We start from the raw sequence: 123091 nt of genomic DNA on the forward strand, positions 1-123091 counted from the left end.
TGAATTATACCCTGCACCTTTCGTTGTTGTAAAGCAATTACTCAAACCTGTGAAACCATTCTATAGAAATTTTATGAATATGTCTGATTTATAACTGGACACACAACTGCCAAGTTTCATGAATCTGACTTTATTTTTCCAAATATTTAAACTTTTGGACTTGTATGGGAACTAATCGTACCTGTAGAGCAATTCAACTAAAACTTCAGAAATATATCTGACCTATAACTGGACACACAACTGCCAAGTTTCATAAATCTGACTTTATTATTTTTACAAATATTAAGAATAAGCTTATAGATTTGTATGGGAGCTACTCGAACCTGTCAAGCAATTCCACCAAAACTTCAGAAATATATCTGACCTATAACTTGACACACAACTGCCAAGTTTCATGAATTTGACTTTATTATTTTTCCAAATATTTAAAAGTAGCATTTGGAGTTGTATGGCAAGTACTCGAACCTGTCAAGCAATTCCATCAAAACTTCAGAAATATGTCTGACCCATAATTGGACACACGACTGCCAAAGGTCATGAATCTGACTTTATTATTTTTCCAAATATTTAAAATAAGCTTTTAGACTTGTATGGGAGCTACTCGAACCTGTCAAGCAATTCCACCAAAACTTCATATTTTCCATAAAAATATATCTGGGCTATAACTCGACACATAACTGCCAAGTTTCATGAATCTGACTTTATTATTTTTCCAAATATTTAAAATAAGTTTTTGGAATTGTATGGTAAGTACCCGAACCTGTCAAGCAATTCCATCAAAACTTCAGAAATATATTTGACCTATAATTGGACACATGACTGCCAAGTTTCATGAATCTGACTTTATTATTTTTCCGAATATAAAAAATTTGCTGTTGGAGTGTATGGCAGCCACCCGAACCGGTGTAGCCATCCCACTATAATTTTTAGAGCATGTGTAGAATATAGTTGGACACATGTATACAAAAATTGTATATTTATAGCTTTATTCTCTCTCTCTGCTTCCTTTTACCCTGTTCAGGGCGTGGTGGCACTATATAGCTTTATTAGTTGTTGAGATATTTAAAATAAACTCTTTGAGTTGTATGGCAGCTACCCGAACCCGTTGTCCCAATTAGTCCAATAACAATAGGGCTCATCCTTGGCACAAAAGAAAAAACTTGTGAAAGTTTGGTGTCGATTGCATTATTCGTTTTTGAGTTATCGTGCGATCGGACGGACGGACATGTCTAAATCGACGCAGAATTTTACGCTGAGCAAGAATATATATTGTATATGTCCATACCGCAGATGATTCCTTCAAGTAGTTACAAACTCCATACCAAAGTTAATATACCCTTCACAGGGTATAAAACTGCATAGTCAACAAATTTGATCCGGCACAATTGTCCAATTTGTGAAAAATGTATATTATAATAAGCCAGTTGTAGTTAAGATATCAACCAGTAAAGTGTATTGTTACAAATAAAATTTTGTGAACTTTAAAATAATGTAAAATTTTGTAGAAATAAAAATAAGGAAAATTAATTAAAGTTAAAGAAAAAAATTTAAATTTTTTTTTTTTATTAAAAAACGAAAAACATAAGTCCCGCGCGCTTCCTAACCAACGATACCGGGCTTAAGTACCGGGAACTCGCTTTCACCACTTAGCCTTACTAAGTAAGGAGAAACCCGGAAGATAACTATGTAACTTACCTTCTGGGATGTTTACAGAGGGCATTTCTTAGCATTTATAGCTTCACATGTTAGGAAAACGTGAAACCGACTAGGGCCCATGCCAACCTTTGTCTCCCCTTTATATTTTTAGTTTATTTATGAATTTTTGTCTTTATTTTTATTATTTTTTTTATTACCTATTTTATTAATTTTTTTCCTTCTTCTCTGTCATAATAATTTTGCACTAATTTCGAATTTAATTATTAATGTAACACAAGAATCTTCTTTTCTTAAATGAAATTAAATTTATTTATTCGAACTTTATTTTTTTTTTATTTTAATTATATTGTAAGCAAATTATGTTTAATCTGAAATTTTCAAATTCATTAAATTTTTTTAAACTCTAATGAAACATACTTAAAACATTCTAAATTTGTTTTTTTTTTTCCTTTTTTTCGAAGAACCTATGTCTGCTTTTTGGGTCATCCCTTCACTAACTAACTCGTTCTATTTAAATCAATTCAACATCAACAAAAAAATTCCATAACTCATAAATACACATAAAAAAAAACACCAAAATTGCTAACGGTGGAATCGTATGATATGTAAGTAGAAATTTCGATTAAAAAAAAATCCAATACAAAAACCAACAACAATAAATCAGACAACAGAAAAAATCGCATGTGATCAGCACATAACTGACCGCAATGTAAATTGACTAGTTAAGTAAAAGTGTTACAGAAGATTATAAAAATGCCTGTTAAATATCTCTTTCCAATGTTTAGGGCATAAGTAAACTTATAGTTAACATACCTAGAAAAATGTAAATATGGCTCTTAATAGAATTTTGGCTTGTCTTACCCGGATTCACTGAAATGCTTGTCAGTTAGTTTCGGTAATAACCAGAATTCAAATATAAAATTTCAAGTAATTCCATCAATTCGTTCCGTATATATGATAAAAAATGTAAAATCGGCGCCTAGCCGAAAAAATTTATAGATTAATTGTTTTAATACGAGGAATTTAAATATTAAATTTCAATGAAATCGGTTGATCATTTCTCTTAATATACGCAAAAATGTATATTTAGCCCATAGTAAACGTCCAGTTGCTGACGCCTGTTTTGTTCCAAAAGTTAGGAGGTTTCACGGACGGACGTGCGAAGCTTATATATGGAATTTCAAGAAAATCTACTGAATATTTTCTTCATAATGATCAAAAATGTTCTAGAAAAATATTGAAGACTGGTTTTGATTTTTTTGTTGTTTAGTTAAATTGACGGTAAAGTACAAAACTTGCAAACACAGGCCGACAGGTAGACAGGTTGCTAAAAATATTTTAAAAAAAGTTCCACCAAAAAGTCGATATGCCAAACTTGTTGCCATCATATAACCTGCTTATTGTATACACAGTACGGTCGGTAAAAATTAATATGATCCGAAATTTAACTCTACCCAAGATTCCGCATAATCTTACATACAATTCATTATCTAAAACTAACATGATCATACACACATATAATTCGCATTAGAATGGTATATGGCATACAAGGGTTAGTAAAGAATGCGTATTAGAATATTTTAAACCAACAAATTAGAAATACTAAAGGAAGGAGCGTCTTGAAAAAACAATGAAGCCAATTTTTTCCTAGTAGTCTCTTTCTTTGCTCCAAGCATTGTCAAAGTCATAACAGAACCGTATTTATTTTAATTTCTTCTCTGGCGTCTACAATAAAATATGTGTAATTTGTAAGAAGGACAAGTTTTTTAAAAACATTTTTTAAAATGAAAACTATAAAATATTTCAAAATATTTTTTCATTTTAAATATCTGTAAAAGAAAAAGAAATTTAAACAAAGTTCATTATATTTTTTTTTCTTTTTCAAATAAATTTATTTTATAAATTGCAAATATTTATAAGTATTTTCATATCACAATATTTAATGACCCTAGAAAATGAACATATTTTGTTACAAAATATCTTATATCAGTTTTGTTTGATAATTTTACTGAACAACTCTATTAATAACAGTAAATATAAATACAAATTTGTAAATCTTAAAGACTATAAAACAGTATAATTTTTAAGAAATTTTAACTAATATTATGGTTATTACTCACCAAAGTAGATGGTATGTTGTCGTATTCTTCTTTATTCATTAATTAATCCTAACTTCACTAATTCATGCAACTAAATATTTTTGAATATAAATAATTCACGATAATATTTCATTTTACTTCAACGCCCGTTTTCATTTATTTTTTTGCTGACCAACTATTCACTTTATAAAGGAAAATATATCCCATTTCATAATTTCTAGGAAAACTGTAATTATACAAAAAAATCATTAAGATATTTTTTTGTATGCTATATTTGCTTTAAAAAAAAACAGTGCTGGTAAACCTATGGTATTAGAAGTAATTTTGATTTAAAATAAAACAAAAACATATGTTTTCTTTGCAAAATTAAAAACTTAATAAAATTAGAAATAACGAATTAATCAAAGCACTATTGAATTAATATCTCTTTTAATTATTGAAATAAATAATATTCACATGTAAGTGTATGGTGTAAAAAAAACTCTTTGTTTTTGCAAATGGGAATAAAAATTTAAATTAATACACTTTTTTCTTTTTCAAGAAATTTTTTACTTTTTCTCACTTGTTATAATTTTTTTTATAAGTTTTTATAAAATAATATTCTTTTTTAACATTTATTATTAAATATTTTAAGATTTTTTATTTACAAACTGCACTAACATTATAAATAAAAAAACAAAATCTTATCGCATAATTTTCCAAGAAAAAAAATAACATTTGGCATTTAATGTTAATTTCAGTTTGGCAATGCTCGGAGCAAAAAAGGAGACCTACCTGAAGTTTCGGGCTTCACTGTGTTTTTTTTTCAAGATACGATTTTTTTAGGAAGTGTAAGCGAAATAGAAACAAAGATGCTCCTTCCTTTAGTATTTCTAATTCGTGGCTTTAAACTGAATTAAAAAAAATAAGTAAAGTCGGTATAAACCAATTGAATTATACCCTGCACCTTTCATTGTGGTATAGCAATTATTCGAACCTGTGAAACCATTTTATAGAAGCTTATAAATCTGACCCATAATTGAGCACAAGTTTCATGAGTCTGACTTTATTATTTTTTGAAATATTTAAAATTAGCTTTTGAACTTATATGGCAGGCACGCGAATCCGTCAAGCAATTCAGCCAAAACTTAAAGAATATCTTCAAATTCTTTAACGTCAAAATTTTGTTTTCAGTCTGCAAACTGTCTGACGTATAAAACTTTTACGGACAGATATGTAGTAAACTTTTTACCCGTAATTGACTTTGAATTTTGATCATCCGTAAACGTCAAAACAAAAAAAAAAGTTTTTTTTAGATTTAAAATAATTTTATACTTACATATTAAAAATTAACAAAAAAAATAGTTTTTATATTATTTTTAACGTAATGATAGTCACTCAACACATCAAATTTATTTACTGAATTACTACGACAGACTGTCTGCATGTAAAAAAAAAATCTACAATTTTGACGCTTAATTGACTTTTTTTAAACGTTTAAGAATTTAAGCTTTGACTGAAAGTAAAAATGCAGTAGAGTATTCGTAAACTCAGACAACTCAGATTTTGTAAAATTTGACGTTTAAGAATTTACCATATATCTGACCTATAATTGGACACATGTTTGCCAAGTTTCATGGATCTGACTTTATTATTTATTATGCTTTTGGAGTTGTATGGCAGGTACCCGCACCGGTGCAAAATTTTCAGAACATATGTAGAATGTAATTGGATAAACGTATACAAAATTTTATATTTATACCTGTATTAGTTTTTGAAATATTTACAATAAACTCTTTGAGTTGTGTGGCAGCTACCCGAACCCGTTGTCCCAGTTAGTCCAGTTACAATAGAGTTCGTCCTTGACATATAAGTAACAACTTGTGAAAATTTGGTGTCGATTTTATTATTCGTTTTTGAGTTATCGTGAGATCGGACGGACGGACGCACATATCTAAATCAACGCAGAATTTTACGCTGATGAAGAATATATAAATATGTCCATACCGCAGGTAACTTCTTCAAGTAGTTACAAACTCCATATCAAAGTTGATACACCCTTCACGAAGTGCTGGGTATAACAAAATGCAACAACAATTCGAATTATGCGTACAAGATATTCTCTTCTTGTAATTTAGATATTTAAAATTTGAAATTAACATATCAATTTTGAATGAAAAATATTCTATGAATATTTTTTATAAATATATTATGAATACACCTTTAGTAAAAAATTAAAAGACAGTAATTTTATTAAAATCTTTATTCTTTGGTGGTTTTTTTAAAACAGACTTAAATATTATATATTGTTGTACAAGTACAATATACATATTATATTGAAAGAAATAATGCTATGTGATGAATATGGTATTCCACCGTTAGATAGTAAGAGAATTCTCATATGTATTCTTTCCATAAGTTATGTTGAGTTCTCATGATATTATACCGGGTGTATCACAATAATGTCTGCAACAAATTCAATATTTTACTTTTAATATGAAAGTGAAACCGGTGCAACAGCAAATGTGAATACCAAACTTCGCCATAACAAGAAAAGAAAACCATATATAAACAAAACTGATTCTCAAGAAACTGTCCGAGAGTACAAAAATCTAAGTTATGGGTTAGACTTATATGCAAGCAATGAGATCTTATCTAGAATAATAGAAATAAATTTTACCAGTCCCAAATCTAATAAAATATAAAATGTACATGTTAAGTTACATGATATAATTTCCACTAAAAATTTATTCATATTTTAAAGCATAAGAATCATAATTTCTGATATCTTCTTTTTCTTATTATTATCCTTCAGTCAAGTACTGAATCCTATTCTAATTTTTAATAAACAATTGAAATATTTTTTTTTTTCATCGAAGAAAGGAGGAAAGCATGAATGCTACTGACATGTCACTCCCTGGCAACCCATAGTTAGTTATGTGTTTTACCACAAAAACCTCCTCCTCATATTCTGATACTAGTCCCATTAGACCAACCATTTTATTAAAAGATATTTAGCGCTCTCCGATTTGGTGAAGCGCATTTTGCGCTAAATCAGAAGGCAAAGTCCTCTTTAGCCTTCTAGGAGAATCCCGGATAACAAGGAGCTGAGAGGCCTCTACGTTGACTTGTTGCTCCAGACGAGGTCTGTTTCTCACCGCCCTTTCTTTAATTTCGTCAATCACACATGGAATCCCTAGATCTCTGTGAAAATCTCCGTTTCGCACATACCAAGGGGCATCCACCATATTCCGCAAAACCCTACGCTGGACATGGATTTGGCACATCGCCATAACTGAATACCATACAACCAAACCGGTTTAATAATTTGGGTATAGAGCAGGATCTTATTCTGTATCGGCAATCTTGACTTGCGACCCAGGAGCCAACACATTTCTTTGCATTTTATTTCTAATTCTACCTTTTTCTTTTAAACATGTTCTTTCCATTTTAGCTTAACATCCAGTGTCATTCCTAGATATGTTGCCGCATAACATGTAGCGGGTTTACATTATGAGTTTTACTAAAACAACATCATAGTTGTGAAATTAATAAATATGTGCTTATTACACTAACTTTACAAGAACTTTATTTGTAAAATGTATGCATTAACACGTGGGAGTTTACAAGAACTTTACGAGTATTTGTAAAATTTACTTGTGCAGACTTAGTTTCATTTACTTTTATTTTCCATTTCTTGGTTCAAGCATCAAAACTATTGCTTGCCTGCTGCAACTTTCTTGTGGCGTCGTCAATATTTGATGCTACTACCATAACTGTAGTGTCGTCAGCATATTATGTAGTCACAATTATGTTTTGGAATAGTGGAATAGTCGCCCTCCTGTTTGACTCTAAATAATCGGTTGGATAAATAAAAAGAGAGAATATCTACCCTTCGTTTAAAGGTGCCTAACCACTGGTCACATACTTCTCAGTAATGGCTTCTCAAAAAATTTCGACAAAATTACTATCAGAGAAATTGGTCTATAAGACTTGGTCTCAATTAAAGGTTTACCAGGTTTTGGTACCATTATAACTTCTGCTACCTGCCAAGTATTAGGCACATATTTTAACCTTAATGCAGAATTCATTAAAAAAGTCAACATTGTTGTACCCTTTTTCGGTAATTGCTTCAATATCACTGAGGTAATTAAATCATAACCTGCGGCTTTCCTTGACTTTGAACTTTTTATTTCTTTCACTATTTCTCTTTGTGCAAATAGAGCGATAACGTTTTCTGCTCTCACATTTCCTATTGCAGTATTTACGTTTGAGTGTATGTCATTTGGCCTAAAAATTTGTTCAAGATGATCTACAAATATTTCAGCCTTATCCTTATTTTCTATTGCCCATTTGCCATCCGTTCCCCTAATAAGGGGGTCATGTAAAATTGGCCTTTTAAAATTTTTTGCAGCGATAAGGAATAATTACTTTCTTGTCCAGCTGACAAATTTTTAATGTAATTATCAAATGAATCTTCTTTGATTTTTCTTATTTTTCTTTTTAGATTCTGAGTGAGTCGATTGAGTGCGGTTTTATCTGCCGGATCTCGTGAGTTTTTCCATCTGCGTCTAGCTCTTCTCTTTTCGCTTTACGTATTCAGTATTTCCCTTGGGAACCCACGGATTTATACTCATATTGTTTTGTATTATTCCAGGCAGCGCTTTGTATGATTTTATTAAAATTCTCTACCTCAGACTCAAAATCATCTTGGGTTCGTACTTTAATTCTTAAGTTTATTTTTATTCTCTATCTCTTCTTTAAAACTAGTCCAGTCAGTGGATTTATTAATCAACATGGGCTTATTTTGTTTCTTCGAACTGTCTCAGCTAAGTTTAATATAACTGCAGAATGATCCGAATCCAAATCATAGTTATCTTATAAGCTAATGAAATTTGTCGAGATTTTCTTGACAATAAAGAAGTCCAGCAGATCTGGTATTTTATTTCTATCATTTGGCCAATATGTTGGTCTGCCAGTGGATTGGCAGTAACAACCAATTTCTTTAATAGCTTTTTTTAAGCTCTCTATCTCTTTTTGAGATCAATCTAGAACTCTAATCAATATGTTTGGCATTATAATAACCTCCCAGAATAAGCCTTTCTTTAAAGAGATTGAGCAGATCCTTGAATGAACCACTCTTTATAACACGTCCTGGAGGACAATAAAGTACACCAACATCGAAATTTTGTTTATAAGACTCTATTCGTACAGCAACAAGTTGGCTATCGTCTCTTTCTACTTTACTTATTTCATTATGTTTTATATTATTCCTTATCGCTTTATATTCCATGTAACTATTTATTTTTATATTTGTTTGCTGTTTTAAATGTGTCTCCGTTACTAAACATATATCAATATTTTGGGTCCTTAGGAATATTTCTAATATACGCTTCTTATTAAGAACGCCATTTGCGTTCCACGTCGCAATTCTTATTTTATCTTCGTTAATTAACATAGTTTTTATTCTTTTTGGTGTACATGCATAAACATTATCGTGCTTGTGTTCTAATCTTGTCAATCTCAATGAGATTTCGTTCATAGTTTTTATCATATTTTGCATCATTTGCATAATATTTATATTGCTTTCAGCAGGCCTTTGTGTAAATTTCTTTGTTCTTTGGTATGGTTATATGTTTCAACTCTCGCCACTTGGGCATATTGTATTCCCTGCACTCTTTTGCTCATTGTAGTTGTTTTAGGGGTTTTTGGAGTTTTGGGAGTATTTTTTCGTGTTATTTTTGTTTGTTTCTGTTTTGTAAGGTTATTTTTCCTTTTTTGTAATTCCTTGGCGACTATACAACCACTGTAATTCTCAGGATGTGCCTCAGAGCAATTTGCACACTTTGAAGCTTCGATTTCTGTGTGTGCCCATATGTCTAACACCTTCTGCACTGAGGAACTAAATTATTTCTCCTTAGTGATTCAATTTTAATCTTCATGTGCTGAAGTACATCAATTTTGTAAATTTTATTTATGTCCTCCGAATTTTCAAAGATTAACATGAAGAGAGGAAGTCGGAACTCAGAAGTACAGGCTTACTCAGAAGTAAGCCTGTAGCTCTACTTTAGATTCATTTATTTTTTTCGTTAATTCTCTGTAATCTTGTTCTTGATCAACATTGATTTTAAGTTGATTATTATTCATCATGTTGACCCTAAAGTTTATTTTGGCTTCTTTTAGCATCTTTTTTTATTTTTGGATATTCCTCCATATTGCTTAATATAACAGAAGGGGATTTGATCTTTCTTGTAGTGTTTGATCCCTCTTGTAGTGCATTTATCTGCACAGATTTTTCTATTTTGCTTACCTTGTCCTCAGGACTTATTTCAGGTGACATACCTGCTCTGCGCTTTTTGCTCTTTCTCTTGAGAATCCAATCGGTTTCCCGAGCCAGATCCTCCTCGTCTGTGCAGTATTCCACTTTGTTTATCGCAATTTTTTCCGTATTTATTTCTTTTATTGTATTTACATTGCTTGATTCCAATTTCAGCTTATTATTTTCCTCTTTGAGATACTGGATTTCATTTTTTAATTCTTTACAAAGCGCTTTTAGCTTACTTGTTCTTATATTTAAGTGGCTTATATTTAAGTTTTTATATTTTTATATTTAATTATTAGATCAGTTTTTTGATCTTTTATTTCATTAACTGCACCCATACTTTTATTTTTCTGTTTGCTGCCTTTGGACATATTTGCTTTACCGCATGAACCGAGATGTTCTTTTAAAAGGGTCGATAGATGTAGTTTGATGCAATAAGTGTAATGTACGTTTGATGCAATTGAAATATTATAAACAAAATTTCAACACATTTATTTTTCAAGTACATTAAAATTCAAATATATTACACTAAAACCAAACCAAAAATAAATTTATTTTCCTTCTTTAAAATTGAGAAATTAAATTGCAAAGTAACAAAATAAAAATTTCTTTACGAATTAGAATATTGCGTAAATATTCTTTTTATATTTCTTTTTAAGATTTTAAAAAAAGTAATAGGTTTAGATTAAGGTTTGGTTTCTTGAAGTGAAGATTTAATAAATAAAAAGTTAAAATATTTTTGTGTTTTTCTATTTAAAAGTACTACAGTAAGTAATGTAAAAAACTTATGCAGGGTGATACAAAAAGATATAGAACAACATAATATACCACTGATTAAAAGATCAAAAATGGGCTAAACATTTTTCCTGGACAAGGTACCAAATCTCAAGGATTTCTAAGTTACAGATATTTTAAGGAATTTTCGTGAAATTTCTACTTAACCACGTATTTTTATTTATAACTACTGTTCCGAAAAAGATAGCTGCTTCAAACGAACAGTTTCTGAAAGGTCAAGTAAAGGGCTTAAAATCAACACATTACTTGATATTATATTTTATGTGCTTTGGAATACCAAGCATTCTAAATTTAGAAAACTTCGAACTTTTTCCATTTCGTACTTTTTTAGTTTTTTTTTATCTGCACTATTTCGTGTGAAATTTTTATTTACACTAAAGCATATTCTTAAGCTTTAATCCAACTTTCTAAAAGCCAAGATTTTAAAGCCCCTAGTAAAATACAGAAACTGAAAAAAATGTCACTATTTTTTATTTATACGGATTTTGAAAAAACCTACACAGGTAGAAATTTCGCGGAAATTCGTTAAAGCCCCATTAATTCGAAAACCGTTGGAAACTAGTTCGAAACAACTATTTTACACATTTCTAATTCTCTAATCAATGGTATATGTTGTTGTATATCTTTCTGAGTCACCCTGTATATCCTATTACAACTTCGTTTTATAACCATTTGGATTTAAGGTTTGCCATCGCCAAAAATCTCGGCACATGTCTTCAATAGTTCTTGAGGCTTTCCACTTTAAGTCTGTTTCGGCGAGGCTTACTGAAATAAAAAAAATTCTATTATCTAAAGGATAAATGAGTAGTTAATGCTAATATTGTGCTTAAAATCTATATATTTCTTATAAATATATACACAAAAAATTATGACTACATGCAACACAAATTCCAAATATTATGATTGTGTATCGCTATTAGTATGTACGCATAACGAAAATGGCTAGTGGTTTGTTCAGTATGTTTTAAAATGAGGTATCAAGATTTAAAATGAGGTCAAGATTTAAAAAATTGGTTCCATGTTTTTTCTTTAAATTAATATTTTTTCTTAATTTTTGTGTATTTTCCGAATTTTATTGATCATCCTAGCAATCTAAATCAAAACTTATACACATGTGAGGTTTAGAATTTTAGATTATAAATATATTCTCAAAAGAAAAGTCAGTTCATATGACAGTACAAACTCTCATATAGAACGATAGGATCTTTTGTGGTTTCTATTCCAAAAAACATCTATCTAACACAAAGATCATACAAGTTTTGCTTTAATAAGAAGTACGGTACATTTAAAGAAATCATGAAGCCAATGCTAACAGTATTTAATATTTATTCTTCATAAATTGCGATTTTTTATTTATAATTTATAATATATTATTTGTTATTTATAATTTATTATTTATTATTCATTATCTATTATTTATGACTAATTATTTATTATTTATTATTATTTAATTATTATTTATTATTTATTTTTTATTATTTGTTATTTATTATTTATTATTTAATACTTATTATTTATTATTTATAATTTATTATTTATTATTTATTATTTATTATTTATTATTTATTATTTGTTATTTATTGTTTATTATTTATTGTTTATTATTTATTATTTATTATATATTATTTATTATTTATTATTTATTATTTATTATTTATTATTTATTATTTATCATTTATCATTTATTATTTATTGTTTATTATTTATTATTTATTATTTATTATTTATCATTTATTATTTATTGTTTATTATTTACTATTTATTAGATATTATTTATTATTCATTACTTATTATTTATTATTTATTGTTTATTATTTATTATTTAATATTTATTATTTATTATTTATTATTTATTATTTATTAATTATTATTTATTATTTATTATTTATTATTTATTATTTATTATTTATTATTTATTATTTATTATTTATTATTTATTATTTATTATTTATTATTTATTATTTTTTATTTATTATTAATTATTTATTATTTATTATTTATTATTTATTATTTATAATTTATTATTTATTATTTATTATTTATTATTTATTATTTATTATTTATTAGTTATTATTTATTATTTATTACTTATTATTTATTATTTATTATTTATTGTTTATTATTTATTATTCATTATTTGTTATTTATTATTAATTATTATTTGTCATTTATTATTTATTATTACTTATTATTTACTACTTATTGTTCATTATTTATTATTTATTATTTCTTATTTAATATTTATTATTTATTATTTATTATTTATTATTTATTATTTATTATTTATTATTTATTATTTATTATTTATTATTTATTATTTATTATTTATTATTTATTATTTATTATTTGTTATTTATTATTTATTATTTATTATTATTAATTATGTATTATTCTTTGTTTATTATTTATTATTTTTTTTTATAATTTATTATTTATTATTTATTGGTTATTACTCATTATATATTATTTATTATTAATTATTTATTATTTATTATTTATTATTTATTATTTATTATTTATTATTTATTAATTATTATTTATTATTTATTATTTATTATTTGTTGTTTATTATTTATTATTTATTATTTAGTATTTATTTATTATTTATTATTTATTATTTATTTATTATTTATTATTTAATATTTATTATTTTTTATTTGTTATTTATTATTTATTATTTATCATTTATTGTTTACTATTCATTATTTATTAGTTATTATTTATTATTTATTATTCATTATTTCTTATTTATTATTTATTATTTATTATTTATTATTCATTATTTATTATTTATTATTTATTATTTATTATTTATTATTTATTATTTATTATTTATTATTTATTATTTATTATTTATTATTTATTATTTATTATTTATTATTTATTATTTATTATTTATTATTTATTATTTATTATTTATTATTTATTATTTATTATTTATTATTTATTATTTATTATTTATTATTTATTATTTATTATTTATTATTTATTATTTATTATTTATTATTTATTACTTATTATTTACTATTTATTATTTACTTTTATTTATTAATTATTGTTTATTATTCATTATTTATTATTTATTATTTGTTATTTATTATTTATTATTTAATGTTTATTATTTATTATTTATTATTTCTTATTTATTATTTATTATTTATTATTTATTATTTGTTATTTATTATTTATCATTTATTATTTATTGTTTATTATTTACTATTTATTAGATATTATTTATTATTCATTACTTATTATTTATTATTTATTATTTATTATTTAATATTTATTATTTATTATTTATTATTTATTATTTATTATTTATTATTTATTATTTATTATTTATTATATATTATTTATTATTTATAATTTATTATTTATTATTTATTATTTATTATTTATTATTTATTATTTATTATTTATTATTTATTGTTTATTATTCATTATTCATTATTTGTTATTTATTATTTATTATTTATTATTCATTACTTATTATTTATTATTTATTGTTTATTATTTATTATTTATTATTTAATATTTATTATTTATTATTTATTATTTATTATTTATTATTTATTATTTATTATTTATTATTTATTATTTATTATTTATTATTTATTATTTATTATTTATTATTTATTATTTATTATTTATTATTTATTATTTATTATTTATTATTTATTATTTATTATTTATTGTTTATTATTCATTATTCATAATTTTTTATTTATTATTTATTATTTATTATTTATTATTTATTATTTATTATTTATTATTTATTATTTATTATTTATTATTTATTATTTATTATTTATTATTCATTATTTATTATTTATTATTTATCATTTATTATTTACTATTTATTAGATATTATTTATTATTCATTACTTATTATTTATTATTTATTGTTTATTATTTATTATTTATTATTTAATATTTATTATTTATTATTTATTATTTATTATTTATTATTTGTTATTTATTATTTATTATTTATTATTTATTATTTATTGTTTATTATTTATTATTTATTGTTTATTATTCATTATTCATTATTTGTTATTTATTATTTATTGTTTGTTATTCATTTTTCATTATTTGTTGTTTATTATTTATTATTTATTATTTATTATTCATTACTTATTATTTATTATTTATTGTTTATTATTTATTATTTATTATTTAATATTTATTATTTATTATTTATTGTTTATTATTCATTATTCATTATTTGTTATTTATTATTTATTGTTTATTATTTATTACTTATTATTTATTATTTATTATTTATTATTTATTATTTATTACTTATTATTTATTATTTATTATTTATTGTTTATTATTCATTATCATTATTTGTTATTTATTATTTACTATTTATATTTATTATTTATTATTCATTATTTATTATTTATTATTTATCATTTAATATTTATTGTTTATTATTTACTATTTATTAGATATAATTTATTATTCATTACTTATTATTTATTATTTATTGTTTATTATTTATTATTTATTATTTAATATTTATTATTTATTATTTATTAATTATTATTTATTATTTATTATTTATTATTTATTATTTATTATTTATTATTTATTACTTATTATTTATTATTTATTATTTATTATTTATTGTTTATTATTCATTATCATTATTTATTATTTATTATTTATTATTTATTATTTATTATTTATTGTTTATTATTTATTATTTATTGTTTATTATTCATTATTCATTATTTGTTATTTATTATTTATTATATATTGTTTATTATTCATTTTTCATTATTTGTTATTTATTATTTGTTATTTATTTTTTATTATTTATTATTTATTGTTTATTATTCATTATTCATTATTTGTTATTTATTATTTATTATTTATTATTTATTATTTATTATTTACTATTTATTATTTATTATTTATTATTTATTATTTATTATTTATTATTTATTATTTATTATTTATTATTTATTATTTATTATTTATTATTTATTATTTATTATTTATTATTTATTATTTATTATTTATTATTTATTATTTATTATTTATTATTTATTATTTATTATTTATTATTTATTATTTATTATTTATTATTTATTATTTATTATTTATTATTTATTATTTATTATTTATTATTTATTATTTATTATTTATTACTTATTATTTATTATTTATTATTTATTGTTTATTATACATTATTCATTATTTGTTATTTATTATTTATTATTTATTGTTTATTATTCATTATTCATTATTTGTTATTTATTATTTATTATTTATTATTTATTATTTATTATTTATTATTTATTATTTATTATATATTATTTATTATTTATTATTTATTATTTATTATTTATTATTTATTTTTTATTATTTTTATTTATTATTTATTATTTATTATTTATTATTCATTACTTATTATTTATTATTTATTATTTATTATTCAGTATTTATTATTTATTATTTATTATTTATCATTTATTATTTATTGTTTATTATTTATTATTTATTATTTATTATTTAATATTTATTATTTATTATTTATTATTTATTATTTATTATTTATTATTTATTATTTATTATTTATTATTTATTATTTATTATTTATTAGTTATTATTTATTATTTATTATTTATTATTTATTATTTATTATTTATTATTTATTATTTATTATTTATTATTTATTATTTATTATTTATTATTTATTATTTATTATTTATTGTTTATTATTCATTATTCATTATTTGTTATTTATTATTTATTATTTATTATTCATTATTTATTATTTATTATTTATTATTTATTATTTATTATTTATTATTTATTATTTATTATTTATTATTTATTATTTATTATTTATTATTTATTATTTATTATTTATTATTTATTATTTATTATTTATTATTTATTATTTATTGTTTATTATTCATTATTCATTATTTGTTATTTATTATTTATTGTTTATTATTTACTATTTATTAGATATTATTTATTATTCATTACTTATTATTTATTATTTATTGTTTATTATTTATTATTTATTATTTAATATTTATTATTTATTATTTATTATTTATTATTTATTATTTAATATTTATTATTTATTATTTATTATTTATTATTTATTATTTATTATTTATTATTTATTATTTATTATTTATTATTTATTATTTATTATTTATTATTTATTATTTATTATTTATTATTTATTATTTATTGTTTATTATTCTTTATTCATTATTTGTTATTTATTATTTATTATTTATTATTCATTATTTATTATTTATTATTTATTTATTATTTATTATTTATTATTTATTATTTCTAATTAAATATTTATTATTTATTATTTATTATTTATTATTTATTATTTATTATTTATTATTTATTATTTATTGTTTATTATTCATTATTCATTATTTGTTATTTATTATTTATTATTCATTATTTATTATTTATTATTTATTATTTATTATTTTTTATTTAATATTTATTATTTATTATTTATTATTTATTATTTATTATTTATTATTTATTATTTATTATTTATTATTTATTATTTATTATTTATTATTTATTATTTATTATTTATTATTTATTATTTATTATTTATTACTTATTATTTATTATTTATTATTTATTGTTTATTATTCATTATTCATTATTTGTTATTTATTATTTATTATTTATTATTCATTATTAATTATTTATTATTTATTATTTATTATTTATTATTTATTATTTCTAATTAAATATTTATTATTTATTATTTTTTATTTATTATTTATTATTTATTATTTATTATTTATTATTTATTATTTACTATTTATTGTTTATTATTCATTATTCATTATTTGTTATTTATTATTTATTATTTATTATTCATTATTTATTATTTATTATTTATTATTTATTATTTATTATTTATTATTTATTATTTATTACTTATTATTTATTATTTATTATTTATTATTTATTGTTTATTATTCATTATCATTATTTGTTATTTATTATTTATTATTTATATTTATTATTTATTATTCATTATTTATTATTTATTATTTATTATTTATTATTTATTATTTATCATTTAATATTTATTGTTTATTATTTACTATTTATTAGATATTATTTATTATTCATTACTTATTATTTATTATTTATTGTTTATTATTTATTATTTATTATTTAATATTTATTATTTATTATTTATTATTTATTATTTATTATTTATTATTTATTATATTTATTATTTATTATTTATTATTTATTATTTATTATTTATTGTTTATTATTTATTATTTATTGTTTATTATTCATTATTCATTATTTGTTATTTATTATTTATTATTTATTGTTTATTATTCATTTTTCATTATTTGTTATTTATTATTTATTATTTATTATTTATTATTTATTATTTATTATTTATTATTCATTACTAATTATTTATTATTTATTGTTTATTATTTATTATTTATTATTTAATATTTATTATTTATTATTTATTATTTATTATTTATTATTTATTATTTATTGTTTATTATTCATTATTCATTATTTGTTATTTATTATTTATTATTTATTATTTATTATTTATTATTTATTATTTATTATTTATTATTTATTATTTATTATTTATTATTTATTATTTATTATTTATTATTTATTATTTATTACTTATTATTTATTATTTATTATTTATTGTTTATTATACATTATTCATTATTTGTTATTTATTATTTATTATTTATTGTTTATTATTCATTATTCATTATTTGTTATTTATTATTTATTATTTATTATTTATTATTTATTATTTATTATTTATTATTTATTATTTATTATTTATTATTTATTATTTACTATTTATTATTTATTATTTATTATTTATTATTTATTATTTATTATTTATTATTTATTATTTATTATTTATTATTTATTATTTATTATTTATTTTTTATTATTTTTATTTATTATTTATTATTTATTATTTATTATTCATTACTTATTATTTATTATTTATTATTTATTATTCAGTATTTATTATTTATTATTTATTATTTATCATTTATTATTTATTGTTTATTATTTACTATTTATTAGATATTATTTATTATTCATTACTTATTATTTATTATTTATTATTTAATATTTATTATTTATTATTTATTATTTATTATTTATTATTTATTATTTATTATTTATTATTTATTATTTATTATTTATTATTTATTATTTATTATTTATTATTTATTATTTATTATTTATTATTTATTATTTATTATTTATTATTTATTATTTATTGTTTATTATTCATTATTCATTATTTGTTATTTATTATTTATTATTTATTATTCATTATTTATTATTTATTATTTATTATTTATTATTTATTATTTATTATTTATTATTTATTATTTATTATTTATTATTTATTATTTATTATTTATTATTTATTATTTATTATTTATTATTTATTATTTATTATTTATTATTTATTATTTATTGTTTATTATTCATTATTCATTATTTGTTATTTATTATTTATTATTTATTGTTTATTATTTACTATTTATTAGATATTATTTATTATTCATTACTTATTATTTATTGTTTATTATATATTATTTAATATTTATTATTTATTATTAATTATTTATTATTTATTATTTATTATTTATTATTTATTATTTATTATTTATTATTTAATATTTATTATTTATTATTTATTATTTATTATTTATTATTTATTATTTATTATTTATTATTTATTATTTATTATTTATTATTTATTATTTATTATTTATTATTTATTATTTATTATTTATTATTTATTATTTATTATTTATTATTTATTATTTATTATTTATTATTTATTATTTATTATTTATTGTTTATTATTCTTTATTCATTATTTGTTATTTATTATTTATTATTCATTATTTATTATTTATTATTTATTATTTATTATTTATTATTTATTATTTATTATTTATTATTTAATATTTATTATTTATTATTTCTAATTAAATATTTATTATTTATTATTTATTATTTATTATTTATTATTTATTGTTTATTATTCATTATTCATTATTTGTTATTTATTATTTATTATTCATTATTTATTATTTATTATTTATTATTTATTGTTTATTATTCATTATTCATTATTTGTTATTTATTATTTATTATTTATTATTTATTATTTCTAATTAAATATTTATTATTTATTATTTATTATTTATTATTTATTGTTTATTATTCATTATTCATTATTTGTTATTTATTATTTATTATTCATTATTTATTATTTATTATTTATTATTTATTATTTATTGTTTATTATTCATTATTCATTATTTGTTATTTATTATTTATTATTTGTTATTTATTATTTATTATTTATTATTTATTATTTATTATTTATTATTTATTATTTATTATTTATTATTTATTATTTATTATTTATTATTTATTACTTATTATTTATTATTTATTATTTATTATTTATTATTTATTATTTATTATTTATTATTTATTATTTATTATTTATTATTTATTATTTATTATTTATTATTTATTATTTATTATTTATTATTTATTATTTATTGTTTATTATTCATTATTCATTATTTGTTATTTATTATTTATTATTTATTATTCATTACTTATTATTTATTATTTATTATTTATTATTTATTATTTATTATTTATTATTTATTATTTATTATTTATTATTTATTATTTATTATTTACTATTTATTATTTATTATTTATTATTTATTATTTATTATTTATTATTTATTATTTATTATTTATTATTTATTATTTATTGTTTATTATTCATTATTCATTATTTGTTATTTATTATTTATTGTTTATTATTTACTATTTATTAGATATTATTTATTATTCATTACTTATTATTTATTATTTATTGTTTATTATTTATTATTTATTATTTAATATTTATTATTTATTATTTATTATTTATTATTTATTATTTATTGTTTATTATTTACTATTTATTAGATATTATTTATTATTCATTACTTATTATTTATTATTTATTATTTAATATTTATTATTTATTATTTATTATTTATTATTTATTATTTATTATTTATTATTTATTATTTATTATTTATTATTTATTATTTATTATTTATTATTTATTATTTATTATTTATTATTTATTATTTATTATTTATTATTTATTATTTATTATTTATTATTTATTATTTATTATTTATTATTTATTATTTATTATTTATTATTTATTATTTATTGTTTATTATTCATTATTCATTATTTGTTATTTATTATTTATTATTTATTATTCATTATTTATTATTTATTATTTATTATTTATTATTTATTATTTATTATTTATTATTTATTATTTATTATTTATTATTTATTATTTATTATTTATTATTTATTATTTATTATTTATTATTTATTATTTATTACTTATTATTTATTATTTATTATTTATTATTTATTATTTATTATTTATTATTTATTATTTATTATTTATTATTTATTATTTATTATTTATTATTTATTATTTATTGTTTATTATTCATTATTCATTATTTGTTATTTATTATTTATTATTTATTGTTTATTATTTACTATTTATTAGATATTATTTATTATTCATTACTTATTATTTATTATTTATTGTTTATTATTTATTATTTATTATTTAATATTTATTATTTATTATTTATTATTTATTATTTATTATTTAATATTTATTATTTATTATTTATTATTTATTATTTATTATTTATTATTTATTATTTATTATTTATTATTTATTATTTATTATTTATTATTTATTATTTATTATTTATTACTTATTATTTATTATTTATTATTTATTATTTATTATTTATTATTTATTGTTTATTATTCTTTATTCATTATTTGTTATTTATTATTTATTATTTATTATTCATTATTTATTATTTATTATTTATTATTTATTATTTAATATTTATTATTTATTATTTCTAATTAAATATTTATTATTTATTATTTATTATTTATTATTTATTATTTATTATTTATTATTTATTATTTATTGTTTATTATTCATTATTCATTATTTGTTATTTATTATTTATTATTTATTATTCATTATTAATTATTCATTATTTATTATTTATTATTTATTATTTATTATTTCTAATTAAATATTTATTATTTATTATTTTTTATTTATTATTTATTATTTATTATTTATTATTTATTATTTATTATTTTAAATTTAATATTTATTATTTATTATTTATTATTTATTATTTATTATTTATTATTTATTATTTATTATTTATTATTTATTGTTTATTATTCATTATTCATTATTTGTTATTTATTATTTATTATTTATTATTCATTATTAATTATTTATTATTTATTATTTATTATTTATTATTTATTATTTATTATTTCTAATTAAATATTTATTATTTATTATTTTTTATTTATTATTTATTATTTATTATTTATTATTTATTATTTATTATTTATTATTTATTATTTACTATTTATTGTTTATTATTCATTATTTATTATTTATTATTTATTATTTATTATTTCTAATTAAATATTTATTATTTATTATTTATTATTTATTATTTATTATTTATTATTTATTATTTATTATTTATTATTTATTATTTATTATTTATTGTTTATTATTCATTATTCATTATTTGTTATTTATTATTAATTATTTATTATTTATTATTTATTATTTATTATTTCTAATTAAATATTTATTATTTATTATTTAATATTTATTATTTATTATTTATTATTTATTATTTATTATTTATTATTTATTATTTATTATTTATTATTTATTATTTATTATTTATTATTTATTATTTATTATTTATTATTTATTATTTATTATTTATTATTTATTATTTATTATTTATTATTTATTATTTATTATTTATTATTTATTATTTATTGTTTATTATTCTTTATTCATTATTTGTTATTTATTATTTATTATTCATTATTTATTATTTATTATTTATTATTTATTATTTATTATTTATTATTTATTATTTATTATTTATTATTTAATATTTATTATTTATTATTTCTAATTAAATATTTATTATTTATTATTTATTATTTATTATTTATTATTTATTGTTTATTATTCATTATTCATTATTTGTTATTTATTATTTATTATTCATTATTTATTATTTATTATTTATTATTTATTGTTTATTATTCATTATTCATTATTTGTTATTTATTATTTATTATTTATTATTTATTATTTCTAATTAAATATTTATTATTTATTATTTATTATTTATTATTTATTGTTTATTATTCATTATTCATTATTTGTTATTTATTATTTATTATTCATTATTTATTATTTATTATTTATTATTTATTATTTATTGTTTATTATTCATTATTCATTATTTGTTATTTATTATTTATTATTTGTTATTTATTATTTATTATTTATTATTTATTATTTATTATTTATTATTTATTATTTATTATTTATTATTTATTACTTATTATTTATTATTTATTATTTATTATTTATTATTTATTATTTATTATTTATTATTTATTATTTATTATTTATTATTTATTATTTATTATTTATTATTTATTATTTATTATTTATTATTTATTATTTATTATTTATTATTTATTATTTATTGTTTATTATTCATTATTCATTATTTGTTATTTATTATTTATTATTTATTATTCATTACTTATTATTTATTATTTATTATTTATTATTTATTATTTATTATTTATTATTTATTATTTATTATTTATTATTTATTATTTACTATTTATTATTTATTATTTATTATTTATTATTTATTATTTATTATTTATTATTTATTATTTATTATTTATTATTTATTATTTATTATTTATTGTTTATTATTCATTATTCATTATTTGTTATTTATTATTTATTGTTTATTATTTACTATTTATTAGATATTATTTATTATTCATTACTTATTATTTATTATTTATTGTTTATTATTTATTATTTATTATTTAATATTTATTATTTATTATTTATTATTTATTATTTATTGTTTATTATTTACTATTTATTATTTATTATTTATTATTTATTATTTATTATTTATTACTTATTATTTATTATTTATTATTTATTATTTATTATTTATTATTTATTATTTATTATTTATTATTTATTATTTATTATTTATTATTTATTATTTACTATTTATTAGATATTATTTATTATTCATTACTTATTATTTATTATTTATTGTTTATTATTTATTATTTATTATTTAATATTTATTATTTATTATTTATTATTTATTATTTAATATTTATTATTTATTATTTATTATTTATTATTTATTATTTATTATTTATTATTTATTATTTATTATTTATTATTTATTATTTATTATTTATTATTTATTACTTATTATTTATTATTTATTATTTATTATTTATTATTTATTATTTATTGTTTATTATTCTTTATTCATTATTTGTTATTTATTATTTATTATTTATTATTCATTATTTATTATTTATTATTTATTATTTATTATTTAATATTTATTATTTATTATTTCTAATTAAATATTTATTATTTATTATTTATTATTTATTATTTATTATTTATTATTTATTATTTATTGTTTATTATTCATTATTCATTATTTGTTATTTATTATTTATTATTTATTATTCATTATTAATTATTTATTATTTATTATTTACTATTTATTATTTATTATTTCTAATTAAATATTTATTATTTATTATTTTTTATTTATTATTTATTATTTATTATTTATTATTTATTATTTATTATTTTAAATTTAATATTTATTATTTATTATTTATTATTTATTATTTATTATTTATTATTTATTATTTATTATTTATTATTTATTATTTATTATTTATTATTTATTATTTATTGTTTATTATTCATTATTCATTATTTGTTATTTATTATTTATTATTTATTATTCATTATTAATTATTTATTATTTATTATTTATTATTTATTATTTATTATTTATTATTTATTATTTCTAATTAAATATTTATTATTTATTATTTTTTATTTATTATTTATTATTTATTATTTATTATTTATTATTTATTATTTATTATTTATTATTTACTATTTATTGTTTATTATTCATTATTTATTATTTATTATTTATTATTTATTATTTCTAATTAAATATTTATTATTTATTATTTATTATTTATTATTTATTATTTATTATTTATTATTTATTATTTATTATTTATTATTTATTATTTATTATTTATTGTTTATTATTCATTATTCATTATTTGTTATTTATTATTAATTATTTATTATTTATTATTTATTATTTATTATTTCTAATTAAATATTTATTATTTATTATTTAATATTTATTATTTATTATTTATTATTTATTATTTATTATTTATTATTTATTATTTATTATTTATTATTTATTATTTATTATTTATTATTTATTATTTATTATTTATTATTTATTATTTATTATTTATTATTTATTATTTATTATTTATTATTTATTATTTATTATTTATTATTTATTGTTTATTATTCTTTATTCATTATTTGTTATTTATTATTTATTATTCATTATTTATTATTTATTATTTATTATTTATTATTTATTATTTATTATTTATTATTTATTATTTAATATTTATTATTTATTATTTCTAATTAAATATTTATTATTTATTATTTATTATTTATTATTTATTATTTATTGTTTATTATTCATTATTCATTATTTGTTATTTATTATTTATTATTCATTATTTATTATTTATTATTTATTATTTATTGTTTATTATTCATTATTCATTATTTGTTATTTATTATTTATTATTTATTATTTATTATTTCTAATTAAATATTTATTATTTATTATTTATTATTTATTATTTATTGTTTATTATTCATTATTCATTATTTGTTATTTATTATTTATTATTCATTATTTATTATTTATTATTTATTATTTATTATTTATTGTTTATTATTCATTATTCATTATTTGTTATTTATTATTTATTATTTGTTATTTATTATTTATTATTTATTATTTATTATTTATTATTTATTATTTATTATTTATTATTTATTATTTATTATTTATTATTTATTATTTATTACTTATTATTTATTATTTATTATTTATTATTTATTATTTATTATTTATTATTTATTATTTATTATTTATTATTTATTATTTATTATTTATTATTTATTATTTATTATTTATTATTTATTATTTGTTATTTATTATTTATTGTTTATTATTCATTATTCATTATTTGTTATTTATTATTTATTATTTATTATTCATTACTTATTATTTATTATTTATTATTTATTATTTATTATTTATTATTTATTATTTATTATTTATTATTTATTATTTATTATTTACTATTTATTATTTATTATTTATTATTTATTATTTATTATTTATTATTTATTATTTATTATTTATTATTTATTATTTATTGTTTATTATTCATTATTCATTATTTGTTATTTATTATTTATTGTTTATTATTTACTATTTATTAGATATTATTTATTATTCATTACTTATTATTTATTATTTATTGTTTATTATTTATTATTTATTATTTAATATTTATTATTTATTATTTATTATTTATTATTTATTGTTTATTATTTACTATTTATTAGATATTATTTATTATTCATTACTTATTATTTATTAGATTACTTATTATTTATTATTTATTATTTATTATTTATTATTTATTATTTATTATTTATTATTTATTATTTATTATTTATTATTTATTATTTACTATTTATTATTTATTATTTATTATTTATTATTTATTATTTATTATTTATTATTTATTATTTATTATTTATTATTTATTATTTATTGTTTATTATTCATTATTCATTATTTGTTATTTATTATTTATTGTTTATTATTTACTATTTATTAGATATTATTTATTATTCATTACTTATTATTTATTATTTATTGTTTATTATTTATTATTTATTATTTAATATTTATTATTTATTATTTATTATTTATTATTTATTGTTTATTATTTACTATTTATTAGATATTATTTATTATTCATTACTTATTATTTATTATTTATTATTTAATATTTATTATTTATTATTTATTATTTATTATTTATTATTTATTATTTATTATTTATTATTTATTATTTATTATTTATTATTTATTATTTATTATTTATTATTTATTATTTATTATTTATTATTTATTATTTATTATTTATTATTTATTATTTATTATTTATTATTTATTATTTATTATTTATTATTTATTATTTATTATTTATTATTTATTATTTATTGTTTATTATTCATTATTCATTATTTGTTATTTATTATTTATTATTTATTATTCATTATTTATTATTTATTATTTATTATTTATTATTTATTATTTATTATTTATTATTTATTATTTATTATTTATTATTTATTATTTATTATTTATTATTTATTATTTATTATTTATTATTTATTATTTATTATTTATTATTTATTACTTATTATTTATTATTTATTATTTATTATTTATTATTTATTATTTATTATTTATTATTTATTATTTATTATTTATTATTTATTATTTATTATTTATTATTTATTGTTTATTATTCATTATTCATTATTTGTTATTTATTATTTATTATTTATTGTTTATTATTTACTATTTATTAGATATTATTTATTATTCATTACTTATTATTTATTATTTATTGTTTATTATTTATTATTTATTATTTAATATTTATTATTTATTATTTATTATTTATTATTTAATATTTATTATTTATTATTTATTATTTATTATTTATTATTTATTATTTATTATTTATTATTTATTATTTATTATTTATTATTTATTATTTATTACTTATTATTTATTATTTATTATTTATTATTTATTATTTATTATTTATTATTTATTGTTTATTATTCTTTATTCATTATTTGTTATTTATTATTTATTATTTATTATTCATTATTTATTATTTATTATTTATTATTTATTATTTAATATTTATTATTTATTATTTCTAATTAAATATTTATTATTTATTATTTATTATTTATTATTTATTATTTATTATTTATTATTTATTATTTATTATTTATTGTTTATTATTCATTATTCATTATTTGTTATTTATTATTTATTATTTATTATTCATTATTAATTATTTATTATTTATTATTTATTATTTATTATTTATTATTTCTAATTAAATATTTATTATTTATTATTTTTTATTTATTATTTATTATTTATTATTTATTATTTATTATTTATTATTTTAAATTTAATATTTATTATTTATTATTTATTATTTATTATTTATTATTTATTATTTATTATTTATTATTTATTATTTATTATTTATTATTTATTATTTATTGTTTATTATTCATTATTCATTATTTGTTATTTATTATTTATTATTTATTATTCATTATTAATTATTTATTATTTATTATTTATTATTTATTATTTATTATTTATTATTTATTATTTCTAATTAAATATTTATTATTTATTATTTTTTATTTATTATTTATTATTTATTATTTATTATTTATTATTTATTATTTATTATTTATTATTTATTATTTACTATTTATTGTTTATTATTCATTATTTATTATTTATTATTTATTATTTATTATTTCTAATTAAATATTTATTATTTATTATTTATTATTTATTATTTATTATTTATTATTTATTATTTATTATTTATTATTTATTATTTATTATTTATTGTTTATTATTCATTATTCATTATTTGTTATTTATTATTAATTATTTATTATTTATTATTTATTATTTATTATTTCTAATTAAATATTTATTATTTATTATTTTTTATTTATTATTTATTATTTATTATTTATTATTTATTATTTATTATTTATTATTTATTATTTATTATTTATTATTTATTATTTATTATTTATTATTTATTGTTTATTATTCATTATTCATTATTTGTTATTTATTATTTATTATTCATTATTTATTATTTATTATTTATTATTTATTATTTCTAATTAAATATTTATTATTTATTATTCATTATTTATTATTTATTATTTATTGTTTATTATTTCTAATTAAATATTTATTATTTATTATTTATTATTTATTATTTATTATTTATTATTTATTATTTATTATTTATTATTTATTGTTTATTATTCATTATTCATTATTTGTTATTTATTATTTATTATTTATTATTTCTAATTAAATATTTATTATTTATTATTTATTATTTATTATTTATTATTTATTATTTATTATTTATTATTTATTATTTATTGTTTATTATTCATTATTCATTATTTGTTATTTATTATTAATTATTTATTATTTATTATTTATTATTTATTATTTCTAATTAAATATTTATTATTTATTATTTTTTATTTATTATTTATTATTTATTATTTATTATTTATTATTTATTATTTATTATTTATTATTTATTATTTATTATTTATTATTTATTATTTATTGTTTATTATTCATTATTCATTATTTGTTATTTATTATTTATTATTCATTATTTATTATTTATTATTTATTATTTATTATTTCTAATTAAATATTTATTATTTATTATTCATTATTTATTATTTATTATTTATTGTTTATTATTTCTAATTAAATATTTATTATTTATTATTTATTATTTATTATTTATTATTTATTATTCATTATTTATTATTTATTATTTATTATTTATTATTTCTAATTAAATATTTATTATTTATTATTTATTATTTATTATTTATTATTTATTATTTATTATTTATTATTTATTATTTATTGTTTATTATTCATTATTCATTATTTGTTATTTATTATTAATTATTTATTATTTATTATTTATTATTTATTATTTCTAATTAAATATTTATTATTTATTATTTATTATTTATTATTTATTATTTATTATTTATTATTTATTATTTATTATTTATTGTTTATTATTCATTATTCATTATTTGTTATTTATTATTTATTATTCATTATTTATTATTTATTATTTATTATTTATTATTTCTAATTAAATATTTATTATTTATTATTCATTATTTATTATTTATTATTTATTGTTTATTATTTCTAATTAAATATTTATTATTTATTATTTATTATTTATTATTTATTATTTATTATTTGTTATTTATTATTTATTATTCATTATTTATTATTTATTATTTATTATTTATTATTTCTAATTAAATATTTATTATTTATTATTTATTATTTATTATTTATTATTTATTATTTATTATTTATTATTTATTATTTATTATTTATTATTTATTATTTATTGTTTATTATTCATTATTCATTATTTGTTATTTATTATTAATTATTTATTATTTATTATTTATTATTTATTATTTCTAATTAAATATTTATTATTTATTATTTTTTATTTATTATTTATTATTTATTATTTATTATTTATTATTTATTATTTATTATTTATTATTTATTATTTATTATTTATTGTTTATTATTCATTATTCATTATTTGTTATTTATTATTTATTATTCATTATTTATTATTTATTATTTATTATTTATTATTTCTAATTAAATATTTATTATTTATTATTCATTATTTATTATTTATTATTTATTGTTTATTATTTCTAATTAAATATTTATTATTTATTATTTATTATTTATTATTTATTATTTATTATTTATTATTTATTGTTTATTATTCATTATTCATTATTTGTTATTTATTATTTATTATTTATTATTCATTATTAATTATTTATTATTTATTATTTATTATTTATTATTTATTATTTCTAATTAAATATTTATTATTTATTATTTTTTATTTATTATTTATTATTTATTATTTATTATTTATTATTTATTATTTATTATTTATTATTTATTATTTACTATTTATTGTTTATTATTCATTATTCATTATTTGTTATTTATTATTTATTATTCATTATTTATTATTTATTATTTATTATTTATTATTTCTAATTAAATATTTATTATTTATTATTCATTATTTATTATTTATTATTTATTGTTTATTATTTCTAATTAAATATTTATTATTTATTATTTATTATTTATTATTTATTATTTATTATTTATTATTTATTATTTATTGTTTATTATTCATTATTCATTATTTGTTATTTATTATTTATTATTCATTATTTATTATTTATTATTTATTATTTATTATTTTAAATTTAATATTTATTATTTATTATTTATTATTTATTATTTATTATTTATTATTTATTATTTATTATTTATTATTTATTGTTTATTATTTTAAATTTAATATTTATTATTTATTATTTATTATTTATTATTTATTATTTATTATTTATTATTTATTATTTATTATTTATTGTTTATTATTCATTATTCATTATTTGTTATTTATTATTTATTATTTATTATTTATTATTTTAAATTTAATATTTATTATTTATTATTTATTATTTATTATTTATTATTTATTATTTATTATTTATTATTTATTATTTATTATTTATTATTTATTGTTTATTATTCATTATTCATTATTTGTTATTTATTATTTATTATTTATTATTCATTATTAATTATTTATTATTTATTATTTATTATTTATTATTTATTATTTCTAATTAAATATTTATTATTTATTATTTTTTATTTATTATTTATTATTTATTATTTATTATTTATTATTTATTATTTATTATTTATTATTTACTATTTATTGTTTATTATTCATTATTCATTATTTGTTATTTATTATTTATTATTCATTATTTATTATTTATTATTTATTATTTATTATTTCTAATTAAATATTTATTATTTATTATTCATTATTTATTATTTATTATTTATTGTTTATTATTTCTAATTAAATATTTATTATTTATTATTTATTATTTATTATTTATTATTTATTATTTATTATTTATTATTTATTATTTATTATTTATTATTTATTATTTATTATTTATTATTTATTATTTATTGTTTATTATTCATTATTCATTATTTGTTATTTATTATTAATTATTTATTATTTATTATTTATTATTTATTATTTCTAATTAAATATTTATTATTTATTATTTTTTATTTATTATTTATTATTTATTATTTATTATTTATTATTTATTATTTATTATTTATTATTTATTATTTATTATTTACTATTTATTGTTTATTATTCATTATTCATTATTTGTTATTTATTATTTATTATTCATTATTTATTATTTATTATTTATTATTTATTATTTCTAATTAAATATTTATTATTTATTATTCATTATTTATTATTTATTATTTATTGTTTATTATTTCTAATTAAATATTTATTATTTATTATTTATTATTTATTATTTATTATTTATTGTTTATTATTCATTATTCATTATTTGTTATTTATTATTTATTATTTATTATTCATTATTAATTATTTATTATTTATTATTTATTATTTATTATTTATTATTTATTATTTATTATTTCTAATTAAATATTTATTATTTATTATTTTTTATTTATTATTTATTATTTATTATTTATTATTTATTATTTATTATTTATTATTTATTATTTATTATTTATTATTTATTATTTATTATTTATTATTTATTATTTATTATTTACTATTTATTGTTTATTATTCATTATTCATTATTTGTTATTTATTATTTATTATTCATTATTTATTATTTATTATTTATTATTTATTATTTCTAATTAAATATTTATTATTTATTATTCATTATTTATTATTTATTATTTATTGTTTATTATTTCTAATTAAATATTTATTATTTATTATTTATTATTTATTATTTATTATTTATTATTTATTATTTATTATTTATTGTTTATTATTCATTATTCATTATTTGTTATTTATTATTTATTATTCATTATTTATTATTTATTATTTATTATTTATTATTTATTATTTTAAATTTAATATTTATTATTTATTATTTATTATTTATTATTTATTATTTATTATTTATTATTTATTATTTATTGTTTATTATTTTAAATTTAATATTTATTATTTATTATTTATTATTTATTATTTATTATTTATTATTTATTATTTATTATTTATTATTTATTATTTATTATTTATTATTTATTATTTATTGTTTATTATTCATTATTCATTATTTGTTATTTATTATTTATTATTTATTATTTATTATTTTAAATTTAATATTTATTATTTATTATTTATTATTTATTATTTATTATTTATTATTTATTATTTATTATTTATTATTTATTATTTATTATTTATTGTTTATTATTCATTATTCATTATTTGTTATTTATTATTTATTATTTATTATTCATTATTAATTATTTATTATTTATTATTTATTATTTATTATTTCTAATTAAATATTTATTATTTATTATTTTTTATTTATTATTTATTATTTATTATTTATTATTTATTATTTATTATTTATTATTTACTATTTATTGTTTATTATTCATTATTCATTATTTGTTATTTATTATTTATTATTCATTATTTATTATTTATTATTTATTATTTATTATTTCTAATTAAATATTTATTATTTATTATTCATTATTTATTATTTATTATTTATTGTTTATTATTTCTAATTAAATATTTATTATTTATTATTTATTATTTATTATTTATTATTTATTATTTATTATTTATTATTTATTATTTATTGTTTATTATTCATTATTCATTATTTGTTATTTATTATTTATTATTCATTATTTATTATTTATTATTTATTATTTATTATTTATTATTTTAAATTTAATATTTATTATTTATTATTTATTATTTATTATTTATTATTTATTATTTATTATTTATTATTTATTATTTATTATTTATTATTTATTATTTATTATTTATTATTTATTGTTTATTATTTTAAATTTAATATTTATTATTTATTATTTATTATTTATTATTTATTATTTATTATTTATTATTTATTATTTATTGTTTATTATTCATTATTCATTATTTGTTATTTATTATTTATTATTTATTATTTATTATTTTAAATTTAATATTTATTATTTATTATTTATTATTTATTATTTATTATTTATTATTTATTATTTATTATTTATTATTTATTATTTATTATTTATTATTTATTATTTATTGTTTATTATTCATTATTCATTATTTGTTATTTATTATTTATTATTCATTATTAATTATTTATTATTTATTATTTATTATTTATTATTTATTATTTCTAATTAAATATTTATTATTTATTATTTTTTATTTATTATTTATTATTTATTATTTATTATTTATTATTTATTATTTATTATTTATTATTTATTATTTATTATTTATTATTTATTATTTACTATTTATTGTTTATTATTCATTATTCATTATTTGTTATTTATTATTTATTATTCATTATTTATTATTTATTATTTATTATTTATTATTTCTAATTAAATATTTATTATTTATTATTCATTATTTATTATTTATTGTTTATTATTTCTAATTAAATATTTATTATTTATTATTTATTATTTATTATTTATTATTTATTATTTATTATTTATTATTTATTGTTTATTATTCATTATTCATTATTTGTTATTTATTATTTATTATTCATTATTTATTATTTATTATTTATTATTTATTATTTATTATTTTAAATTTAATATTTATTATTTATTATTTATTATTTATTATTTATTATTTATTATTTATTATTTATTATTTATTATTTATTGTTTATTATTTTAAATTTAATATTTATTATTTATTATTTATTATTTATTATTTATTATTTATTATTTATTATTTATTATTTATTATTTATTATTTATTGTTTATTATTCATTATTCATTATTTGTTATTTATTATTTATTATTTATTATTTATTATTTTAAATTTAATATTTATTATTTATTATTTATTATTTATTATTTATTATTTATTATTTATTATTTATTATTTATTATTTACTATTTATTGTTTATTATTCATTATTCATTATTTGTTATTTATTATTTATTATTCATTATTTATTATTTATTATTTATTATTTATTATTTATTATTTCTAATTAAATATTTATTATTTATTATTCATTATTTATTATTTAATATTTATTATTTATTATTTCTAATTAAATATTTATTATTTATTATTTATTATTTATTATTTAGTATTTATTATTTATTATTTATTATTTATTATTTATTATTTATTGTTTATTATTCATTATTCATTATTTGTTATTTATTATTTATTATTCATTATTTATTATTTATTATTTATTATTTATTATTTATTATTTTAAATTTAATATTTATTATTTATTATTTATTATTTATTATTTATTATTTATTATTTATTATTTATTATTTATTATTTATTATTTATTATTTATTATTTATTGTTTATTATTCATTATTCATTATTTGTTATTTATTATTTATTATTTATTATTCATTATTAATTATTTATTATTTATTATTTATTATTTATTATTTATTATTTCTAATTAAATATTTATTATTTATTATTTTTTATTTATTATTTATTATTTATTATTTATTATTTATTATTTATTATTTATTATTTATTATTTATTATTTATTATTTACTATTTATTGTTTATTATTCATTATTCATTATTTGTTATTTATTATTTATTATTCATTATTTATTATTTATTATTTATTATTTATTATTTCTAATTAAATATTTATTATTTATTATTCATTATTTATTATTTGTTATTTATTGTTTATTATTTCTAATTAAATATTTATTATTTATTATTTATTATTTATTTTTTATTATTTTTATTTATTATTTATTATTCAGTACTTATTATTTATTATTTATTATTCATTATTTATTATTTATCATTTATTATTTATTGTTTATTATTTACTATTTATTTGATATTATTTATTATTCATTACTTATTATTTATTGTTTATTATTTATTATTTATTATTTAATATTTATTATTTATTATTTATTATTTATTATTTATTATTTATTATTTATTATTTATTATTTATTGTTTATTATTCATTGTTCATTATTTGTTTTTTATTATTTATTATTTATTATTCATTATTTATTATTTATTATTTATTATTTATTATTTATTATTTATTATTTATTATTTATTATTTATTATTTATTATTTATTTTTTATTATTTATTATTTATTATTTATTATTTATTATTCATTATTTATTATTTATTATTTATTATTTATTATTTATTATTTATTATTTATTATTTATTATTTATTATTTATAATTTATTATCTATTGTTTATTATTTACTATTTATTAGATATTATTTATTATTCATTACTTATTAATTATTATTTATTGTTTATTATTTATTATTTCTAATTAAATATTTATTATTTATTATTTATTATTTATTATTTATTATTTATTGTTTATTATTCATTATCCATTATTTGTTATTTATTATTTATTGTTTATTATTCATTATTCATTATTTGTTATTTATTATTTATTATTTATTATTTGTTATTTATTATTTATTATTTAGTATTTATTATTTATTATTTATTATTTATTATTTATTATTTATTATTTATTATTTATTATTTATTATTCATTACTTGTTATTTATTATTTATTGTTTATTATTTATTATTTAATATTTATTATTTATTATTTGTTATTTATTTTTTATTATTTATTATTTATTATTTATTATTTATTATTTATTATTTATTATTTATTATTTATTATTTATTATTTATTATTTATTATTTATTATTTATTATTTATTATTTATTATTTATTATTTATTATTTATTATTTATTATTTATTATTTATTGTTTATTATTCATTATTCATTATTTGTTATTTATTATTTATTATTTATTATTTATTATTTATTATTTATTATTTATTATTTATTATTTATTATTTATTATTCATTACTTATTATTTATTGTTTATTATTTATTATTTATTATTTAATATTTATTATTTATTATTTATTATTTATTATTTATTATTTATTATTTATTATTTATTATTTATTATTTATTATTCATTATTTATTATTTATTATTTATTATTTATTATTTATTATTTATTATTTATTATTCATTATTCATTATTTGTTATTTATTATTTATTATTTATTATTCATTATTCATTATTTGTTATTTATTATTTATTATTTAGTATTTATTATTTATTATCTATTATTTTTTATTTATTTATTATTTATTTTTTAATATTTATTATTTTTTATTTATTATATATTATTTATTATTTATTATTAATTATTTGTTATTTATTATTTATTATTATTAATTATGTATTATTCTTTGTTTATTATTTATTATTTTTTTTATAATTTATTATTAATTATTTATGTTATTATTCATTATTAATTATTTATTATTTATTATTAATTATTTATTATTTATGATTTACTAATTATTAATTATTATTTATTAGTTATTATATATTATTTATTATTTATTATTTATGATTTATTATTTATTGTTTATTATTCATAATTTATTAGATATTATTTATTATTTATTATTCATTACTTATTATTTATTATTTATTATTTATTATTCATTATTTATTATTTATTATTTATTATTTACCATTTATTATTTATTGTTTATTATTTACTATTTATTAGATATTATTTATTATTCATTACTTATTATTTATTATTTATTGTTTATTATTTATTATTTAATATTTATTATTTATTATTTATTATTTATTATTTATTATTTATTATTTATTGTTTATTATTCATTATTTATTTTTTATTATTTATTATTTTTCATTTATTATTTATTATTTATTATTTATTATTTATTATTTATTATTTATTATTTATTATTCATTACTTATTATTTATTATATTATTTATTATTTATTATTTATTATTCATTATTTATTATTTATTATTTATTATTTATTATTTATAATTTATTATCTATTATTTATTATTTACTATTTATTAGATATTATTTATTATTAATTACTTATTATTTATTATTTATTGTTTATTATTTATTATTTCTAATTAAATATTTATTATTTATTATTTATTATTTATTATTCATTATTCATTATTTGTTATTTATTATTTATTATTTATTGTTTATTATTCATTATTCATTATTTGTTATTTATTATTTATTATTTGTTATTTATTATTTATTATTTATTATTTATTATTTATTATTTATTATTTATTATTTATTATTTATTATTTATTATTTATTAATTATTATTTATTATTTATTATTTATTATTTATTATTTATTATTTATTATTTATTATTTATTATTTATTATTTATTATTTATTATTTATTATTTTTTATTTATTATTTATTATTTATTATTTATTATTCATTACTTGTTATTTATTATTTATTGTTTATTATTTATTATTTAATATTTCTTATTTATTATTTATTATTTATTATTTGTTATTTATTATTTATTATTTATTATTTATTATTTATTATTTATTATTTATTATTTATTATTTATTATTTATTATTTATTATTTATTGTTTATTATTCATTATACATTATTTGTTATTTATTATTTATTATTTATTATTTATTATTTATTATTTATTATTTATTATTTATTATTTATTATTTATTATTTATTATTTATTATTTATTATTTATTATTCATTATTTATTATTTATTATTCATTATTTATTATTTATTATTTATTATTTATTTATTTATTATTTATTATTTATTGTTTATTATTTACTATTTATTAGATATTATTTATTATTCATTACTTATTATTTATTATTTATTGTTTATTATTTATTATTTATTATTTAATATTTATTATTTATTATTTATTATTTATTATTTATTATTTATTATTTATTGTTTATTATTCATTATTCATTATTTGTTATTTATTATTTATTGTTTATTATTCATTATTCATTATTTGTTATTTATTATTTATTATTTATTATTTATTATTTATTATTTATTATTTATTATTCATTACTTATTATTTATTATTTATTGTTTATTACTTATTATTTATTATTTAATATTTATTATTTATTATTTATTATTTATTATTTATTATTTATTATTTATTATTTATTATTTATTGTTTATTATTCATTATTCATTATATGTTATTTATTATTTATTATTTATTATTTATTATTTATTATTTATTATTCATTACTTATTATTTATTATTTATTGTTTATTATTTATTATTTATTATTTAATATTTATTATTTATTATTTATTATTTATTATTTATTATTTATTATTTATTATTTATTATTTATTATTTATTATTTATTATTTATTATTTATTGTTTATTATTCATTATTCATTATTTGTTATTTATTATTTATTATTTATTATTTATTATTTATTATTCATTATTTGTTATTTATTATTTATTATTTAGTATTTATTATTTATTACTTATTATTTATTATTTATTAATTATTTATTATTTCTTATTTACTAGTTATTATTTATTATTAATTGTTTATTATTTATAATTTATTATTTATTACTTATAATTTATTATTTATTATTTATTATTTCTTATTTATCATTTATTATTTATTATTTATTATTTATTATTCATTATTTATTATTTATTATTATATAATATTTATTACTTATTACTTATTATTTATTATTTATTATTTATTATTTATTATTTACTATTTATTATTTATTATTTATTATTTACAATTTACTATTTATTATTTATTATTTATTATTTATTAATTATTATTTACTATTTATTATTTATTATTTGTTATTTACTATTTATTTTTTATTATTTATTATTTATTATTTATTATTTATTATTTATTATTTATTATTTATTACTTATTATTTATTATTTATTTTTAATTATTAATTATTGTTTATTATTCATTATTTATTATTTATTATTAATTATTTATTATTTATTGTTTACTAAATATTAATTATTATTTATTATTTAGTATTAATTATTTATTATTTATTATTTATTTATTATTTATTATTAATTATTTTTTATTTATTATTTATTATTAATTATTTATTATTTATTATTTATTATTTATTATTTATTACTTATTATTTATAATTTATTATTTATTTATTATTTATTATTTCTTATTTACTAGTTATTATATATTATTTATTATTTATCGTTTATTATTTATTGTTTGTACTCATAAATTATTAGATATTATTTGTTATTTATTACTTATTCTTCATTATTTCTTATTTATTATTTATTATTCATTATTTATTATTTGTTATTTATTATTTATTATTAATTATTTATTATTTATTATTTATTATTTATTATTTATTGTTTATTATTCATTATTCATTATTTGTTATTTATTATTTATTATTTATTATTTATTATTTATTATTTATTATTTATTATTTATTATTTATTATTTATTATTTATTATTTATTATTTATTATTTATTATTTATTATTTATTATTTATTATTTATTATTTATTATTTATTATTTATTATTTATTATTTATTATTTATTATTTATTATTTATTATTTATTATTTATTATTTATTATTTATTATTTATTATTTATTATTTATTATTTATTATTTATTATTTATTATTTATTATTTATTATTTATTTTTTATTATTCATTATTTGTTATTTATTATTTATTACTTATTATTTATTATTTATTATTTATTGTTTATTATTCATTATTCATTATTTGTTATTTATTATTTATTATTTATTATTTATTATTTATAATTTATTATTTATTATTTCTTATTTATTATTTATTATTTATTATTTATTATTTATTATTTATTATTTATTATTTATTATTTATTATTTATTATTAATTATTAATTGTTATTTATTATTTATTATTTATTATTTATTATTTATTATTTTTCATTTATTATTTATTATTTATTATTTATTATTTATTATTTATTATTTATTATTTATTATTCATTACTTATTATTTATTATATTATTTGTTATTTATTATTCATTATTTATTATTTATTATTTATTATTTATAATTTATTATCTATTGTTTATTATTTACTATTTATTAGATATTATTTATTATTAATTACTTATTATTTATTATTTATTGTTTATTATTTATTATTTCTAATTAAATATTTATTATTTATTATTTATATTTATTATTTATTATTTATTATTTATTGTTTATTATTCATTATTCATTATTTGTTATTTATTATTTATTATTTATTGTTTATTATTCATTATTCATTATTTGTTATTTATTATTTATTATTTATTATTTGTTATTTATTATTTATTATTTATTATTTATTATTTATTATTTATTATTTATTATTTATTATTTATTATTTATTATTTATTATTTATTATTTATTATATATTATTTATTATTTATTATTTATTATTTATTATTTATTATTTATTATTTATTATTTATTATTTATTATTTATTATTTATTATTTATTATTTATTATTTATTATTTATTATTTATTATTTATTATTTATTATTTATTATTTATTATTTATTATTTATTATTTATTATTTATTATTTATTATTTATTATTCATTACTTGTTATTTATTATTTATTGTTTATTATTTATTATTTAATATTTATTATTTATTATTTATTATTTATTATTTGTTATTTATTATTTATTATTTATTATTTATTATTTATTATTTATTATTTATTATTTATTATTTATTATTTATTATTTATTATTTATTATTTATTATTTATTATTTATTATTTATTATTTATTATTTATTATTTATTATTTATTATTTATTGTTTATTATTCATTATTCATTATTTGTTATTTATTATTTATTATTTATTATTTATTATTTATTATTTATTATTTATTATTTATTATTTATTATTTATTATTTATTATTTATTATTTATTATTTATTATTTATTATTTATTATTTATTATTCATTATTTATTATTTATTATTCATTATTTATTATTTATTATTTATTATTTATTTATTTATTATTTATTATTTATTGTTTATTATTTACTATTTATTAGATATTATTTATTATTCATTACTTATTATTTATTATTTATTGTTTATTATTTATTATTTAATATTTATTATTTATTATTTATTATTTATTATTTATTATTTATTATTTATTGTTTATTATTCATTATTCATTATTTGTTATTTATTATTTATTGTTTATTATTCATTATTCATTATTTGTTATTTATTATTTATTATTTATTATTTTTATTTATTATTTATTATTTATTATTTATTATTTATTATTTATTATTTATTATTTATTATTTATTATTTATTATTTATTATTTATTATTCATTATGTATTATTTATTATTCATTATTTATTATTTATTATTTATTATTTATTTATTTATTATTTATTATTTATTGTTTATTATTTACTATTTATTAGATATTATTTATTATTCATTACTTATTATTTATTATTTATTGTTTATTATTTATTATTTATTATTTAATATTTATTATTTATTATTTATTATTTATTATTTATTATTTATTATTTCTTATTTATTATTTATTATTTATTATTTATTATCTAGTATTTATTATTTATTTATTAATAATTATTTAATATTTATTATTTTTTATTTATTATTTATTATTAATTATTTGTTATTTATTATTTATTATTTATTATTATTAATTATGTATTATTCTTTGTTTATTAATTATTATTTATTTTTTTTTTATAATTTATTATTTATTATTTATTGGTTATTATTCATTATATATTATTTATTATTTATTATTAATTATTTATTATTTATTATTTACTAATTATTAATTATTATTTATTATTTATTAGTTATTATATATTATTTATTATTTATTATTTATCATTTATTATTTATTGTTTATTATTCATAATTTATTAGATATTATTTATTATTTATTATTCATTATTTCTTATTTATTATTCATTATTTATTATTTGTTATTTATTATTTATTAATTATTATTTATTATTTATTATTTATTATTTATTATTTATTATTTATTATTTATTATTTATTATTTATTATTTATTATTTATTATTTATTATTCATTATTCATTATTTGTTATTTATTATTTATTATTTATTATTTATTATTTATTATTTATTATTTATTATTTATTATTTATTATTTATTATTTATTGTTTATTATTCATTATTCATTATTTCTTATTTATTATTTATTATTTATTATTTATTATTTATTATTTATTATTTATTATTTATTATTTATTATTTATTATTTATTATTCATTACTTATTAATTATTATTTATTGTTTATTATTTATTATTTATTATTTAATATTTATTATTTATTATTTATTATTTATTATTTATTATTTATTATTTATTATTTATTATTTATTATTTATTATTTATTATTTATTATTTATTATTAATATTATTTATTATTAATAATATTTATTATTTATTATTTATTATTTATTATTTATTATTTATTATTTATTGTTTATTATTCATTATTCATTATTTGTTATTTATTATTTATTATTTATTATTTATTATTTATTATTTATTATATATTATTTATTATTTATTATTTATTATTTATTATTTATTATTCATTATTTATTATTTATTATTTATTATTTATTATTTATTATTTATTATTTATTATTTATTATTTATCATTTAATATTTATTGTTTATTATTTACTATTTATTAGATATTATTTATTATTCATTACTTATTATTTATTATTTATTGTTTATTATTTATTATTTAATATTTATTATTTATTATTTATTATTTATTATTTATTATTTATTATTTGTTATTTATTATTTATTATTTATTTTTTATTATTTATTATTTATTATTTATTATTTATTATTTATTATTTATTATTTATTATTTATTATTTATTATTTATTGTTTATTATTCATTATTCATTATTTGTTATTTATTATTTATTATTTATTGTTTATTATTCATTTTTCATTATTTGTTATTCATTATTTATTATTTATTATTTATTATTATTTTATTATTTATTATTATTTATTATTTATTATTTATTACTTATTATTTATTATTTATTATTAATTATTATTTGTTATTTATTATTTATTATTACTTATTATTTACTACTTATTGTTCATTATTTATTATTTCTTATTTATTATTTCTTATTTATTATTTATTATTTATCATTTATTATTTATTATTTATTATTTATTATTTATTATTTATTATTTATTATTTATTATTTATTATTTATTATTTATTATTCATTACTTATTACTTATTATTTATTGTTTATTATTTATTATTTAATATTTATTATTTATTATTTATTATTTATTATTTATTATTTATTATTTATTACTTATTATTTATTATTTATTATTTATTGTTTATTGTTCGTTATTCATTATTTGTTATTTATTATTTATTATTTATTGTTTATTATTCATTATTCATTATTTGTTATTTATTATTTATTATTTATTATTTATTATTTATTATTTATTATTTATTATTTATTGTTTATTATTCATTATTTGTTATTTATTGTTTATTATTTATTATTTATTATTTATTATTTATTATTTATTATTTATTATTTATTATTTATTATTTATTATTTATTATTTATTATTTAATATTTATTATTTATTATTTATTATTAATTATTACTTGTTATTTATTATTTATTATTACTTATTATTTACTACTTATTGTTCATTATTTATTATTTCCTATTTCTTATTTCTTATTTATTATTTATTATTTATTATTTATTATTTATTATTTATTATTAATTATTATTTGTTATTTATTATTTATTATTACTTATTATTTACTATTTATTGTTCATTATTTATTATTTATTATTTCTTATTTATTATTTCTTATTTATTATTTCTTTTTTATTATTTATTATTTATTATTTATTATTCATTCTTATTATTTATTATTCATTATTTATTATTTATTATTTATTATTTATTATTTATTATTTATTATTTATTATTTATTATTTATTATTTATTATTTATTATTTGTTATTTATTATTTATTATTTATTATTTATTATTTATTATTTATTATTTATTATTTATTATTTATTATTTATTATTTATTATTTATTATTTATTATTTATTACTTATTATTTATTATTCATTATTTATTGTTTATTATTCGTTATTCATTATTTGTTATTTATTATTTATTATTTATTGTTTATTATTTATTATTTATTATTTATTATTTATTATTTATTATTTATTATTTATTATTTATTATTTATTATTTATTATTTATTATTTATTATTTATTATTTATTATTTATTATTTATTATTTCTTATTTATTATTTCTTATTTATTATTTCTTTTTTATTATTTATTATTTATTATTTATTATTCATTACTTATTATTTATTATTCATTATTTATTATTTATTATTTATTATTTATTATTTATTATTTATTATTTATTATTTATTATTTATTATTTATTATTTATTATTTATTATTTATTATTTGTTATTTATTATTTATTATTTATTATTTATTATTTATTATTTATTATTTATTATTTATTATTTATTATTTGTTATTTATTATTTATTATTTATTATTTATTATTTATTATTTATTATTTATTATTTATTATTTATTATTTATTATTTATTATTTATTATTTATTATTTATTATTTATTATTTATTATTTATTATTTATTATTTATTATTTATTATTAATTATTATTTGTTATTTATTATTTATTATTTCTTATTATTTACTACTTATTGTTCATTATTTATTATTTCTGATTTATTATTTCTTATTTCTTATTTATTATTTATTATTTATTATTTATTATTTATTATTTATTATTTATTATTTATTATTTATTATTTATTATTTATTATTTATTATTTAGTATTTATTATTTATTATTTATTATTTATTATTTATTATTTATTACTTATTATTTATTATTTATTATTTATTATTTATTATTATTTTATTATTTATTATTATTTATTATTTATTATTTATTACTTATTATTTATTATTTATTATTAATTATTATTTGTTATTTATTATTTATTATTACTTATTATTTACTACTTATTGTTCATTATTTATTATTTCTTATTTATTATTTCTTATTTATTATTTATTATTTATTATTTAATATTTATTATTTATTATTTATTATTTATTATTTATTATTTATTATTTATTATTTATTATTTATTATTTATTATTTATTATTTATTATTTATTATTTATTATTTATTATTTATTATTTATTATTAATTATTATTTGTTATTTATTATTTATTATTACTTATTATTTACTACTTATTGTTCATTATTTATTATTTCTGATTTATTATTTCTTATTTCTTATTTATTATTTATTATTTATTATTTATTATTTATTATTTATTATTTATTATTTATTATTTATTATTTAGTATTTATTATTTATTATTTATTATTTATTATTTATTACTTATTATTTATTATTTATTATTTATTATTATTTTATTATTTATTATTATTTATTATTTATTATTTATTATTTATTATTTATTATTTATTACTTATTATTTATTATTTATTATTAATTATTATTTGTTATTTGTTATTTATTATTACTTATTATTTACTACTTATTGTTCATTATTTATTATTTCTTATTTATTATTTCTTATTTATCATTTATTATTTATTATTTATTATATATTATTTAATATTTATTATTTATTATTTATTATTTATTATTTATTATTTATTATTTATTATTTATTATTTATTATTTATTATTTATTATTTATTATTTGTTATTTATTATTTATTATTTATTATTTATTATTTATTACTTATTATTTATTATTTATTATTAATTATTATTTGTTATTTATTATTTATTATTACTTATTATTTACTACTTATTGTGAATTATTTATTATTTCTTATTTATTATTTATTATTTATTATTTATTATTTAATATTTATTATTTATTATTTATTATTTATTATTTATTATTTATTATTTGTTATTTATTATTTATTATTTATTATTTATTATTTATTATTTATTATTTCTTATTTATTATTTATTATTTATTATTTATTATTTATTATTTAATATTTATTATTTATTATTTATTATTTATTATTTATTATTTATTATTTAATATTTATTATTTATTATTTATTATTTATTATTTATTATTTATTATTTGTTATTTATTATTTATTATTTATTATTTGTTATTTATTATTTATTATTTATTATTTATTATTTAATATTTACTATTTATTATTTATTATTTATTATTTATTATTTCTTATTTATTATTTATTATTTATTATTTATTATTTATTATTTAATATTTATTATTTATTATTTATTATTTATTATTTATTATTTATTATTTAATATTTATTATTTATTATTTATTATTTATTATTTATTATTTATTATTTATTATTTGTTATTTATTATTTATTATTTATTATTTATTATTCATTACTAATTATTTATTATTTATTGTTTATTATTTATTATTTATTATTTAATATTTATTATTTTTTAGTTAGTATTTATTATTTATTATTTATTATTTATTATTTATTATTTATTATTTATTATTTATTACTTATTATTTATTATTTATTATTTATTATTATTTTATTATTTATTATTATTTATTATTTATTATTTATTATTTATTATTTATTATTTATTATTTATTATTTATTATTTATTATTTATTATTTGTTATTTATTATTTATTATTTATTATTTATTATTTATTATTTATTATTTATTATTTATTATTTATTATTTATTATTTATTATTTATTACTTATTATTTATTATTCATTATTTATTGTTTATTATTCGTTATTCATTATTTGTTATTTATTATTTATTATTTATTGTTTATTATTTATTATTTATTATTTATTATTTATTATTTATTATTTATTATTTATTATTTATTATTTATTATTTATTATTTATTATTTATTATTTATTATTTATTATTTATTATTTATTATTTATTATTTATTATTTATTATTCATTACTTATTATTTATTATTTATTATTTATTATTTATTATTTATTATTTATTATTTATTATTTATTACTTATTATTTATTATTCATTATTTATTGTTTATTATTCGTTATTCATAATTTGTTATTTATTATTTATTATTTATTGTTTATTATTTATTATTTATTATTTATTATTTATTATTTATTATTTATTATTTATTATTTATTATTTATTATTTATTATTTATTATTTATTATTTATTATTTATTATTTATTATTTATTATTTATTATTTATTATTTATTATTTATTATTTATTATTTATTATTTATTATTTATTATTTATTATTCATTACTTATTATTTATTATTTATTATTTATTATTTATTATTTATTATTTATTATTTATTATTTATTATTTATTATTTATTATTTATTATTTATTATTTATTATTTATTATTTATTATTTATTATTTATTATTTATTATTTATTATTTATTATTTATTATTAATTATTATTTGTTATTTATTATTTATTATTTCTTATTATTTACTACTTATTGTTCATTATTTATTATTTCTGATTTATTATTTCTTATTTCTTATTTATTATTTATTATTTATTATTTATTATTTATTATTTACTATTTATTATTTATTATTTGTTATTTATTATTTATTATTTATTATTTATTATTTATTATTTATTATTTATTATTTATTATTTATTATTTATTATTTATTATTTATTATTTATTATTTATTATTTATTATTTATTACTTATTATTTATTATTCATTATTTATTGTTTATTATTCGTTATTCATTATTTGTTATTTATTATTTATTATTTATTGTTCATTATTTATTATTTATTATTTCTTATTTATTATTTCTTATTTATTATTTCTTTTTTATTATTTATTATTTATTATTTATTATTCATTACTTATTATTTATTATTCATTATTTATTATTTATTATTTATTATTTATTATTTATTATTTATTATTTATTATTTATTATTTATTATTTATTATTTGTTATTTATTATTTATTATTTATTATTTATTATTTATTATTTATTATTTATTATTTATTATTTATTATTTATTATTTATTATTTATTATTTATTATTTATTATTTATTACTTATTATTTATTATTCATTATTTATTGTTTATTATTCGTTATTCATTATTTGTTATTTATTATTTATTATTTATTGTTTATTATTTATTATTTATTATTTATTATTTATTATTTATTATTTATTATTTATTATTTATTATTTATTATTTATTATTTATTATTTATTATTTATTATTTATTATTTATTATTTATTATTTATTATTTATTATTTATTATTCATTACTTATTATTTATTATTTATTATTTATTATTTATTATTTATTATTTATTATTTATTATTTATTATTTATTATTTATTATTTATTATTTATTATTTATTATTTATTATTTATTATTTATTATTTATTATTTATTATTAATTATTATTTGTTATTTATTATTTATTATTTCTTATTATTTACTACTTATTGTTCATTATTTATTATTTCTGATTTATTATTTCTTATTTCTTATTTATTATTTATTATTTATTATTTATTATTTATTATTTATTATTTATTATTTATTATTTATTATTTAGTATTTATTATTTATTATTATTTTATTATTTATTATTATTTATTATTTATTATTTATTATTTATTACTTATTATTTATTATTTATTATTAATTATTATTTGTTATTTATTATTTATTATTACTTATTATTTACTACTTATTGTTCATTATTTATTATTTCTTATTTATTATTTCTTATTTATTATTTATTATTTATTATTTAATATTTATTATTTATTATTTATTATTTATTATTTATTATTTATTATTTATTATTTATTATTTATTATTTATTATTTATTATTTATTATTTATTATTAATTATTATTTGTTATTTATTATTTATTATTACTTATTATTTACTACTTATTGTTCATTATTTATTATTTCTGATTTATTATTTCTTATTTCTTATTTATTATTTATTATTTATTATTTATTATTTATTATTTATTATTTATTATTTATTATTTATTATTTATTATTTATTATTTATTATTTATTATTTATTATTTATTATTTATTATTTAGTATTTATTATTTATTATTTATTATTTATTATTTATTATTTATTACTTATTATTTATTATTTATTATTTATTATTATTTTATTATTTATTATTATTTATTATTTATTATTTATTATTTATTACTTATTATTTATTATTTATTATTAATTATTATTTGTTATTTATTATTTATTATTACTTATTATTTACTACTTATTGTTCATTATTTATTATTTCTTATTTATTATTTCTTATTTATCATTTATTATTTATTATTTATTATTTATTATTTAATATTTATTATTTATTATTTATTATTTATTATTTATTATTTATTATTTATTATTTATTATTTATTATTTATTATTTAATATTTATTATTTATTATTTATTATTTATTATTTATTATTTATTATTTATTATTTATTATTTATTATTTATTATTTATTATTTATTATTTGTTATTTATTATTTATTATTACTTATTATTTACTACTTATTGTGAATTATTTATTATTTCTTATTTATTATTTCTTATTTCTTATTTATTATTTATTATTTATTATTTATTATTTATTATTTAATATTTATTATTTATTATTTATTATTTATTATTTATTATTTATTATTTGTTATTTATTATTTATTATTTATTATTTATTATTTATTATTTATTATTTATTATTTATTATTTATTATTTCTTATTTATTATTTATTATTTATTATTTATTATTTAATATTTGTTATTTATTATTTATTATTTATTATTTGTTATTTATTATTTATTATTTATTATTTATTATTTAATATTTACTATTTATTATTTATTATTTATTATTTATTATTTCTTATTTATTATTTATTATTTATTATTTATTATTTATTATTTATTATTTAATATTTATTATTTATTATTTATTATTTATTATTTATTATTTATTATTTATTATTTATTATTTATTATTTAATATTTATTATTTATTATTTATTATTTATTATTTATTATTTATTATTTGTTATTTATTATTTATTATTTATTATTTATTATTCATTACTAATTATTTATTATTTATTGTTTATTATTTATTATTTATTATTTAATATTTATTATTTATTAGTTAGTATTTATTATTTATTATTTATTATTTATTATTTATTATTTATTATTTATTATTTATTATTTATTATTTATTACTTATTATTTATTATTTATTATTTATTATTATTTTATTATTTATTACTATTTATTATTTATTATTTATTATTTATTACTTATTATTTATTATTTATTATTTATTATTATTTTATTATTTATTATTATTTATTATTTATTATTTATTACTTATTATTTATTATTTATTATTAATTATTATTTGTTATTTATTATTTATTATTACTTATTATTTACTACTTATTGTTCATTATTTATTATTTCTTATTTATTATTTCTTATTTATTATTTATTATTTATTATTTATTATTTATTATTTAATATTTATTATTTATTATTTATTATTTATTATTTATTATTTATTATTTATTATTTGTTATTTATTATTTATTATTTATTATTTATTATTTATTATTTATTATTTATTATTTATTATTTAATATTTATTATTTATTATTTATTATTTATTATTTCTTATTTATTATTTATTATTTATTATTTATTATTTATTATTTATTATTTATTATTTAATATTTATTATTTATTATTTATTATTTATTATTTATTATTTATTATTTGTTATTTATTATTTATTATTTATTATTTACTATTTATTATTTATTACTTATTATTTATTATTTATTATTAATTATTATTTGTTATTTATTATTTATTATTACTTATTATTTACTACTTATTGTTCATTATTTATTATTTCTTATTTATTATTTCTTATTTCTTATTTATTATTTATTATTTATTATTTATTATTTATTATTTATTATTTAATATTTATTATTTCTTAGTTATTATTTCTTATTTATTATTTATTATTTATTATTTATTATTTATTATTTAATATTTATTATTTATTATTTATTATTTATTATTTATTACTTATTATTTACTATTATATATTTATTATTTATTATTTTTTATTTCTTATTTATTATTTATTATTTATTAAATATTATTTACTATTTATTAATTACTATTTATTTTTATTATTTACTATTCAATATTTATTATTTATTATTTATTATTTATTATTTATTATTTATTATTTAATATTTATTATTTATTATTTATTATTTATTATTTATTATTTGTCATTTATTATTTATTATTTATCATTTTTTATTTATTATTTATTACGAGTATTTATTATTTTTTATTTATTATTTAGTATTTATTATTTATTATTTATTATTTATTATTTATTATTTATTATTTATTATTCATTATTTATTATTTATTATTTATTATTTATTATTTATTATTTATTATTTATTATTTATTATTTATTATTTATTATTTATTATTTATTATTTATTATTTATTATTTATTATTTATTATTTATTATATATTATTAGTATTAATTATTTATTATTTATTATTTAATATTTATTATTTATTATTTATTATTTATTATTTGTTATTTATTATTTATTATTTATTATTTGTTATTTATTATTTATTATTTATTATTTATTATTTATCATTTATTATTTATTATTTATTATTTATTATTTATTATTTATTATTTATTATTTATTATTTATTATTTATTATTTATTATTTATTATTTATTATTTATTATTTATTATTTATTATTTATTATTTATTATTTATTATTTATTATTTATTATTTATTATTTATTATTTATTATTTATTATTTATTATTTATTATTTATTATTTATTATTTATTATTTATTATTTATTATTTATTATTTATTATTTATTATTTATTATTTGTCATTTATTATTTATTATTTATTATTTATTACGAGTATTTATTATTTATTATTTATTATTTATTACTTATTATTTATTATTTATTATTTATTATTTCTTATTTATTATTTATTATTTATTATTTATTATTTATTATTTATTATTTATTATTTATTATTTATTATTTATTATTTATTATTTATTATTTGTCATTTATTATTTATTATTTATTATTTATTATTTATTATTTATTATTTATTATTTATTATTTATTATTTATTACGAGTATTTATTATTTATTATTTATTATTTATTACTTATTATTTATTATTTATTATTTATTATTTATTATTAATTATTTATTATTTATTATTTATTATTTATTATTTATTATTTATTATTTATTATTTATTATCTATTATTTATTATTTATTATTTATTATTTATTATTTATTATTTATTATTTATTATTTATTATTTATTATTTATTATTTATTATTTATTATTTATTATTTATTATTTATTATTTATTATTTATTATTTAATATTTATTATTTATTATTTATTATTTATTATTTATTATTTATTATTTATTATTTATTATTTATTATTTATTATTTATTATTTATTATTTATTTTTATTATTTATTATTCAATATTTATTATTTATTATTTACTATTTACTATTTATTATTTATCATTTACTATTATATATTTATTATTTATTATTTTTTATTTCTTATTTATTATTTATTATTTATTAATTATTATTTACTATTTATTAATTACTATTTATTTTTATTATTTACTATTCAATATTTATTATTTATTATTTATTATTTACTTTTATTATTTATTATTCAATATTTATTATTTATTACTTACTATTTACTATTTATTATTTATTATTTACTATTATATATTTATTATTTATTATTTTTTATTTCTTATTTATTATTTATTATTTATTAATTATTATTTACTATTTATTAATTACTATTTATTTTTATTATTTACTATTCAATATTTATTATTTATTATTTATTATTTATTATTTATTATTTATTATTTATTATTTATTATTTATTATTTAATATTTATTATTTATTATTTATTATTTATTATTTGTCATTTATTATTTATTATTTATTATTTATTATTTATTATTTATTATTTATTATTTATTATTTATTATTTATTACGAGTATTTATTATTTATTATTTATTATTTAATATTTATTATTTATTATTTATTATTTATTATTTATTATTTAATATTTATTATTTATTATTTATTATTTATTATATATTATTTATTATTTATTATTTATTATTTATTATTTATTATTTATTATTTATTATTTATTATTTATTATTTATTATTTATTATTTATTATTTATTATTTATTATTTATTATTTATTATTTGTCATTTATTATTTATTATTTATTATTTATTATTTATTATTTATTATTTATTATTTATTATTTATTATTTATTATTTATTATTTATTATTTATTATTTATTATTTATTATTTATTATTTATTATTTATTATTTATTATTTATTATTTATTATTTATTATTTATTATTTATTATTTATTATATATTATTAGTATTAATTATTAATTATTTATTATTTAATATTTATTATTTATTATTTATTATTTATTATTTATTATTTATTATTTATTATTTATTATTTATTATTTATTATTTATTATTTATTATTTATTATTTATTATTTATTATTTATTATTTATTATTTATCATTTATTATTTATTATTTATTATTTATTATTTATTATTTATTATTTATTATTTATTATTTATTATTTATTATTTATTATTTATTATTTTTTATTTATTATTTATTATTTATTATTTATTATTTATTATTTATTATTTATTATTTATCATTTATTATTTATTATTTATTATTTATTATTTATTATTTATTATTTATTATTTATTATTTATTATTTATTATTTATTATTTATTATTTATTATTTGTCATTTATTATTTGTCATTTATTATTTATTTATTATTTATTATTTATTATTTATTATTTATTACGAGTATTTATTATTTATTATTTATTATTTATTATTTATTATTTAATATTTATTATTTATTATTTATTATTTATTATTTATTATTTATTATTTATTATTTATTATTTATTATTTATTATTTATTAATTATTATTTATTATTTATTATTTAATATTTATTATTTATTATTTATTATTTATTATTTATTATTTATTATTTATTATTTATTATTTATTATTTGTTATTCATTATTTATTATTTATTATTTGTCATTTATTATTTATTATTTATTATTTATTATTTATTATTTATTATTTATTATTTATTATTTATTATTTATTATTTATTATTTATTATTTATTATTTATTATTTTTTACGAGTATTTATTATTTATTATTTATTATTTATTATTTATTATTTATTAATTATTATTTATTATTTATTATTTATTATTTATTATTTATTATTTATTATTTATTATTTATTATTTATAATTTATTATTTATTATTTATTATTTATTATTTATTATTTATTATTTATTATTTATTATTTATTATTTATTATTTATTATTTATTATTTATTATTTATTATTTATTATTTATTATTTATTATTTATTATTTATTATTTATTATTTATTATTTATTATTTATTATTTATTATTTATTATTTATTATTTATTATTTATTATTTATTATTTATTATTTATTATTTATTATTAATTATTTATTATTTATTATTTATAATTTATTATTTATTATTTATTATTTATTATTTATTATGTATTATTTATTATTTATTATTTTTTATTTATTATTTAGTAATAATAATTTATTACTTATAAAGAAAAATCACTGACAACATATATAGAAAAATAACTGAGCCATATTCTTGAAATTCAGGGAGTTAAAACAGCGAACTTGAAATTTTCTTGGGTATACCAGGGTTCGAACATTGAGTTGTGTGCTTATATTACATTTTGTATCATATCTATAGATTTATGTAATTGAATTTCTTGAAATTTAATATTTGGGCTTTGTTTGGTTCCGGAAGTATCCGATGGACTTTTCTTGGAATTCGAAAGGCTTACTGTGAATCTCTTCTAAGACCCGAAACTACATTTTTCTTAGTATGTTTACTAAGATGTTGCTAGCGCCCTCAATATTTGAAGGAACTGTTCAATAGACATTCTCTTAATGTGATGAAATATTTTTAATAAACTAAGAAATACACCTTCGGGTATGTGTTGACCACATCTGGTTTGACAAATATGAATACAGAAAAAATTTCAGATAACACTAAATATTTAAAAAAAGAACAAAGTTATTGAATAAAATATAAAACCCATCTAACTTACCATCCGCATACATTGAAGAAATGTCTCCAACACGTCTGGCTTTTATCACAAATGGAACCTTTACCTTATTCACTTTTTCAAATATACTTATAAGCTGTAAAACAGTCCATCCCTTGCCAGTGCCAAGATTATAGAATTTTATGCCAAGTCGCTCAGACATAATTTTCTTCAACGCAGCTATATGCCCTGTTGCCAAATCCATTACATGGATGTAGTCTCTTACTCCGGTTCCGTCCACAGTGTCATAATCACTGCCATATATTTCAAGAACTGGTTTTTTGCCAATTGCAACCTGACTAATATATGGCATTAAGTTCGTAAATTTTTTTGTTGGATCTTCTCCTATTTTTCCTGAAACATGAGCTCCAACTGGATTGAAATATCTAAGAGCAATGATATTCCAATTCAAATCTGCTTTTGATATATCTTTTAGCATTTCTTCAATAAAATATTTAGTTCTTCCGTATACGTTTGAAATATTTCCAGTGTGATCATATTCAGTTAAAGGCAATTTGCTTGGTTCACCATATACGGTACACGAGCTAGAAAATACTAAATTATAAACGTGATATTTTTCCATTGCTATTAAAAGGTTAATAATTCCAATCATATTATTTTTGTAATAAAGTAATGGAAGCTGCATCGATTCACCAACCGCTTTCATAGCAGCAAAATGTATAACTGCATTAATAGAATGCTTAGAAAAAATTTCGTCTATGCTATCTAGATTAAGCATATCACATTTATAAAAGATAATATTTCTCCCGGTAATTTCCTCTACCCTTTTCAGAGCAACAGGTTCACCATGTTCACCGTTAACAGAATTAGCAAAATTATCTAAAGCAACTACATTATACCCTGCTTCTGCAAGTGTTAATATACAGTGTGATCCAATATATCCTAAAAATATATCACTTATGAATTACAGGTACCTTTAAATTTTTATAATAAAATAAATTTTTAGATAAAATAAAATAGTAACACAATAAAAATTTAAACAAATTGTGAAATTTCGAGCGTGTCGTATTTTAATTTTTTTTTTATGAAAATACGAATACGGTTACGAAAATTTACGGTTATACAAAGAAATTCATTTTCACAACTAATGAAAGATAATAAAGTTGGGTCAAACCAATGGTTTGTATTGTAGCACTTTTCCCTTCAACAAGTGAAAATTCAGTCTCTGTACACCTATCAAACTATTAAAATTATTTTCATTCGTGTACAAAACTAGTTCTGGGATATTCAGGATGAACGATTTATGCAGTCTTTGAAATAAAGCAAAAATTAATATAAAGTGGGGTTAACATAATGCTCGATTTTAAGGGTTAATTGTGTGAGTTAACAAAAATAATTAAATTTTTTAATGTCAAGGAATTTACCGATAGCTTTTTGTGTTTATAGAAATTTGAAAAAGCTTGCGGTTTCGGAAATATAAGGTGTCAAAAAATCAAATATTACAAATTTCAAGAGGCGATAACTTGTGAGGGAGTGGAGATGAAAAAAAAATTTCTTTGAACGAAATGAACTATTTAATAAATCTAAAAGCTCCTAAAATTTCAAGCTTCTACAGGTTCTAATTTATTTTAGAACCTCGCTTTGAGTTATGTCACATAAAATCGTAAAATACCTTTTACAATAAGCACTTTAAGCGATAACTGACTGTATACGCATAAAATAATTCGCTACTTAAATGCATGTACGTTATTTGGAGTTTATAATACATGCGAATAAAACGCGTGACTGTAGAATGAGTTAACACCAATACTAATGTATATAGGGTAATACGTAGAGCATACGATTTCTATGAAAAAAGTCCCAGGTTCGAACCCTGAAAAATGCGATTTGCCAGATGAACTTTTTTTTTTCTAATCCCTTCAATTGTATTCAAATATATATATGTACATATGAATGTAATTTTTCAAATAAAGAAAAGGTTTAGGCAAAAACAAAATAATAATTTTATTCAAATATATGTATGTACATATGAATGTATTAAAATTTAGCATTTTACAGTTTTCCGTTTGGAACAATAAAAATAAAATTCTAACTACATACGTACATATATTCTGTATGTATATTTTTTTAAAGCTTGTTGACGAAACGTAATGTTCAAAACAATAACAAATGAAATATTAATATTCAGATGTCACAAAACATCTGATGTCTGATAAAAGCTGACATTTATTTACGTTAAGATTAATTCGATTATGCGAACCAAAAATATGTGAGATCATTATATTTTCAAATATTATTTATTTCTCGGTTTGTGTTTCTAATAATAACGTAAAACGTATCATTTATTTCTTGGTTTATGTTTATAATTATAAAAAGTATAAAAGAAAAACGAGCTTTTGTTATACAAAAATTTTTTCAGAAAATCTTAAAATCGAGCTATTTCGCGGCTAAAAAGATCCAATATCAGATTTTTCTGGCACCCTGGAGGCAAAACCCTATCTAATGCCTTTTGTCCCATGTCTCTAGCCCTTCTAGAAGTACCCGTACTTTTTGACACCTGAGAAGCAGCTACATATATATAACTAGTCGTGTGTGCTTGCAAGTATTATTCCTGTATTGCAAGCCTTGCAAGTATTATGCCTGTGGTTTTGAAATTGTGTTCCATTCTGTGGCTGAGATATTTTAAGTTTACCTTTTTTTTTAAAAAAAACAACTGTAATATGCATATAGATATGTTTTTTCCCAATATTTTATAAGATAAAACTTAAAATAAGAAAAGCTCTTAAAAATAATTACGAAAAAGTACATAATTAAACAAATAATTAGTTCCTTTGAGATCTAGTATCTTTTTAGTAATTTATTTTAGAACCTCGCTGTGAGTGATGTCGGATAAAATTGTAAAATACTTTTGACAATAAGTACCTTAAGCGATCAATTACTGTTTACGCATAAAATAATTCGCTAATAAAATCCATGCACATATGTATTTGAATTTCATAATACATGGGAATAAAACAAGAGAATGTATAATCAGTTAACACTAATACTAATACTATATAGGGTAATGCATATAGCATACGATTTCTATGTAAAAAGTCTCAGGTTCCGACCCTGTAAAATGAAATTAAAAAAGCTTGACCCTTTAGTTTAATTAATATCAGCAAGTTTCCGCCCCTAAATATTTTTCTGAAATTACCCTAAGTATTTGTAAATATTAAATGAAACAAAATTACATTTTCTCATTAATTTTATCCTAAAAATATATTTTGCAAGAAATTTAATGTACATAATTATGATAAAACAATGTAGATTGTATCATCTTCAACAATTTTCTTGAAACACAATTTATATAGAATACTTATTCTACCAAAAGTAAATAAAAATTACTCCTACAAGAAATAGTACCGTTTCGTAAAAAGCGGTGACAAAGCATTTGGAGGAGGTGAAGGCGGTAAAGGGGGATGGTGGGTGTAATTCTTACTTTTCTGAGACCCTGGAGGCAAAACATTATCTAATGCCATTTGTCCCATATCTCAAAACCTTCTAGAAGTACCCTTACTTTCTGGCACCAGAGAAGTAGCTATATGTATATAATGTAAAATCGACTTGACGATATTTTATATCGCTACGAGACTTAAAAATTGATATTTTGAAAGAGTCACGTTTGAAAGAAATTTATATGCGATTGTTGTCTATTCACGGGTTTTCACTTTTAAAAGAGTCGCCAACGCGTGTTTCTGATTTTAGCAGTACATGCGTTGATCATATTTTTTTGAGGTAACAAAGTCGTTTTAAAGGCTTTGACCTGGGGGCAGAAAATTTTAATTTAGGCATAATATCATAATATAAACTTATCATAATATGTTTTCGTTATCTTTAAAATACTTGTAATCTGTCTCCACGCAATTCTGATTCAGAAAATATTTCTCGTTAGAAAATAAACTTCTTGATGCTATCATTTCTTCGTTAACATGAGTGTTGGTATCCAGTTAAAACAGAAGCAAATCCGAGTCTTGCTTATGATAAATTCATTGAACTACTATAACAGTTATAACGATTCTGGTGGGAAATGTAGTATCTTATCCAGGTTTGATTATAATGTTTAGTTAAGTTTAAAAGGTACAACTCGTATAAAAAAAAAGAAAAATAAATAGTAGTACTAAGTAAGTAAACAAGTAAGAGAGGGGGGCTCCACCCGTACACCCGCGCAAAGCCCATGCACTAGGCCAACAGAAAAAGGCCCATCGGCAACCCCCGAAAACGCCCAACCACAAGAGACATTTATATATGTCTCTTGTGGTTGGGCGTTTATTGACATTTATATATTATAGTATTGATTGAAAATTGTTAAAAATGTAACTGTAAATTGAATAAATAAATAAAATAAAATAAAAAAAATAAAAATAACTTCTCAGGTGTCAAAAAGTACGGGTACTTCTAAAAGGGCTAGAGACATGGGACAAAAGGCATTGATAGGGTATTGCCTCTAAGGTCCCAGAAAAATGAGATATTGGAAGTTTTTAGCCCCGAAAAAATAAAGCTTGTTGAAATCAAAAACGTTCCGTTGTAACCCGCAAAATGGTAAAATTAAATAAGGAAATGTTTGATATTAAAAGCGATTGCATCTTTGATTATAAACACTTAAAATTGTAGACTAAATAAAAGTTGATACACATATTAAAATGTTTGATGTTAAACACTTGTAGTGTATAAATTAAATACAAAACAATTGTTAAACCGAAATTTGATTGTTAAAAATATAGTACATCCAATACCAAAGTGTTTATGTAATTGACACGTTATACGTACACATTTTAATTGCAAATTCAAACATTTTGGTTATTACCTATAAACGAAAATGGTCATTTAAAAACAATAATTATTATTATGGTAACTGTAAATTTTGTTTTAACAAAATATGCTTCATTTGAATTGATTTTAAAAAATTAAATTAATTTTAATTTCAAACATTTTGGTTATTAGCTATAAACGAAAATGGTCATTTAAAAACAATAATTGTTATTATGGTAACTGTAAATTTTTTTTTTACAAAATATGCTTCATTTCAATTGATTTTAAACACGTCATAATACGTCATAAACAAAAAAATAATTTAGCATAAATTTTAGTTGTTACTTTCACACGAAAAGTGTAAACTACCAACAATGATTGCAATTATGGGTACTGTAAATTTTATTTCTTAAAATATATAGTACATTCGATTTTGAATTCAAACACTTCGTGATTTTTTTTTTTTTTATTTTTTTTTCATTTATTTATTCTTTATCTCATGAGAGCCCAATCGCTCGAATAGAGTGTATAAAATTCATAGGTATATATAATATACAATAACAAAATTTGTAAATAATTAACTTAAAAATATCTAAATTATTCCAATGCAAAATAATGATTAATCTAATTTCTTAACATATTCATCCAATAAAAGAAAAGAAAAAGTAGAAAACAATATAACAAAAATGATATAAGAAAAAAAAAAAAAGCTAATTTGATTTTAATGCGAAAACAAGTATGTATTTTAAATTTGGTTTAAATAAAAGTCCCTGACTACTGCCTTAAATTTATCTAATTCATTAATTTTAAATTCATTTTCTAATTCATTATAGTTTCTATACGCTATGTTGTATATAGTATCTTGTCTATTAAAACTAATATTTGATGATAATATTCTTAAGTTTTCAGCCGTTCTTGTATTGTAGTTATGATAGTTTTTATTGACGGGTGGTGAAATACATGTATTTATGTTGTTATTTAGTATCATGTGTATTTGTGTTACCAAGTTGTATTTAATGTAAAGATGCAGAGGCAAAATTCTGTGTTCTTTGTGAATATATTTTGTAGAAGTTCTGTGTTTGTAGCCGAAAAGATTTTTGATTGCCTTATTTTGTAGTTTTTGAATTGCGTTTAAATTTTTGACAGATGTGTTTCACCATATGTGAATGGAGTAGGAAATGGTACTGTGAACATACTATAATAAAGCGATCTTTTCATTTTTACAGGAACTCTATTATTAATTAGCGAAAAAACTCCAGCTATTCTTCTGGCCTTCTTGATCTGCTTTTGTATTTGCATGTTCCACGTGAGACTGCTGTTAATTATAACGCCCAGATAATTATAAGCTTCAACCATTTCTAGATTCACATTATTGTATTTGATATTTATAGTTTGATTTGGTTTTTTTTTATTATCATATACTTCGTTTTTTTAGCGTTAACTGTAAGTTTATGTTTCTCCCCCCAGTCATTTATTATAACTAGATCTTCTTGTATCGCGTTTTCTACTTGATTTAACGATTTGTGACTGTATATAATTGCCAGGTCATCGCCATACATGAAGGGATTTCCCCTTAATTTTATATCTCCAAAACCACTCATATAGCAGGAAAACAGAGTTGGTCCTAGTGAACTACCCTGTATCACCCCATATGGTACATTATGTAGATCACTTTTAATTTTATCACACTCCGTGTATTGCTTTCTTTCACTTAAATAACTTTTGAACCAATCGAATTCCTTACCCTTGACACCACATTCATGTAACATTTTTAATAAAATACCTCTGTCTATAGAATCGAACGCTTTCTGTAGATCGAAGAATACGATCTTAACTGTTTTTTTTCATCGATTGCTAATTGTATTTCTGAAACCACGTCAAACAAAGCTCCTTGAGTACTAGAATTTTCCTTGAGATAGTGATGCATTTATTAGACATTTAATATTTTTTGAAATCTCTTCCTTGCATATTTTTATTAACTTATGTGAAATTTCATCTACGCCTACTGACCCTGAGTTCGAGATTTTAGCAATAAGTTTTTTTGTTTCATATTCATTAATGAATTTGAATTTAAATTCTTTTTCTGTTCTCAACTTCGGAAAATATATGCTGTCAAATTTTTAGGCCATTTTTTCACCTACTGTACAGTAATACGAATTGAATTTATTAATTCTACTAAATTTTTCCGTTTCACCAATGTCCAAGTTTGAGAAAAAATCATCTTTTCGCATGTTTGACGAATTTATTATTTGTTTTACAACAACTCTTTTTTGGGTCGCCTTCTGCTTGTTGAAATTTTTTACAATCATATTGTTCCCTTTTTCTTCTTTTAATAGTTGTCAATCTATTCATCCAATACTTATATTTTGATTTGAAATACTCAGAACTTCCATTCTGCATGTATTTCCCATACCAGTAATTTTTTCTTTGAATTAGTTTAGCGCACTCGTCGTTTATCCATGGTGCAGTATATTTACTACATTTTCTATTAATTTTTTTGACAACGGTAGCTCTGTTTACTATATTTTCACGCTAAATGTCAGGTCATCTACTATGTTATTAACTTCAATATCTTTGACGACATATCTACTTAACTCATTTTTGACATATTCATAATTGACTTTTTTAATCAGCTGTTCATTTTTTTCAGTATTGTTTATATTTTGTAAATTTTTAATTTCCACGATCATACCAAGATGATCAGAAATATCGTGATGAAAAAGGGAAATATGTACTCCAGCATTAGGATCATTTACCAATATATGGTATAAATTAGAAATTGGTCTAGTGATCTCTTTGTTACATAAACGGAAACCATTGGATTCTACAACAGATAAGTAACTTTGTACATTTTTATCTATTTCATTATTAATGTTAAAGTTGAAATCTCCTAAAACGATTGAATTTTGGTTTTTTAGGTGTTCCAAATGTGAGTCCAGCTTTTGAAAAAATACCTCAACACTATTTGCAGAGTTTTCAGGAGGTCTATATATAGCAGAAATGGTAAAATATCGTTTTTTCAACTTGATATTTACCCTCACAATACTGTTGTATTCATCACAAAAGATGTCTTTCCCAGAGTACCGCAGACTGTTATGGATAAATAAGCCAGCACCACCCCGACTCTCGTTTTTCTACATGATAGAACCTTATTGTAATATCCAATATTTACTAAATCTGCATCTACTTCTAGTATTCACGTTTCGGTAACAGCAATTATGTGTACAATACAATTAAGCGTATCTAATAAAAATGTTAAATCATCTAATTTGTGTTTTAAGCTTCGAGCATTTATATAAAGGACTGTTATTGACTCTTTTTCTTCTAAGATAACTTCGTTAATGTTATAATAAGTTTTGACATGGGTAAAAAAAGGCAAATCACATGAAATCTCATTCAGCATTTAAATTAGATTCGTGTAAAACCCTTATTATTTTTGATGTCGCTGACCTTCTGATAAATAATTTGCCATTTTTTACCCACACGAATTCAATTTCTTTTTTTCTTTTTAAATCTAGCTCGTTTATGTAACAGACTGAAGTATCTTGTTAATTTTTCATTAATGAAAATAGGACCGTTTATATTTGAATTTTCATCTTGAATTACATTTGCTGTAAGTTTTTTGTTTTTTATAGCTTTCATGAAGACAGCTTTAGTTTCTAAATTAGAAAATTCGACTATTATATTTTCTGGCTCACCTGACTTTTTAGACTTTTTAGAAGCTCTGAAAACATCAACGCCATCTTTTTGTTCCAAGTTTAAACCAACTTTCTGAGCAATACGTTGCACAATTAACGCAGGTTCTTTTTCCGGAATGCTAACTGTTGCGCCGCATATTTCAACTTGGTTTTGTAATTGATGTTGTTTTATCTTTTCAACTTCTATTCTGGTGTGTGTAATATTATCCTTTAGTTGTTTGTTTTCATTTCGTAGCTTAATATTTTCCTCTATCAAGCTATTTATGTAATCTTTTATCTCTCTAACTTCATCTTGTATTGATTGAATACTATTGTGTTGAGAAGTTTGGTTTTCAATTATGACTTCTAACTTCCTGTATACTGTTTTTATGTCCATTTCAGTTTCAGACGTATGCCTACTGCGCTCATTTCCAGGAGTATTCGCAAGGCCTATGTTTGCAGATTTACGTTTTTGGCGCTTGAGTTTACATTGTTGGCAAAACCAAATTTTTTCTGGATTTTGGACACACTCACGGATGACTTCAATATCCATTGCTGAACATTGGCTGCAGTACCATTTTTTGCAGTCTCCATCACATTGAATCCCATTATTCGTTCTCAGATTAATTTTTTTTTGCATTGGTTACAATTGTTATTGTTATTACTCGACATTTTGACAGTTTTTTTTGATTTTAACCAAATACCGAAATAGTTTAAGAAAAACGAAATCATTTTACATTTACTATGTTCGTTTTTAGCACTTTTCCGAAAAATTTTTGAAAAAAAGTGCTTACTAGTTTCACTCTGTCCGTCCGTCCGTCCGTCCGTCCGTCTGTCCGTGTGTCTGTTTACAAAACTTTTACACCCTTGAAGATAGTAAGCTGAAATTTTGTATGTACATAGATCTTTATTAGAAACTTATTTTCATAGAACAAAATTTTTATCTATCTCCCCCCCTGTAGAAGTTATACCCCTCCAAAACCCTTAAAATGGCCTTTTTTAACTATTTGTTGCAATGAAACCATAAGCATTTTTGAAATTTTTCAAACGCATAAATATATATATCTATATACTATAGTTAAACTTTAGAAAAACAAAATGGTAGTTCAAATTTACCGTTGTCTAAAGTCTTTTTTTTTTCCAAATTTTTGATTTCGTTTTCTTCTAGACCCCAGCCTGTAGAAGCTTGAAATTTTAGGGGCTTTTAGACATTAACAAATAGTTAATTTCGTTCGAAGAAAATTTTTTTCCATCTCCACCACCTCACAAATTATCGCCTCTTGAAATTTGTAATATTTGAATTTTTGGCACCTTATATTTCCTAAACCGCAAGCTTTTTCAAATTTCTATAAACACAAAAAGTTAACGGTAAATTTCGTGACATTAAAAAATATAATTATTTTTCTTAACTCACAAAATTAACCCTTAAAATCGAGCATTATGTTAACCCCTCTTTATAATAATTTTCGCTTTATTTAAAAGACTGCATAAATCGTTCATCCCAAATTTATGCAATCCTAGAAATAGTTAAATATGAATGAAAATAATTTTAATAGTGTGATAAGTACACTTAGACAGTATTTAAAAGCAGAATTTTCACTTGTTAAAAGGAAAAGTGCTACAATACAAACCATTGGTTTGACCCAACTTTATTTTAATATGTTTTAGTTTAAATATAATATTTAAATAGGTTAATAATACATAAACTTAAATAAATAAGGTCTTAAAGAAACTTAAATAAATAAGACCTTATAAATAATATTTTCACTACATGCTAATTTTAAAAAATAATTTTGGTTTTATAAAAAATAAAATACACCGAAAATCATTAAAAAATATTCGTAGATGCACATCGTATATCATATAAACAGAAATGTGGAAAGTTAGTTTTCTATCTTCATTCTTCTTTCGGTAAAATTTATGTTTTTAAAAATTCTTAAAATCAACAGTTCTTAAATTAAAAAAAATAATTTATAATATAAATTAGTAAAGAGTTCAAATTGTACTTTTGGCTATTTTGTTAACAAATTATTGTTAATAAAAATTACTGAAATAATTTTTTTTTAAATGTAAACATACACAGGGATAAAAATTATAGAGAATTTTTATGACTTTATTACATTATCACACTTTTTTATATATTATTAAATTAATTTTTATAAATTATTTTCTAGTGTTATTTAAATTGTTATCAAGTGTTATTTTTTGGGTTTTTAGTCTACAAAACAATTTTCGTGTATCTGTATACTTTTACCTTAATATACAATTCCTTAAAAGCTTTTTGATCACATAATGGGCATTAAAAAAATGTCGATAGCAACAGTGAAAGCAATTGTTGACAACTCAAGTACAATTTCTCCACATTTTTATGAAACTAACAGTCCAACAAGGAATATTATTTCGACATCTCTTATTCCATCTATACAAAATGAAGAAATCATAGAAGAAACAAATATCGAATTATTCAATTTATTAGCTTGCTGGGGATTTTCAAGTCTTTATAAATATTTCGAAGATCAGTGTATAGATATTGAAATACTTAAGGTTTTATTAGAAAAAGATTTGGATGAAATTTTTCGCAACCAAAAAATTGGTTCTAAAATTGCTTTTAGACAAAAGTTCTTACAATGGAGAACGGAGAACGTAAGAAAACATCAATTGAAATAGCTTTTTAAAAATGTTACACAATGTTGCCTTTTATAGGGAATAGTAAATTCAGATTCCAATATCGAAAAATTAGAAATACAAAAAATATTTCAGGAAGCTTTAGTTAGCCAAAATTTAAGACTTTGCACTGCTTCGCCTATTTCTGAAGGATCATGAAAGAAATGCGCAGATCAAGATCAGCTTCACCATGGCAAGCAGGACCTGTGTCGAAAACATTTGCAAGTAATAAATTATAACGCCAACTAAGCTTATGTTGTTGTTTTCTAATTAAATTTGTATTCAAGGATCTTGATGAAATTTTGGAATCATGTGCAACAGGACATTTCGTTTTAAATGATTTCAGTCAAAACAACGCCCTCGGAGAGACATCTAAGAATATTCTTTAGATGCTATATGCAATTGGTATCTGAAAAGAAATCAACAACTTTCTAGAAAAGATTTTTTAGCTATTTCTAAAGAGATTGAAAAACAATTCAACGATGACATGGTTTATTTAAAAAAAAATATATCTTGTTGATTATAAATAAACATAAATTTGAGATTTCAAATTTCATTCATGGACATTATTATATCCATAAAAAAAAATTGCTTAGAATTATTTCCATTATCTTGTAGAAGTTAATAGCTATTTATAATAGACATAATTTTAAAACTGAACGAAATTAAATTTAAAGGGAACTATTGTCTAGTAAACTTTAATTTTAGTAAAAAAATTCTATTTAAAAATACATTGTACGTTCTTTATATATAAATGTATATAAATGTTATTATGTTTATATATAAAGGACTTAATATATGTAATTTAATCACAAACGTTGGAAATTACTTTTCTAAATTTCTAAAATATTTACATTTTCTTTTTATTGAATTAGAATATATACTACATTAACCCTAAAAGTAAGTCAAATGAAAGTCCTAGTGGTAGACTTTACAGTCGGTATTACAATATAAAAAGACGGTTTACAAAAATTGGTTTAATACAGCAGCTTACAACTTCATCCGAAGAGGTGCCTGATGACTCAAATTTTAAAGATATTACTTCTGAAGATAAATTTTTTCTTAACGTTAAAATTACACATATTTAAGTTTTCTGTATTTATAGATCATTCGGATGACATAAAGTAACTTCAATTGTGTTGTGAACCTTGGGAGGAAGTTAAAAACAATGGCAGACCACTTTTTACGATAGAAGAAAGGATATAATAACTATAAATAAAACAGCACTTATTGTCGAAAAGTGGCCTTTATTTAAGCACCCTCTATGTTATCTTATACATTTTGACTTCGAAAAACTTTACCCTTCAAAAGAAAACCACTTCATAAATAGATGGGACACTTTCAAAGTCAAAATAAAATAAATTTTTAACAACAAAATAAAAGACGGGTCTCTCCACATTTTAAATAAATTGAATTCGACAGATAAATCAGACAGTAAGTTTGTAATAATTATAATTAAATAATAATTATGATCATATATACCAGTTGATTCCGAAATATTCATATATTAAATTGAAATTCCTCAGGGTTTGTCTATGCTTACCGAAACGCTGAGTTTTGAAGAGACAGCTTCAATAGTTTCAACTGTTGCAACACTTTATATGGTAACAACTCATCTTTTCAGCACTTCGTATCTCGGCAGATGTAAAAGAAAACTAGAAAACAGCACATATTTCACAAATTCCAAGGAATTTCTCCTTACAGTATAAAAATTACAGATTCAGCTGTTGCATAATTAAAAAATAAAATAATCAGTTTCTAATATAAAATCTTGTACAACCAATTTTAGGTTCGGTTGATCATTTAATTTTAGACCTGTTACATGCGCTATTGCCGCCATCAATTAGACATTGCTCCAGTAGCACGGAATTAGATTGAAAAAACGAAAAATTTTGAAATCAACTATAAAGGATTCACAACAGTCGCTTTTAATTAAGGTTTCCCCGCCAAACAATATCTATCCAGCAGTTGATGAGCTCTCCGCTAAATTAAGAAAACAGGGACAAACCCTTCAGCCAGCAATTATTTTTAATGTAAGTGACAACTCATATTTAGTATACTACGACGACATTAAGTACAAATTTGATCTCTTACTTCCCGCACTTGGCACTTGCTTTAAGGTTTTTTTGTTTTAAATTTAAAGTACTCTGAAGTTTTAAAAGCGGTTTGGATTTTTATTCAAAAGTTTTTTTTTGAAATTGATTCTACTGAAAGAGTTTCTCCGGATATTTTGGTTTTAATAAACGAGCTTAATAAAAAATGTCAATTTGCTATATATGTAAAACTAGTTCATTTAGTGAAGTGCAAACTCTGATTTATCACTATAAATATTTTCACAATTTACTTCCAACTGATCATTATGTTTGTCTTAATTGTAAACAAATCTACAATTTAAAAAGTTTTAAACGCCATTTTTCTCGTTCTTGCAAAAATATATAATTTTTTAGAAAAAGAAACTTCTAAACCCAATGCAACAGAAATTCCTTTCACTTTTAAAAGTTCACCAAATTCATTACAATTAGAAGATGAAAACCAAAAACAAAATATAGAACAATTTCAGTTCCGAAAAAGTGTGATCGAAAATATTGCTATCGAATTAAAATGTAAATTTTATGGAAAAAAAATCTTTCCCGAAAAATTGTCGAAGAAATTTTGAATGATTAGATAAATGAAGTAGATAAATTTTTAATCGAATGCTTAAACAAAGAAAATTATAAGAAAATTAAGGGTATAAAACCACTTTTAGAGAATCCTTTTGAAGACATCAAAACATTTCATCAATTTAAACAAATCTTAATATTGAAAGATTTGTATAAAGATCCTTTAGAGTTTAATATCAATAGTGAAATGGAAACAATTTCCGGCAGGAATCCTTCTTTTAAATCTAAGGACTCCCTAAGGAGTAATCCTTTGGGGTCACATGCAGGTCAACACGCTATTGGTGCAGTTTATCACAGCTTTCCTTGCTTGCCACAGTGGTTGTGCTCCAAATTGGAAAATATTTTTGTCGCAATGCTTCTTTATAGTAAATATAAACGTTACGATATTAATTCTATTTTTTACAAACTTGTTCATGAGATAAAATTGTTGGAAGAGGAAGGCATTACAATAAAGTTAAAGTCCGGTCGTTTACAGAAAGTTTACTTTGTGTTAGGTCTTGTATTAGGTAATAATCTTGGATTGAATACAGTTTTAGGTTTTAGCAAAGGATTTAATTCAAGGTACCCTTGTCGCATTTGTAATTTGTCAAAATCTGATATACAATCAAAAGTAAGTGATAATTCAAACTTTTATAGAACGATAAAACAATATGACTCTGCTGTGTTACTTTACCCCGAATTAAACAAACGAATATTAAAATCAGAAATAGAATCTATTTTCAACGAAATTAAAACTTTTCACGTTGTGCAAAATTGTTCAGTTGATATAATGCATGATATATTTGAAGGAGTGTGTCACTACGTTATTTGTAAAGTATTATTGCAGTTCATTATTATTGCAGTGCACCGTTGATAAATTTTTTACCGTAGATACCTTAAAAAACAGAGTCATACTTCTTAATTATGGAGATACTGAAGTAGGAAATTTGTGCTCTGTTATTAAAATTGAACATTTACATAAAAACAAAATCAACATGTCCGCGAGAGAAATGTGGACATTTATTAATTTTTTAACTTTAGTAATAGGAGACCTTATATTTGAAGGTAACCCTCACTGGAAATTAGTTATTTTATTAAACCAAATGTTAGATATTGCAACACTAAATACTTTAATTTCGTCGCATCACTCATTATATATTGAAATGTTTAATGAAACATTAAAACCTTAATTTCATTTTGTAACCCATTATCCTTTGGTGATGAAAAGAATTGGGCCTTTACATTATGTTTGGTCTTTCAGATATGAATCTAAACATAAAGTTTTGAAAAGTTATAAAAATTTCTTTAACCATCAAATCTTTTCTCATATTTTCTAGCCGGCTCACTCAAGGAGAAGGAATAACCCTGAAATATCTGATAAATCGAAATCCGCAGTTTGTTTTGAAAAATCCACATTTTATTCTGAATTATGCAACATCGTTTATTCATCGTCATTAGAAAATAGTTTTTCGTACGAATTTATAATTTATCATAAAATATGTTACAAAAAAGATCAATTATTACAAATTTCTAAAGAAAATAAAGTACAAGTATATTCCATAAAAGATCTATTTCTATATAAAGAAACTTCCCTATTGTTGTATGTAAAAAATTATTACTTGAATATTCTGCCCATTTTCAGTCATACGAAATAGTAAGTGAAGATGACCAGTTATTAGTAATCGATATCAAATTTTTCCATGGACCGCCGATTCATAGTAATTTTTCCCCTAACGGCAAATCTTATATAAAACTAAAAAAATTTTAGACGATTCGAATGTATTCGCTTAATCTGAAGTTTTTTAAAATATTTATCTTTTATGTAGGCGTAAATATGTAGAATATTATGTTAATGAATTAAAGAAATTAAGGGTATTTAGATATGAATACTTCAATATTTAAATATGAAAACTTCGTAATTGAAATTTTCTTGGAGTATTATTGTGGTTTTGGGTTTGCACTTACATAATATATTTTATTTTTGCGTTATTTGTCTAACTATGTAAATTCTAGGAAAGCCAAGTATCCCGGAGATGTAATTTAAGTTTTTGACTAAGACGTAATTTAAATTTAAGACTAGAAATGTAATTTAAGTTTTTAATAATAAACAATGTGTTAAAATAAATAATATTTTTGTTAAATTTAAGGAGAACCATTATTACTTGTTAAAATTACTAGAGTACATATTTACAATAAAAAGATAGTAAAAACTTTGATATTATATAATTATGTATTTGTTTCTAAAAATATTTGAAAATACACAGTTAAATAACATTGTATTATCTTATTCAAATAAAGAAATTAATAACATTTCAAAATTTAAAACTTTTAATTAATACCTCGAAAATGAGACACAAATTATTTAATATTTATTTACATTTAAAATTGAAAAATTAAATTATAAGCTATAATTAATAACTCAATTAATGATTTTGAATAATTTGCATATTTTTTTGAGTAACTTTATTATGCAAAAATCATTATATGTATAATTCAAAATCGTTATTTGAGTGCTGTGTAGATTGTAATTTTACAATTTTAAATGCAAGTTTATAACGAAATGTAGTAGAGCAACAACTTTAAGTGATAATTTGATCACACAACATTGTTGTTGCACAACTAAACGTTGTAAGCTAACTATTAATTAGAGTACAGTGAAAAGTTCGGATAGTTAGTGTAAAACGGTTTTTGCTGGCCGAATATTAAAAACATTACATTAACTACTTATTAAAACACAATAATGTTGCAGTAACAATGGAAATAGTAACTTTTTCTTCTCAAAAATTGACTATTATTCGTTTTCAATATTAAACACATTTCATGTTTGAAAAATCATAGACGTTTTGTGTTTGATTTCAAACATGGTTTTTTTCGGTGCGAAATATGTAAATCTATTTTAAGATTTTCTGAAAAAAATTTTTGTATGACAAAAGCAAGTTTTTCTTTTATACTTTATATAATTAGAAACACAAACAAAGAAATATCTCACATGTTTTTGGTTCGAAAAATTGAAATAATTTTAACGTAAATAAATGTCAGCTTTCATCAAAGACATCAGATGTTTTGTGGCATCTAAATATTAATGCTTCTTTTGTTATTGTTTTGAATATTATGTTTCGTCAGCAAGCTTTAAAATAAAGTTGGGTCAAACCAATGGTTTGTATTGTAGCACTTACCCCTTCAACAAGTGAAAATTCTGCTTTTAAATACAGTCTATGTATACCTATCACACTATTAAAATTATTTTCATTCATACACAAAGCTACTTCTAGGATTGCATATATTTAGGATGATGCATATAATTATGCAGTCTTTAAAATAAAGCAAAAATTAATATAAAGAAGGGTTAACATAATGCTCGATTTTAAGGGTTAATTGTGTGAGTTAAGAAAAATAATTATATTTTTTAATGTCACGGAATTTACCGCTAGCTTTTTATGTTTATAGAAATTTGAAAATGTTTGCGGTTTTGGAAATATAAGGCGCCAAAAATTCAAATTTTACAAATTTCAAGAGGCGATAACTTGAGAGGGGATGGAGATGGAAAAAAATTTTCTTGTAACGAAATGAACTATTTGTTAATGTCTATAAGCCCCTAAAATTTCAAGCTTCTACAGGCTAGGGTCTAGAAGAAAAACGAAATCAAAAATTTGGAAAAAAAAGACTTTAGATAACGGAAAATTTGAACGGCCATTTTGTTTTTCTAAAGTTTAACTATAGTATATCGCGCTGGGGGAAGCAAGCCGCTGCCTTTATGCGTTTGCAGAATTTCAAAACTGCTTATGGTTTCATTGCAACAAACAGTTAAAAATGGCCATTTTTAAGGTTTTGGGGGGGGGGGGGGGGGTATAACTTCTAGAGGGGGGGAGATAGTTAAAAATTTTGTTCTACGGAAATAAGTTTCTAGTAAAGATCTATGTACGTACAAAATTTCAGCTTTCTATCTTCAAGGGTGTAGAAGTTTTGTAAACAGACACACGTACAGACGGACGGACGGACGGACGGACGGACAGAGTGAAACTAATAAGCACTTTTTTTCAAAAATTTTTTGGAAAAGTGCTAAAAATATACATATAGAATTTATGTACGTATGTAGTTAAAACTTGAGTTTTATTGTTGCAAGAGGAAAACTGTAAAATGTTAAATACTATTACATTTTACGTCCATACATATTTTTGAATACCATTATTATTTTGTTTTTGCCTAAACTTTTTTTTATTTGAAAAAATTATTACCGACCGTATTTATGTTTTACCTATTTTTGGATTCTCTCGGTATGTCGGTCTGTCGGTCTGTGTGTGCAAGTTTTATGTTTTTCAACAACCAAAAAAAAAATATAATAATAATAAAAAATAATAACACAATAGTTTATTAAATTTGAATTTTTTTATTTGTTCCTTTAATTATACAATGCACTTCGTGAAGGGTATATTAACTTTGGTATGGAGCTTGTAACTACTTGAAGGAGTCGTCTCCGGTATGATCATATACATATATTCTTGCTCAGCGTAAAATTCTGCGTCGATTTAGACATGCCCGTCCGTCCGTTCGATCGCACGATAACTCAAAAACGAATAATGCAATCGACACCAAACTTTCACAAGTTTTTTCTTTTGTGCCAAGGACGAATCTTATTGTTATTGGACTAATTCGGACAACGGGTTCGGGTAGCTGCCATACAACTCAAAGAAATTATTATAATATTTCAAAAACTAATAAAGGTATAAATTTAAAATTTTGTATACATGTGTCCAATTATATTCTACACATGCTTTAAAAATTATAATGGGATAGCTGCCCCGGTTCGGGTGGCTGCCATACAACTCCAACAGCAAATTTTTTATATTCGGAAAAATAATAAAGTCAGATTCACGAAACTTGGCAGTCATGTGTCCAATCATAGGTCAAATATATTTCTGAAGTTTTAGAGGAATTGCCTGACAGGTTCGGGTACCTGCCATACAACTCCAGAAGCTAATTTTAAATATTTGGAAAAATAATATAGTTAGATACATGAAACTTGACAGTTGTGTGTCGAGTTATAGGTCAGATATATTTCTGAAGTTTTGGTGGAATTGCTTGACAGGTTCGAGTAGCTCCCATGCAAGTATAAAAGCTTATTTTAAATATTTGGAAAAATAATAAAGTCAGATTTATGAGCTTTGGCAGTCGTGTGTCCAATTATAGATCAGACATATTTCTGAAGTTTTGATGGAATTGCTTGACAGGTTTGGGTACTTGCAATACAACTCCAAAAGCTTATTTTAAATATTTGGAAAAATAGTAAAGTCAGATTCAGGAAACTTGGCAGTTGTGTGTCGAGTTATAGGTCAGATATATTTCTGAAGTTTTGGTTGAATTGCTCCACAGCTACGAGTAACTCCCACACAAGTCCAAAAGTTTTAATATTTGGAAAAATAAAGTCAGATTCGTGAAACTTGGCAGTTGTGTGTCCAGTTATAAATCAGACATGATTTTGTTTGGTTTTATTCTTTTTCAATCTTCTTTTTACCGACCGTATTGTGTATACAATAGGTAGGTTATGTGCTGGCAACAAATTTTGCATATCGAGTTTTCCGTGGGAACGTACTTCTCTATAGTAGGGAAGTGTAAGTAAACTATTTTTAGCAGCCTGTCGGTCTGTTGGTCTGTGTGTGCACGTGTATATCTCAAGTTCTGCTGAACCGATTTTGATAAAATTTAATATGTAAGTTTATCTCGACCATGGCACGGACTGATCAACTTTTTACTTTTCCCGAAGCCTGAATATATCAGGCTTCGGGAACTGCAATTTTTAGCGGGCCTGTTTTACATTTTTGACCATTTTGAAGAACATATTCAACCGATTTACTTGAAATTTCATATATAAGTTTTGCTCGACCGGCCGCGAAAATTCTTATATTTTGCATCAGGCATCAGAAACTGGACGTTTACTACGGGCCAAATATACATTTTTGTATATATAAAGAGAAATAATCAACCGATTTCATTGAAATTTATTATATGAATTCCTCGTATTAAAACCATAAAGATATAAATTTTTTGGAAAGATCAGGGCTCGAAAACTGATTTGCGAGTCGATTTTACGTTTTTCCCCGTTTTGAAGAAAATTTTTATGAAATTTTACATGTAAGCCTTACTCGACCGTACGTGAAAATTCTTAACTTTTGGAAGAAATCAGGCATCAGCAACTGGGCGTTTACTACGAGCCAAGTATACATTTTTGCGTATATAAAGAGAAATAATCAACCGATTTCTTTGAAATTTAATATTTAAATTCTTCGTATTGAAACAATAAACATATAAAATTTTTGGAAAGATCAGGGCTCGAAAACTGATCTGTGGGCCTATTTTACATTTTTCACCACATCTACGGAACGAATTGATGGAATTTCTTGAAATTTGATATTTGAGTTCTGGTTGTTACCGAAACTAACTGGCGATCATTTCAGGGAATTCGGGTAGCTATGTTAACTATAAGCTTACTAATGTCCTAAAAATTGGAAAGAAGTATTTAACAGACATTTTTATAATATTCTGTAACACTTTCACTTAACTAGACAATACACATTTCGGTCGGTTATGTGCTGACCATATCAGATTTTTATATATCCTTTGACTCACACGATAGATGGAAATTTCTAGTCATAACTTTAACTGGCCTCGTCAGTTTATTCTCATACGTGTGCCACTCCAGTCTAGCCCTATTTATAGCTTTTGTTAGTAATCTGTATTCCTTTTCATCTCTGCATTTATTTTTAATTGGTCATTATCGTAGTGACCCTAACGTTTATTCTTTCTTCTTTTAATATATTAACTATGTGGGAATAGTTTTTAATGTTGCTTGATATAACCTGAGGAGGCTTGTTCTTTTTTGGATCTTCAGCCTTCATTTTAGGGCTGGTTTCATTATTTGTTTTAACTGTCCTCTCTGAATTTATTTCAGGAGACTTTTCCATTTTTTGCTTTTTTACATTATTCTGTTTTAGGATCCAGTCAGTTTCTTTAGCCAGTTCTTCCTCGTCGGTTTCATATACAATAACATCGCATATTTGTTTTTCTTTTCTGTTGATGCAGATTTTATTTGATTTTTTAAATTTACATTCTCTGCCTGCAATTTGCAGATCTCGTTTTGTAGCACCTTACAAAGACTCTCTTATTCTTGAGTCTTGAGTATTCTATTTACTCCCGTATAAGATGCCTCTCCATATTACCCTCTTGGGTTTTCATTTTTTGCCTTCTGCAAACATATTAGACTTTTTCTCAGAGTTATCATCCTTAACTCTGCCATTTTTCTCTGCAATTACCAATGGGGATGATCGCATGACCCCTGATCTCCTTCTAAATGGGTTCATCAACACCGATCTACTGTGCAATAAGTGGTCTCCCCCAGAATCCATGAGATCAGCCTCCGGAGTGTAGATTTTCTAGCATTACTTCTCTACCACCTGGAATATTCAATCCTTGAGTTTTGTTCATTGCATTTGTTTGTTTTATTTCCGGGTTTTATTTATTATAAAAAATTATCAAAAATATTTAACTAAATTGGTATTCAAATTTCAATTTAAATTTCAGTATTTTGGGATAGAAATTCATTAGATATAAAAATATTTATTCATCGTAATAACTTACATTATACATATATACATACATATATGTATTTTATTTAATTTATCAAAATTCAATGTGATTCAAGTTTATACGTTTTAATTGTTACGTTTTCTTATAAAATTCGAATTTGTTCTAAAAATTTTATCATTAAATTGAACCCAATATGAACGTGGTGATTTATCTTTGCTTTTTATTGTAGCAGGTATTCATTATTATTTCTAATATATACTTCTTCCCCTTCCAAAAAATTATTTTTATATTTTACATTCTTGTCATAATACATTTTATTTCTTTTATTATTATTATCGATTGTTTTAATAACTTTATTATTTTTATTATAATAATTCTTAAAAAAAATTTGTTTACCAGGTAGCAAAGTTCTGGTTTTTCTACCCATTAAAATTTCAACTGGCGACAAACAAGAGCCCTTAATAGGTGTATTCCGATATTAGAGTAATGAAAGCCATATATCATTGTTTAATTCCTTCGTTTTTTTTAAAAGTCTTTTAGAAATACCTACCATTTTTTCAGCAAATCCATTCGATTTTGGGTACAATGGACTGTTCGTAAAAATTTTAAAATCATACTTCTTTGCAAAATCCTTAAACAAGTATGAATTGAAAGGCATATTATCTGCTATTACAATATTGGGAATACCGTGATATGAAAACACTACCTTTAATTTCTCAATAATAGTTCTAGCTGTTTTATTATACAATCGTATAATACCCAAGTATTTTGAATAGCAGTCTCCTATAACTAAAAACGACTTAGCATTTAATTCCACAATATCTTATCCTATTTTACTAAATGGCATTTCAGCTACATCATGATTGATTACAGGCTCCCTGGGTTCCGAATATTTATATTTTTCACAAATGTTGCACTTATATAATGTTAAAAAATCGGCTATAAACATATATTTGCCTGGGCAGTATCTAAAATTTAAATTGCATTTTTCTAATTTAAGTTTGAGCCTGAATTTTTTCGCCATAATTCCTAATAAGGGTTTATGGTCCGTAATGATCTCAATTTTTCTACCACAAATATAATTGTGAAACTCTTTACATGCATAAATCACCGCCAGAAATTCCTTATCGACTTGGGGATAATTAATTTCAGTTTCAGTCATGCTTCTGGATGCAAAACAAACTGGTCTTCCTTTTTATATTAGACATGCACCCAGTCCACTCCTCGATGCATCAGTCTGAATAGAAATAGGTTCAGTAAAATCAAAATGTTTCAAAGTGGTCGAATCTTTAATTAACAATTTTATTCTATTTAAACATTCAATTTCAGTTTTATCCCATCTAAATAAAACACCATCCTATTCATGTCACATGCTACCCCACATTCATTTATTTTATGGCCAAGAAAGTAAATTTCCTTTTTTCTATATTGCAACTTATCTTAAATTTAACATTAAGTCCCCTAGCTCTGTCCATTACAAATTTAACAGTTTCATCATGTTCCCTTTCATTACTTGCAGCTATACAAAGGTCATCAATATAAACGATTACATTTGGAATGTCGCCAAAATTCTGTTTATTTAATTTTGGAATGCAATTTTCAATCCAAAAGGCAGTTTAGTAAACCTATAAAGCCCAAATAGCGTACTAAAAGTACATAATGACTTAGAATATTCATTTAATTCAATTTGTTAAAAACCAAATACCGAAAATAATTTTTTATTACAAAATTTCAATTTAATATCTTCAAATGAAGGAATTTCATAATACCTTTCCTTAATATATTTATTAAAATCCTGAGGATCTAAACATAATCTAATTTTACCATTAGGTTTTTCAATTATAACAAGATTTGAAACCCAATCAGATGAAGTGTCAACCTTCTCTATCGTTTTTTTATTACATAACCGCTCTAACTCATCTTTTAAGGGTTTTCTTAACATTTGTGGTATACGTCTAGCTGGTCTAGGCACAGGTACAGCACCACTTTTTAAATCAATTGAGAAATTTTTCATAAAACATCCACTACCCTCAAAAACATCATTATATTTCGCTAGTAAATCATTTATATTTTCTAAATTTATGTGGTCAATACGCTTTATTAATTTTAATTTCGAATAAGCATTCAAACCCAAAATCGGAATACAACTATCACTATCAACAATATAAAATTTTAATATTGTGCTAATACTTTTATGTACAACATTTAAATAACTTATACCTAACGTCTCAGTATTTGAACTATTATAAGCTTTTAATTTTATATCATTTTTTTTAATTTTTATGTTTTTTAAACAATTTAAAAATGTTTTAGGAATTACATTGGTATCTGCACCAGTATCTAATTTGAATTTAAATATATTGGATTCAATTTTCACTTTTTCATACCAAGATTCATCACTATTAAAATTAATAACATTTAAAAATGCACAGTCTGAATCAGAATCATAATTATGAGCTTTTATTTGATTTACACCAGTTTTCATTGTACTTTTATTTTTGAATCTACAAACAGTGGCAAAATAATGTAGATTATTATAAATTTTACATTGCTTTCCAAAAGCTGGGCAAGCATTTCTACTTTTGATATGCAAATTTTTACAAAATCTACATTTAATTTTTCAAAAATGTGCATTTTTATTGTTTCTATAATTTTGAACATTTTTATTAAAATTCTTATGGAAATTATTTTTCTTAAACTTACGTGAATTCATATTACTATCAGACTTAGTATGTCTTGCAATTTCATCAACATTTTTTACATTACCTCGCATTTGTTTTACTGTTTACAAAATTCAATTGCCTTATCAGCGGTTAACGATTGCGTTTTCAGAAGTTCTCTTTGCAGGTCCTTATTTTCTATGCCTATTACAATGCGATCCCTCAGCATTCTGTCTTCATCTTTAAAATTGCAGCTTTTCACTAATTTCTTTATATCAACCAGAAAAGTTTCAAACGGTTCACCAAGTTTTTGATCACGCGTGTGAAATAAAAATTATTTAAAAACTTCATTCTTTTTCGAAATACAATGATTTTTAAAAGCATCTTTTACAGCTTTTAAATCTTTTTTTTCTGTCTCATTTAAATTAAATGTTTTAAATAATTCTAAAGTAGCTTTACCTGCCGTGTTTAAAAATATTGCTACTTGCACTTCAGGTGACTTTGCTTTTAACTCTGCAGCTACTTCAAAAACTTTCTTGCAGCTACTTCAAAATTTTCTATAAATGTACTCCAATTGTCAGCTACATTACCCTCTAGGTCCAGCTCATCAATTTTTTTTAAAAAATCAATTTTGTTTATAAGTTACACTTATATTATATTTTCGTTTACGTGTGACTTGATGCATGCAGGTTGACTTATTTTCAACCTTTACCATTCCCATGCACGTGGTAAAATTTTATATGCATACCATGTATAATAAACTGCTTTTGTTATACAATATTTCTTTTTTTTTTAAATTTAAAAATTCTTAATTTTCAGTCGTAATATTGTAAAGATTTTATTAATTTACAAATAACTAAACTTTAATATTGAACTTTTTTATGTAATTTAATCAATAATCGCATTGTAATACATGTGGCTCTGGTTTATTATTTCTGGTTTTAATATTTATTATAAAAATATATGCATATGTTCTACATACAGTACAATTAAAAATAAAGTACAGCAATGCTATTTAATATAAGGTGTGGTTCACACTATTAAACATTAGGGGTGTTTTACATATAATTCATTAACATAATACGCTGGTGGTAGCTGTCTTTGGCAAGCACCTACATGCCTTAAATGGGCTAATTCAAAGAGCATTAAATCTCGTATACGACTGGAATACCCAATGCGGGTTAACAATGAACCCTCAGAAACGGAACTAGTCATTTACACCAGCAAGTACCAGGTGCCGAATGTGATTTCACCAACACTTGGCTTTCCCCCGGAGGCTAAATTCCTGTATCTTATTTTGGATTCTAAGCTAAACTGGAAGTCCAACATCGCAGACAGAGTAAGGAAGGCAACCACTGTGCTTTACTAATGTAGGGTTGCCATTGGAAAGGGATAGGGTCTGCAGCCGCGCATGGTTTACTGTCTATACACTGCGGTGGTCAGGCCCGTGCTTCTGTACGAAGTTTTGATGTGGTGGCCCGCACTTATACTTCTGTCAATTTAAAAGTGATAAGCAAAGTCCAAAGAATGGCATTGATGTGCGTATGGAGAGCTTTACGCTCTACTCCCGTGGGGGGAGCTTTTAAGCTCTACTTTACACATGCTCTTCCACATTATTCCGGTGGACGTTCTGGCGAGATGGCAGGCGATAGAATCGTCCGTACGCTTGAGAGCATTGACGCTATGGTTTGATGGCAGTGGGTCACTCGACCATACTTCCGACTGGGGAATGTATAACTGGCCGGATCTCGATATCGTATAAATTAACCTGGTTTTGGTTCCGGGACACAGCGAAATCCACGGAAACTGTAGGGCAGAAAAACTCGCATTGCATGCGACAGGACAGGACTCTACCTGAAATGGAGGACCTTGAGATGCCTCTGAGTACGTACAGGCTGCTGCTACGCGGCACGGCCTCTAAAAATCTAATCAGGTCAACATATAACCACAAACTGTTTGATGAAAATTTAGCTTAAAATGATTCATATACGAAACTATTTCTAGGATTGCATATATTTTGAATAAACGATTTATGCAGTCTTTGAAAAAAAGCAAAAATTAATTTAAAGAGGACTTAACATAATGCTCAATTTTAAGAGTTAATTGCGTAAGTTAAGAAAAATAATCATATTTTTAATGCAGTGACACCAATACTAGGGTTGAGTCCTTATTAGAATTTGTAGTTAAAGAAAACCTAGAAATATTTAATGTAGGGAATGCCCCAACTTTTGAACCTAGGGTTAGAGAGGAGGTATTGGATATCACATTCGGCAGTCCGAATGTGGGGTTTCTGATACGCGACTGGAACGTATCTGAGGAGGTTTCTATGTCAGATCATAGAATCATCCGGTTTTGTCTGGGTGGGTTGATGAAGGAGAAATCTTCCTTCAGAAATCCGAGGAGGACAAACTGGGAGGGATACAGAAGGGACCTGGAGGCAAAACTGTTGGGGGTCGTGGTTAGAACTGTGGCCAGGCATCCCCTGGTGTTGGAAAGGGCTGTGGAGCAGCTCGGGGGAATTATGGTCGAGGCTTTTGAATCGAACTGCCCCATTAGTGTGCCAAGGGATTTCACAGATGCACCTTGGTGGACCCTGCGTGCACATTTCAATGGCGTGCCCACGTTTCAATGGCCATTGAAATGTGCGTGCGGTTCAGCCTGGAAATCGGGGACTAGAAATAATGATTATGTCGGATAGCCGGGCTGCGATCGGAGCGCTGAACTCGTTTTCAGTATTCTCCGCGGCAGTATGGGGATGTCTTGAGAAGCTCAATGAGTTAGGCAGATGCAATCGGTTCACACTGTATTGGGTGCCGGGAGAAGTCTTCCGGGGCTGCGGCAAACCAAGGAGCTCCTGGGAGATTATGACCAGGAGCAATTTAAGAAAATTATAGGGATGAGCAAGAACCAGGTGAGAGTCCTCACCGGCATTTCGACGGGTCACGGCAGGCTTAGGGGACATCTCAGTCGGCTGGTCCTGGAAAACGAGGATGCTTGCAGATTCTGTGGGGAGTATGGAGAGACCTCGATGCACCTCCTGGGGGAGTGTGATGCTCTTGCTCGTAGGAGGGGGGAGGTGCTGCGAGGCTTTGCTCTAGCGGTGACGGGGTTACGGTCTTCTGGCCCTCACAAGTTGCTTAAGTTCATGCCTCGCACTCAGATGGTTAAATGCCGTTATACAAATCTACAATCTACAATGTTATGGAATTTACTTTTAGCTTTTTGCGTTTATAGAAATTAAAAGGCTTGCGTTTATTTGAAAAGGCTTGCGATTTCGAAAATATAAAGCGCCAAAAATTCAAATCTTACAAAATTCAAGAGGCGATAAGTTAAGAGGGGATGGAGATGGAAAAAATTTTCTTCTAAGGAAATAAACTATTTTATCTAAAAGCTGCTAAAATTACAGCCTACTATAACCTGGGAAACGGATTTTAGATGACGGTAAATTTATTCCTTTTGTTTTTTTAAAGTTTAACTATATCCGGATACCTGGCGCCCTCTGGATTATTTAGCCTTATCTAAGTATAGCAGATCTTTGCTTAGATGGACATTCATTCTCCGCAACTCATGGGAACAGTATGGAGAAGAAAAGTTTCAAAAAACAGAATGAGTCCGGTACTCATAAAAAACCAGAAAGGAATGTGACCAAGTCAATTCCAAAAATTGCCGCTGGAAAAACGCGCAAGGCGAATTCTAACAGGAGTCAAGAAGCAAATACTGCACGTGGTACAAGCAGTGGTGCGAAACCGAAGGTGACACAAGAACAGCAACCTTGGCCAAGCCGACAGACACAAAGCTGTGACAAAGTCAGGCCAAGTTAATGCCAAGGCGAAACTAAACACATAGCCACAGTCAAATTGACTGGCCCAAGACACAAGCGCATGCCTACAGCAGCTATAACGCCCTCTCAGACGACTTATAGAAAGCGCAGATCGGCTTTTAGGAATTTGGAGAGGATCGACCGAATTCCGGAAGGTGAGAGATCGAAGCAGGAGAAGTCCACGTTCGACCTGGAAGGCGCCCTGCTGGACCTTTACCGGAGTGACGAGGAGACAGAAACTACGATTCTATAACAATAGCGGAAAGGTAAGATCTTACCAGAGAGTCAAGAGATTGGAACTCATATAAAGATAACCTCAGGGTATATAAAAAGGAGGTCAGGAATACACAATGGCTCTCTTGAAGAGAATTCTGCGGAAAAATTGAAGAGAGGGCAGCGGCCTCAAGGCTCAGGAGAATCTTGGCATGCGACTCAGTCGTGCAAAGTCACCTTCTAGCCCCTGGCAACAACTGCACAAGTTCTGTAGCGGAGTCTTTGGACCTGCTGATGGCCTCTCATTATTCCTCTTTCCATTATCTCGGAAAGAGGAATAATCTGGGCTATCCGCAACTTCAAGCCCTTCAAGTCAACTGAATTATGAAATGCTACGGAGGTTATCTTTCCCTGGTTAAAAACTATATACAAAGGATGCGTAGACCTAACCTACGTTCCAAAAATCTGGAATGTTGCTGAGGTGGTTTTTATACCTAAGGCCGGAAAAAGCTCTCACAGCTGCTCAAAGGACCTTAGACCGATCAATCTAACATCATTTCTATTAAAAACTTTTGAAAAGCTCTTAGATACATACATACGGTACAACTTGACTCGAGGTCTGTTGTCTTCGACACAACATGCGTATTGCAGGAGCATGTCGACGGAGACGGCCCTATATTCTCTTGTACGCTACATAGAGGGATCCTTGAACAACAGGGATTATACCGTGGCCGCCTTTCTGGATATCGAAGAGGTCTTCAATAACGTCACTTCGCAGCCGATCAGAGTGGCAATGACGAGCGTGTCGATTCATGGATCCCTAGCAAGCTTGATAGAACGCGTGCTGTTGTGCAGGACTATCAGGGTGCATTTTGGAGATCAGTGTATCGAACGCTCAGGGGGTCGTGCAGGGGAAATTTAAAATCGCAAGTTTCAAATTTCCCTTTTGAAGTTTAAGAAAGTCTGTAAGCTTTCAGGTTCCCTTTTTTTTGACTTTTGAAAACAACTATTTTTTCTTTGAGAAATATAAAAACGTGTTGTGTTCCATATTAGGAAAATTCAAAAAATAATTGGGGTTTCAGAAAATATATGACATCGTTCTATTTGTTGAACAAATTATCAAAAAAACTAATGTTAACCTGGAATTTAAACACAAAACAATTTTTTAAACTACCAATTTTAGATTCGCCATTACGAACTCAATTGCATGTAACGTTAAGAAAACGATATGTAGACTCAACATAGACCAATTAGAGGTCGAAACAAAAATACAACAACAATGCTGTATCCGTAGACGCAACAACTACAAACATCTCAACATAGAATCACAAAAAAAATACATTAATTTTATTAACAATATATTAATAACCCTTTCTATAAAAAAAACATGACAAACCATTTCAGCAAATATTTAAAGAAATCAATAGAAAAAAAAACTACCTAACATAACAATCTAGGTGAAAATAAAAATAATTTCCAAAATAAAATAAAGAAAGTTATATAAGAAAAAATTGAAATTTTTTTAATGTCTTTAAATACCCTTAACGACCGCGTACAAACTTTTTCATACCTAGAAAAATTTATAACACTAGGATAAGTGAAAAAACTAGAAACAAAATTTAAACTGAACCGAAACCTGAAAATTTTAAAGAACTCGAGAAAATATTCTCCCAAATCATAACTGAATCAAAACATAAAAATTATAAAGACTTCGAGCGCCAAAATCTTTGTCTGTACAAGAAACCAAAACACGATACATGGTGAATTAACAGTGAGAGCAAAACGATGCAACTTCATGAATTACGAGAAGATCACAGCAAATAAAGAAGTTTTTTCTTTAGACGCAGCACAACCAAAGACGTTCAACGAAGACATTAAAATTTAAAATAGCAACTGAAACTGATGCCAACAAATCACCAAGGAGTAAAGTCTTTATTACAGAAAAAACTTGACTCAAATATGACAACAACTTCAGAAGTTTTAGAAATAACAAAAACAATTAATATTAGATAATAATTTAATAAATAATTTTGAAAAATGCAAAATAACAAGCGTATTCATTAACGCTAATTTATACAGTAGGGACTATTTTTTTTGAAAATTAAAATATATTATTATGTAAAACTAAATTTCATGTAGTAGATCAACATTTTCCAATATCAACAAATAGTATAATAGCTTCAGATTTTAACCACAAATATATGTAGATGCATTTTACGAGATTTCGTAGATTTCGTCACATTTTTATTTTTTATAAGAACTAATGAAAATGAAACTGATGTCCGACGGTGTCATATTGAACTAAGATCTACGATAATGTATATTTATGGCAAATAGTAAAATACCTGCAAAAGTTGCAGCTCATGTAAGACTTTTAAATGCAAATAATAAAAATGGAATATTTACAAATATATTGCCAATTAAACCTCTAAAAAATTACAACATATTATTAATAATTACTTTCCAATTATAAAAGACAATTTTATAACAATTTTTATAAACAATACATCCCACTTCAAGGAAAAATCCCAGTTTATATAAAAAATTACAAATTACTCTATACACAAGTAAAAGAAATACAAACAGAAGTAGACAAATTACTTAAAAAAATCAAAGAAAACTCAAATAGCCCATACAGTTTCCCTCTGTTAACAGTACACAAAAAATCTGAAGATGACGAAATGAAATGGCTATTAATTGTAGACTATAGACAATTAAATAAAAAAAATCTGATGTGGCAGCCCACACGTCTTAAACATATTTTGCATTATCTTGGCAGAGCGAAATATTTTTCAAATCTAAGTATTTTTCAAACATGAATATTCAAATATTCAAATATAATTCAAATCTTGATCTAAATAATTTTTTCCATGAAATAGAATTGGATGACAAATCTAAACCAGCAACTGCTTTCTTAACCAATAAAAAACATTATTAGTTATTAAAAAACATTAATAAAAGATAAAATTTTGATCTACACTTTCGATAGCTCTAGCTGGATTAGACTCAGAAGCATTCATAAATGTGGATAATGTAATAATTTTGGCTGCAGTTTAAAGAATCATAATAATAATTTAATAAAAGTATTTGTAAGATTTAAAGAGTACAACCTAAAAATTAAATCTCAAAAAATGTAATTTTCTTATATAAGACACTAATTACACAGGAAGGAATAAAATCTAATCCATCAAAATATGACACCATAACCAATTAGCCTGCATTTGTGCTAATTTCGTAGGTTTTTGCAATTATTATTGAAAATTATTACAAAATTTCGCCGAAATTGCAAAATAAGACGACTTTGGTACCCTTGACTAGGAGAAGAAAGCTGAAAAGCCCGCTTACTAAATAAGTGTGCGGAGAAACAGTAAAAAGGAAAATGGAGGTGAAATACCTAAATGTGATATTTGACAGCAGGTTTCTTTTGCAAAAATACGGAGAAATGTCAAAGGCAAAGACTACATTTTTCGACCAAAAACAAAATTCTTCGATCCCATGCGGACGCATCCCAGCGTCTTTCAGGCGGAAGTGCATGCAATTGACATGTGCGTGCAGTTCAGCCTTGAAAAGAGATACCGCGGACAATAAATGATCATGCCGGACAATCCGCTGCCATAAGAGCGCTGAATTTTTTCTCAGTATTCTCTGCGAATAAGGTGGGGCCATCTACAAAGACTCGGCAAAATGGGTAAATGCTACCGAATAACATTCTTCTAGGTATTTGGACACGTAGGCCTGAACAGAAACGAAACAAATTGTCCGTGTCTTGAACGAGTCGCTGGCGAGGAAAGGAGCAAGCAAACCACTTCTTCGACCAAAGCCATTCTGTGGAATTGGACCATATACAGTTAGAGTGGAATAAAAGAAGGATATGAGGAAGCGGTGTTCGGAGCTTTGGAAATTTTACGAGGAGGACGAGGAGGCCTCAGTACACCTTCTAGGGGAAATCGGGACCACCACTCGCAGTAGAAAGGAAGTACTGGGAAACTAAGTGTTCACTCCAGCGGAGCTGCCGTCTGTCGGTTTTTCAAAGTTACTCTAATCCATCAGAATGGTGAATTCATCAGGACGAAATTGTGGGAGTGTTGTAGGGCCTTGACCGACATATAGTTGAGGTGCACAATATACTTTTAAGCTGGTCGCGGGTACCAACAATAAGTGGTAATCCATTCCGCGACTTTGGTCCGCCTTTGTAAAACTTATCATATTTACAAAAAAAAAAATATTAAAGTACTAGCCTTGTGTAATAAGGACAAAAATTTTAATGAAATTGAAATTAAGAAATTGAAAAACAATGTACAATAAAATTATTATTTTTTTTTAGTATAGGTGTTAAAAATCATCAAAAGATAAAGAAAAGCAAACCCAAATTCTTATCAAACCTATCAACTAGTAATAATGACTAATCATTAGTTTTTCTTTATAGTTTTTCTGTGTCTATATTCCGTGAAGGAAGGCACGAAAGTGCTGTCACAGTACTTTAGGCCAATTCGGGAGATTTCATTCGCCGAGGGGCCTCGACATTCATTTTAAGGGAGGTTTTTTTATAAGCCGACAATTCTCCTAATATTCAGGAGTAATTACATCAAAACCCAGGTCTTTATTCGGTTTAGACAACTTTATCGCTTGGAAAATTTCTTTTTCCTTAAATAAACCCGAAGTGCTTTGATCCATATTAAAATCTTCTACTAAACAAACACTGAAATTCAGTTCATTTGGTTGAAAAATTCCTCCTGAAAGTTTATTCAAAATCATTTTATCGTCTGAATGATGCGATGCTTTACTATTTACGTACAGCCTTTCTTTTTGGTAATATTAGGTCTGTTATATCGTTAGAATAATTACTTGATACAGGTTTGAGTTCAGAGAATCTTGTACTTTTCCAGGAGGCTTTCTGTATCAATTGCATTAGACCCTCCACTTTAGAATGTAGTTGATCCCTAGTCTGCAGTTCAGCATTAAGACTTATATTTTTAATAACATCATATCTGACAACCTCACTAAAAGACCCTTCATTCATAATTCATAAATTAAATAATTCATAAATGTTAATTTTTAAAATATCCTTAGAAAAGTAAATGTAATTAACAAAAAAATTATTTTTAATAAATAACTGTCGTGTGTGCTTGCATATCTGTAGCTTGCATATCAAGCATTATATCTGAAAATATAGAAATTGTATAATAATATAGAAAAAGTATTACATCTGTAAATATCTATAGAAAATATAGAAAGAAATATAGTAGTTTTGAGTTTGTGTTCCTAAGCTTACTTTTTCCCTTTGAAAAAACAACCGTAATATACATTAAAATATGTTTTTATCCTAATAAATAATGAGATAAATTCTTTTTTTTTTTTTTTTTTTGTTACCGGAAGGAAGGGTGAAAAATTTCGAAAGACACTGCCAGACGAAAAGCAATAGTGTGGAACTTTAATCCACTAAAAAACACCCTCCTCAAAATAAATTATAAAAACTAGTAGAAAACGACTAACCATTAATTTTGCACTAACCGTTTTGATTATTTACAAGCCCTTTATCTGGCACAATAGCGTGTTAAGTACTCATTGTTTCAGATGAAAAACTTTAAACTAACTCAAGAGGTCTCGTACGTTTAAGTCTCCTAACAAAGTTTTGATTGTCAACCAATCGAGCCGCCTCAATGTTGACATGATTGGATAAACTAATTAATAATGGATGCATTTTATGATTGGCTGCTTGCTTTTTAATTTCGTCTGTGACACTTAGGATCGTGAGATCCCTGTGTATATCGGCATTACGGACATACCAAGGGCCGTTTACAATGTCTCGTAATACTCTATTTTGAAATCTTTGTATATTTGATTATATATCAAAACTTTGTTGTATATTGTCAATTTAGAACGCCTCCCCGAAAGCCATTCAGACTTTCTGTATTCCTTCTGTATTGCGTTCAACGTCATTCCCAAATACTTCGCCTTGTTTGCGGACGGAATCAAGATGCCATGTATCCGAACCGAAAATGATTTGTCAATTTTGCTATTAGTGAAATTTACGTGTACTGATTTTACCTCGTTAAGTTTTATATTCCACTTTCTAGTCCATTTTGAGATCTCATCACTGGCCCTTTGTAATTTTTGTGTAGATTCATTTTCATTTCGTCCATAACTGCGGTATCATCAGCAAATGTAGCTGTTATCAGTCCTTCTGATTCAGGAATATCACACGTGTATAGCAAGTACAATATCGGGCCCAATATACTCCCCTGTGGTACCCCGACCTTATAACCATAAGCGAAGAGTACTCCTCTTCCTGTTTAACTCGAAATACCCTATTAGCCAGGTAACATTCGAGTAGGTCAACATACTGCTTTGGTAGTAATCGCCTAAGTTTTCTTATTAATCCACAATACCAAACCTTATCGAAAGCCTGGGCTACGTCCAAAAATACGATTGAACATATTGTTTTTCCTTTCAGTGAATTTTCTATAAGGCCAGTTATTCTATGAATCTGATCTATGGTTGAGTGGTTCCGGCGAAAACCAAATTGATGATTCGGGATTAATCTTTTACTTTCAATTATAGGCTGAAGTCTTCTCAATAAAAGTTTCTCCAGCAGTTTTGAAATTATCGGCAACAATGAGATTGGTCTATAAGAAGTCGCAGTGTCTGTAGGTTTGCCAGGTTTGTGCAGCATGATTATCTTTGCAACTTTTCAAATTTCAGGCACGTAATTAAACCTTATACACGCATTTATTAGGCGCGTAAGCATCGTTATACCCCTTTTGGGTAATTTTTTCAAAATATCGGCCGTTATTATGTCAAATCCTAGGGCCTTTTTAGGTTTAAGGGTCCTGATTTCTTCTATAACATCTCTTTCCTTGACAAAAGCAGATTCCTAATTTTCATACACGCCCTGGCTGTCATGCGGGCAGAATATATCCGCCAAATGATCCGCAAACGCATTTGCCCTGTCCTTGTCAGTTTTTGCCCACGTTCCATCTTTGTTTTTAATAGGAGCGAGATGTTTGATAGGTTGCTTCATTTTCTTTGTTGCCCTCCACAGTGAGTAATTGGTTTTCTCACACGCCGTCAAATTTTGAACATAACTGGGAACCGAATCCTCTTTGTATTTTCTAATACAGCGTCTTAGTTGCTGCGATTTACGATTATATCTATATTTATCAGTAGGATCACGCGTTTGCTGCCACCTCTTTCTCGCCCGCCTGCTTCGTCTTACTTTTGCTAGTATATATGGGTGATAGTTAATGCCTCCCCTTCTAATAGCATTAATTTTCGAACTACTCTAATCCGTATTTTGAATAATTTTAGTAAAGTTTTCGGCCACCTCATCTATGTGCTGGGTCGTTCTTATTCTTTTACTTAGATCTATTTGTCGTTCAATCTCTAAGCGAAATCTTGACCAATCGGTAGTTCCATTTGTCAGCGCAGGTTCCGCTCTTTTCAAAACTATATTTTCCATAATAACCACCGAATGATCGGAGTTAAGATCATAGTTATCATGTATCTCGATGAAATTTTTCGCAATCCGTTTTGTTATGAAGAAATCTGGACACTTATTAACATTGGTTGGCCGATACGTTGGCTTCGCGGTAGAGTGAAAAAGGCACCCTATGCAGCCTATTGCTGTCCTAAATTCTCTTCCTCTAGTTGAAGTATCCTTGAATACCAATCATGGTGTTTGGCGTTAAAGTCGCCCCCCAATATAAATCCATCGCCTAGGTGTGTCATAACGTTTTGAAACATTTCTGCCGTAATTTTATATCTGGGGTGGCAATATAATGCAGTCAAATGATGCAGCCAAATTGTTTGCATCTGGTGCATATCACAATGCACTATATTTTCTTTTATTATTTTCGCCATTGTCCTTTTTATTTGAAATACCATTGCAATAGCATTTTGCTATTTTGAAATTACCTCGTGCCATGATTTACCAGGTCTTTTGGTATTCGATTTTTTCCCTCCGTTCTCTAAAATGCTCAATCTCTGAGAGATTTTATCCATCATATCTAGCATGTTCTGCATCATATTTTGCATTTTATACAAAACACCCACGTCACCGACCCTTGCTTTATTGCTCGTGGCACCGTCATCAATTTTCGTTTTGAGAACGTCCTTGTATGTTACATTTTTTGAGACTATTCTCGAGTAAATTGTCTCAGTGGCTGGTCAATTCTTCTTCAAGTTGTTGTTGCTGTTCTTATTTCTACATTTTCGCCATTCCATAGCTACAAGGCATCCCCTATAGTTTGCGGGGTGGGCCTCCAAGCAATTGGAACACTTTGCTGCAGTACCCTTTGGCTTACTACAAGCTGATGTTAAGTGCCTGCCTGCACATTTAACACAATTCGGTTCTCTCTGGCAAAATTTTTGTGTATGCCCATACCTTTGACTCCTTTTACACTGCGGAATGGTCCTATCCTTTCGAAGTGCCTCTATCCCAACTTTCATCCTGCTTATGTGATCGATTTCATAAATTTTTCTCATCTCCTCGTCACTTGACAAAGTTAACATAAATAGCGGTAGAGACACCATAAGGTTTATTCCATTTTCTTTTATTTCCAACGTAGTTGTAATTAATTTCCAACGTAGTTGAATTACCACCTGGGGTACTAAATTCTTTTGTTTTGTCCATTGCACAAATGATTAAATTTTGCGTTTTATACCTACTGCGAGGATTCAAAAACTGTCTTCCCTCAGGGATCAGACGTAGACCAGGGAGCCGCCTATTCTAGGTCAGACGCTTGTGGATTTACCGCCCGCGAGCCTCCTAACCAACGAAACCCGAATTAAGCGCCGAGTACTCGCTTTCACCCGCTCTCGTTACCCTTACTAAGTAAGGTGCCCAGGAGACACCCGGCAGATAACTATGTCACCTACCTTCTGGGAGGTGAGAGTCGGATTTGTTGGCAGAGCTGATGTTTCCAGAGGGATTTCCTAGCATTTTCAGCTTCACATGTTAGAAAAATGAGAAACTGATTAGGACCCATGCCAACCCTTGTCCCCCAGATAAAACTTAAAAGCATAAAAGCTCTTAAAAATAATTACGAAAATGTATATAATTAAACAAGTAACTAATTTCTTTGAGATCTAATATATTTTGAGTAATTTATTTTAGAGCCTCGCTTTGACTAATGTCGTATAAAATGGTAAATTACCTTTGAAAATAAGCACTTTAAGCGATCAATTACTGTATACGCATAAAATAATTCGCTACTAAAATCCATGCACATATGATTTTTGATTAACTAACGTATAGTAACGTATATAGGGTAACATCCATAGCATACGATTTCTATGCAAAAAGTCTCAGGTTCGAACCCTGTAAAATGCGATTAGCCAAATGAACTTTTTTCATTGGTAATGTTATTTTTTTTTTGTTCTTACTTAAAATGGAATTAACAAAGCTTTACCCTTACAAATCAATATCAGCAAGTTTCTGCCTCTAAAAATTTTTTTGAAACTACCCTATTTGTAAAAGTTTAATGCAATCAAATAACATTTTCTTATTAAATTTTTCCTAAAAACATATTATCAAGAAATTTAATCTACACTTGAGGAAGTGTTCACTTCTTGTTTCTACAGGATGTAGTACCATTTTGTAAAAAGCAGTCACAAAGCTTCACGGTGGGGAGGAGGGTGAAGGGGGATGGTGAGTGGAATTAATGCTTTTTCTGGGACCCTAGAAGCAAAGCCCTATCTAATGCCTTTTGTCCCATGTCTCTACCCCTTCTAGAAGTACCCGTATTTTTGACACCTGAGAAGCAGCTATATATATATAACTAATCATGTGTGCTTGCAAGTATTATGCCTGTATTGCAAGCCTTGCAAGTATTATGCCTGGGGTTTTGAAATTGTGTTCCATTCTGTGGCTGAGATATTTTAAGTTTACTTTATTTTTGCAAAAACACACCCTTAATATACATATAGATATGTTTTTTCCTAATAAATAATAAGATAAAACATAAAATAAGAAAAGTTCTAAAAATAATTACCAAAAAATATATAATTAAAGAAATAATTAGTTCCTTTGAGATCTCATACCTTTTGAGTAATTTATTTTAGAACCTCGCTTTGAGTTATGTCACATAAAATCGTAAAATACCTTTTACAATAAGCACTTTAAGCGATAAATGACTGTATACGCATAAAATAATTCGCTACTTAAATGCATGTGGGTTATTCTACAGAAACGTGCTTATTTGATGTACCCGAATAATTTTAGTAAAAAAAATAAAAATTTTTAAATTTTTTAAACTTCCTAAATTTGCTGGCGGACTAATAGTTCGTTACCACGAAAAAAAAATTAAAATTTTTTTATTGTTTTAGTAGAAATTTTGTGAAAAGTTACGATTTTGTCATTAGCGTGGCTGTCGCCAAGCCTACTACATCAAATAAACATCTAAAAATTCGTTATTTCAAATTTGATTTTTGATTTCTAGTAATTTCTAATTAAATCAGAATTGAACAAGTTTCTCTGAGAGTATGCCGCATTCACAATGCTCTTTTTGTTTTTAGTTTAATTTTTGTTTTTCTACTTGGCGCCAAACATTTCTTAATTTCACACTCTCTTTACTTAAACTTAATTTTTCTAGACATAAAATTTTTGAACCTTTAAAAGTTAATGCATAGAGATCAGTAAGTATTTAGTACTTACGTGTGCAAAGTCAGTGCATACCTTTTTTATGGGAAAAGTAAATTTTTTTAAGATAGAATAAGAAAAAACTTAAGTGTCACAAGTGAAGTTGTCATCGTGGTAAGTAATTTTACTTTAAATTTCTTAAAAGTTTTTATTTTTTTTATTATAATTTAAATAATATTTGAAATAGTTATTGTTAAATTTTTTCGGCGTAAATATGTGCAAAACTTTTCGATTTATTTAAAAAAAACCTGTAATTCGTCATTAGAATGGCTTCATTAGTGTGGCTAATGTGTGATCACGCCAATGACATGCGGGCACGCTAATGACTTCTTTTGAAAGCTTGCTTAAAATTTCCTTACTAAAATAATTCAAAGAAATACGTAAATGCTAAATTAAATGTCAAACCAATTAAAATACTTAATGAAATAGAATTTCATATTTACTATATTATGTTTTAATATGCTATATTATGCAATGAAGAAGAAAAAACATCTACTTCATTTAAAACTAAAACGGAAATTACGAATGTGTTAAAAACTACTTCTGCAGACTTAACTCATCTTTATCTCATGATGTTTCAGCAATTTGGGTGCACGGTTAAAGGTTTTAAACATATTACAACGAACTTTCTGTAATAATACCAATACCAAGTTCTATTTTTTGACGAAGAATCTAAAAAATATTTTTTTTGGAAATTATAAATTTACACTGAACTAAACAGAGTATGGCCATGGAAGAGGAACACCGGACGGAATTGGCGGTGTTTGTAAGCGAACAGCTGACCGTTGTTGCTTCCGGGAAGGATGTGACAAACATTTTAACTCTTTTGGAATTTTTAAATTCGAACTGCAAAGCAATATGTTTTTTTATAACTAGCAAAGAAGATATTAAAAAGGTAGAAACCATACGAAAAAAAGGTGTGACTGTTGCACTATTATTTTTGATAATTTTTAATTGATATTTTTATTTCAGCAACACTTGCAGTTCGTCAGGTCGTATCTGGTGAAACATTTTCAGCGTTATATATGAGAAAATTATGAAGTTATTTCAAATACCAAAATAAATGTTCCCATTTTGACTTTGGAATTATGAAGTATGCCAATATCAATGAAGTTGAAATAGATTTAGACCCAAATAATATGCAAAGATTAAATTTTTATGATGCGTATTTTTCTTCGCAATCTTCATCGGCTTCGTCAACTTTATCACTAGCTTTGAATTACATTAAAAAAGGATATATTTGCTTCTAGAGTTTCCAGGACAAAATTAGGATACGTTAGTCAATGTTTGGAAGATCCCAAAAATGAAGGAGAACACTTCAACGTAAAAGTAATATTTTAAAAAAATGCTAATTCCCAAAACACAAGATTCAAAATAATTGAGAATGATACCTCGTACATTAAGGAAAAACAAATATTAAAAATTCTAAATAGTCCAAAAGTATATATAATGATAATGAGCAAATTTTTGAGTTTCAGGAAAAATTACCAGTGTGTGAATTGTGGATTTAGATATAAATTTTTATTACTTTTCATTTTTTCAAGTTCCTTTTATGTAAACAACGTTTTTCTTTTTGTGAATTGAATTAAAATCAAGCAAAAATTTAATAAATTGATGTGTATGTCATTTTCGTGTTATCCTTGTCATTAGCGTGTCAGCAATATTTTTAAATTTCGTTATAATTCTCTTAAAATTGAAGAAAGAAGGTGAAAAAACTTACTTTGAATCAGGATAAACACATTTTTTTTGTGCAAAATTTTATTCACTTTTGGCAAGTTTCCGTAGAATGACCCATGTACGTTATTTGGAGTTTATAATACATGCGAATAAAACGCGTGACTGTAGAATGAGTTAACACCAATACTAATGTGTATAGGGTAATGCGTATAGCATACGATTTTTATCAGATGAACTTTTTGTTATTGATAATTTTATTTTTTTTAATTAAAACTAAAAAAGCTTCACCCTTACAATTCAATACCAGCGAGTTTCCGTTCTAAATATTTTTTTGAAAATACCCTATTTGTAAAAAGTTTAATTCAATAGAATAACATTTTCTTATAAAATTTTGCCATAAAAATATATTGTCAAGAAGTTTAATGTACACTTATGTTTTGCTTACAAATACATTTTGCATGAGATCACGAAAAGAATACATAACCAAATGCGTAAATACATACTTATTACAAAACAATGTAGATTTTATTAAAACTTTACAATTTTCTTAAGAAAGTGATCACTTTTTGTTATAACTTATACTTCCACATATGGATATACAGTGGAATCCGCTTATAGTCACTACTGTTTATAGTCATAATTCGGTTACAGTCAACAATTTCCCTGTCAACATCTTTTTTATTATATTTTCATGTATTTTCATTTGTTTATAGTCACAAACGTTTATAGTCACATACGGTTATTGGATCGTATTTTTTGTGAACCATATTGCTTAATTCATATATTTGACGTCGCTTATAATCACATATTCTGAACGCCTTTTTTTCTTAAAGCGGTAAGTAGTTTTACTACGTACTTTACGGTAAATAGTTTAATTACAATATTTGTTGTCGAATTTGTAGCGGCAAATATTGTAACTTAAATATTTTTTTCTGTCACTTTTGTGTATGTACATACATAGGTACATTATTTCCACAACAAAAATTTGTCATTAATTTAATTTGTAATTCAAAAAGACGATTTTTATTTATGTACATAATTATATAAGTACTTAATTCAAAATTAAATTTAAAAAAAAATAAAGTTTTGAGTTTTATTTATAAATTTTTTTTTCTACTGACGCTTATAGACATATGATGCTTATAGTCACACATTTTTATGAAATTTTTTGTGTGACTATAAGCGGACTCCACTGTACATACAATATTTATACCTCCAAAAGTAAATAAAAATTACCACTACAGGATGTTACAAAGCATCTTGGGCGCGGTTGAAGGGGGAGGGCGGGTGGAATTCTTGCTTTTTCTGGACCCTGGAGGCAAAACCCTATCTAATGCCTTTTGTCCCATGTCTCTAGCCCTTCTAGAAGTACCTGTACTTTTTGGTACCTGAGAAGTAGCTATGTATATATAATGTAAAATATGATGGTTTCTGATGAGTTATATGAAATATGAATAAAATATAGAATTATAAAGGAAAATTCAAGGTACTGTGTAGCCTGGTGGGTAGCGTGATAGTCTCATAACCAGAAGGTTATTAGATCGATGCTTGCCTGGATATTGCCGTATTTTTTTTTTTTTTGGATTATTTTAATTTTTTTTTTTTTGTTTAAATTTTTTGTTTTATTTTTTTTAATATATAACAGATAATTTTATTATAAAGTTTAAAGAAAATTTCCAAAAAAATATTGTTATAATAGTTTGGAAAAATTCCCAAAAATTTTAAGTACATAAATATGTATGTATTTATATTTTTTTAAAGCTTCCTGAGTAATTTTTTTAATATGAATTGAATGATATTCAAAACTGTGGTTTGCTATATAGAAATAAATTTCAAACGCATAATTATTAAATCATGGGAGTAAACATACAAAAATTAATTTCTCATATCAAGAAAAGGTTTAGTCAAAAGCAAAAAAATAATTTTATTCACATATACATATGTATGGATATATGAATGTTTTAGAATTGAAGATTTTAAAATTTTTCGTTCCAACATATGAACGTATGTACATATGAATGTATTAAAATTGAAAATTTTGAAATTTTCTGTTGGAACAATTAGAAATAAAAACAAACATACATAATTATGAATCGACACCTGTTTTTTTAAAACTATGATTTTTTACTTTTTCTATGATTTATTTTTATTAATTTATTCATTTATGATATTTTTATTATAATTTTGATTTTTTAATGTTTATTTTAAAATTCAACTCAATTTTTTTTTTTATTTATTTTTTATTTTATTTATTTATTATTTAATTTCAGACAATTCATATAAAATTGTGTATAAGAAATTAAAACTAAAATTAATCTTACAAACTAATTTTTTTTTATAAAAAATCCAAATTGGTTTTTTATTTTCTAAAATTTTTTATATATCTTCTTAATTTAGTTTTGAATTCATTTACTCCTTTACAATTCTTGATATCATCCGGTAATGTATTAAATATCCTTATTGCACTGCATTTTAGGCCTTTCAACTTCATCGATGTACATGCTTTCGGTACCTTGAGATGCCTTCTCTGCCTAGTATTATAATTATGTACCGTATCTCTTGTTGGAATCAATAACGATGTTTTCATTTTTTTGTTTGTTATTTTGAAAACATATTTGCACTTCTCGAAATATATAAGCTGGTTTATATCTAATTCATTTGTTTTTATGTATAGTTCCTTAGTGGCCATTCTTGGATTCAAATTATATAATGTTTTTAAACTTCTGTTCATGACTATACCCATTTGGTTAATATGAAATTTAGTACAAATACTCCAGTTGCATATATTGTAACGAATTTTAGATAATATGTGCCCGCTGTATATTAATTTCGCTGCTTTAGCTGGAACACCACCTGCTCTTTTAATTGCCATAGTGATTGGAATAATACTTTTTTTTAACTGCTTAATATGTTTATCCCATTTTAAATATTCATCTATATAGATGCCCAGATATTTTACATGTTCCGTTCTTTGTATCACATCATTCCCGGCTTTTATAATAATTTCATGATATTTTTTTTTTGGTTTTTTAAATACCACATCGTTTTTTTAGCATTCATGCAAAGGCCATTGCCGCTGAGCCAATCCATATAGACCGTGATATCTTTATTTACTATATTTTCTAATTCACTCAAGGTTTTTGCTTTTGCTATAAGGTTTGTGTCGTCAGCATATATTGTGTACTTTGATTCCATGTTACAATTAGAAAGATTCATAACATATAATAAATACAGAAGTGGTCCCAATAGAGATCCTTGTGGTACACCCGTGTTTATACGTAATTCAGCGCTTTTCGTGTTTCTGATTCGCACACTATGCATTCTATTCGATAAGTAACTTCTGAATAAACTATTTGCTGTGCCTCTAATTCCCAAATCTTCAAGAAATTCTAGAAGTCGGCTATGATTAACCACATCAAATGCTTTACTTAAATCGATAAAAACACCCGCAACGTAATATCCTTCATCTAAAGCGTCATATACATGATCTAGTGTTACTGAAACAGCAGAGTCAGTACCACTTCCTTCTATGAAGCCATATTGATTTTTGTCAAAGCCGATTGTTGATTCAACAAAGCTACGGATTCGTTTATTAATAGCCTTTTCATATATCTTACTTATAGAATTTAGTATAGATATTGGCCTATAATTACCACAGTCCGTTTTTTTTCCACCTTTATGAATGGGTACAATTACAGCCTTTTTCAAGCATTCAGGATAAATTCCGTTAGTGAGGCATAAATTTATCATATCACATAACGGTTTTTTAATAATATGTATTAATTGCTGAATGTCGCTAACTGTTATTCCATCAGATCCTGGTGCAGCATGCCCATTCAGATTTGAAGTAATCTCAACAATTTCATATTCGGTTACCGGTACTAAAAATACAGATCTTTGATTTATTGAATTTCGAACTGTATTCGGCATATTATTAGTGCTGATATTATTTAAAATTTTTTCCCCAATTTCATTAAAATATTTATTTAATAAGTTGGCGGTTTCTGTATCTGAATTAGTTGATTCACCATTTGGTTTGAGTAAATTACAAATACTGTCGCTAATTTCATCATCATTATTTTTAATTGTATAATTTATTACGCTCCACAGTTTTCGGCTGTCATTTCCAGCTTTTTCTACACTATTGTTGATATGTTTATTCTTAGCCTCCAGAATAAGTTTACTCACTTTCTTTTTCATTTTCAGGTAATTATTCTTTTTTATTGTGTTACTAGGTTCCTTTTTATGTGCTTCATATAAGGAGCGCCTAATCTTTAATTGTTTAATAATTGTATGAGTAATCCACGTGTTACTTCTTGACCTTACAGTTTTTGTTGTTGTACAATTTTCTTTTGCCTTCTGAAGTATATGAATTAATTCATCTACTTCAGTAATATTTATCTTTGCTAGCTCATTAGTGACTATTTCACACATTTTAACATAATCTGTTCTAGTATGTGCGAGTTTGGTGTATGGTTTTATCACATGTTTTGTTAACTCAATACCAACAATAGCAGTTTTATGATCAGATATGTCGTTCTCTTCAATTTTATACGTAATTTTGTGCTCGTCATCAATATTTGATACAATATGATCAATTAATGTGCTAGTAGCCGCTGTTTGCTTTGTACTGTGCATTTTGTTTATAAAATTATACCCAGAGATGTTTATCATGTCCATGTATTTGATTACTAAGTTGTTTTTCTCCAGAAGATTTATATTTACATCCGCAAAGAAAATACATTGTGATAGGTGATCTATTTTTGTTTCCAAATGTTCAATAAATAGTGTACTATTTTCACAAGGTGCTTTGTAGAAGGTACCAATCTTAACTTTAGGCTGAGTGTTTAAGATTTCAATGACAGTAAAATTATATTTTTCATTTTTTTCAATTTCATTGAAGTTTAATTTGTTATTCACAAAAATCGCTGTACCACCACCTCTCCTTTCATTTCTGCAGTTATAAATAGCTTTAAAGTTTTGAATGTTATACGTGTCGACTTCATTTTCGAAAATCCAAACTTCCGTGAGAATAACTACATCCACATTTTCATAACTGTGTATTAACGCTTCAAGCTCCAGAATCTTATGTCTAATGCTGCATATGTTTAAGTATAGCATGTTTAAATTACCTATTTGATTTAAATTATTGTTTGTCATCATTGTGGTATACTTAACATACAATTTTGCCAATTCACTCGTACTTTCTGGAGGTATTCTCTGTATTTATTGTCGATATGGCGTCTATACATCTTAAGATCTTGTATGACTTTTTCCCTTTTTACTCCTATTGTTTCATGATATTTGAAGTATATATTACACAACTCTTGAGGATCCGTTGGTAATCCCTCTTGATCGATAAGCACTTTGATGCTTGTTTGTGTCGTGCCATCATAGCAGATATCATCTTGATCATAGAAGTACGCAAGAAAAATTCTTACATTGTTGTATATTCTATGATCTCTAAGCCGAGATAATACAAAAATTTTATCATCACTTTCAATTGCTTTTTTTGTAAGTTTTACAATTGGTGGAGCCATTGGATCTAAAAAGGAATCATCTATTTTGCTATTTTGTTTCAGCTTATCACCGTCTACTTGTGGATTTAATACTTCTCCTTTAACCCAGTTATTGTAATTGCTATTTTTCCTGTTGCCATTAACACTATCGTTATCATGATTATTATAATTGCTATTTTTCTCATTGTCATTAACACTATCATTATTATGATTGTTATGATTATTATTATTATTATTATCATTATTATTATTATTATTATTATTGTTATTATTATTATTATTATTATTATTATTATTATTATTATTATTATTATTATTATTATTATTATTATTATTATTATTATTATTATTATTATTAATGTTATTATTATTACTACCATTATTATTGTCACTAATCGTCTCAGCACTATTAGATATTTTATATGTGCTAATTTTGGTGTTCGGATTCTTTTTCAACCAAAACTTGGGAATAATCTTAAAAATTTTCCCATTATGCAACTTTTGCTTATTAACAAATTCATTATCATTGTTACTACTAATATTACTCTTAACACTGATACTATCACTATTAGTTTTAAAATTATTAATATTACCACTATTATTATTATTTTAATCATCATCATTATTATTATCATCAACATTATAATTATCGTAGCTACTATTACTATTACTACTATTATTATTTTTATTATTATTAATTTTATTATTTTTATCATTATCATTATTGTTCTTGTCAACATTAGTATTATCCTCATTACTGTTAATATCATCTGCAGAGTAGGCGTGCCTTTCACATTTCTCTAATTGCTAGTATCCTATTTTTTGTTTTAGTTCGTTTAGTTTTTTTTTATAGACCTCACACTGCTTACTTAATGAGTTATGTTTTATATCTAATCCCAGTTTAAATTTCTCGTTAGCTCTTTTGCAATTTACACATATGTCAACCGGTTTTTCGGTACATTCACTAGTTTTATGATTTTTTGTGCATTTCAAACACGTTTCCTCATTCCTACATTCTGTAGATTTATGATTGAAGCCATTGCATTTGAAACACCTTTTTACTGAGATGGCATCGAAAACCTTACATCTTTCCCAACCAATGCATAATTTTTGAATATTCAATATTTTTGGAAAAGATTCTTTATCGACTTCTATAATGGCATTCTTCATTTCCCTATTAAATTTTTTCACCGTTCGCAAATTTATGATTTTCATTTCAGCTCTTTCTAATACCTCATTTTGTTTTTTCAATTTTTCTATTAATTCACTCTCACTGAAACCGTTATTCATATGCACTATCTCTATTTTTGGTTTAATTTCCTTCGGTATGATATTATAATCAACTTGCATTTTTTTTTGTAATTCGGTTTTAATTTTTTCTCTATTTTCTTTTGAATCAGTCTCTATCAATATAATGCCATTCATTTTACTTTCCACATTTTTTATTTTTAAGTCTTTTGGATTTACCTTCGTATTAAGATCTTTTTTTGTTTTTTCACTCTTTTGTTTTTGCTTAGGTTTTACAATTAATGGCAAGTGTTTTTTCATTATCGGCACTGAATTTTTATTTTCTTTATTATTTTTCAAGATATCGGCGAATGACACTGAATGACCTACATTGTTTATTTTAGCATTACTTATATTTGTGCATAACTCATCATTTTTTTTTATCGAGTGCACAATCGTTTTATTAAGTTTTTCTGTTTGGTTATTTAGCACTACATTCAATTTTTCACTTTCCACTTTAAAATTTTCGGTCATTTTAACCATTTTTTCAATCTCTTTTTTTTGTTCATTTTTTATTTCATGTAATCGTTCCATATACCTTCGACATATATCTTCGATTGTTCTTAAAAGTCCCATTACCTCGTTTTCATTACGTTTTAACGCGTTTTCGAAATCGCACTTGTATTCCTTTAAATATTCATTGTTTTTTTGCACTGCGCAGTCCATTTTTTGCAGTACCATATCAACATTTTGTATATATAATATACATTCATCACACATAAATCTAATTTTATTATTACTTTCAATAATACCGATCTGGTACTCATCGAGACCAGCACACTTCGCTGTAGTGTGGTAGATTCTGTTACACACTCCGGCACAGCGAATACCGTTCCCGCCAGTTATTCTTCTCTTACAGGTTTCACAATCAGTCATCCTATGATTGCCTGTAACAAACCGCTTTAAACTTACGCCAACTGCGATTTTGTGCATATAATATTACGCAATTTTAATTAAATTAAATTTTTGATTAACCGTTCTTTAAAAATTCAACCGTATCGTTTGACGATCAATCATGTAAAACTGTGGGTTAACATATAGGGTTAAATTTTTTAAATAAAGAAAAGGACATATTCTGATTCAATATAAGTACGTCAGCTAATAACAATTGGTGAAACACTTAATCCATGCATTCAAACAAAACCAAGTGCTACTACAAATGATAATATAAAATCAAGCTATATCAGTCCGTTATTCACACCAATTGCAAAATTAACCCAAAAAGCGCTTGTTCAAGATGATAGCATGTATGTACTTTCGCGTCTGAGAGATCATAGAATATACAAAAATGTAAGACTTTACTTAGCATACCTATTTGATCAAAATGATGTATGTGTCGATGGTATAACTCAAGTGAAATATTAAAGTTTTAATCAACCAAGAAGGTTTACCAACAGACTTAGTAAAGCTACGAAATATCTTTGATCGATTTCACGAAAAAATTGGGATTTCTCAGAAGGAAGTTGCTAATGACTTGAAGACCTATAGAAGTCACATGATAAGTAAGTACAGAGAGCATCTGCAAAGGACAAGATTGGCTTTACATAATTATATGAAACCCCTATAGGTAAATGATAATTCAACAAAATAACATAGATTTAGATCTTAATAATAGTTACAAAATTATATGAAACCCCTATGTAAAATGATTACATAAATATATGAAACCCCTAGGTAAATGATAATTCAACAAAATAACTTAGATTTAGATCTTAATAATAGTTATAGTGGTAATTTGTGGCTTAAATTGTAGTAGTGTTTTTGAATTTTGGTCTAACACTTATTTGCTTTTTATAATACATCAAAACATAAGAAGCCTAAGACAAAACTTTGATTTGTTGGTAGTTCATTTAGAAACATTTATGAACATGTCGGACTTTATTTTTGTCTCTGAAATTTGGGTTTTTGAGAACGAGTTAGTGGAGTACAATATTCCTAATTATACATTTTTTGCTAATACTAACGAGTCGTATGCTGCTGGTGGTGTGGTTGTATTTGTAAAAAATTGTTATTTGAATGCAGATGTTACATATTATACTTTTGCATCTACTGATATTTTGAAAATTGATTATAAAATTAAGGATATTTCAAAAACTTGCTATCTAACATAAATTCCTCTAGTTTAATAATTGTTGGTGACTTTAATCTAGATTCTCTATCTAATTCTGAAAATGTTTACTATTATCTTTCAATTCTAGCTGAAAATTGTTTATTTCTTTTTATTAATGAACCGACTAGGATTAGTTCTGGGTCTTGCCTAGATCATATTCATGGTCGTTTCGATACTATTCCTTTGCAGTCGTGTGAAAAGGGAGTTTTTTATTTTGAATTTACAGATCATTGTATGACTGGATTTCTTGTTAAATCGTTAATAGTTGAAAAAAAAGAAAATACTCTTGATACTGCCATAATTTCAAAAATAAATTATAATAGACTGAACAATATGCTAATTTTTGAATTTTGGAATGATGTTTTTAGTGAACAAAATGCTAGTGCAGCATATAATAAATTCATTGAAATTTTAAGCAGTTATATTTCCCAATGTACATTTAGTTATAGTCCTCGTGCGAAAAATAAAAAGTTAAAACCGTGAATGAATGATATTTTGTTGAGAAAAGTGAAATTGAAGAACAAATTATGTATCAAATTATATAAACATCCATCTAATTCTAGGTTAAAAAATCGTTACAAAAAGTTGTGCAAATTAATAAAAAATGAAATTTCTGAATGTCGTAAAAGATTTTATCGTAATGAATTCGTTAAATGTAATGGTGATATAAAGAACGAGTGGAGACTAGTTAATAACTTACTCAATAAGAACTCGAAAAATAGTAAGAAAATAGAAATAATACAAAATTGACAGTCGATAACAGATGACTTTCTAATTGCCAATGAGTTCAATAATCATTTTTCCTCGGTTGCTATAAAGTTGTCTTCTGATTTAGGTTCTGACTTTGAATATAATATCACGGAAGTAAACAGTGTTCGTAACAGTTTCTTTTTTGATAGTTTCTCGGTACCTAAACTTCTCCAAATTATTCGGTCTTTAAAAAACTCAAATTCTGCTGGATTTGATAATATCTCCAATAAATTATTGAAGGAAATTGCATTTAATATAGTCGATGTTCTGGTGTATATTTTCAACTTTTGTGTGCTTTCAGGTTTATTTCCCCACCAGCTAAAATCTGCGGTTGTTATTCCACTGTTCATAAAAGGGGTGGAGTCAGACGTAAACAACTATAGACCTATTTCCTTGCTTCCTATGGTTTCGAAAATTTTCGAAAAGGCAATGAAAGCTAGAACGTTGATGTATTTAAATGAATTGGAATTTTTTAATTCGAAACAATTTTGCTTCAAAAAAGGCGTATCAACTGAAGATGCTTTATTAAATTTTTGTTCGCAAATAAATTCAGGTCTTGACAAAAAACCAGATTATGCAGGTCTATTTGTTGATGTTACTAAAGCTTTTGACATAGTGAATCATAAAATTCTTTTGAATAAATTATTTGCGCTAGATGCTCGTGGTTGTATATTGGATTGGTTTAAATCTTACTTAGAATGCAGGACTCAAAGAGTCAAAATTGGTAGCAAATTCAGTAGTGTTCAATATGTTAGTTTGGGAGTTCCACAGGGATCTGTTTTGAGAACAATATTATTTCTTATATATATAAATTCACTTTTTGATTTGGAATTTCAAGGTAATTTAACAGCTTTTGCTGATCTTGCTTTCAACAAAGATCTAACGTGTGCTTTCAATAAAGATCTTAGTTTATTAAGGTATTGGTTCTTCCGACATAAGCTAATTGTTAGTGATAAAACAAAGCTAATGTTTTTTAATCTTATGCAAAAGGAACTTTCTGATATTAATCTTGTTTTTCATTCTTCTGGTTACAAAAGTGTTTTCATGGATAGTGATAATAACCATAGTTTTAATATTGTACATTGTAATATTGTAATATTGTACATTGTATTAATATTGTCTGCTGTAACTCCTCATGCTTTATAGTAGAAGTAGTCAATCAATTCAAATACTTAGGTATGTTTATTGATAGTATGTTGAATTGGTCAGCGCGCACAAATGCCATTAAGTCTTATTTGCGCTCTACTTTACGTTATTTTTATCGCTTAAACAAAATTTGTTCGCAGAAAACCCTCTTGATGTTTTATTATGGCATTTTCCAATCTTAGTTACAATATGGCATAAGTTGTTGGGGTGGTACTTTTAAGAATAAAATTTATCCCCTTCTAATCTTGCAAAAATGTGTAATTAGAAAAATTTGCAATAGACATCGTTTATTTCATAGTATGAAATAAACGATGTCTAGTCGTTTATTTCATTAGTCATAGTCGTTTATTTCATTTATTTAGAAGTTTGAAATTCTTCAAGTTAGACAACTTTATTATTATAGGGTTTTAAAGGTTTTTTACATAAGAGGAGATTTTTTAAACAGTAGGACTTCAAATTGCTTTGGTTTGCGCATTTATCGGAGATTCTTAGTTAATGTTCCAGTTTTTAGAACAACAAATTACCGAAACTTTTTTGATATAACTTCTGTCCGTTTGTTTAACAGACTCCCACAACCAATACGTGCTATTAGAAATTTAAATAAGTTTGTCAAAAGTATAAAAGAATGGCTTTTATGTTTAGAGCATAGTGAAGTAGATAATTTGTTAAGTAGTCTAATTTAATATTTTTATTTTTTTTTTATTGGGTGTCAAATTTTATATCTTAAATTAAAATCTATATTTTTGGTAAATTATAAATTAAGTATGTATAAGTATATTATTTAAGTAAATGGTAGAATTGTAAATTTTTATTATATTGTACTGTTAACTAGTAATTTTGTAGTTTGACATTAATAATTGTATTAATTTAATATTTTTTCTATAGAGTACTTGTATTACTATGCAAATTTAAATTTAGTTGATTAAAAATTAATTTTTAGTATCATAATTAGGCATTTACACTATTTTTTCTTTAAATAATAATGCCGTTTTCTTCTTCTGTTAGTTTAAATAAAAATTTTTGTAATAATTCAGAGAATAAAGTACAATAAATAAATAAAATAAATAAAAGGTTTAGGCAAAAACAAAATAATAATTTTATTCAAATATGTGTATGTACACATAAATGGATTAGAATTTAGCATTTTACAGTTTTTCGCTCAAAAAATAAAAATAAAATTTTAGGTAGATACATACGTATATAAATTGTGTATGTATATTTTTTTAAAGCATGCTGACCAAACATAATATTCAAAACAATAACAAAAAATCTGATGTGATCAGCACATAACCGACCTAATTGTGTGCTGTCTAGTTAAATGAAAGTGTTACAGAACATTATAAAAATGTCTGTTAAATACTTCTTTCCAATTTTTAGGACATTAGTAAGCTTATAGTTAACATACCCAGAAAAATATAAATTTGGCTCTTAGTGGAGTTCCGGTTTGTACTACCCGAATTCCCTGAAATGTTTTGGTAACAACCAGAACTCAAATATCAAATTTCAAGAAATTCCATCAATTCGTTCCGTAGATATTTTGAAAAATGTAAAATCGGCCCGCAGATCAGTTTTTGAGCCCTGATCTTTCCAAAAAATTTACATGTTCATTGTTCTAATACGGGAATTCAAATATTAAATTTCAATGAAATCGGTTGATTATTTCTCTTTATATACACAAAAATGTGTATTTGGCCCGTAGTAAACGTCTAGTTGCTGATGCCTGATTTGTTCCAAAAGTTAGGAGTTTTCGCGGACGGACGAGCTGAGCTTATATATGAAATTTCAAGTAAATCGGTTGAATATGTTCTTCAAAATGTTCAAAAAAGTACAACAGGCCCGCTAAAAAGTACAGTTCCCGAGGCCTGATATATTCCAAAAGTTGATCAATCCGTGTCATGGTGGAAATAAACTTACATATAAAATTTTATCAAAATCGGTTCAGCAGAACTTGAGATACACCCGTGCACACACAGACCGACAGGTTGAAAAAAATAGTTTATTTACACTTCCCTACTATGGAGAAGTACGTTCCCACCGAAAACTCGATATGCAAAATTTGTTGCCATCACATAACCTACCTATTGTTTACACAATACGGTCGGTAATGAAGCATTAATATTCAGTTGCCACAAAACATGTGATGTCTTTTATAAAACCTGACATTTATTTAAGTTTATTTCGATTTTTCGAACTTAAAATATATGTGAGATCATTATATTTTCGAATATTATTTATTTCTCGTTCTCGGTTTGTGTTTCTAATAATAAAAAGTATTATTTTATTTGTTGGTTTGTGTTTCTAGTAATACAAAGTATAAAAGAAAAAGGTGCTTTTGTTATACAAAAATTTTTTTCAGAAAATCTTAAAATAGGGTTTTTTTCGGGGCTAAAAAGTTCCAATGCCTTTAACTCGTTCCTTTGATTACGTCATCCATCTGTTCTGCAGTTGCATGAAGAAATTTCCATTAAGATAAATTAGTAGTGTAATAAGCACATTCTTATTAATTCCGCAACTATAATTTTGTATTAGTAAAATTCATAATCCAATGTCAGATTTTTCTGGGACCCTGGAGGCAAAACCCTATCCAATGCCTTTTGTCCTGAGATATTTTAAGTTTACTTTATTTTTTCAAAAACAAACCCGTAATATACATATAGATATGTTCTTTCCTAATAAATAATAAGATAAAACTTAAAATAAGAAAAGTTCTAAAAATAATTACCAAAAAATACATAATTAAACAAATAATTAGTTCCTTTGAGATCTCATTTAGAACCTCGCTTTGAGTGTTATCGCATAAAATCGTAAAATACCTTTTACAATAAGCACTTTAAGCGATAAATGACTGTATAAGCATAAAATAATGCGTTACTAAAATGCATGTACGTATGTATTTGGAGTTTATAATACATGCGAATAAAACGCGTGACTGTAGAATGAGTTAACACCAATACTAACGTGTATAGGACAATGCGTATAGCATACGATTTCTACGCAAAAAGTCCGAGGTTCGAACCCTAAAAAATGCGATTTGCCAAATGAACTTTTTTTATTGATAATTTTATTTTTTTTTAAATGAAATTAAAAAAACTTCACCCTTACCAATCAATATTATCGAATTTCCGTTCCAAATATTTTTCTGTAAATACCCTACTTGTAAAAAGTTTAATGTAATAGAATAACATTTTCTTATAAAATTTTACCCTAAAAATATACTGTCAAGAAGTTTAATGTACACTTTACAATTTTCTTAAGAAAGTGATCACTTTTTGTTATAACTCACACTTCCAAATATAAATTCACAAACAATATTTATAGTAAGAAGTAAAAAAGTAAATAAAAATTGCCCCTACAGGATGTAGTACCATTTTGTAAGAAACGGTAACAAATCATCTTGGGAGGGGGTGAAGCGAGAGGACGGGTGGAATTCTTGCTTTTTCTGAGAACCTGGAGGCAAAACCCTATCTAATGCCTTGTGTCCCATGTCTCTAGCCCTTCTAGAAGTACCCGTACTTTTTGCCACCTGAGAGGTAGCTGTATATATATAATGTAAAATAGGATGGTTTTTGAAGAGTTATACGAAATATGAATAAAATATAGAATTATAAAGGGAAATTCGAGGTACTGCGTAGCCTATTGGTTAGCGTGTTTTATTTCTCATAGCCAGGAGGTTATTGGATACTCGCCTGGATGTTGCCGTATATTTCTTTTTTTGGATTATTTTAAAAATTTGTTTTTTTTTGTTCTGTTTAAATTTTGTGTTTTATTTTTTTTAATATATAAATATAACCGATAAATGTTATTATAAAAGTTTAAAGAAAATTTCCAAAAAAATATTCTTATAATAGTATGGAAAAATTCGCAAAAATTTTAAGTACATAAATATGTATGTATGTATATTTACCGACCGTATTGTTTAAACAATAGGTAGGTTATGTGATGGCAACAAATTTTGCATATCGAGTTTTCGGTGGAAACGTACTTCTCCATAGTAGGGAAGTGTAAATAAACTATTTTTAGCAACCTGTCGGTCTGTTGGTCTGTGTGTGCACGCGTGTATCTCAAGTTCGGCTGAACCGATTTTGATGAAATTTTATATGTAAGTTTATTTTCACCATGGCACGGATTGATCAACTTTTGGTATAAATCAGGCCTCGGGAACTGCACTTTTTAGCGGGCCTGTTTTACATTTTTGAACATTTTGAAGAAAATATTCAACCGATTTACTTGAAATTTTATATATAAGCTCAGATCGTCCGTCCGCGAAAATTCCTATGTTTTGGAAGAAATCAGGTATCGGCAACGAGACGTTTACTACGGGCCAAACACACAATTTTTTGTATATTTTCGTTGAAATCTAATATATGAATTCATCATATTAAAGCAATGAACATATAAATTTTTTGGAAAGATCAGGGCTCAAAAACTGATTTGCGGGCCTATTTTACATTTTTCCCCATTTTGAAGAAAATATTCAACAAATATATCCAAATCAGGCATCAGCAATTGGACGTTTACTACGGGCCAAATATACATTTTTGTGTATATAAACAGAAATAATCAACCGATTTCTTTGAAATTTAATATTTAAATTCTTCGTATTGAAACAATGAACATATAAAAATTTTTTAAAGATCAGGCATCGGCAACTAGACGTTTACTACGGGCCAAACACACAATTTTGTGTATATTATAATAATCAAACGATTTCATTGAAATTTAATATTTGAATTCCTCGTTGTTTTAATACGAAACAATGAACACGTAAATTTTTTGGAAAGATCAGGGCTCGAAAACTGATCTGCGGGCCGATTTTACATTTTTCACCATATCTACGGAGCGAATTGATGGAATGTCTTGAAATTTGATATTTGAGTTCTGGTTGTTACCGAAACTAACTGGCGAGCATTTCAGGGAATTCGGGTAGCACAAAGCGAAACTCTACTAAGAGCCGAATTTACATTTTTCTAGGTATGTTAACTATAAGCTTACTAATGTCCTAAAAATTGGAAAAAAGTATTTAACAGATATTTTTCTAATATTCTGTAACACTTTCATTTAACTAGATAATACACAATACGGTCGGTTATGTGCTGACCACATCAGTCAGATTTTTCTGGGACCCTGGAGGCAAAACCCTATCTAATGCCTTTTGTCCCATGTCTATAGCCCTTCTAGAATTACCCGTACTTTTTGCCACCTGTGAAGTAGCTATATATGTATAAAGTAAAATATGATGGTTTTTGATAAGTTATACGAAATATGAATAAAATATAGAATTATAAAGGAAAATTCAAGGTACTGCGAAGCATGGTGGGTAGCGTGGTAGTCTCATAACCAGAAGGTAGATCGATGCTTGCCTGGATATTATCGTATTTATGTTTTTTTGGATTATTTTAAAATTTTTTTTTTCTATTTTGTTTAAATTTTTTGTTTTATTACCGACCGTATTGTGTAAACAATAGGTACACGGACGAAGGTAACGCGGCTACTTGGCTCTTTAAATTAATTATTTGACCAGTTTTAAGGTTTAAAACAGGTATAAATTTATTGTTAATTAATTTATAATTACCGCATTGTGTATTGTCTAGTTAAATGAAAGTGTTACAAAATATTATAAAAATGTCTGTTAAATACTTCTTTCCAATTTTTAGGACATTAGTAAGCTTATAGTTAACATACTTAGAAAAATGTAAATTTGGCTCTTAGTAGAGTTTCGCTTTGTGCTACCCGAATTCCCTGAAATGCTCGCCAGTTAGTTTCGAAAACAGCAAGAACTCAAATATCAAATTTCAAGAAATTCCATCAATTTGTTCCGTGAATATGGTGAAAAATGTAAAATCGGCCCGCAAATCATTTTTCGAGCCCTGATCTTTCCAAAAAAGCTATATGTTCATTGCTTTAATATGAGGAATTCATAAATTAAATTTCAATGAAATCGGTTGATTATTTCTCTTTATATACACAAAAGTGTATGTTTGGCCCGTAGTAAACGTCTAGTTGCCGATGCCTGATCTATCCAAAAAATTTACATGTTCATTGTTTTAATACGGGGAATTCATATATTAAATTTCAATGATATCGGTTGATTATTTCTCTTTATATACACAAAAATGTATATTTGGCCCATAGTAAACGCCCAGTTGCTGATGCCTGATTTCTTCCAAAAGTTAGGAATTTTTGCGTATGATCGAGCAAAGCTTATATATGAAATTTCAAGTAAATCGGTTGAATACTTTCTTCAAAATGGTGAAAAATGTAAAATCGGCCCGCAAATCCGTTTTCGAATCCTGATCTTTCCAAAAAATTTATATGTTCATTCTTTTAATACGAGGAGTTCATATATTAAATTTCAATGAAATCGGTTGATTATTTCTCTTTATATACACAAAAATGTTTATTTGGCCCGTAGTAAACGTCTAGTTGCCGATGCCTGATTTCTTCCAAAACATACGAATTTTTGCGGACGGTCGGGCTGAGCTTATATATAAAATTTCAAGTAAATCGGTTGAATATTTTCTTCAAAATGTTCAAAAATGTAAAACAGGCCCGCTAAAAAGTGCAGTTCCCGAGGCCTGATATACACCAAAAGTTGATCGATCCGTGCCATGGTGAAAAAAAACTTACATATAAAATTTCATCAAAATCGGTTCAGCCGAACTTGAGATACACGCGTGCACACCGACAGACCGACAGACCGACAGGTTGCTAAAAATAGTTTATTTACACTTCCCTACTATGGAGTATTACGTTCCCACCGAAAACTCGATATGCAAAATTTGTTGCCATCACATAACCTACCTATTGTTTACACAACACGGCCGGTAAAAAAGAAAAACAATAATATCCCGATTAAATTTAAATTAAATTTAAATTAAAAATTAATTTGAATAATTTAATATTACCAATATTAAATAACTAAAAAGTAAATAAATAAAGAAAGAAAAAAAAACTTTCTTGTCAACATTAAAAACTGAAATTAGTACAATAAAACTTTAACAAAAAATTTAATCATTAAAATATTATAATATAACCACAAACTATAAATAATTTTGCTATAATAAATAAAAATCAATAGAGTATGTTTTATTTGCTGTGAAAAAAAAAATATTTGTGAAACAAAAAGGAAAACCACAATGGCACAAGCAAATACATCAGCCGGTCAATCCTCATCAGCTGCTCAATCTGCTGTACAACCCCCAGCACTGTCGCTTTTCCTGGACCCGATGAAATACATTTCAGAACTTCCGGAGTTTAGTGGCAAGTCGCACGAATTATTTAATTTTATAGGTTTAGTTGAAAATATAATCCCCATAGTTAGTAAATATGACGAAAATAGTCAAATAATACTTTTAAATAAAATTAAATCTAAGCTAATAGGTAAAGCGAAGGAAACAGTGGAAATAAATAACCACGTTTCATTCAGGTCTAAAATAAAAACAATTTTAATCAATGTTGACCTGTTAAAGTACACCTATTGACTTATAAAACCAGATTAAGCACATTTTACGCCGGTTGAATAATAAAGTAAAGGACCTACCTAATGCACCTACCATAATTCAAACCAATATTCTAACGGGCTTACGAATTTTCAAAGAAAAACTTGTGGAACCAATGCGTTCTATAATATTTAGCCGTAATCCTAGTTCTTTGGAGGAGGCAATAGACACATTATATGAGGGGAGTTATGCTGAATATAATCCCTTTAGGAATTCCCATAATTTTAATAAAACTAATACTAATTCCTCTAATTAAAATAAGAAAAATTTTAATAATTTTAATAGTTATAGAAATAATAATACCAATACTTACACACGTAATAATAGCAATACTACTGGTAATAATAACAGCAATATTACCGGTTATAATAATAAATTTATGCGTATGCATCGCAGTAGTAATATGAGAAATTTTAACCGTAGTAATTATTATACTAACAACATTAATCGTAATAGTAATTATAGTGGTAATAATTATAATCGTGGCAACAACTATTCTGAATTCAGGCATCATCGTGGTCTGAACAGTCAAAATTACTCACCTGCTAATTTTCAAAATTCTCGATCTGAGCCCATAAATGTTGATCCGTCTACCTCAAATCATAGAATAAACACCATAGAAAAAAAAATCGCTGGAACACATTTTCAAGACTCAAACGAGCCAATAAATCCAGTTGAAAATTTTCAGTTGACTGCCTCGGGGGAGAACTTCCTTATATAAAATTGCAATCCAAAGGAAGGCCACCAAAATTTATTGTGGATTCTGGTGCTACAATGAGCATCACTAATACTGGAATTTGTAAACTTTATGTAATACTTTTATATGCGATACTAAAGTAGCAATAGATGCTTTCATTGAGTTTGATTCTGAGAGTAAACCTAATTTTCTTGAAAAAAATTTTCACGATAAATTTGATGGTTTATTAGGCAATAATATCCTAAAACCGTTAGGGGCCATAATTAATTACACAAACAATAGTTTAGAATTGAATACAGGTAATGTACTTCCTCTGTATTTCAATCAAAATGAATTAAAACTAATGTCAGATGTGATTATTTGGATCCTATTACAAAAAAAGAACTTTTAACAATTTTAAGAAAGTTCGATGAGGCCTTTTATCATGAGGGCGATAATTTATCTTTCACTCATCACATTAATCATAAAATCAATACGGTAAGTGAAATTCCCATCTATACTAAAACTTATAGGTACCCTGAAATTCATAGAAAAGAAGTAAATGAACAAATTGAAGAAATGCTAAATCAAGGCATAATAAAACATAGTGCGTCCACCTTATTCGACTCCTTTGTGGGTTGTCCCAAAAAAGATCGATGCATCCGGGAAACAAAATCCTAGTGACATTATTATCTTTAGTACAAGTTTGGAAGAACATCTACTCGTTTTGCAAAAAATTTTAAAAAAACTTTTAGAAGCTAATCTTAAAATACAGCTCGATAAAAGTGCATTTTTCAAACAAGAGACTGAGTTTCTTGATCATATTATTGCTACTAATGGTATCAAACCAAATCCAAATAAAATTTATGCAATTAATATGTTTCCAATACCCAGAATTCCAAAACAAATTAAGAGCTTTTTAGGTTTAGTTGGGTATTATAGAAAATTCAATACATTAAAATTCATTACACTATGTTTAAAGAAAGGAAAACGCATTGACTTCAATAATTACGATTATAAAGAAAGCATTTAGCAAGTTAAAGTTCCTAATTACAACTGATTCTGTCCTCATTTACCCTGATTTTTCCAAAACATTCGTCTTAACAGATGCCAGTGACTTCGCTATAGGTGCTGTATTATCTCAGGATAATCACCCTGTATGTTATTCTTCGCGCACATTAAATGAGCACGAATAATACTCTACAATTGAAAAAGAATTGTTGGCGGGCAACGAAATACTTCCGCCCATATCTCTTTGGTCGTAAATTTACCATAAGGACAGATCATAAACCACTTCAGTGGCTTCATAATTTAAAAGAACAAAACTCGAAGCTACAAAGATGGAAAATTAAATTGGAAGAATTTAATTTTGATATCGAATATCTGAGTGGTAAAGAAAACAAAGTGGCGCACTTTCACGTGCAAAAATTCTTTTAAATGAAAGTACACTACACAATTCCAATTCAAAAGATAATGACTCTCCTATTTCAAGCGACAATGAAATACGATCAACTGATGTCACTACACATTCTGCTGATGAAGATAATTCTGAATACATCCTAATTTCATTTTCCCCACTAAACTTTTTTAAAACACAAATTATTATTAATACCGGTAACTCTAATTCGTCGCACATAAAAAAAGTTAATGGTAGAACAAGAAAAACAATTGTTTTTACAAATCCGGAAGAAAACCTTTTTGTGGACGTGTTTAAAAAACACATTCCAACTAAAGGAATCGTGGGAGTAATGATCGACGATATTGTAGTTTATAATGCTCTTCAAAACACTTATTTAAAGTATTTTTCAAAAAATAAAAATTTAAAATTAAACAAATGTTCGTCACTATCAAAAGATGTGTCAAATAGAAGTGAACTACATGAAAGAATAATGAACCAACACATTAAAACAAACCATAGAGGTATTAATGATGTATATTTAAATCTTGAAAGTGAAATTTATTATCCTAAACTAAAAATCGAAATACAAAAAATAATTAATAACTGTCATATTTGTAATATCGTGAAATATGAACGACATCCGTTAAAACTACCTTTTAAAATTACTGAAACAACTGAAAGACCTCTACAAATTGTAAACATGGATATTTGGTTCCATAAAAAATGTATCCATATCTGACAAATTTACAAAACATGCGCAAGTAATCCCCTTAAGCTCACGAAATTAGAATGATTTAAAAACTGCTTTAATTCAGTATATCTCCTCTTGTGGTAAACCAGAAAAAATTGTTACTGATAGAGAAAAAGGTTTTACCAGTTTAAATTTTAAAAACTTTTTAGATAATGAGGGTATACGAATTCATTTTACTACTCCAAACAATAAATGTAGTAATGCCGACATCGAACGTTTTCATAACACCTTAAACGAACACCTAAGGTTTCTTAAAATTATAGAAAAAGAACAGGGTATTCCCAACGATGTCGACCCAATAATTCAAATAGTTAAAACTTATAATGAAACTATTCATTCATCTACAGGAAAAAGACCTATAGATTTTGTTAATGGTTTAATAAAACCAGAGGATTTTTCTTTAATATCAAGAAAAATTAATAAAGCAAAAGAAAAAGTCATTAACAAATTAAACCTCAAAAGAAAATTAGAGCAACCCTCGGACTACTTAAAATTAATTATAGTTACAAAACTTCAACCATATCACAAAAAAGTTGATATTGTTGAATCCGACGAAACTCATGTTAAAATTAGTAAAGAAACCTTGCCCAGGTATAAAAGCCAATTTAAAAAGAGATTTAAATATCAAAAGTAATTACCTTTTCAGTCTAATAACTGTAATTTTTTTCAGGAATAATTAAAATCTTTATACTTTTTATATTAATAACGCATGCTCTTGCTCAGTCCTCAATATATCTCAACGAAGTATCTAAAAGCAATGGCTACATATTACTTCATAATACAGAAATTAAAATAATACATAAATATAAAAGAATATTGCACATAATTGATCTCTCAAAATATGAAGAAACTATCACTAAATTAGAAACTAACATAATTAAACTGCATGAAAATACTAACACTTTTAACCTCTTAAATCATAAATTAACAAAACTAAAATCAGAGTTTAACAGCATTGTCCCCCATTATATAAGTAAACGACGCTTAATTAATATAGCTGTCAATGCATTAAAATTTCTAACTGGCACTATGGATAACGAAGATAGGTCGGAAATAGAAAATCATCTCGCGGTAATAGAAAAAAACAACGAAAAAATAATTGACAATCTCAATGATCAGGTAACAATTAATAAACAAATTTCAGAGCAGATTGAAAAAGTAACATCTCATATTAATGTAGCACAAGAAAATAAAACCAATGTAATAAATAAATTTCAGAATAATATTCACCAAATAAATGAAGAAATTAATCTATTTAATGTAAAATTTGAAATAAACGAAAATATTAATTTGCTACAAAACCAAATATCTAATATAAAAGACATAATTCTATGTAGTAAATTAGAAATATTGTCAAGAAATATCCTAACAGATGAGGAAATAGCAAAATATAATATAACCGTTGAAATGTTTCCGTACATAAAAAATTGTGTTTTATTTAATAAAAATACTACTGTTTTTGTAATATCTATACCAATTTTTACTAAAGAAAAATGTTTTAAAACTATTTTAAAAAGGTTTTAAAACTGATACCGAATAAAGATCGATTTTCATAACTTGATACTAATGTTAATAAAATTATAACTTGTAATGAAAACATTTGTAAGTATGTAGATAAAAAATGTATTTTAAAAAGGGATTTCATATCTTTTGATGATAATTGTATATCTAATTTATTAAGCAATGACAACATGCAATGCAATTTTCATAAGAACCTCTCAACAGAAATAAAACCATTATCAGATTCTGTTGTTATAACAAAAAATTTAAATGAAACTCTACTGTTTAATAATTGTGGAAAAAATCCACATCCAATTAAAATTAAAAGCAACAACATAATCAAATTTTCTAACTGTAAAATTTTAATAAATAAATTTCGTCAAGAAAATTTTGAAGACGAATACAGTGAAATAGTACACCTTTTTGAACGCAATATAAGTGTTTTAAATGTCGTTGATAAAATTCATTTAACAGATTTGTATTACAACCATTATATATCTATAGCTACTTCTCAGGTACCAAAAAGTACAGGTACTTCTGGAAGAGCTAGAGACATGGGACAAAAGGCATTGGATAGCGTTTTGCCTCCAGAGTCCAAGAAAAATTTGACATTGGAACTTTTTAGCCCCGGATTAACTCTATTTTAAGATTTTCTGAAAAATTTTTTGTATAACAAAAGCACCTTTTTCTTTTATACTATATATTACTAGAAACGCAAACCAACAAATGAAATAATACTTTTTATTATTAGAAACACAGACCGTGTTTAAATAATAAACTAAATGCTCATATTGCATTTAGATTAGCCGGAGGTGGTCCCGTTAATAGTTGTGATATAGATGCGTTTGTAAGAGCAACAATACCATCAGAAAAGGAAGCCGGTGGTCGTTTGAGAGAATTGGTACGACAACACATGGTACACGATCCATGTGGCATCGACTATTTGAGATGCCCATGCATGGATAAAGAAAAGAAAATTTGTATCAAAAACTATCCAAAAAAACTTAACGACGTAACACACATTGATGACAAAGGAATGACCAATTATAAAAGACCAAATTCAGGAGATTTATTACATTATCCAATGGAAAACCGGTTAATATTCAATGGATTGCCCCAAACTGTCCCTCTGTACTACTCCTAACGAAATGTCACTGTAATTTGGAAATTGCCACAACAACTAAAGTTATCAAATATCTTTATAAATATTTGCACAAGGGACCTGATCATGCGTTAGCCTCTGTAATAGAAAACATGAACTCAGAAGATGAAACTGAAAATTATGTAAATTATAGATATATATCTTCATCTGAGGCTTTGTGGCGCATTTTTGAATATGATTTGGGCCACTGTCATCCAGAGGTAGTACCACTTCCCATTCATTTGGAAAATGAACAATGCGTCATATTTCGAGCAGGAGAAGAATCAGATGCTGCAAGCAGAGCTTTTTCAAAACTGATGCTATATTTCGGGAGGCCAAGAACTCGTGAATTTGAAAATTTAAGTTACCTTAACTTTTGTTATAATGTGGAAACGAAAGATCGAAAAAATTCTTTGGCACCAGTAATCAGGCACTCAAATGGAAAACATTTTATTAGCACGAGGCAGCGTCAAAATTGTGTCGCACGAATTGCTTATGTATATCCCACTGCTGGAGAATTATACTTTTTACGCATGGTTATAAATAGAACTCCTTGCTACGGATACGAAGATTTAAAAACAATTAATGGAGTTACATATGAAACATTCCAAGAAGCAGCAAAAATTCATGGCTTTCTCAATAACATAAATGAATATAAAAAAGCATTAGAGGAAACACGTAATTTTAAAATGACACCTCAATTACGCGAAATGTTCACAATAATAATTTTGAACGGGGGACCTGCCAGAGTATTGTGGGATGAATTTAAAACTTACCTATCGGAAGATTTCTCCTTAGGATTCACTCCAGACTTGGCGAATAACAAAGCTCTCTCTGAAATAAGTCGTATGCTCAGATGCCATGGCAGCCATTTACAAAAAATAGGTTTGCCAGAAATAATTGATGATTCCTTTGAGTTAGAAAGGGAAAGATAACGCTGATCACGTAAAAATTGCGAGAATTTTGTTAAGCAGTGGGAGCCCAAACTAAACGGTGATCAACTACAAATATATTTTGAAATAATTGACGTAGTGAAGAATCAACCGGAAAATGGTCGCTCGATATTTATAGACGGCCCAGCTGGGACAGGTAAAACAATCTTACTTAACGTAATAACAGCTAAGCTTAGAAGTATGGGGAAGATTGTTCTTCCTACAGCCACAACCGGGATAGCAGCAATAAATCATGAAGGAGGTATTACAGCGCATTCTATGTTCAAACTTCCGCTCAATATACAAGATGATGCAATAACTTGGGGCGTTACAGTTTCAAGTGAGCGGACGGAATTATTAAATAAAGCGGATCTTATAATTCTGGACGAAGTACCTATGGCGCATAAAAATTTAATTCAATGCATCCTGCAAGACATTACTCTAAAAAAAATTCCATTTGGAGGGAAAATAATTTTGTTAGCGGGGGATTTTCGACAAATTCCTCCAATTGTACCCGGGGCTTCCCCAAAAGAAATTATTTCGTCATCGTTGCGAAGTTCAGCATTATGGCAGAACTTTTCGATATTGACTTTGTTGCACTCAATGCGCGCTGTTCATGATGCAGAAATTTCTGTATTCATACGTAGACTTGGGGAGGGAAGAATTCCATCAGTAAAACAAAATGATGGACTAGATCTTATAAAACTTCCAAATATTCCATTTGAGACATCTGTTGAGAAATTAATAAGCTTTAATAAGCTATAAGTACTAATGTCTGTATAGAGGAAATAAATAAGAAAGTATTAGAAGTATTGCCAGGAAATCTGTATCATCTATACAGTGTTGACTCTTCACTCCTTCCCTATAGTACCGATCCAGCGCATCATTTAGGCCCGGAAATCTTAAATTCTGTTACACAACCAGGAGTGCCTGACCATGACTTAGTTTTAAAGAAAGGGGCGTTAATTATTCTTACAAGAACTTTAAATTTCTCTGATGGATTAGTAAATGGAACCAAATTGATTGTAACTAAAGTTACCAAAATTTTATTGGAAGCCCAAAAACCTTATAGTAACATTAAACATTTAATACCCCGAATCAATTTCAAATTTTCCATAGGGTGCCAAGGTATGGAAATGATACGACGTCAATTTCCGATTAAATTAGCTTATGCAATGACTATTAATAAATCACAAGGTCAAACACTTTCTCGCGTAGGCATTGATTTGAGAAATGATGTTTTTTATCATGGGCAACTATACGTAGCATTGGGGCGAGCCAGAACTAGAGCTGAATTAATGGTTTTGATTCCCCCTGAGTGAATTATAAATGCTGTACCATTTA

At 20.8% G+C, this 123091-nt stretch overlaps 2 protein-coding genes across 2 annotated transcripts; both read right to left on the minus strand.

The window, feature by feature from the left end:
* Positions 1-10790: 10790 nt before the first annotated feature.
* LOC129616829 (UDP-glucose 4-epimerase-like) lies at positions 10791-116009 on the minus strand. Its single transcript, XM_055532376.1, has 3 exons — positions 115891-116009; positions 56719-57618; positions 10791-11616 (listed from the first exon to the last, which is right to left on the minus strand). The coding sequence occupies exons 2-3, from the start codon at positions 57452-57454 to the stop codon at positions 11501-11503; spliced, it is 852 nt and encodes a 283-aa protein (XP_055388351.1). The 5' UTR covers positions 57455-57618; positions 115891-116009; the 3' UTR covers positions 10791-11500.
* Positions 103155-106433, minus strand: LOC129616828 (uncharacterized). The gene has a single exon (XM_055532375.1). It carries the CDS (start codon positions 104774-104776, stop codon positions 103364-103366), a length of 1413 nt encoding a protein of 470 aa, XP_055388350.1. The 5' UTR covers positions 104777-106433; the 3' UTR covers positions 103155-103363.
* Positions 116010-123091: the final 7082 nt, after the last annotated feature.

The sequence above is a fragment of the Condylostylus longicornis genome, unplaced genomic scaffold (genome assembly GCF_029603195.1).
Source record: "Condylostylus longicornis isolate FDR11 unplaced genomic scaffold, ASM2960319v2 ptg000299l, whole genome shotgun sequence".
NCBI lineage: Eukaryota > Metazoa > Arthropoda > Insecta > Diptera > Dolichopodidae > Condylostylus > Condylostylus longicornis.

Coding starts and splice junctions, on each gene's coding strand:
- LOC129616829 (XM_055532376.1), bottom strand. CDS start 57,454: ATGCTTAATCTAGATAGCATAGACGAAATTTTTTCTAAGCATTCTATT. Junction 11,617..56,718: donor TTCTTCAATGTATGCGGATG/GTAAGTTAGATG, acceptor TTTTTATTTCAG/TAAGCCTCGCCGAAACAGAC.
- LOC129616828 (XM_055532375.1), bottom strand. CDS start 104,776: ATGCACAAAATCGCAGTTGGCGTAAGTTTAAAGCGGTTTGTTACAGGC.